The sequence below is a fragment of the Prionailurus bengalensis genome, chromosome A1 (genome assembly GCF_016509475.1).
Source record: "Prionailurus bengalensis isolate Pbe53 chromosome A1, Fcat_Pben_1.1_paternal_pri, whole genome shotgun sequence".
NCBI classification, from domain to species: Eukaryota; Metazoa; Chordata; class Mammalia; order Carnivora; family Felidae; genus Prionailurus; species Prionailurus bengalensis.
Window position 1 is genome coordinate 1202415 of NC_057343.1, and position 144179 is coordinate 1346593.

The 144179-nt window shown below is 43.1% G+C and overlaps 2 protein-coding genes, 2 long non-coding RNA genes and 1 other non-coding gene across 7 annotated transcripts; 2 read left to right on the forward strand and 3 right to left on the reverse strand.

Annotated features, from left to right (window-relative positions):
• Positions 1–20814: 20814 nt before the first annotated feature.
• GJB2 (gap junction protein beta 2) lies at positions 20815–26575 on the reverse strand. Its single transcript, XM_043574682.1, has 2 exons — positions 26517–26575; positions 20815–22899 (listed from the first exon to the last, which is right to left on the reverse strand). Exon 2 carries the CDS (start codon positions 22878–22880, stop codon positions 22200–22202), a length of 681 nt encoding a protein of 226 aa, XP_043430617.1. The 5' UTR covers positions 22881–22899; positions 26517–26575; the 3' UTR covers positions 20815–22199.
• Positions 26576–54644: 28069 nt separating this feature from the next.
• GJB6 (gap junction protein beta 6) lies at positions 54645–64644 on the reverse strand. Of its 2 annotated transcripts, XM_043574708.1 has the most exons (4): positions 64550–64644; positions 61730–61897; positions 59793–59959; positions 54645–56173 (listed from the first exon to the last, which is right to left on the reverse strand). In XM_043574708.1, the coding sequence occupies exon 4, from the start codon at positions 56156–56158 to the stop codon at positions 55373–55375; it is 786 nt and encodes a 261-aa protein (XP_043430643.1). In that variant the 5' UTR covers positions 56159–56173; positions 59793–59959; positions 61730–61897; positions 64550–64644; the 3' UTR covers positions 54645–55372. The 2 variants fall into 2 exon arrangements, with proteins under 2 accessions (XP_043430643.1, XP_043430633.1); XM_043574698.1 differs by lacking the exon at positions 59793–59959.
• On the forward strand, positions 56180–58778 carry LOC122480393. Of its 2 annotated transcripts, XR_006296568.1 has the most exons (3): positions 56180–56906; positions 57502–57570; positions 58171–58778. It is a non-coding gene; the product is annotated as an uncharacterized LOC122480393 (long non-coding RNA). The 2 variants fall into 2 exon arrangements; XR_006296569.1 differs by having other exon boundaries at positions 56180–57570.
• Positions 64645–106270: 41626 nt separating the features above from the next.
• On the reverse strand, positions 106271–108259 carry LOC122496156. Its single transcript, XR_006300727.1, has 2 exons — positions 108022–108259; positions 106271–107649 (listed from the first exon to the last, which is right to left on the reverse strand). It is a non-coding gene; the product is annotated as an uncharacterized LOC122496156 (long non-coding RNA).
• A 22864-nt stretch (positions 108260–131123) lies between these two features.
• LOC122496261 lies at positions 131124–131230 on the forward strand. Its single transcript, XR_006300745.1, has one exon. It is a non-coding gene; the product is annotated as a U6 spliceosomal RNA (small nuclear RNA).
• The last annotated feature ends 12949 nt before the right edge of the window (positions 131231–144179 follow it).

Genomic DNA, 144179 nt, shown 5'->3' on the forward strand with positions numbered 1-144179 from the left:
GTTTTGGACACAATCCAATCAAAGGGTTGTTTAAACGGGACACCACCCATTTAAAAGCTGGCTGACCCATGTAAAGGGATGGGACAGGGACTGAAAACCACACATGACGAATGGTTGAAGGCACTAGGGATATTTTGCAAAGAGAAAGGACTCAGAGGAGACTGAGTCCATTTGGTGAGTACTTACTATGTGCCAGTCACTGGGCTAAGAGATTTACATATATTCGCTCATTTATTTAAAAAAAAAATTTTTTTTTCAACGTTTATTTATTTTTGGGACAGAGAGAGACAGAGCATGAACGGGGGAGGGGCAGAGAGAGAGGGAGACACAGAATCGGAAACAGGCTCCAGGCTCTGAGCCATCAGCCCAGAGCCCGACGCGGGGCTCGAACTCACGGGCCGCGAGATCGTGACCTGGCTGAAGTCGGACGCTTAACCGACTGCGCCACCCAGGCGCCCCTATATTCGCTCATTTAATCCTCACCGAATGTCCACTGATGGATGAATGGATAAACAAAGTGTGGCACGCCCACGTGCACAAACCCACACACCACCCCACCCCCTCCAGGAATATTATTCAGCCATATAAAAAAAAGAATTATCTTGCCATTTATGACCATATGGATGGACCTTGAAGGCATTGTGCTAAGTGAAATAAATCAGACAGGAAAAGATAAATACTATATGATCTCATTTAAATGTGGAATCTAAAAAAAAAAAAAATAAGAAAGGAAAGAAAATGAAACACGAAACACATGTAAAACAACCCCTTACCACAGCTCAATATAAAGAGCGGATTGGTGGTTGCCTCAGGTGGACACTAGAGGGTGAGCAAAATGAGTGAAGGGGGTCAAAAGATACAAATTTCTTGTTATAAAATGAATGAATCATGGGATGCGATGTACAGCATGGTGACTACAGTTCATAATAATAATATATTGCATATTTGAGAGTAGCTAAGAGAGTGGATCTTGGGAAGTGATCACAAGAAAAATAATTTGGTAACCATGGATAATGATGGATGTTAACTGGATTTATTGTGGTGATCATTTTGCAATACATACAAGTATTGAATCATTACATTGTATACCTAACACATTAATATGATGTTATGTCAATTATACCTCAATAAAAAAAATCCTCACAGGAACCCCCGGAGGGTCATAGGGTCCCCAGTTTTCCAATGAAGAAACGGAGGCTCAGAAAGACTAATTAATTTGCCAAGGTCACAGAGCTAGTAAGTGGCAAAGCAAAGATAGTAATGTGAGTCTGCTGGTTCTTAAGTCCTTGCTTTTAACCAGTTGTGTGTATATACATATATATATGGCAGAAGATTTAGGCACGTTTTGTGTGTCCTCCAAAGGGGCAATTATGACCCAGGACAAGGTACTGGAGAATGGCTTTTCCTTCAATCCAGTATATATGCCCTATTGGAGTCGTCAGGAGGTAGCTGGCTTCAGGAAGTGATGGCTCCTGCCTTTGGAGGGGGTAGAGACCGCGGGAGTGTTTGAGGAGCGGGGGATGCCTCTGAAAGTGTGCTCAGGGGCTGCATCTGTGCAGGGCTGGTGGAAGATGGCCTTCTGGAAGGAAGGGATGAGTTCAGATCTAATGAAGGCAATATTAGCGTGTGTCAAAGCATTAAGTGAAACCCGCTTACTGACCCAGTTGATTTTGGAAACTTTTCAAAAGAACATCTGAGCCACCTTGTGCAACCTGCAGGACGAGGAGAAGGGGTGTGTTTTCGAGTCACCCCACGGGAGGCCCGAGGTTCTCTGAGACTTGCCTCTGCCCAGTGGGCATGGAGCAAGACTGAGGCGGAGGAGGGGTGAGTGTGCCCTGAACTTCCGGGTCCATCTCCTCAAAATAACCTGTGCTCTTAGAGGAAGGACAGACAGCGCAATAGCGCCAGAAACTTCTGGAACTCGAGTTTGGAGGCGCTGCTCCTCGTGGCGTTGCCTGAACAGGTCTTGCTCACTGATTGCCTCTCCGATACCTCGTCTACTCTTTTGCTTCTTGGCACCTACTGGCACATTTTCTTCTCCCTTGCTCTTCTGGAATCCTCTCATTTTAATTTTTCTTTTCCCTAACGTGTAATTTCTTCTTTTCGTCACCTAGTTCCTCATCACTGATTGTTCTTCTCTGCCTCCCCCGCCATGAGTCTTCCTCCCCTGTCCCTTGCCGGCTGTGTCGGGAGCGAATAAAGGTGGTGCGGACAAGCCTCTCCACCGAATTCCTGCCGACAGATTCCCTGCCATCAGTAGCAATTACCACACAAGTATATTTTTATTTTTCAGAATGACTAAGAGAATGTCTGAGTTCAAATCACCGGTCTGCCCCTCATTAGCTCTCTAGCATGGGGCAAGCTTCATGGGCCCACATTGGTGCAACTTGGAGATTATCCACATAGGACTGTTTTGAAGATGATTCAAGGTGACCCACGGTGTGAAAGAGTTGAATACAGTGCCTGGTACATAGTTGCTGCTCAAAAAAAAAAAAAAATGGCACTCATTATTATTACTTTGAAAATTTTGTAGCAATCTGTCATTGCTACAAAATGACATAAACCTGTCATTATTTGCTAATAAATTGCTAATGACATAAATCTGTCATTATTTATGTTGTAATTTACAAAAGTATTAGTCTTCAGGAGATTAGGAAAAAAAGTAATCTTTTACTACGGATGGTTTCAGAAGCACTCGTCTAGATGTCATTATTTCCTCTTTGCGAAAGCTGCTGACTCTGAATAGGGGTGTTTATCTAATTAGTGAATTCTTCAAACGTTGAAAGAATCAGCTGCGAAACATAGCCTCATATTTCCCTTTGGGCAAAGAATAAACAGGTAAGAATGAAAAAGCCTTGCTTCTATTAAGGGAATCCATATCTTCCCCTTTCTTCCTTGTGCCCCCATGTAAGGCCCCTTTTGTTCATTCGCAGGGTGGTTGTTGAAGAATTTGTCTGTACTCATCTGGCCCAAACTCCGCCTCTGTGTATTCACACTCGATGAACCCAGACCAGGATTCGGTGACCCCTCAGAAGAAGACAAACTTGATTTCCTCCTTCTTCAAGGTTCAGTGTATTTGCTACATAGGGACAATGTATTTATAAATAGTTTGCAGCTCCCAAGAGCGTAGAAGTGTGTGTCATTTTCTCAACAGATAATAGCATCAACCCTCTTGAGAAAAAAGAATGACATCACTTTTAAATGATTCCTATGTAACGTCCCCAAGGAAGAGTGTGTTGCAAAATGAAAGGCTATGCGTGTATAGAAATTTCCGAAACAGCGTTCTGTTTACAAAGGTCGAGTCAGGTGTTTGTCAAGGGGAAAAAAAAAAGCATAAGCCACTGGCTTCTCCTGACAGGACTTTCCTGCTTTTTCTTCTAAAAGAATGAGGTATGGTTAATCCTTTTATTTCTATCCGAGAGCACGGAGCAGTCAGGCGCTAGGTGCGATCTAGCTTGAATATTCATTCAGCAAGGGTCCAAGAGCCGGTAGTGCTGTTCTAGGTGTTGTGACCCTTTCAACATGTATTGACCAGCTTCCTCAAAGAACTTACAGTTCATCAATTCATCAAAAAGGTGGGTCAGAGACTGAGTGAGGGAGGCCTGGGGGTGCCGTGGTGAGCTGGGTTGGCCACTGCTTTCTTGGAACTTCCACAGTCTGATGAGACAATCGCCAAGCAGGTAAATCACACAAGCAGACACATCCTGTGTTTCATCAAATCGAAAGTACCATTGATTGCAAGATATACCATTACTTATGTTTCACCAAAATAAAAGCTGTGATTTTGATGGTAAGATGTCATCAGTTGTGACACACGAAGCTCTATTTCAGAGATGTTGAAATGTTTGTCTGAGGATCTGCATGTATGAGAATTAACTTAGAAATTAATTAATTGTTAATTATGGTGAGTGCTTCAAAGGGGGAAAAACATATGGTGTTACAAGAAAGAGTCACGGGAAGGCCTACTTTAGATTGGGTGATGTTTGAGTTGAGTATTAAGGGATAAGGGATCGTGAGAAAAGTCAGATGCTTCTTGAATGAGTGATATAGGAAATGAGTGAAGTAGGAGCTTGGAGGAGGGAGAAATCAGTTTGGGTAGGAAGAGTCAGGTAGGAATTGAGCTGGAATCTGAATGATTTGAATGATAGGTGGAAAGGAAGGCCAAGACAAGGGACACAAAAGAAGCAAACGCAAAGAGCAAAATCTATTAATTAAAAATAATCCATCCTAAAATCCATTTGGAATCTCAAGGAACTCCAAAAAAAAAAAAAAAAAAAACCCACCCAAAACCAAAAACCAAAACCAAACAAAACCCCAAAAACCAAAAAACGAAATGAATTTGAAAGGGAAGGACAAAGTTGGAGGACTCACACTTCCTGATTTCAACACTTACTGGAAAGCTACAGTAATCAAAACAATGTGGTATTGGCATAAAGACAGATATATAGACCAAAGCAATAGAATAGACAGCCTAGAAATAAATCCTTGTAAATATGGTCACATTGTTTTTGATAAGAGTGTCAGGAAAATTCAATAAGGAAAGGACAGTTTCTTTTTCTTTCTCTTTTCCTTTCTCTTTCTCTCTTTTTCTTTCTTTCTTTCTTTCTTTCTTTCTTTCTTTCTTTCTTTCTTTCTTTTCTTTCTTTCTTTCTTCTTTCCTTCTTTCTTTCTTTTGTTTTTTGAGAGAGAGAGAGAGAAAGCACATGCATGAACCAGGGAAGGGCAGAGTGAGAGGGAGAGAATCTTAACCAGGCTCCACACTCAGCATGGGGGTGAGGGGGCCGATATGAGGCTCAATCTCACAACCTTTGTATCATGACCTGAGCAGAAGTCTAGAGTTGGACGCTCAACCAACTGAGACACCCAGGCGCCCTGAGGAAAAGAGAGTTTCTTTAACAAATGGTGCCTGGACATGAAAAGATGCTCAACGTCGCTCCTCATCAGGGAAATACAAATCAAAACCACACTGAAATATCACCTCACACCAGTCAGAGTGGCTAAAATGAACAAATAAGGAGACTATAGATGCTGGAAAGGATGTGGAGGATCAGGAACCCTCTTGCACTATTGGTGGGAACGCAAACTGGTGCAGCCACTCTGGAAAACTGTGGAGGTTCCTCAAAAAGTTAAAAATACATCTCCCCTATGACCCAGCAATAGCACTGCTAGGAATTTACCCAAGGGATACAGGAGTGCTGATGCATAGGGGCACTTGTACCCCAATATTTATAGCAGCACTTTCAACAACAGCTAAATTATGGAAAGAGCCTAAATGTCCATCAACTGACGAATGGATAAAGAAATTGTGGTTTATATACACAATGGAATACTACTTGGCAATGAGAAGGAATGAAATCTGGCCTTTTGTAGCAACGTGGATGGAACTGGAGAGTATTATGCTAAGTGAAATAAGTCATACAGAGAAAGACAGATGCCATATGTTTTCACTCTTACGTGGATCCTGAGAAACTTAACAGAAGACCATGGGGGAGGGGAAGGGGGAAAAAGTTAGAGAGGGAGGGAGGCAAACCATAAGAGACTCTTAAAAACTGAGAACAAACTGAGGGTTGATGGTGGGGGGATGGGAGGCCAGGGAGGGTGGGTGATGGGTATTGAGGAGGGCACCTGTTGGGATGAGCACTGGGTGTTGTATGGAAACCAATGTGACAATAAATTTCATATTTTAAAAAAGAAACAAATGGTGCCTGGAAAACGGGATATCCACATGAAAAGAATGAAGTTATACCCTTACCTAACACCATACACAAAAATTAACTGAAAATGCATTAAAGATATAACACAAACGCTGTTACTTTTAAAAGAAAACACAGGGCTAAAACTTTGTGATGTTGGATCTGGTGATGATATCTTGGCTATGACACCAAAGGCACAGGAAACACAAGAAAAAAAAAATAGACAAATTGAAGTTCATGAAAATTAAAAACTTTTGTGCATCAAAGAACATGATCAACAGAGTTAAAAGGCAACCCGCAGAATGGGAGAAAAGATCTGCAACTCATGTATCTGATAAGGGATTAATATCTCGAATATATAGAGAACTCTTAAAACTCAACAACAACAGGGGCGCCTGGGTGGCGCAGTCGGTTAAGCGTCCGACTTCAGCCAGGTCACGATCTCGCGGTCCGTGAGTTCGAGCCCCGCGTCGGGCTCTGGGCGGATGGCTCAGAGCCTGGAGCCTGTTTCCGATTCTGTGTCTCCCTCTCTCTCTGCCCCTCCCCCGTTCATGCTCTGTCTCTCTCTGTCCCAAAAATAAATAAACATTGAAAAAAAAATAAAAAAAAAAAAAACTCAACAACAACAAAAACAAACCAATTCAAAGCACCTGAACAGAAGACATGCAAATGGCCAATAAGCACATGAAGAGATGTTCAGCATCGCCTATCATGAGGAGAATTCAAAAGCAAAAATGAGATACCACCTTGCACCCGCCAGGAGGGCTACTAACAACAGCAACAACAGCAAGATTACAAGTGTTGAGAAGCACGTGGAGCAACCGGAACCCCTGCGCATTCCTGGCGGGAATGTAAAAGGGTGCAGCCGCTGTGGAAAACGGATGGCACTTCTTCAAAAAATTAAAAATACCGTTAACATCTGATCCAGCAATTCCATTTCTGGCTACATATCCAGAAGAATTGAAAGCAGGGCCTCAAAGAGACATTTGTACCTCCATGTTTATAACAGCATTAGTCACAATAGCTGAAACACGGAAGCAACCCAGGTGTCCACTGACAGATGAATGGTTAACCCAAATGTGTTACATACCTACAATGAATTATGATTCAGCCTTAAAAAGGAAGTCAGTTTTGCAATATGCTACAACATGGCTGAACTTTGAGGGTATTATGCTAAAGGAAATAAACAACCACAAAAAGACAAATGCTACACGATCCCACCTATATGAGGTACCTAGAATAATAAAGTCGTAGAGAGAAAGTAGACTAGTGGTTGCTGGGGGCTGGGAGGAGCAAAACGGAGAGCTGTTTAATGGGAACAGAGTTTCAGTTTTATAAGATCAAAAGAGCTCTGGAGTTGAATGGTGGTGACGGCTTCACAGCAGCGTGAATGTGCTCAATGTCACTGAACGGTACACTTAAAAATTATAAATTTCGTGTTATGTGTATTTTACCACAATTGGTAAAAAAGATAATGGGGCATGTCTGCAGGTCCAGGAAGAGATCATCTGGGTTGGTGTGAAGGACTTCACTAAGGAAGTAATAAAAGATGAGTTTGAAGGCACAGACCGGCACCAGATGCCAAAGGCCCTTGGATGACAAACGAGTGAGGCAGGAATTTATCTCTCAGGCAACAGGAAATCCGGAAATCCTGGGAGGATTCTCTCACACTCCCCACCCATGCACATGGGCCCCCAAGTGAAGAGATAGGATTCATTCATCTTCCCAGAAAGAGTGCGGACCGAGAGACTGATCATTCGTTAAGTGAGGCAGGCTCGGAGATCTGCTGGGAATGAGTAGGACCGGGTCTATTCAAAATCAGGTCACACAGAGACCAGGAGTCCCAGATTGGTCTGTGGGTGACAAGAGCAGTTGTGCAATTTTCCCTGGCTGCAGCAGGTGCAGAGAGAATGAATGGTGAATCACTTCATCCCGGGGGATCACCATGCTAGGTGTGTCCAAAGGTCAGTGAGTTGAAGGATTGAGGTCTTAGCCATGGGGCCTGGGGGGCGAGGTGTGAAGCTAGGAAGGGTGGTAGGCGGGGAGGACTGGAGGCTCTGAGGACCTTGGGTAGAAGACCTAAGTGAATGGTAACTGTGGAAGCTGAGTGTACCAACTCATGGACTTGCTTGGGTATTTGCCATGTGACCAGGTTGAGCATGGAGTAATGCTATTGGGAGAAGCCGAAAAGGTATGGATTAGGCTTTTCCATTCCCAAAGGATACACTGTGTAAGTTATAACAAGGGAAGAGAACAGGTTGGAGTGTTCTTTAGACTAATGCTTTACCTCGTATGCTGAGAAGGGTTCCAGACCTCACAGTTGGAATATCTTGGTCAGTGGGTGAAGGATGCCCACCTCTCCAAACTCCAAAGAGATAGGGCGTGGGAACTGAATATCAATACTGTCGGTGATGGGCTGGAGAAGGGGGTCACACCACCGACTGGACGGTGTCTCATGCACCTGGCCTCCTGACTGGGTTGAGGAGGAGGCTATGAGGGCCCTACAGTCCACTCAGCCCTTTGACATTGTTGACGGTTGGAGGGTGAAACCTCGCCACCAGAGAGGTGAGAAACCAGGAGGGTCATCTCATTCCCTCTCCCCAACCCCTGACAACTACCATTACATTTTCTGTCTCTGTGAATTCTCTATTCTAGGTGCCTCATGTGAATGTTTCTTTATGATTTCTGAGTTATAAAATGAAGAGTTCACTTAAAAGCTCTCTGCTTCTTTTTGTATCTTAGAAATATCAGCTTTTCGGGGCGCCTGGGTGGCTTGGTCGGTTAAGCGTCCGACTTCGGCTCAGGTCATGATCTCACGGTCCGTGAGTTCGAGCCCTGCGTTGGGCTGTGTGCTGACGGCTCAGAGCCTGGAGCCTGTTTCAGATTCTGTGTCTCCCTCTTTCTCTGACCCTCCCCCGTTCATGCTCTGTCTCTCTCTGTCTCCAAAATAAATAAACGTTAAAAAAAAGTTAAAAAAAAAAGAAATATCAGCTTTTCTCTCAATGACTAACCTATTTTTTACTTTGAGGGTTGAAACAGAGAAGTGTGTTTCTTTGTATCTCTTTGGCTAAGAATTCCCCCCAAACACAGCAAGTTCTGGGCAGAGAGGAACCTCTCAGAGGTATCGAAGGAAGTTCCGTATCATGTGACTATGATCCAAAAGAGTGGATGGAGATCATTAGAGTAGACATCTACTCTGTGTGATATCCGGGCGTTGGCACATCATCTATTATAGCAGAATCTCCTAATATGGTGGTAGGGATCTGATGGACAAGAAGACTCGGAATGTTCCAGAAATGATGGAATTGAAGGTGGGTAAATAAAGGCAATGGGGGAAATCGAGAGGGTCTTTCAGTGGCCATAAGGGGCATCGGAAGAGGATGGCTGTGACTTTGCTAGAGAGTGCTGACCCTGATTCTGGGTAAAGGTGTAGGAAGTGAGTGAGTCTCTGAGGGAAGCCCTGTGGTTGGCATTTACTGAGCACACAGTTCTTCCTCACTCAGCATCCTTTGAGGCTTTGTTCCGAGGATGCCACTGCCAAGCATCCCCAGGCATGCCAGGCAGAGAGAACCACTCCTTCCTTTGTTCTGTGGATATACATTCAACAGATATTTGGCACAGAATGGAAGAGGGTGGTTTCTGTGCTATCATGGAAGTTCACTTAATCCTAGGTCTACGTTAGGGTTTGGTGAGAGGAATCCCCTGAGCGCCCCTCCCGAGTTCAGAGCCAGGTGAGAAATAAAACACAGGACAGGCAGGTAGAAATCAAAATGTCAGCTCTATAAAGGCAGGACAAGAGAGCTTTTGATACTTCTTTCTTCTTTCCAAAATAGATAGAATTATGGGGCACCTGGGTGGCTCAGTCGGTTAAGCGGCCGACTTCAGCTCAGGTCACGATCTCGCGGTCCGTGAGTTCGAGCCCCACGTCGGGCTCTGGGCTGATGGCTCAGAGCCTGGAGCCTGCTTCCGATTCTGTGTCTCCCTCTCTCTCTGCCCCTACCCCGTTCATGCTCTGTCTCTCTCTCTCCCAAAAATAAATAAAAAACGTTAAAAAAAATTTAAAAAAAATTAAAAAAACAAAACAAAACAAAACAAAAAAACACAAAATAGATAGAATTAGCTACCTGCTCATTGACTGTTGGACTCTTCTGCAGGGGCACAGCCCGTCGGGTCAGCTGACCCCACAGCACAGAGGGGGCCGGAACGCACCCCTCGGCCTGCAGACAGACCAAAGTGGAATGGCCACAGGGCATCGGGCTTCACTGGGCCCATTCCATCTTCCTGACTGCCCCATGAGGTAAGTCTCTCCTCTCATGGAGACGCATGGATGAGACAGGAGAGGAGAGAGAGATAGGGACAGAACACCTTGAGATGCTGTTCCATCAGGAGCACCCCCATGGAGAGTGCTGGGATGGAGTGCCATTTGGAGCACGTCTCACACTGCGTGATAGCTGTCCTTCTGCCTTGGCTTTTCTTTCGGTGAAAGCTTTGCCAGCAGTACAGGTTGCCTTATTCACCTTTGCGCTTGGGCATTTAAGGGGAGAATCAACACATGTCAGCACTTCGTGGGTGTTGTTTGAGTAAGTGGAACGGGAAGGAGACAGGAACACCTCCTTCCAGAATCCAGGGGAACTCCTGGATGTCATGTTCTCCAATTGCTCGGGTGTGGGCTGGAGTGCCCTCAGGCCAAAGCAGTAGCACGGTTGACATGATTTTTCTGACCTCCCAGAGGATTCCTCCTGGCCTCCTTGTTGGGTTGGTTGCTGACCAAGTTCTATGTGGCCTGCACCCTGGTTGTCTGGCTCACGCGTGTAGGCTCAGTGCCTAGTAGCTGGCCTACCTCCGCACGCACTGCTGGGTCATCCGGACAGGGCATAGGCCTCGCGGACCCAGGCATCAGCACTGCAGCTTCCCCAGTCCCTTCTACGCCTAGTTAAAGGCCCCAACCTATTATTAGACCTTCCTCGCTGAGCGCTTTTCTGCCCCTTCATTGGTTGTTGAAGAAGAAGCCTCACACCCTTTTTGGAAACTCATCCTAACCCAGTCTTGCCTGTGATTAGGACTGACTCAGAAGTAAAAATGCTTGCTGAATCACCACCACTTCCTAGAACACCCTAGCATTTTCATTAATTAAGGCCTCCCTGCCACATGTTGAATCACTCCAGCCTGGGATCTGAAATTAGGGTGCGCCCCAGGTGCAAGGGGCTCTTTAATGAGCACAACTCCGTCTGTGCTTTCCTGGGACTCCGGAGCACAGGGCTCTTCCTGCCCTTCTCCTTCGGTGGCTGCGTCCTCCAGACAGGAGGACGTGCGAGCATATGGTACATGACCAGTGTCCTTCTATTTGCCTTGGCATAGACATTTCAGATTTCAAACTCACATACTCTTGGCGTTGTAATGGTGGTTTTTATTTTTTGTCTTTTTGTGTTTTGAAAGTACTTTCCTCTCAAACAAGCTTTAGTTAAAGCCGCTGGTTCTACTCCATTTTGAAACCAGGCAATGTCCTTACGTTGAGTGTCAGTTGCTGAAATACTAGGAAAGCTTCACGTAATTTACCAGGTACATAAAAGTTTTCTTGGGCGTATACTCGAAGTGACTTATACGTGTGAAGGCCACAAAAGACTAAGGGCTTTCCGATCCTGATGGGGCCCCTTGCGGGCTGTCTTACTTTGGGAGCGTAGTTTGCTCATCTGTAATGAGGGGCCGCTGCTGTGGTAATAGCAGCACAGAGGTGAAATTCAAGCGAAAAGAACAACTGTATCTGTGGAGGCCTACTCTGCGTCGGCTACCCGGCCAAGTGCTTTTCACATTGATATTTTATTTTAATTAATGATTTTATTTATTTATTTATTTTTCACGTTGATATTTTATTTTTATTTATTTATTTATTTATTTTTCACGTTGATATTTAAAAAATGAGTCTGAATGCTTAAAAAGTCAATGCAAGTGTTGGTTATTATAAATTGTGTAACCACGGGAGAAGTCTGCTTATCTCTCTGAACTTAATTTCTTCATCTGTGAACCCAGTATAATGCCACCAAACTCAAAGGGTGTGTCAGGCTCACATGGAATTATCCAAGTAAAGGTGTTGGGTGAAACTTATAAAGCAGCTTACAAGTGTTAGATGTTATTATTGGTGTTGATGATAAACCTTTAAATACCTGCTCACAAATGAGTTCGACAGTCTTCTTCAAGGGATATATCTCTCCAATCTGGGTGGCGGTGGGGTCAATGACAGTGTGGCAGAGTATCTATGTGTCCTTCTATCCAACCCAGCCTGTAGCTACACCCTCTGATTAGTCCACACTGGCAATTTTCGAAGGGACTCAGAGCTCAGACCGGCACTGCTGGTGGGCCCCTGGGGCTGCCATCGCCAAGTCTGGAGGCAGAGCTCTCACGCTCTGAAAATTGGCATGAGCGTTTTTCACGGTGTTTGTGTTTTGTTTTTAGAACCGCGCATGCTTTGAGATCTTTTATCTTAAGACTCCTGATGGCTGTGAAAGAAATGCAAGTAGCCATTCTTGTGCTATTCGCTCTACAGTGAGTAGTTTGTACCATGTGAAGTCAGCTCAAGAAATTTTAGGTTCCCGCCTGGAGGGTACCAGGGTCCCTGCTCACTTTCTTATTTCTAATTTCTACTGCTCGGGCTTGAAAGGTAGTCCTGTTTGGGTCTTCTTCTCTGTCTCACCAAATTAATCTGTTGGCAAGTTCTGATGATTAGTAGTACATTTTTTCATACATATTTCTGCCTCTCTTTCACTAAATGAATTTGGCCCCATGCCACTGCATCTGATCATACCAGTAGTTTCCAGAGAGCGTCCCCCTCTCCCTTCGACCTTTTTTCTACAACCATCCCGGAGTCAGAGTTATCTTTCTGGAGCCCTGCTTGGACTGCGTGCCTCTCCAGCCCTGCAACATTCAGTGGCTACCTGTTGCCTGCAAGACAAACTCCATCCTCTTTGCCTTTCTGCTTACCAGCCCTGGCCCCCTCCCTGCACTCTTCCAGCAGCCTCTAATACATACCCAGGCTTCTTCCTTTTCCTTTGCTCATGTCATTCCTCTACGTGAAATGTCCCCCTCCCATTTCCGTCTCACCCCCCCCCCCCACAGGGAGTTGTGAGCAATCTCTGCTTCCTTTGCTCTCATCTTCCTCCGCAAGGTCTTAGAGACCAGGACTGAGCTTCACAGGTCTTTAAGCCTCCTGCAGAGCTTTGTTGGGACGGAGCTGATGAATCTAGAATTATTTGGTGCTCTTTCAGCTAGTTCATCCTTGGGGTCAGCTGGGTCTTCTCATGAACCTTCTGGGCTTTCTGTACCATTCTCTGCACAAGCATAAGTAACTCATAGAATCAAAAGTGCTGGACAGTTGCCGGTTCTCGTCTGTTTTCCTTCTTTTTGGGGCAGGATCACATCTTAACTCTGTTCTGACTTCGTTAAGTTACCCCTTGTTAAATGGAGCACACTGTGCCAGAATGTGAGCTGCAGTTTGACCACAGACCACAAGAAAAATTGAGATAGAGAAGCTTATTATCCACAGGTCGCGAGGCATGTGCACAGCATGCCTCGAGGGGCTACACAGGGAAGTCAAGTCAGGGTACAGGCAGAGAGAGAGGCAGGACCTGAGGCACCTGTCTTTATTAGGGCCCATGGATGGAGTTCTTTGGGTCTCTTGGGCTAAGGCTGGACTGGTCAATTCAAACCCCAAAAAGCTGAGTTTTGGTAAGCTCCATGGGGGTCTTATGTCTGGGGCCCATAAGGGGAAGGCCCTGGGAGGTAGGGTGACTGTTTATCGCAAAGCCAGGAAAGTCATGGCCGGGCTGCTGTTTAGGGCACGCATGCACTTGCACGAGGGGCTAGGGTCAGTTTAAAGCCCCCACGGGCCAAGCAAAATAGTTGCCGAGGCAGCAGTACCCTGAGTAGCTTAGCTAAACCCTTGAGGATCTCCCAGGCCAATAAACAAAATGATTTCCCCATTCATTACTAAGCAGAAGGAGCCCAGAAGAAATCGTTTAAAAAAAAAAAAAAAGACTACAACAACAGGTGTTAATTCCCTGTTTCTCATAAACATGTTAACTTTGCTACTTCCTAGAACATTGGAGCACCTTTTTGGAAACTCAAAGGTAGTAAAAGACTCCTAAGAATGAAAATCCTATGAAAAAAATTCTGTTTATGATTTTAAATTTCTTGTACCATTTATACAGCTGGAAGTTTGCTGGCTGTTGGGAGAAAATTCTTCCAAGCCCCCATATGCTTCTGGATATAGAGGGTATGGTTATTATTAAAACTTTTGCCTCTGTTTGGGACATAAATGAAAAGTAGTCCAGATTACTAGAATGAATTCTAATTGATACCAGCTTTGGGAGAATTAACAACAACAGAGGAACGTAGAGACGTGAGCCTTTAAGAGCTGGCCATGGGAGGTTCCCTTTGCCCCTACCATTTTGATCACTATTCCTGGCAATTATTTTTGTTTTGTTTTGTTTTGTTTTGTTTTGTTTTGTTTTGTTTTGTTTTTAGTGGGGGAAGGACAGAGGGGGAGAGACAGAATCTTAAGCAGACTCCACGCCCGGCATGGTGACTGATGTGGGGCTCAGTCTGACGACCGTAAGATCATGACCTGAGCTGAAATCAAGAGTCAACTGACTGAGCCACCCAGCCACCCCTCCTGACAATAATTTTTATTTCTAATATTCTACCTGGTATGGGCTACAGAGAGAACTCTAAATATTTCTGAGACTCGGAAAGGTCACTGCTAGCATGCCACTTGAACAGGAGGCAGAGTCACTTTCTGGTACTTATTCCCTAAATGACTTGATCTGACTTGAACATGATTGTTTTTCTTAGGGCAGGGAAAGACTCAGCTGTGTGTTCAGACTTGTCTTATTAGTTTAATGTTTATGGTTAATATACGTGGGCTTAGGAATTTATTTTGGTGCATTATAGCACTAATAAAGTAGAATAGAGACATTAATAGTGTTTGATGTGTTTCAGAGTTCAAAATACTTCTAAACATACTGTGATCACAATTAGTGTCTTTCAGTGGGGAACATCCATTGTCTCTTGTGTTGAGAAAAGAGATGTCTCTTTTCTCACTTTAAAAAGTTATGGTAAAATACACAGAACATAAAATTTACCATAGTAACCATTTTTAAATGCACATTTTTAAGCACATTCACATTATCTTGCAACCAACACCACCATCCATCTCCAGAACTTTTCTTAATCCCCAGCTGAAACTGTTAAACAATTACCCCCCCATCCCCCCATCCCTGGCCCCTGGAAACCATCATCCTACTGTCTGTCTCTCTGGATTTGACTGCTCTAGGTGCATCCACGAAAGTGGAATCGTACAGTATTTGCCTTTTTGTGGCTTATTTCACTTAGTGTTCTCAAGTTTCATTCGTGTTGTAGCATGTGTGCGAATTTCCTTCTTTTTTAGGTAAAGTAATATTTCATTGTGTGGATGTACCACATTCTGTTTATTCATCCATCGGTTAATGGATACTTGGGTTGCTCCTGCCTTTTGGCTACTGTGAATAACGCTGTTATGGGCATGGGTGTTCAAATAGCTATTCAAATTGAAATCTTTCTTTAGGAAAAGGCAGGGCAAATGGGAAAAGGTCATGCTTTCTTGAGCTATTGTGACTCAAAATTGCCCTAAACCCATTTTTCAGGTTTTAAAAAGTAGATATCGCAATTAATAAGGAACTGGAAAAATTAAAGTGGACTATATTAGGTGATTCCCACCCCCCCCAACATAAGGAAATAAAATCAAATAACACTGAATCTTTAAAGATTTTCTGTGTTAATGTTAGATGATGAATTGAAAAAATTTTTCAAATAACACATTCACCTACCCATACAGATGAGTGTTGAGTAAGAAATAATCTCACCATGGCATTTATGGTCCTAGATAGTAAGATTTCAAAATTCAAGTGACAGAATACTTAAATCTAAGGGAAAACCTAAATGGGAAATTTGTGGAAAGCCACCGACTATGAGCCATGAGATTACAGAAGTTTGCTAATATTGCTTATTATACTCTTTTGCAGAGGAAATATTATATGTTTATGTGTGAATTTTTGGTTTTCATTTTTTATGGTTACCCTGACAAAACAACAATGGCTAGGTATCTACAAATTGGAAATACAAACCCAGAGCAATGGAAGCAATAGGGTTTTTAGGAAGGGGTAAGCGTGGCTGTTCGGGTGTAGAGGTTTTGTAAGAAACGCCCCACAGGCCCAGAAGGAAGCCACGGGGATGGGAAGGATGCCGCGCCCTGTAGTTACCCTTGTTGGCAGCAGATGGCAGCAGAGAGAGGCTCTGCACACCTCTGGGGGTTCTGGTCTGGACCGAGGGCTTCTGAGAAAAGGTTCAGTTATCACATCAAATAGTAGAAAAGGTCTTTGATAAGTTATTCAGCTTCTCCAAGAAATGGAAAAAGCCAAAGTAACCACGTCGCAGGTCTTTTCCTGGCCAAAGACAGCCATCTTTCATGATTTAGCTTTTTGTTTCTGGAGGCCCCCAAAACAAACCATTTCACACTCTGTGCTTTCGGTGGTGCTTTGGTGCTCCTGCTTCACCCAGCTGGTTCCATACTGTACTTTTTTTGTGTGTTTTTTTAAGTTTTTTTTCTTTAATGTTTATTTATTTTTGGTGGGGGAGGGGCAGAGAGTGAGGGAGACAGAGGATCCGAATCGACCTCTGCACTAATAGCAGAAAGCCCCATATGGGGCTTGAACTCACGAGCTGTAAGATCATGACCTGAGCGGAAGTGGGTGCTTAACTGACTGAGCCGCCCACGTGCTCCCATACTGTATTGTTTTGTATGGTAACCGCCTCATGCGCCTCTGTCCTCCACATTGCGACCCTTTTTTTTTTAATTTTTTTTTTCAACGTTTATTTATTTTTGGGACAGAGAGAGACAGAGCATGAACGGGGGAGGGTCAGAGAGAGAGGGAGACACAGAATCGGAAACAGGCTCCAGGCTCTGGGCCATCAGCCCAGAGCCCGACGCGGGGCTTGAACTCACAGACTACATTGCGACCCTTTAAAATCATCTTTGCATTTGCCAGAGGCTTAGACAATGCTCTGCACATAGAAGGAGCTCAATAGATGTGTTTTTTTTAAAATGGATAATGAAATGGTAAATATTATTAAATATTTTTGTAAGATACTTCACAAAGTTGGTCATAATATCCATGCTATTAAGATGAAAACTTGTGAATTAGATGCAGCTAATTCACTCCAAACTCAAGTTATGCTGGTAGATGGACTGACATGAGTTGGAAGGAAATCTTGGGTGGTGTTCCATATACAACATTTTTGTTGGCTTAAGTAACTACAGAGAAAGCAGGCTAATTAAACTGACACATGACATAAAGTTGGAAAGAATTGCCAATAAACTGAATACAGGGCTCAGAAAGATCTGGATGGACTAGAGGGATGAGCCAAAATCAGCAAGATGAAATTTGACAGGGAAAACGTTAGAGGCTTGTATTTAGGTTGGAAAAATCCATGTGACATGTAGTATAAATTTTGATAGGAGGTGGGAGGCAGTGGGAAGAGAAGGGGCGGGGGAGTACTCTGTGAAAACTTGGAAACAGAGCGACTGTTCATGGACAAGGTGGCGGTTCAACAGTTTGTGGCTCCGTCATTTATGGAATATTGTACATCTGTTAAAAAAAAAACAGAACAAGTTAGATCTATACATACCCACCTGGAAAGATTTCCAAGACGTATTACTAGATGAGAAGCTACCACGGAAAAAAGTGTGTAAGAAATGCAAAGCAAAGTAGTTATGTATGTATATCTCTATATCTACATATACATCTGCCATTGCATAGAAAAAAGATTGGAAGGATGTACATTGAGATCTTAATACTGATACTTCTGAGTAGGACTATGAAATGAGACTTTCACTTGACTTTATATACTTCTGCGTTTCATTTTAAATGCAAATGTATTTGTATATTAATTCTGTGATTACATAAATCATCTTGTAACTGAAAGTGAGGAAAGGTGACGAGGCCGTTAAAAATCTCCCTCAAAATTAACGTGTGATACTGCGTCTAGAATAGTCACCCCAATGCTGGGCCACGCTGGAGTGCTGCACCTAGTGCTGGGCACCGTCCGCCTTCTGGAAGACACTGAGGGGGAGCCTAGCGACCCCTGGCACACTTATCCCTGCTTGACTGCCAGAGGTTAGAAAATGTGTTTTGTTCTCTCTTATTTGCTTGTACCTCGTAGGTTGGTACACAGTAGTTGCTTCATATTGGATGAACCAATGAATGACTGAGAAATGTGGGGCTATATAGCTGGAAAATAAAGTTGAGGTTGAACTTGGATCTGTTCTCAGCTCTTTAAGGTTCTTAAGTGGAAAATAGACTTCCTCTGGGTCCACCAGAGGGCAGAACAGATGCTGGAAAGCTGGTGTTATAAACAGGCAGATTTCTGCACAATAGGGAATTCTTCTGATGGCCTCCAGCCCCCTCCTTCTTTGGCCTCATCTCCTCCCAGTCTCTCCCTGACTCTGGTGTCCCGGCCTCTCTCTTCCTGGATGACTCTTCCCTGAGATATCCGTTTGGCTTGCTTCTCCTATGCCTCTTAGCAGAGAGGCCTTCCCTGACCACCCTGCATCGAACAGCGATTCTCATCGTCCCTGGCCCTTCCTAGTTTCCGTATGCACGGAAAGTTCCGTTGCACTTATCTGCAGCATATATAATCGACAGGGATTTGTTTGTAGCCTGCCTCCTTCAACATGAAGGCAGAGATTTTGTTTTGTTCGCAGTCCCGGTGCCCAGTAGCTCCTGGCACTCCGCTGGCCCTTGGTAAATATTGGCTGAGTAAATGAATAATTCGAGATGCGCAGGAATGGAATGGAGTGTCTCTAGAAGTCAGGACTTCTTCTTAACCCTATCAGCACTGGGGAAGGTGGGGCGTCCCTATGGTGTTGGCTACTAGCTTCAGGAATTAAATGCACTGGGAGAATTCTGGAAGTCCAACCCACACCCTTTGTGTGATAGGACTGTCTGCTCGTGGCCTTTGAGTATGCTATGTTACCTCCCCGAAAGGCACCTTCCTGGTCCATTCAATAGGAATAATAGTATCCGAAGGCCTAAGACTGCCAGAGAATCTGTGAGGATTAAATGAGATCATATGCGTAAAACACGTGGCAACAGAGACTAACTAGATGAATGGATGCTTTATGACCCTGTTGACTTTTCTTTAATCATAGACTAACATAACTGTCGGAACCCTACCTTTTTATGCCATGACTTTTGCACCTAGCCTCTCCTCTCTCTCTATTGTGCTTACATCAGATTTAGTACAAATGTGCCATTTTTTTTCCAGCTTCCCGTTTGTCAAGCTCTGCTTGAGTCATTTCTATCTAAAATACCACCCATCATCTTTCCACCTTGGGATCTATCTCATGGAACACAGATGGCAATATTTTACTTAGCACTTCACTACGTAGAAAGCTTTCACATAAATTGTCTTACTTAGCTTTCCATTAACCTTGGAAAAGTACCAGTAAGCCCATTGTAAGATGAGAGAACTGAGGTCCGGAGAATTAAGTGAGCTCTTGCAACACCCACCAGACGCCCCTCTTGGCACGTTGCCTGCTGCTGTCTAGTTGACTGCTGAGGTCGGTGACAGCAGTGATGGTCAGCTCGGGCCAGGCCACCCTGGAGAATACTCCTGCGTCCTCCTGAGTCGGCCCTCATTCACTCACTGCCAGTTGCCACCCGCCTTTTGACAGTTGTGCATCTACGGAAGAGTTGAGACCACGAGTGCCAGCTTACTAGCAAACCTTGTGCCAGATAAATTGGCAGCTGGGCCGCACCCACCGTTTCACAAGCTTTCAAGGTCAAATACGTGGATGCCCAGCCAGTGAGGAGGCCTTCCTGGAGGCTGGCCAATGGCCTTGATGCAATCAGGCCGGCCCAGGGTCTTTTGGTGGTCCCTTTTGAAAAACAAAAACAAAAGCCCCAAACAGAGGTTTTTCTTACCTAGCACAAATGATAAATTCGAGATATGTACTGAGGATTAAATTCATGTTCAAAGTTCAAGCTCTAATTTTCAGGTGTGTGGCCAGACCGCTCTATAAGCTCTTCAAAGTGGTCAGTAGTGATCTGGAATTATTTTGGTCTAGTCTTTTAAAACCTTGAGAGTAACAACCTTCACAGCTTATAAGAATGAACACATCTATCTTAAAAATAATGTGCCATTTTAACAGCCTGTGTGCAGAGTACTTTGGAAGATGACCAGGGACTATTTTTCTCTTTTCTATTACCTGGATGAAAGTTGGCTATTTTTTTGTCCTCTTAAATCCATTTAGAAAGCGAGCGCATGGCATACGGTTCTCCATAAAAAACATTCCTAAGTATTTATGTGTAAAATGCTGAGGTCCTTGGGCTCAAGGTTCCTCCTACTGAAAAGCCAGAGCCGCTGTTGGCCGGCTGGTGGAGAGCCCCTGGAGGCAGGCAGGCCCGCAGACAGCAAGCACTCCCACACACAGGACAGGCTGGCCTGCCTACGGGCTTATTTCCCATAGAAATGGGCGATAAGGAATGCGGAGCAGCTTCATCAGACCAGATTCGATTACCTACAAACATACAGAAAGTACATCTCCCAGAAAAGACCCCTTATAGAATTTTTCTCATGCCTCAGCCGAACTTCACCATGAATGACGTTTTCAGCTCCCGTGATTCTTCTAGGAGCCAAACCGGTCACGTGAACCCAACTTGGCATCCTGCAGGTTACAAATCCGGTCCACACGTCGTGCTGCACGTGTGTTTGTCAAAAACCTGTTGGAGGTGAGCATGCGGCTGGACAAAAATACTCTTTCCCCCTCTCCTGTCAATCTTTCTGGTGACAGAGGCTTTCCTGTACCCGGGCAGAAGAATCCCAGAATGGTGGATAGACACCCTGGTAATTTACCGAGTTGGTGTTATAAAATATAAAATATTAACATAGAACACTGGCTATGGGTTAAAATAAAATCTGCTCTTCTATTAAAAACTGTAAGAGATTTTAAATAGTTATTTTACGAATTAATTATATTTAATATTTTAAATGACATTTGAGACATTACAAAATTATTTAGTTACAAGCATGTAATCAAAGCTATGATTTATTATTACAAAATGTTTTTACAGTGCTATTCTTGGCGACAGAAAAGTGTTTACCCTCATGAAAGTATGTCGAGTACCATTTTTTGGAGACCATGTCAAGCACAGTGATAATATTAGGGTCCAGTTTGTCCCATAGAACACCTAAATATTTACCTAAACTCTAATTTCTATTTAAAAACAAATGCCTACCAATTCTATTTTCACTTAAGAAAACCGGATGCTAAAGAGGGAAGCAAACTTTTGAAGTAGACGAAACTCATTTTTAATCATTAGAATTTTGAGTCCATCTAAATTCTTTAAAATTTTGTTTCCATCTATTCTTTAAAAACAGTAACTACCACTCCCCCCATTTTGTTCTGCACCATTAAATTGTACCGTGGCAATGAAGCATTCCCAAGCAACCTCTTTAAATCAGTGCTCCCACTGTTGACCACAGTAATGGAAAGGGCAAACACTGTAGAGAGGGTGGCTTGCCCCAGCCTGTAGTCAGTAGTAGCTGGTGGTCCATCCAGCGTGTACTTCTCATGCAAAATTACACCTAAGTTTTTGAAATAAGGCTCTTTGCTAATACAAGCCACCCCTAAGAACTTCTAGTTCGTTTCACGTGTGAGAGGCTGAAATGCTTTTATGGGCTACGTACCACAATGAATACAGCCACCAGCCTCGCAGGGGCGCTGCAAATTACTCATAACCGAAAGGCTCTATTTTAAACTCAATGACAGTATCTAATTGCACACCGTTTGCATATCAGAATCTGAGCCTTTGAAATAGGGTGAACATATCATGGTTTTCAGAACATCTTACGGATCAAAAGAACATCTATCCCATTTTAAAGTTTTCACTTAAAAAAGCACAACAGAGTTTGAAGCGTTAGATAACCCTGTCCACTGTTACAGACTAAAACTCCCCAAGTGAATAAAAGAACCAAGAATCTCTACGTTCACCTTTAATTCAGGGAAAACGGCAAAGAGACCCTTAAGGAGATCAAGCAAACCTTCTCAGCATCCTCTTTAGAACCTGGCGTTTCTCTCCTTTCCTCCAAGAAAGAGAAAGAAATGCTGATGTCCTTTGTTTAAAATAGGAGACAGCCTACACCCACAAGCCCTAGCGGCCCGGGGCCTCACTGGAACTAATTTTAGTGAAAATCAGTATAGGCACAGAATCATGCCTTTGTTTTCAAGCTTTAGGAGAGGAGAGCTCTGTTGGAGGCATCTGGAGTTTCACTGACATCCAGAGCAGTTTCAAATGGTTGCGTTTAAGATAGGAATCTGTATCTCGGGAAATGCTGGTGACTGTGCCTTGACAGCAAAGCACCTGTCTGTGCCTCCTCCTTTTCACCCTCTCTTTTATCCACTGGCTGGGTAATGCGTTAAACTGGTTTTTTGGACTTTCCAGAACAATATCTAATTAGCAAATAACACAATTCGGTGACATTTAGCAGGATGCAAATTCCAGACACCGCGATCATGAAAACCGTAAAGACGGTCTTCTCCGTGGGCCTGGAAACAAAGCAGTCCACTGTATTGGGACAAGGCCACGCGTTGCACTTCACCAAGCGCTGCATGGAGAACCCGTCGTACATGATGTAGAAGACGTACATGAAGACTGCTTCAAAGATGACGCGGAAGAAGATGCTGCTGGTGTAGGTCCACCACAGTGACCCTTCGATACGGACCTTCTGGCTTTTGATCTCTTCAATGTCCTTAAATTCGTTCTTTATCTCCCCCTTAATGAACTTCCTTTTCTTCTCGTGTCTCCGGTATGCAACATGCATGGCCACCAGGAGAGCCGGCGTGGACACGAAGATCAGCTGGAGAGCCCAGAGTCGGATGTGAGAGATCGGGAAATAGTGATCGTAGCACACATTTTTGCACCCAGGCTGTAGAGTGTTGCAGACGAAATCGGCTTGCTCATCTCCCCACACTTCCTTCGCGGCTACGACAAGGATCATGATGCGGAAAATGAAGAGGACGGTGAGCCAGATTTTCCCAATACTGGTGGAGTGTTTGTTGACGCCCCCCAGAATGGTCTGCAGCGTGCTCCAATCCATCTCCTCCGGGCCGTGTGTGCTGGAAAAGGCAAAGCGAACCAACACAGGCGTGACTCGTCAGGACGGAACTGGGGAGACTTCTCCGGGTCCCCGGTAAGTGAGCACTCTTAAACCGCCTCGCGAGCAAATACCAACTCTTAGCAACCTCACCCAAAACGATGAAAACAAAACCAGCCCAGCTCGCTGTAGGATTAGACGCATAGTTCCCAAACCACCTGGAACGTGTTCGTATGCGTTGTCTAATAAAGACTAGCGTGTTCCCGGGAAGAATTCGCCCCGTGCTTGGCACGTAACAGAGATGCGGGGGGTGGGGGAGGAGCGCCACAGCAAAAGTACTTGCTAACTTAAAGGCACTGATTAGTGCTGACCGAACTCTGCACTCTGCGGACTGCGCGGGTCACTCAGCACCTGAACGGGACCCGCCTGTTACTTCTGCCCGCTAGCCTCAGGTTTTGGACGGTACCACCGGGACCGAGGCTGGCTGAGGCCGGCCTTGCCTTAAAGGCCAACAGACCAACTCCCTGCAGAGCTACCTTTCTTGAAAACATTTCGGTTCACTTTCATGGATTTGGGATGTAACAGTGAAATGACTGTTACCGGTGGTAAAGTTTACATTTGAGGCACTCCCAGGTTAAAATTTCACAGAAGCCTTCACTTCCTTTTTCTATATGAAAAGGAACAGGTGAAAATTAGTCTCCCCATGGAGGAAAGCCACGATGCATGGATTTTTGCACATACTTTCTGTGTCTGGATGGGTGGTCCTCACTGCCACGGTGGGGTGGGACTGATTTGCTCGGTTAGTCCTGAGGGATACAGCTGTTTGGTGACGGCTGTAATTGTGCGTTTTTTATTGTGGGTCATGGTTTTAATTTAGAGGCGTTTCTAAAGGTGCACATTAAGAAAAAGGACAGCAAATTTAACTCCGTGATTCCCCGGTCACCGGCCCTACAAGATGAGTCACTGTATTGAAGTTCAGAACCAAAGCCTGCTACTCATGGAAAAGGGATTTGGAGAAGCCTGTGATCAATCTGCCATGAGACAGCGGCCTTCTCTTCATCCCAGGATATGAACTGCCTTCATTTATTCGTAGTTACAGCCCAACTGTCTCAATCAACCCCTCTTGTAAACAAGATCCCACCTCTCCACAACTCTGGTGAGTGATCGGTTTTCCACCCCTTCTAAGCTGGTAGTGAATCCTCCTTCTTCCCTTATTTAAAAGCATCATGCTCTCCCCACTTGGAACAAGTTGGGTCCCGTTTCCTGATGGACTCCCTAAGCAAGCTGGGAACGAATGCCTTTCGTCACTGCGCCCCATCTTGGGCACTGCTGTGGGGCACTAAGATCCGGCCGGAGCCATCCGACGCCATCCTGGTCAGATGAGGCAGGAGAGACACGGAGAAGAGTCACAGACACAAAAATGACAGAAGATTGAAATATGCTTGAGACACATTTAGACCTACTCAGCTTGACAAAGAGACACATCGACTGGAAGCAACTGTGGTTTAGTCTGGGTTCAGCCCCGACCCTTTAGATACAGACTGTCTGGGAGGTCCTCAGGTGAAGCAAAATTCATCTTTGAACCAAACAGTATCATGAAATTAGACAGTCCGGTTCTTCATCAGCACCGAGTGGAGAGCAGAACACTCACCGAAATAAACTGTCCCTGGTTTAAGTCAATACGTCCGACTAAAAATCTAGGGTGGTCCTTACGCCTTGGCCTCTTCTGTGCTACCAAGGATCACATGCTCTTTTGTAAACCAGTCCAGTCACCATCAGCTGAGAAAGATACTGTCGTTTTGTAAAGCTCTTGATCCTTTAAAGGATCTGCTTTAAAGATCCTCTTAGGAAAAGGAGCAAATTACAATGCGCTCCGCAGGAGAGACAGGGGTGATAGGTCAAGATGGACTAGCCAAGCAGGATGGAATTGTCCTCGGCATTCAGATCACCCAGGGAGCTGCCCTCCTGCCTTCCCTGACCTGGCAGATGGGTCATGGGCAGGCTCCTACCCGGCCCACACCACCCTGTCATTGTCTGGAGTTGGGCCAGAAGTGGGTTGAGAAGCTGCTTCAGGTCTTCGGGGAAGGCACCGGGTGAATCACCAGGTCCCAGAAAAGGCAAGAGGAGCTCTTGACCCCTTTACCTTCTTCTCAGTCCTCACTTTCGGATGGTTGACCTCTCCACAGAGCGCCCCCACCCCCTCACAGGTGTCTGTAACTGTGACTGACTAAGCACACTACATTTGAAAGAGACCCAAAGGACTAATGGGGACATGGCCGTCGCCACCCATCGCAAGACAGAGCCCCAAGTAAGTGGTCGTGGTCCTACGTGTCCGCCTGTCGGAAAGCTTGGAGGACACACGCCTTTTGGGTTTATTTCCTCCTGCCAGTGAGGGGGCACCGAAGGGCTAACGCGGCCTGTCCTACAGAACACGCTTCTCAGCTGCAGGCTACCTCGTCTGTAAAAAGTGTCCTGAGAGCGTTCTTTCCAGCTGGGAAACGCCACCTGGGGACAAACGCTCTTGACTGTTGAGGAAAAAGGCAAGCAACCCAACTAACCTCAGGTTCAGGCTGCGTCTATGTCTCCGGGCTCGCGGGGGCAGGGAGTGCTAGTTAATCCGGCCGGACCTCGACCCGAGTGACTTCCCTCCCCAGGGCAGCGCGAGCAGGTGAAGGTCAGTTTCCTGCTGCGAAGGCTTCCTGCTTTGCCCACGACTTTCTGCAACTTTCTGAACTAATCCTTCGGCCAACGGAACAGGTCAGGTGGCCGCAGTTACGGCGACCGGGCAGCAGAGCGAGAATCTCCCCCAGGAGTGTCTCGACACTCGTCACGCTGAGCCGGAACGGTCCCCTCCCCCGCCCCGCGCGCCCGGCCCGGTCACGGCCCCGGCTTCGGTTACCACGTCCCCTTCTCCGGCGCTGCTGCAAATCCGGCCCGAGCAGCCCGATTCGAATTTCAGAGCTCGGCCTGAGCCGCTGCCTTTCCAGACGTCCGCGCTCGCCCCTCGCCTCCCCGCCCCAGGTCCGCTGCCGCGACCGCCCGGGACAGGGACGGCGCAGGGGCCTCAGCGCGCGTGTCCAGCTCGCGGGATCCGGGTTGCCCGGACGCGGCCGGGTCCCCCAGTCCCGGCCGTCCTTCTTGGCGCGGGGTCCCCGGCCCTAGGCCGTCCCGGGGTCCCACCTGGCGCCGGGTGCCCCAGCCCTAGGCCGTCCTTCCTGGCGCGGGGTCCCCTGGCCCTAGGCCGTCCCGGGGTCCCTCCCGGCGCCGGGTCCCCCAGTCCCGGCCGTCCCTCCTGGCGCGGGGTCCCCGGCCCTAGGCCGTCCCGGGGTCCCACCTGGCGCCGGGTGCCCCAGCCCTAGGCCGTCCTTCCTGGCGCGGGGTCCCCTGGCCCTAGGCCGTCCCGGGGTCCCTCCCGGCGCCGGGTCCCCCAGTCCCGGCCGTCCCTCCTGGCGCGGGGTCCCCGGCCCTAGGCCGTCCCGGGGTCCCACCTGGCGCCGGGTGCTCCAGCCCTAGGCCGTCCTTCCTGGCGCGGGGTCCCCTGGCCCTAGGCCGTCCCGGGGTCCCTCCCGGCGCCGGGTCCCCCAGCCCTAGCTGTCCCCGGGGCGCCGAGAGTCGGGCGCACTTGCGGCGCGGCCTCACCTGTGCGGGAGGGAGCGCTCGGCGGGGCCGGGGGCGGGCGGCGAGGGGGTCCCGGGTGGCGGCGGGGCGCTCTGGCGGGGTCTGGGCCGGTCCTGGCCGGGGCCGCCTCCGCGCTCGCTGCGGGCTGGGGCGCCGCCGACTGGCTGGGAGTCCCGGAGTGCGGAGCGCGCCGGGCGCTACGGGTCCTCGACACCTGCCTGCTCCAGCGACGCCTTTTAACCGCACCCGACACTCCGCCTCTTCCCCCAAAGCCGTTTAGAAAGTTACGGAGGGGGCGGCACCTCGCTGCCCGGCCTCCCTCCCCTGCTGCGGGCGGGGCGCGCGGGGCCTCCCCGGTAGCCGGGGCTTTCCGGGACCCCGACGCCCCCCATCGCCCCTCGAGGTCCCGGGGAGCCCGGGCCGCACAGTGCCCCAAGCACCCCTGAGCGCCTGGACTTCCCCGAGTCCCCGTGCGCGCCACTCCCCTCCCCCCAGCCCCTCCGCCCAGGGTCCGAGCGGCGGGGGGCTGGACCTGGCGACCAGAGGAGGACGCAAAGCCCCAAGCCTCGGCTCCCTGCATTTTGGGGATGGGTGGGGTTAAAGGACAGTCGTTGTTGCTGTTATTGTTATTCTGCTTTAGTCCAAAGAGTACTATTGTATTTAAAGCTCTGCTTTACTTGTTTTTTAATTATTGGGAAAACAGGAGTTCCCGACGATTTGAAGATTGAAGCTCAGGCTGTGGAGGTTCCAGTTCCGCTGCGGGGCGGCGACACAGGGTCTGTTCCCGCCTTGGATTTTGGGTTCGGAGTGGCAGGCGGGTGGGCCACCAGGGCTGGCCAAGTCCCTGCTTCTTTCTCCCCCCAGAATCTCACGGGCAAACTCAGCCAGCGCCTGCCTGGATTCCCTTTTGATTCGACCACGCTCAACAATATGCTAAGGGCTAGGGTCGGAGGCGGCTGGGGGAGACAAGTCTTGCTCTTGCCGAGGCTGGCACGGGCGTCTCCGTGGGCCCTGGACGTGCCGCCATGCGCGCCCCGGCAGACGGTGCCCCCTGGGCCCTGCCGCTTCCTCCTCCTCCCGCAGCGGAGAAATCGCAAGGCAGTTAGTTGCTCGCTTTGGGGCGGGGGCGACCCAGACGATTCAGAAAATAGAGGCTATGAATGACATCTACCCACCCCTCCTTTCCCTGCACGCGCACACCATGAAAGGGGGGCGGCTCCTGGGCCCGCTCAGTTCTCCCGGAAGCTTCATCCCGCATTAGGAAGTCTCATGGTTCCCATTTGGTCGGGTATTTCGCCGTCTCGAGATGCAGGTTGACAGAAGGGGGATGTGCACAAATCAAGTGGATGGAGAACCAAAACTGCCAGAGCAGGACGCGTTGGGGAAACAGCGCCAAGCTATTGTGGGGGGCTGTCACTGCTCAGGTACCTTGAGTTCTGCAAAGAGCGGCCAGTGTGGAAGGGTGGGCAAGCCGTTCTCAGGCTCAGTGTCATGTTAAGCAAAGATGATGATTCATCCTGACAGCGCAGATCCAGCCTCGAAAACGGATTTCCCATGATTATCACCATTGGCGTGAAAGCCTTAACTTTTCCTTGTAAGACTGGTGCCCCGTCGCCATGGGCCAACTCAGGCCATTCTTGTATGGGCGAATGTGAGCTTTTCCCCGTGGTTGCGACCCCACCTTCCAGCTCTGAGTCTTAGTCTAGGAGGGAGTGTCTGTTCATGAAGAGACAGAGGCCCAAGAGTTGCCGAAAGCCCTTGCATGGCCCATCTGAGAGATGTGATGAACCGGCTCTTTAGAAATTACAAGGCAAAGCCGGGTGGAGTGGAGGAATGAACCTGCTGGGTCTGAGCGCACGTCACAGTTGAGGTAGGAGGCGTTTCAGGGTGGAAGGTGGGGGGCACGGGGGCCGGGGTGGAGGGGGTGGACGTTGTGGAACCGGCCGCTGGCTCCTCCCTTCAGTTACTTTCTGGAACAGCACTGTTTAGGAACCGGTTAGAGCCCTGCTTGGGTCAGAATGAAGGAAGGGTCTAGAACCATCGTAGGAAGCTTGCTGGTAAAGGTGGTTTGGAGACTGCAAGTTGAGTCACTTTCCCCCATTGAAAAATTTCACCTTAGGTGTTAGTGTGTGTCTCCTGATTATAGGTTGCTGTTCAACTTCCTTTTCCTTGTTTTCCCGGACTTACTCTCCTGATTTGCATAATTAGTGTGCGTTGTGGGCTAATTGTATATCACAGCTGCTCCTATTTGGGGCTATGTAGCTAGGCTTCCTGCAGCTCTTAAGTCTCGACCTGATTTTATTCTGTTTTGTGTGATTTGTATTGTTTTCTGTATTGGTGTTTTCTTCCTTACCAGACTTGAATTTCTTCAAGACAGAACATCTTAAATATATATTTTTGTGTCTTCCAGAGTAGAGGAGGAAGAAAAGAAGAGGTACGATGGAAAAAAAGTTGGGATATTTAAAGTTATGTCCACATGAGCTTAGACTTACAATTAGGAGGTCACACCACAAATTAATAGTTTTGTAAATCCTGTAATCATTTTGTGAATAGCATAATCCTATTGCTGTCTTTTTTTCCTTCGGGCTAAAAGCATTACTTTGTTAAATGGAAACACTGAAAATAAGCCTTAATTTTGTCCCCTGTTTTCAGACGTCTTCATCTTTAAACCGACCAGCCCCTGGAGAAAGCTCTGCCCTCCACTCCAGGCTTCCCGGGGCCCGGAGCATAGCAGATGCCCAGCACGTGCCTGCTCCTTGATTGGTATACCTCTGTCGTCTTAACCTGCAGGCACTGAACAATATAGAGAATGTTTTTTGACTCGGCTTTATGGAAAAAACTCTGGTGTCTCCTGAAGCGGTCTTGAATGAAGCAATTCCCAGGGAAACTCGGGCACGTAGCGAGTAGCTATTGATGCTTAACTGATGAGATCTGTTACAGCCACACGTTGTCACTTTGGAGTGTCAGAGACACATATGATGAATATTTTTACGTACATGCTTAGTAGCAAGCAGGCAAACCCCAGGTGTTTACAATTGAGTTGAACTTGTATGCAGGCATTTAAAGTGATGCAGTTGTCAGGTTGCAAGGTGAAATGTGAATATTTGAAGCTATTCAGGGTTTTAATTTGACAGCTGTTTTATAAATGGACCAGAAGGAAAGAAGTTGTTCTTGTGTAAGAAATCAGTGTGAGAAAAATGATATTTCTTCACATATTTTAATGGATGATTGCTTGCCAGCTGCCTAATGGGGCAGCCCCTTGGATGCCCTCTGGGAAGGATGATCTGAATGCATATAAAAAATGTCTCAGTGAAATTTCTGACACACAAATCATATGTAGGAGATAGCAGAAAATATTTCAAGACAAGAAGAGACTTGTGAGAGAATGGAGTCCCTGTCCGAAACCTTGGCAGTTTTAGGGCAAGTTAGAATCATTGAATGTCTCTTAGCTATCAGTTATTAGAGTCGTTAGCTACTGGTCTAGACCCACTCTCTTGACTTGGCTATTGAAATATTATTCATCATATTAATAATTGGCAAAAATTCCAGAAAGTTGAGCCTCCTTCAAAATAGCAGTCGGAAACTGAAGATATAATGAACCCTTGGCATATCTGGGTAATTAATAATTACTTACATATGATAATATGATTTAAAAGCAGGAGTGATCTTTAAAAGTAAGCCTTTAAAATTTTTGTGAATAATTATTACAGGAGAATACCATTTCCCTATGATTTCCCTCTGCATCATTGACCCACACCCTTATTTATGTATCCTGAAAATTGTTAATGTCAAATCACTTAGGGAAAAAAAAAAAAATCAGTTGTTACATTCAAAGAGTTAAGAAAAAAGATCTCAGACTTCAATAATTTATTCTTTTCTTCACTTTCAAATTAAAGTCATCTCATAAAAATGCCAGCTTTTGAGTGTGACTAAAACTGTTGTTAAGTTTTTCCATTTTCCTCATTCTATTCTTATATTCACACATAAAATATTTGGGGGAGATTCATGGTGCTGTATGTGTCTCAGTGGCAAGGCAGTAGTAAAATAAGTTGATTTCTTTTGTTTTACTGGAGGAGTGTATGCTCTTACTTGCAAATACATCAGTTAGCTCTTTTATGATTATTTAAGCAGATGATGGAGAAATTACAAAGATACTTCCAAATGTATTTGTATCAGAGCACATGTTTGTCAGAAACGAATCCAGAGCTATCAATCCACAGGCAAACTGGTAGATAAAATTTATTTCTAGTGAATATAAAAATTAAATTCTGTAAGCTGTGATGACTTATCAAAATGGAAGTTCTGCACCATTCACAAAGGAACAAAAGAGATTTCTACATTTTAGTTTGTGTTACAAATCATCTTAAAGAGCTTTTGGAATAAGTTAGGGCACAGTAAACACTCATGAGTTGCTTAGTAAAAAAATCACAGACAGAGGTTTGACAAGGGACTACAGAGAGATTCCCTGGTTATTGTATTTGATAGACTACAGCAGATTTCTATGAAATGCTAGTGTAGAATGTCCTGAATTTAAATTTGTCACTCTCTGGAAATCCCTGATTACACAGACAGTTTTGCTACTGAGGTTCCAATCAGATGGATGTTCTCTGACTTAGAAAGCCCCTCTTCTGGAATTGGATGTGAAGTCTTTGGTCTGACAATTCAGAACTGGGTTTGTGTGTTAGCTATTAGTCTAAACTTCTTAAACTATTTTGGAGTCATTTCTGTGTTGGGGGAGTCATTTCTGTTCTGTGTTCTACGCACATGTTGGTGTGTAGAGCTCTGTGATACAATCTCATCCTTAAAAAAATATCTTTGTGCCAGGGGGAAAAAAAAAGGGGGGGGCACTTGCAATACCCAGAGGGTACAGTAGATGGCGCTGGGAAGACTTGCCAGGAAGTTTTTGTAAAATGCACGTACTTGGAAGATAGTGGGAGATAAAAGGATAATCTTTTCTTCTAGTCCAGTGTTGCTTGTCCTGAGAAATAAATTTCTTTCCTCCCCATGCCCCCACCAAATTAAATGAAATAGGACAGAATAGAAAATATCAGAATGAATTGCTCTTAGGGTTTAAGCAACATTCTATGAAACGTTTCATGAAATATTTCCTGTGTTTTCATACTCACATCCACACGTATGCACTGGACCCGATGTAAAGTGTACTTCTTGCTGTAGATCCCTGTCACAAAAAGCCGGAAAGTCACTGTGCCATTCCGTTTCCAGAGAAACAGACATATCACTGTGGCCTAGGTGAAGAGTGTACCGAGGGAGTGATATCTGGGCCCTCCGAGCAGCCTCCCAGCTCTGCTGTGTTGTATTTGAGCTCCCAGACTCAAGGTCCCAGAAACCCCAAGCTGATGAGAGTTACTGGTGGTCGAATCGCTCAAGAACTTTAGTTCCGGCTGGTAAATGACCTCCTTCCATTAGATCTGCTTCCCTGTTGCCTCTTTCCGATCTGAGTATGCGGTGTGAATGCCCCTCTCCCATCTGAGTATGTTGGGTTCGTGGGACGGGTGAGAAGCAAGAGCAACATTTGGTTAGGTCTTTCGCTAACTTGATAGGATTGTCAAAAACAGATGCATGTAATGCTGTAATGTCTAGTCCGCTCAAAAGTCATGGATCAGCCTTTTTAACAGATTATGTGTTTAAAGAACCAGATGGAGACTTTTATGGTCAAAAGTATGGATTGAATTATGGTGCTCTGGGTAAGAGGAGTCAATAAGCATAACGTCTTTTATGCTTTCTTTTTTGCCTTTGAAATAAACCAGTGATAGTGAGGAATTAAGAGTACAGGGCTCTTCTCTTAGTACTATGGGGGCCTCGTTCACAGTGTGTACCGTCAACAAAGATGGTAGTGGTCAGTCTGGAGGGTCTTGGTATCATCTCAAGCACCATGTGATGGGAAACACTCATTTTTTTTTTCTTACAGGCTATATGACATTACATACTAGGTTAGTAGATGGATAGGCCTTGGAAAGATACAGTCCCTGCTTGTAATTTACAAAAGGAAAAAATAGACCACTGCAAACGTAACATATTTGAATAACTAATTCGAGTGTGTAACATAAATGAAGGCATCTCTGGGATAATCCAATGCAAAGGTCATTGTGTTAATCATTTATCTAGAACTTGATATCATGAAGTGAGCCAAATGTTTTATGTTTATTTTATTGCATAACTCTGAGGAAAGTATTTTTAATGTCATTCTACAGATGTGAAAACTGATCTGTGATGTTCGTATGTGATATGAATCTATATGAGTCTATATATAGATGATTTTTCTTCCTTCTCTTATACGAAAGGTAGAGCATTGTACACCCTATTGTACACTTTGCTTTTCTCACTTAATATATCATGGAAATCTTTTTCTGCAAATAAATAAAGAGCTTCCTCATCTTTCACATAGCTTCATAGTATTCCTTATATGATTATATAAAAATTTAATTAAAAGCCATGTAATTTTCCATGATTCCATGTTTCTGATCTTTTGCTATTACAAACAGTATTATGGCTCTGCTTCAAATTAGAGTATAGAATGAAAAATACCATTATTCCTATGGTAACAACAAAAAACCCTGCTAAAATGAAAGTCTATTGGCAATTGTCAAAGAAAAGTGGGCAGATTAAACTTAGTGGAACTGACTTATAGGAAGTGATGGTGAGCGGAGAGCCACAACTGCTTTCATATCTGGAGAATAGCTCCTGATTTGTGGGAAGGTGGAGAAGCAGGCCTCCTGTAGATGAAGAGATTTTATAGAGTTGAGGAAAACATCAGTCAAGACACTAATAACAATATAGGTTGCCAGACAGATTGGAATTTAGAAGTGCTTCAAATGCAAAAATAAATAGCTTGGCTTAATAATCAACCTCCCTCCCTCCTGGCCCCCTCCCCCTGCACAGTGTTACTGCAAAAGTGTCAGTGTAGGCAAGTCTAGACAACCAAGAATTACACAGTTTCACACTATTTGAATTTTGGAGTGGTGCTACAGTTGGAGTCAAAGTGAGCCCACACTATATGATGTCTGTGTCAAACAATGACAAGATAGAAGAGACTAGCCACTCCACAGTGGATGTGTAGGAAACTGAGGTTGGGCTGAATGGCAAATGTCCTTTTTCCATCAGATATTAGAGGTACACTCAATTCAAAAAAATTTAAAAAATATTTTTTTAAATGTTTATTTATTTTTGAGACAGAGTGAGAGACAGAGTATGAGTGGGGGAGGGGACAGAGAGAGAGGGAGACACAGAATCCTTAGCAGGCTCCAAGCTCTGAGCTGTCAGCAGAGGGGCTTGAACTCACGAGTCATGAGATCATGACCTGAGCCAAAGTTGGATGCTCAACTGACTGAGCCACCCAGGCACCCCTCTATTTTTGAGAGAGAGACAGAGACAGAGACAGAGCACAAGTGGGGGAGACACAGAATCTGAAGACACAGAGAGAGGGACATAGAATCTGAAGCAGATTCCAGGCTCTGAGTTGTCAGTATAGAGCCAGATGCGGGGCTCAAACTCATGAGCTAGGAGATCATGACCTGAGCCGAAATCGGACGCCCAACCGACTGAGTTACCCAGGAGCCCCCAGAGGTACACCCAATTTAATTAACACTACAGCTCAGCCCCAGATCAATTTGACTCTTGATAAATCTGCATGATCAAATCTTCATTCTAGCCACCTATCAGAAAAAAAAAGACTTGCACTCACTGGAAAAACAAAACCAAAACACCCCCAGGAAATCCTTTTGTATGCAAAATCAGCACTGAGTAAAAAATTACAAGCCATATGAAGAAACAGGAAAATGAGACCCATAATCAGGAGGAAAAAAACAGTCAATAGAAGCAGACTCACAAATAGGTTGAACGGTAAAAGGATTGGAAAAATATATACAAGGAATATACAAACCCAAATCACAGAGAAGCTCAAGTCACTATACCATTCAGTATATACCTCAAAACAAGGAGATTACCAGAAGTAAAGAGACAAATTAAAAAGACAAATTAAAGAGACAAATGGCAAACGGATCATTTCATCACGAAGACATCAATCCTAAATGTGTATGCACTAAGTAACAGAGCTCTAAAATACATAAGGCAAAATTGAAAGCACCAAAGAGAGAAATGACAAATTTATATTCATAGTTAGAATAACTGAGCAACTGATAGAACATTACACAAAAATCAGCAAGGATATGGAACATCAAAATAATACTATCAACTAACTTGACCTCATTTATCTTTATAGAACACTATGCCCAGCAACTGCATAATATACATTTTTTAGGTGCACATGAAATGTTTGCTGAGAGAAAGCATGTGGAACTATGCAACATGCCTCAATAAATTTCAAAGAATGGAAATCACAGAGTATATTTTCTGACCTTTGCAGAATTAAATTAGTTATCCACCTCCCTACCTATCTACTATCTATCTATATTTGGTATTTTCTATACCAGATATTTAGAGATTAAACAAACATAAATGGGTAAAAGAAAAAATCATAAGAGATCCTTCAAAGAAATAAAATGAATGAAAATGAAAAACTTCAAAATCTGCAGGATGCACCTGAAGCAGTGCTAAGAGATAAATTTTTTACTTTAAGTGTATACATTAGAAAAAGAAGAAAAGCTTAAAATTGATCATCTACATTTCTACCTTAAGAAGCTTGAAAAAAAGAAAAATGAAACAATGTAAGCACAGGAAGAAAATAATAAAGATAAGAAATCAATGAGTTAGAAATCAAATAATGGAGAAAATGCAACAAAGCTAAAGTTTAGTTCTTTGAAAATAGTAATAAAATTGATAAACTCCTTATCTTCATCAGTTTGGGCTGTCATAACAAAACGCCAGAGACTGAGTGGCTTAAAAAACAAATTTTTCCCCTCAATTTTGAAACCATGGAGCCTCAAAGCCCAAGATCAGGGTGTCAGCATGTTTTAGGTTCATAAAAATTACATTAAACATGTTATATGAAGCGGCTGATAGAGGATTTTTCTCATTGACCAATTCCTAAGACTTTTAGTTTTAGAAAATGTGTTGTGTCCTCTTTAATTCTCTTTGTCATTTATTTTTTCTTTGTGAATTACTGGTCCAAAATTTAAATTAAGATGTCGTGGCGGGGTGGGTCATGGCAAAGGAGTACACGGTGCGGGGGGTGGTGGGGGAAGCTTCTTGAAACCTGGATTAGAGTTCAGTACTAATCTCTTCCTCCAGATGTTTTGTGAAACCTTGTAACAAGTAGAGAAATTGTTAGTTTTGAGTTGTATTTCACTTACCATAGAAATAGTAAGAAATAATAATATAGACAAAAGGAAAGAAGAGATAAGGATGTACTTGAGAACCATCTCTTCAGGACTCAGGGAAGGCTTTTTAGATATATGTGTATTTTGATTTTAAAGAGATTTGGAAACTGAGAGAAAAGATTTTCCCAGGTGACTTTGACTTCTGGCAACATACTAGGAAGACCTATGCTACAAGTTTCTTCTTCCCTCTTCAGATATAAGAATTCTCAACAAAATATTATTTAAAAATTGTGACCAATAAGTAAGTGAAAGAAATAAAGACACAGAAGTGCGAGAAATGAAGAGAGCGTTCAAGACCAGCACTGTGAGTAGTAAGTGAACCTATGGTGGCTGATAGGAGGGTGAATCTGAAAGTGGAACTTAGAGCCTCGGGCTGATGTCAACTTTGTCTGGAGGGCATTTATTTTTGCTTCTGGAAAGCAGTTACGGTAGGTGCGGTATCATCAATCCAAAGTCTGAACGGATTCAAACTTGGCTTGGTGAGTGTTGCCTGATTTCAGGCTACTCTGACTCCTAGTAAGCCCTTTGGAGGTCCAGACCGAAAGAGCGGGGGTATTTACAAGGGCCTGTCCTCTGGTGGACCCCCAAGTTCAATTTTTGTTCTCCTAGCCCCATGAGATTGCCAGAAACTCTATTTAGCCTCTTAGCCTCTCAACTTTGTTTTTGTTTGTTTGTTTGTTTGTTTACAAATTGGCAGATGCCTTGTGAATAAGATGGTTCACTTTTCTGGCTGGGATCTTGGCTCTTCAAGTCTTTGCTACTCTGGTAGCTCTCGGAAGTTTTCATACACGTCTGTTCACATTGTTCACCTTCTCTACATGTTCTCAGCAGTAGGGTTTGTCTTGGATAAACTAACCCACCATTACGTGAGCCAGAAATAACCTGCTTGATTATCTGAAACTATACAGTAGATAATGTTGAAAAACTTTCTAAATTTTTTTTATAAATATCATTTGATAAGATTTTAGAAATTTTTATTACTTCAAATGATCTATTATGTAAAACTTATTTGTGATAGTCTTCTAAGTTTTTCCTCATGGATGAGTCCGGATTTTCTTTGAATCATGAGCTTTGATAGAAGTAATTGCTATTTTGAAAAAATACATGTATATTCTGCTTTTAATGATATGCATTTTGAGCATTACTTTTATCCAATGGTTATGCTACCAACAATAAAAAGCCACCGTGGTTATTTGTGTCACGCCATGCAGGTCACGTTCAGCCTTGCTGTTGTGTACCTTTCTCGCACCAGGTCTGTGCACCAGAGTGTAGTGTGTGAGGGCAGAAAATGAGACAGGGCCTTGGAAAATGCCTTCAAGAAGAACTGAGGCGTGGTGTCCACACCCTCTCTGCTTCCCCGTCACTCCCAGCAGTGCGATGGGAGAATGGGTCAGTGACACCCAATTTTGAGTCTTTGCTTTTAACGTTTTTTTTTTTTTTAATTTTAATTTTAAAGAGAGAGAGAGAGAGAGAGAGTGCATGAGGGAGGGGCAGAGAGAGAGGGAGACAGAATCCGAAGCAGGCTCCAGGTTCTGAGCCGTCAGCACAGAGTCTGACGCCGGGCCCGAACTCTTGGACGGTGAGATCATGACCCGAGCTGAAGTTGGAGGCTTAACTGACTGAGCCACCGGGTGCCCCTTAACTCTTTGCTTTTTCCTGTATCCACTACATGGCCTGAAATGAAATGCCTCGGCCCTCTCAGCCTGTTTCCTCTTCTGTAACATGAAAGTTTACATCCCATCGTGTACAATGCCTAGGGCAGTAGACACTCGCGAGATTAGGATCTCCGATTTAAAGAGACTCACTTTGCATTTAGGAGGAAGGAGGAGCTGGACGGAGCAACAACTGGAGCCAGCAACCTACCTACTTCCGTCCTTAGAGGGAAGATGCGTGCCGGGCAACCGCCTTCCTCGAAACGGTGGCTCTCGGCCTCAGACCTGCTTGGTATCTGCGTCCGAGGCTGTCTGCGAGTCCAAGAGGTGCGGCCGCTGTGGCACAGAGCAAACTGGGACACTGGGCTCTCCCCTTGTGATGGGCTTGGCTTCTGACCTTTTGTCTATATCGGAGAAGGCAAGGGAGAACATTTGGAAAGAGAGGAGAAAGAAGATAGCCACAGAGAAACAAAGCAAAGGAGCTGGCAGGAAAAGTGGCGAGGCTCGTGGCACCAAAGGAAGCAGAAAGCCGAGTAGGATGAAGGCAGAAAGTAGACCCTGGAGAGACTCATCAGCGGTCTTGAATGTGGTTTGACTCGCGAGGAGAGTGATGGCGACCGCAGGGGGTTTGAGAGAGCTGCTCAGCGGCCTGGAGAACAGACTGACCACGGGGGATGCCGTCCGTCGAGAGCAGAGGCTCAGGCCGGAGCAGAGCGAGGCCACGGCCGACACGGTGTGACGCAGGGCGACTGCCTGAGCTTCGCCCCCTTCCCCGAGTGGAGCAAGCTGCTGAATGGACACACTCCTGTTTTGCGTCCCCAGGGGCCGAAAGGGGACAACTCGACCTGTGCTGCTTATATAGCAGTTTCTGCCATTCTGGGGCGGAACACAGCCCAACTTTTACAGATGCGTCTCCAGAGTGGAGATAGGTCAGGGAGGTACAGCTATTTTCAAAGCACCTGCTTGAAATGGCACGTGTCTGTGTTTCTGAAGACCAGTGTGAGGACAGCCAAGGAAACGTCAGAATGTCAATCCCCCCACTTCCCCAGGCCGACCACATTAGACTCCGGACAAACATTCTAAATTACTTCAGGCAATTCTCTGGCCCACTGACATTTGAAAATTTGCCTGCTCTATGGGCATCTGGACTGAGGCTGGCTGTATAAAAATCAACTCAGAAATCTGTTAGAAACACAGATTCCTGCGCTGTGTGTCGGGGGACCCATGGCCCGTAGTCTACATTAAGTTGATCCTTATGATTTTATAACTGGGCTTAGCACGATTGTGACAGATGTGGATGTGCTTCAGGGCAAACGTCAGATCCTGACCCTATAAATACTAGTTCCAACTGAGAGGTGCCCATCTTCTGTTTGTGTTAGAACAGTCATGTATGGGGAAGAGGCGCAGTATGATAAAATTTAAAATCCCAAGCATCTTGTAAGTAAATTTGAGATTGTGGCACATTTTCTACCAAGCGCATCTCTTTGGTATTAGCACTGGACCTAAATACTAGTTCCTGATGAGTGTTGGACAGCTGGCTTCTATGAGCAGAATCTAGAAGACCACTCCTAGGTCTCTTTTAGGGCCGAAGTTAAACGTGAAACAATCAATTCTTCTCTCAGCTTATGCCTTCCAGTTTTTGAACATTGAAGATTTAGAAACTGATTACCAGTCAGAAGGGACAGTCTCCGTCTTGTATACGCTGGCTTGTATTAGTATGTTTTGAATAGGAAACTAATCTCTTAGTTTTGCTTAGTAATTGCTTAGAAGCAATTACTTATAGCTGAGTACTAATTATAATCTAAAATGCCACATTAATCCTGAATCCATACATTTAAAAGTTATGTTAGCAAAAAAGTAAAAATAAATCGTCTTAGTGTCTAATAAGTCATGTCCAGAAATAAATTTAGGTTAACAAGTATCTTCACGTTTCTGAGGTTGGCTAATGATGGATGAGATCTGTAGCATTATCTCTAAAAGATTTTTGGCTGCGGTCTCACAATTAATTTCTCACTGTGGTGAGTTTTTCTCACGGCGCTCTGATATCGGAATAATTTCAAGGCGTTCTGTCATTTCACCAAGTTTTTCCCCTCTTAAAATGGCCTGAAAAGGCCTTGGCCAGTGGAACCCTGTTCTTCAATCAGCATTCACCTAAGTACTCCTAGTGGGAGGGAGAAACCATAGCAACGGCAGTTCTGGCGGTTGGGGAAGTTGTTTCGCAGAGCCTCAGAGAGCTACTGTTGGGTCCCCCTCAGGATGGCAAGCTAATGAGCCTTCTTTCCTTCCCAACAGCTATGCCACAAAACTGGGAGAAGAGGCATTAGTATTCAAGACCCCAATTAATTCAATACGTATAGTGGCACTCATTATATGAAGGGACATGTTTTGGGGGTAAAGCGGATTTGTTCTCTTCTGTCCAGGAGCCCCCACCCTAGAGGGGAAGCAAAGAGAACACAGGAGTGCAAACACAAGCAGGGCAACCCTGGGGAGGAGGGTGAGGAGGGAGTGGTTCTGGGGCGAGGCAGGGAGAATCTTGGGAATGAAGACTTTGAATTACTTTAGAAAGGCTGGAGGAAGGGGCAGACAGGGAGGACATTCTAGGCAGGAGAGAGTTGGTGCAGTGCCCAGAGGTGGGGATAAATAAGCAGTCCTCAGGAAGCAGAGTGCGTACATGGGCAGACTGGGGGTGGGGAGCACGGAGACGTCAGTGGGAGAAACCTGGAAGTACTTGCTGATGTCAGAGGATTTGGGATTTTACTTTGTGTTCGGTGGTGACTTTGCCCACTTTTGGATTCAGCCGTCACCGCTCCCTCCCTGGCACTTCAAGGGCTAGCCACACTAAACTGCTACTCTTGCGTATGCCGTGTTGCTTCCTCCATGTCTCGTCAGAAATCTCCATTCCTCCCCTCTCTCCTGCTTAACTTCTAATCATCTTTTGAGACTCACCTTTTTCAGGACACTGCCCAGATAGGTTGGCTGCCTCCTCCCACCCCAACAACTTCCATTGACTCCTGGTTTATCACCATCATATTGTTGCATTTTCACATTATTTTAGAATTTTCTGTTTGTAGCTCTAGCTCCTCCACTAGACTGTAAAGAGGCACAATATCTCAGTCATCATTCTGTCTCCTGACACTCAGTACAGAACCTGACTCCTAGGAGCCTCTTAGTATGAGTTTGCTGAGTGAGTGAGTGTCCGGCCCAGATCCAGGTTTCAGTGGAATGACCCTGGAAACTGGAGGGAATGAGTAACAGATGTGGAAAGGCTAGTTGGAAAGCCACTGGTAAGGTCCCTGAAAGAGGTAATGATGCCAGGGTAGCAGGGAGAGGCACTTGAGATCCAACGTGGAGCTGTAGGAGGTATGATTTGGCCTCTGTTGGCAGAGGGAGGAGTCAGGAGGGAGAACGAGGGGGCTCACATCACGTCTCCCAAGCTGTCCCCAGCCCACGTGTGTGCTTCGTTTGACCTGCAGAATATTAGCTTTAAAAACAGCATTTTTCACAGATCTAGAACAAACAATCCTAAAATTTATATGAAACCACAAAAGACGTCAAATAGTCAAAGCAATCTTGAAAAAGAAAAACAAAAGTGGAGATATCACAATTGCAGATTTCAAGTTATATTACAAAACAGTAGTAATTAAGACAGTATGGTACTGGCATAAAAATAGACACATAGATCAATGGAATAGAATAGAAAACCCAGAAATAAATCCACAATTATATGGTCAATTAATCTTTGACAAAGGAAGAATGAATATACAATGGGAAAAAAACAGTCTTTTCAACAAATGGTGTTGGGAAACCTGGACAGCCACATGCAAAAGAATGAAACTGGACCACTTTCTTTCAACATACACAAAAATAAACTCTAAATGGATTACAGACCTAAATGTGAGACCTGAAACCATACAAATCCTTGAAGTGTGTACACGCAGTAATCTTTCTGACCTTGGCTATAGCAACATTTTTCTGATATGTGTCCTGAGGCAAGGGAAATAAAAACAAAAATAAACTATTGGGACTACATCAAAATAAAAAGTTTCTGCACAGTGAAGGAAACAATTAACAAAAGCCAATCTACTGAATGGTAGAAGATATTTGCAAATGATATATCCAATAAATGATATATCTGATATATATCAAATATGTCCAATAAATCAATACATAAAGAACTGATACCACTCAATATAAAAAAATAATCCAATTAAAAAATGGGCAGAAGACATGAACAGACATTTTTCCAAAGAAGACATACAGATGGCCAACTGACACATGAAAAGATGCTCAACAGCACTCATCATCAGGGAAATACAAATCAAAACTACAATGAGATATCACCTCATTCCTGTCAGAATGGCTAAAATCAACAACAAAAGAAATAACAAGTGTTGGCAAGGATGTGGAAAAAAAGAAACCCTCATGCACTGCTGGTGGGAATGCAAACTAGTGCAGTCACTGTGGGAAACTGTATGGAGGTTCCTCAAAAAATTAAAAATAGAGCTACGTTATGATCCAGGAATCGTACTGGGTATTTACCCCCAAAATACAAAAACACTAATTCAAAGAGATACATGCACCCCTATGTTTATTGAAGTATTGTTTACAATAGCCAAACTATGGAAGCAGCTCAAGTGTCCATTGATAGTTGAACGGATAAAAGTCACACACACACACACACACACACACACACACACACACTGGAATATTAGTCAGCCAAGAAACAGAATAAAATCTTAGCATTTGCAACGACATAAATGGAGCTAGACTGTATAATGCTGAACAAAATAAGTCAGTTAGAGAAAGACAAATACCATATGATTTCACTCATATGTGGAATTCAAGAAACAAAACAAATGAGCAAAGGAAAAAAACAAGAGAAGAGAGGCAAACCAAGAAACAGACTCTTAACTATAGAGAACAAACTGATGGTTACCAGAGGGGAGATGGGTGTGGGATGGGGGAAAGACGTGATGGGGATTAAAGAGTACGCTTATCATGATGAAAAAAATGATTAAAAAAAATAAGAACTGTAAAAAAAAAAAAAAAACCTTTGTTGCCAATATTTTAAAATCAGTAAATGTTTACATAAAAACACCAATTTCTAGTATTGATTGAAAAATCAAGTAACACTGGACCCACAGTATCATAAATCAAGAAGGAGCCAGAGCTGGGAAGCAGCTGCCATCTTTGGAGAGAACCCATTGGCTACTTTACCCATTTGCTGTTGCGGCCTCTGTGAGTGTCAGTCTTGCACTAAGGGGCCAAACCTGGGAGACTGGGGAGAATGTCTTTAATCAGTGTAAAAAACCCAGGTAAGCGGATGTTTTCTTACTTCAGAGGAAAATAATTTGTTCCATTTTTTACATGATAAGTTTGAGGTGTCCACAGTCTTTATTGGACGCCTCTTGGAGATAGCTTGAAATATTAGTCTGAATAAGCCATTTTGAAACCTGTAATAAATTAAAGGAGCTAGGTAATGGCCATCAATGGTTGCTGACATCGCTACTGGGAGACAACGAGACATATGCCTTCTGATGGGAATATATAATACCACCTATAAAACAGTCTTGCAAAAGGAAAAAAAATCTCCTAAGCCTTTAAATCTAACTATCAGTTTATAGAATATACAAAAGATAGAAGAACATATAGAAGAAATACCTCAAATATGCAATCAGCAAAGTCCAGGCTATGAGAAACTCTAGGAAACAAATGATCTAGTTTCTCAGAAACAAAAAGTTACAAGAAAATAAAGAGAGGTGTAGGGGAACCAGTAGATTACAGAGGCTTGAGAGACATATTAACTAATTGCAATATACAGATTTCATTGATTTCTATTTAAACTACTATTTAAAAATAAAGAAATATTTTGCTCCCAGGATGATGGAGTTGATGTACTTTTCCCAATTCTTCTTGCCAAGTACAACTAAAATCCTTGGAAATTATAGAAACACAAACATAAGAAGACCCTGAAAAGTGGAGAGAAGAAGGCAGACCAGGGAGGGACCTTGGGACTCACATTGTGGTGGGTTTGCCTAGGTGTTCTTTTTGCATCACAAATCTCAGACTTGGAGTTGAAGAAGCCAATAGTCCAAAATACCAACGGGTGCAGACAAAATCCCCCAAACCTAAAAATCCAAGATAAACATTCTGTCTCTAGCCAAAGAGCCAGGAAAAGGGAAACGTAGCAAGACAGAAAAGTTTTAGACAATGACTGCTTTACTCCAGCCTAGCATCGGAGAAATAACTTATGCCCTCACGCTGATACCAGTAAAGGCCAAAAAAGGAGTCTAGACTTAGTGAGGCTACAATGAGATGTCCCAACACCCCCTCTGGGTGGTGTCAGAGAAGGCCAAGTAGGGAGCTGGGACTTTCATCCACTGGTTGGTAAAAAGGCCCCCATAGCCTGTGGTTTCAGTGGATGCCATGTGAGGAGCCTGAACTCTACCTCCATCAGGAAGTCATGACGTATCTCCCCCCATCCCCCAGAGTTGGCGTCAAAGGAGGCCTAGTGGAGAGCGAGGGATTTCACCATTGCCCACTAATAACAAGGCCACAACCCACCAAGGTGTCAGTAGAGATCACATTGGGAGATGGAAACCCCATCCCTTCCCAGAAATAAAGAGGGGCCCTTCTTCACCTTGAGTGTCAATGAACGTCAAGTGAAAAACCTGGACTTCTACTTCCGCCTGAGAGTAATGCGACTGTGCCCACCCCTATCCTTCTTCCCCTCTTGTGGTGTCAGAGAAAGCCAGTTAAAATAGATGGTTTAAATGAAATAGATCCAGAGTCTTATAATGTAACACCAAAAGTATCTAAATTTCAATCTAAAATCCCTTATCATACCAGGATCTGAAACTGAATGATAAAATCAATAGATGCAAAAGCCAAGATGACAGAAATGCTAGAATAATCTGATAAAAATTTTAAAGCAGTCATGATGAAACTACTTCAACACGCAATAACAAACATGTTTGAAACAAATGAAAAATAGAAAACCTCAGCAAGAAATAGAAAGTCTCAGCAGAAAAGTAAAATATATAAAGAACGAATTGGAAAAATTTTGGAGCTAAAAAACACATTAACTCAAATAAAAAGCTCAGTGGGTGGGCTCAACAGCAGAGGGATGGAAGAGAGAAAAGAATCAGTGGGCTATAATAACAAAAACCACTTGATCAGAACAAGAAAGAGAATATAGAATGGAAAAAAAGAAGGGACTCTCAGGGACCTGTATTACTATAATAAAAACCCTAATGTTTGTGTCATTGGAGTTCCAGAGGAGAGTAGAATAAGGGCAGGACTAAAAAGAGTGCTCAAAGAAATAATGACTGAAAACTTCCCAAATTTAGCAAGAGGCATAAACCCACAGATTAAAGAAGTTAACCCTAAAGAGGATAAATCCAAATAAATGATGCCAAAATACATGATAAATAAATGTCTGAAGACTCAAGACAAAGAAAAAAAATCTTGAAATCAGCCAGAGAAAAACAATACCTTAATCATAAAGAAAAACAATCCAAATTATAGAGGATTTCTCATCAGAAATCATGGATGCCAGAAGGAAGTGGCACAATATTTTTTAAGTCAACCACAAATTCTAATACCAGCAAAAATATTCTTCATTGAATAAAGAGGAAATCCAGGCATTCACAGATGAAAGAACATTTAGAAAATATTTCACTAACAGACATATCATAAGAGAAGGGCTAAAGGAAGATCTTTATATAGAAAAGAAATAAAGGAAGAAACTTTAGAACATCAGGAAGGAATAAAGAATATAGTAAGCAAAAATGTGAGTAAATACAATAGAATTTCCTTCTCCTCTTGAGTTTTCTAAATGTGACAGTTGAAACATAAATTATAACCCTCTCTAATGTGATTCTAGATGTATGGAGAGGAAATGTTTAAAACAATTATAAAGAAAGGTAAAGAAATGGAATGGGAGGTAAGATTTCTATATTTCACCTAAATTGGTAAAATAATGATGCAGGTAGACTGTAACGTTATGTATATAATGTAATATCTAAAACAACCACTAAAAGAGCTATACCAAGATGCATGCAAAGCTGCTAGATAAATAAAAGGGAGTTATAAGAAGCATTTAAGCAAACCACAGGAAGTCAGGAAAAAGGAAACTGAAATAAAAAAAAATAGATGTAAGAAACAGGAAACAAAAAAAAAAAAACAAAGTGGTGGACTTAAGCTTTACATTATCAATAATTACATTAGATATAAATGGTCTAAATACACCAATTAAAAGACATAATGACAGAATGGATTATAAAACATGACCCAACTAGGTACTGTCTATAAGAAATTCAGTTTAAATATAATGATATAGGTTGAAAGTAAAAAGATGGAAAAAGACATAAGCAAAGAATCAAAGGAAAGCAATAATGGCTGTATTAATATCAGATAAACAAAAGAGTCACCAGACACAGAGAAGGACATCATATAATGATAAAAATGGCAATTGAGTAGGAAGAAATAGCAATCCTAAATGTGTATGCACTAAACACAGAACTGAATAATATATGAAGCTCAAACTGATAGAACTGAAAGGAGAAATGGACACATCTGCAATTAAAATTGGAGACTTCAACACCTCTCTCTCAACAACTGATAGAATAGCTAGACAGAAAATCAGCAAGGATTTAGAAAAACTCAACATCACCATCAACCAATAGGATCTAATTGACATTTCACCTGACAGCAAGAGAATGTTCTTTTCAAGCCAAGATAGACCATATTCTGGTTATTTTTAAATGTATCCAGGATTTGCTTTAATCAGGTAGTAGAAGACATGCAGACTTGGAAATGACTGTTGTGAAGGAAAAAGTGTTAACTCACAGTTCTCTGGAAGCAGGGGGCACAGCATACCATGAAGCACCAGAGTCAGCAGGAGACAGCAAGGGTGTGAAGAAATATGGGCAAAACTCTTCACTGTTGTTTCTGTGGGAAAGGCAAGGCAGGGTAAACAGTCTTAGGATTGGCTGGTTTGAAAAATTTCAGCCTGTTGTCTGGTATCTGGCCCTGGGGTGATTAGGCAGGTGGGTAGTGGCCCAGAATGTGAGAGTCCTTTGAAAGCCTGGTAAAAAATGTGGCTGAGGCTATGAGTTTTGGATTGGTTTGTTTGCATATGAAAGATACACTCATGGGGGAGTTGTTTGCTATCTTTGGGAATTAGCTAGCCATAGGAGGGGCAACTTCCTCAGGGTTAGCAAGACTACAGATGTGAAAAACATTAGAATAAAAAGATATTCTTAGTAAATGAGCCATAAAACAAACCTCAATGCATTTAAAGTAGTTGAAATAATAAAGAGCATGTTCTCTGATCACAGTGGAATCAAAGTAGAATCAATGACAGAAAGATAACAAGAAAATCTCCAAACACTTGGAAACTAAAACACACTTCTAAATAAACCATCATGACTCTATATGGAAAACCCAAAAGATTTCACCAAAAAACTGCTAGAACTGATCTATGAATTCAGCAAAGTTGCAGGATATAAAAATCAATGCACAGAAATCAATTGCATTCCTATACACCAATAATGAAGCAACAGAAAGAGGAATCAAGGAATTGATCCCATTTACAATTGCACAAAAACCCATAAAATACCTAGGAATAAATCTAACCAAAGAGGAAAAATCTATACACTGAAAACTATAGAAAGCTTATGAAAGAAATGGAAGAAGACACAAAAAAATGGAAAAATATTCCATGCTGCTGGATAGGAAGAACAAATATTGTTAAAATGTCAATACTACCCAAAGCAATCTACATATTCAATGCAATCCCTATCAAAGTAACACCAGCATTCTTCACAGAACTAGAACAAACAATCCTAAAATTTGTATTGAACCAGAAAGGACCCTGAATAGCCAAAGAAATCTTGAAAAAGAAAACCAAAGCTGGAGGCATCACAATCCTGGACTTCAAGCTGTATTACAAAGCTGTCATCATTAAGACAGTATGGTACTGGCACAAAAACAGACACTCAGATCAATGGAACAGAATAGAGAACCCAGAAAGGGACCCACAAATGTATGGCCAACTAATCTTTGACAAAACAGGAAAGAAGAGCCAATGGGATAAAGACAGTCTCTTCAGCAAGTGGTGCTGGGAAAACTGGACAGCGACATGCAGAAAAATGAGCCCGGACCACTTTCTTACATCACACACAAAAATAAACTCAAAATGGATGAAAGGTCTAAATGTAAGATAGGAAGCCATCAAAATCCTCGAGGAGAAAGCAGGCAAAAAGGGACCTCATCAAGATAAAAAGCTTCTGCATAGCAAAGGAAACCATCAGCAAAACTAAAAGGCAACCAACAGAATTGGAGAAGATATTTGCAAATGACATATTAGATAAAAGGTTAGTATTCAAAATCTATAAAGAACTTATCAAATGCAACACCCAAAAACCAAATAATCCAGTGAAGAAATGGGCAAAAGACATGAATAGATACTTCTCCAAAGAAGACATCTAGATGGCCAACCGACACATGAAAGAATGTTCAATATCACTCATCATCAGGGAAATACAAATCAAAACCACAATAAGATACCACCTCACACCTGTTAATGGCTGACATTAACAACTCAGGCAACAGCAGATGTTGGCGAGGATGCAGAGAAAGAGGATCTCTTTTGAACTGCTGGTGGGAATGCAAACTGGTGCAGCCACTCTGGAAAACAGAGTGCAATTGTAAATGGGATAGATTCCTTGATTTCTGTTTCTGTTACTTCATTACTGGTCTATAGGATACAACTGATTTCTGTGCATTGATTTTATATCCTGCAACTTTGCTGAATTCATGGATCAGTTCTAGCAGTTTGTTTTCCAGGTTTTGAGGTTTCTCAAAAAATTAAAAATAGAACCACCCTATGACCCAGCAATTGCACTATTACGTATTTATCCAAGAGATACAGGTATGCTGTTTTGAAGGGGCACATGCACCCCAATGTTTATAGCAGCAATATTAACAATAGCTAAAGTATGGAAAGAGCCCAAATGTCCATTGATGGATGAATGGATAAAGATGTGGTGCACACACACACACACACACACACACACACACACACAATATGGAGTCTTATTTGGCAATCAAAAAGAATGAAATCTTGCCATTTGCACTACGTGGATGGAACTAGAGGGTATTATGCTAAGTGATATTAGTCAGAGAAAGACAAATATCATATGACTTCACTCATATGAGGACTTTAAGATACAAAACAGATGAACATAAGGGAAAGGAAATAAAAATAATATAAAAACATGGAGGGGGACAAAACATAAGAGACTCTTAAATATGGAGAACAAACACAGGGTTACTGGAGGGGTTGTGGGGGGGGATGGGCTAAATGAGTAAGGGGCACTAAGGAATCTACTCCTGAAATCATTGTTGCACTATATGCTAACTAACTTGGATGTAAATTAAAAAAATAAATTAAATAAAAATTTAGCGTTAAAATTAAAAAAATAAACCATCACGGGTCAATACATTGTATTGAATGAAAATAAAAATAAAGCCTATCTTAAATTCCACATATGAGTAAAATCATATGGTATTTATCTTTCTCTCACTTATTTCACTTAGCATTATAACCTCTAGATCCATCCATGTGTTTGCAGTGTCAAGACTTCACTATTTTTTATGGTCTAGCAATATTCCATTGTGTGTGTATACACACACACACACACACACACACATTCTATTGTGAGATATATATCACACCTTTATCCATTCATCTATTGATGGACACTTGGGTTGCTTCCACATCTTGGCTATTGTAAATAATCCTAGAGATAGACGTGCATATATCTTTTCCAATTAGTGTTTTCATATTGCTTGGGTAAATCCCCAGAGTGGTATTAGTGGATCATGATTCTATTTTTAATTTTTTTTGAGGAACATCCATACTGTTTCCACAGTGTTTGTACCAGTTTGCAGTATACCTGAAACTATTGTACACTGTATGTTAATTATACTGGAATTAAAAAAAAAAAGAGAGAGAGAGAGAAAAATTGCATCTTCAAAAAAAAAAAAAGAATACTCAAAACTCAATAAAAAGACAATGTCATTAAAAATACATATTGGGGTACCTGGGTGGCTTAGTTGGTTAAGTATCTGATTCTTGATTTTGGCTCAGGTCATGACCTCACAGTTGTGAGACTGAGCCCCATTCTGGGCTCCACACTGAGCATGGAGCCTGCTTGGGATTCTCTCTCTCCTTCTCTCTCTGCCCCTCTCCCACTCAGGTGCACACTCCCTCTCTCTCTTGATTCCTCTCTCAAAAAATTACAACATATCAAATTTGTGGGACACAGTTAAAGGAATTATGATAAGGAATAGTATAGCACTGAATGAAAAGAGAAAGAGACTCAAGTCAATAATCTAAGCTTCCCCATCAGGAATATAGAAAAAAAAAAAGTGCAAAATAAACTCAAAACAAACAGAAAGACAGAACTAATAAAGGTAAGATCAGGAATCAATTAAATTGAGAACAGAAGAAGAAATTAATGAAACAAAGAGCTGGTTCTTTGAAAAGATCAATAAAATTGAGAAAAATTCTAGCAAGACTGACAAAGGGGAAAAGAAGAGAGTGCAATATGGCAAGAAAATGAAATAAAAGACATTTAGAACAGAAAGGAAGAAATAAAACTGTCCCGACTTGCAGATGATATGGTTGTCTATGCAGAAAATCCCAAGGCATCTTCAAAAATCTCCTAGAACTAATAAATGCAAGATCACACAATACAGAAACAGAACAAAATCCCCATACCCAAACCATTTATTTCTTTATACTAGCAATGAACATATGGACTCTGAAGTTAAAATAAAAAAGTATTTATAATAAAAGAAAATGGAATACTTAAAATAAATCTAACAAAACATTTATATGACTTGTGTGCTGACAACTATACACTGCTGATTAAAGAAATAAAAGAAGATATATGTAGAGGAACATACTGTGTGTATGGATAGGAATATTTGAAGATGTCGATTTTCCTCAAACCTATATCCAGATTTAATGCCGTTTCTACCAACCCCCCTCCCCAAGACTTTTTAGACACAGACAAAATGATTCTAAAATGTATATGCGAAGGCTGATGAATTAGAAGAGCTAAGATAATTTGAAAAGGAAGAATAAAGAGAGAGGAATCACTCTAGCAGGTTTCGAGGGTGATTTATACAGTACAATAATCAAGACTATTTGGTACTGGTGGAGGAATAGACATGCAGATCAATGGAACAGAGCAGAGAATCCAGAAATAGCTCCACACAAATATAAACAATTGATTTTTGACAGAAGTGCAAAAACAACTCAGTGGAGGAAAGATAGCATGTTCATCAAAGGGTGCTGGAGCGGGGCACCTGAGTGGCTCAGTCAGTTAAGCAACTTACTTCGGCTCAAGTCATGATCTCATGGTTCGTAAGTTTGAGCTTCGCATTGGGCTCTGTGCTGACAGCTTAGAGCCTGGAGTCTGCTTCAGATTCTGTGTCTCCCTCGCTCTCTGTCCCTCCCCTCCTCATTCTCTGTCTCTCTCTGTCTCTCAGAAATAAATAAATGTTAAAAAAATTTAAATGAAAAAAAAAAGGGTGCTGGAGCCACAGAACATCTGCATGCAAAAAAAGAACCTCAACTTAAATCTCAGACCTTATAAAAAATTCAACACAAAATGGACCACAAACTTGAATGTAAAACCTAAAACTATACAGCTTTTATTAAAAAAAAAAAAAAGAAGAAAGAAAGAAAATCTTTGGGATCTTGAATTAGGCAAAGACTTCTTAGACTTGACACTAAAATCACAATCCATCTAAGAAAAAAAACTCGATAAATTGGACTCCATTAAAATGTAAAACTTTTGGGGTGCCTGGGTGGCTCAGTCAGTTGAGCATCCGACTTCGGCTCAGGTCATGATCTCACGGTTTGTGGGTTCGAGTCCCATGTCAGGCTCTGTGCTGACAGCTCGGAGCCTGGAGCCTGCTTCGGATTCTGTGTCTCCCTCTCTCTCTGCCCCTCCCCCACTCACATTCTGTCTCCGTCTCTCAAAAATAAATAAACATTAAAAAAATAAAAAAAGGGGCGCCTGGGTGGCTCAGTCGGTTGAGTGTCCGACTTTGGTTCAGGTCGTGATCTCGTGCTCTGTGAGTTCAAGCCCCGCATCGGGCTCTGTGCTGACAGCTCAGAGCCTGGAGCCTGCTTTGGATTCTGCGTCTCCCTCTCTCTCTGCCCCTCCCCTGTTCATGCTCTGTCTCTCTCTGTCTCAAAAATAAATAAATGTTAAAAAAAATTAAAAAAAATAAATAAAAATTAAAAAAACAAATAAAATGTAAAACTTTTGGTCTGGAAAAGACCTCGTTAAGAAGATGAAAAGAAAAGCTAAAGTAGGAAAAAATTTGCTAACTACTTTCTGTCCAAGGACTAGTATTTAGACTATGTAAAGAATTATCAAAGTTCAACAGTAGAAAAAAACCCAGTCTAATTAGACAATGAAAAGAATATAAAAATAGCAAATAATCATATGAAAACATGTTTAACTTCATTAGACATTATGGAAATGCAAATTAAGCACATCAATCAGAATGGCTAAAATAAAAAATAGTGACACCACCAAATGTTGGCAAGGGTGAGGAAGAAGCGGATCACCCATACGCTGCTGGTGAGAATGTAAAATGGTGCAGCTTCTCCGGAAAACAGTTTGGCAGTTTCTTAAAAAATGAAATGTACAACCACCGTATGCCAAGCAATTGAACTTCTGAATGTTTATCATGAGAAATGAAAATGTGTTCACTGAAAAACCCGTTCGTATTTTTCACATAGGCCACAGACTAGAAACAGCCCAGATGTCCTTTGATGAGTGAATGGTTAAACTCTGCACATTCATACCATGGAACATTACTTAGCACCAAAAAGGATTAGACTGTTAGTGCACACCATGACCTGGATGAATCTTCAGAGAAGTATGCCGGGGGAACGAAAATCCAATCTCCCAAGGTTGCACAGTGTATCATTTCTTTTATAATAATGTTCTTGAGGTGACAAAACTATAGAAATGACGAGCAGATCAGTGGTTTCCAGGAATCAAAAAGGGATGTGATGAGTGGAGATGGGATGGGAGAGAATTGGGCGTAGTTATAAAAGGGCCACATGGGAGATCTTTGTGGTGATGGCAACGTTCTACGTCTTGACTGGATCAATGGCAATACGGTGACTGAGATCTTGTACTATAGTTTCACAGGATATTGCCGTCGAGAGAAAGTTCAAGGGGCACATGGGCCTCTGTATTACTTCTTACACCTACATGTGATTCTACAATTATCTTAAAATAATGAGAAAAAAAAGAGGAACATTTACAGGACAGTTGGGGAATTATGAACCACGACTGGATTTTGTAACGTGATGGTGGCATTGTGTTTTAGTTTTAAGAGATTAGTCTACTCTTACAAGACTCGTACTGAAATATCTACCAACAAAACGATGTGTCTGGGACTTGCTTCAGAGGAATCCAGAGTGAGGGACAAGCAGGTGAGAGTCTCCTGGGAAAGCGAAAAAGCACGACCAGATCATCGGCTGGAGCTGGGTGACAGGTGCAGGGGGTTTCTCCGCATCATACGTTATACGCAGTCACCCAGCACGGAGCTGTGGTTGCCGGCACAACATGGTCGTGAAGCCACTGCCTTCGGAGAGAGTCGGGCCTGGTTTGAACCTTGGCTCTGCTACATATGAGGCAAGTCTGGGGCAAGTTATTTAACCTGTCTGTAAAGTGTGACAGTATCTCAGGGTAATCGTGCAGACGGGAGATTGCCAAAGAGGAGCACAGGGAGAGAAAAGGAAAGGTCCTCTCTCCCGGGGTGGGAGAGGGAGAGGAGCCAGTGCAGGAGACCGAGGAGCCATTCGAGGTGGGGACCCAAGGTTAGGCCGGGCAGGGTCTTGGAACCCAAAAACAAAAAAGGTCCCGGAAAGAGCTTTACGAAGATGAAAACCGGTGAGGAGCCACCAGCTTCGGTGTTCAGCGAGTCACTGGCGCTGACAGAGGCTTGGGTTCAGCGGCCAGGTGGGCCCAGATGAAGGTGCTGAGAAGGGAGCGGGGTCAGAGGGCGTGGCCACTACTCCTGGCCTTGATGGGATGGCGTGGGGGGACGGCTCCAGAGGCAAGGAGTGTTGGGGGGGCTAAAGAGCAGAAACCGACCGGAGAAGAGAAAGAGATGGGAAGTAAGAAAGGAGGGGCTGACCAGGGGTCCGGCCGGGCGAGGCACCAGGAGTTCCAAGATCCTGGCAGGAAGGAGGTTCCTCTCCGATGCAGACTGGGGTTGTTAGTTACCCGGGTGGTTTTGTCTACCCCTGGCATTTCCCCCTCGCCCTTCATCTGGTACTCATTTGAACAGCTATTTGCAAAGGAAGACTATTACGGGGCGTCGGGAGTAATGCGTGCTCCCCGGGTTTTTTAATTTGACGGTAGAGTCGTAGTTTTGTTTTGCAAGGTAGTCCTGGTCTTTATAGATTCATACCGAGATAGTTGTGGATGAAATGGTACGTGTGGGGTTTGCTCTGGACTCCGAAGAAAATGAGAATATTCCGTTTTTCTGGAGGGAGGTCTTAGAGCCGCGGCGCCGCGGCGAGCCCTTGTGCACGCTTCTTGCCCGCCAGGTTTCCTCGCGCGGAACGAGCCGTGCTGCTCCCGGCCCTTCCCACGGAGGCCGCACGTGCGTGTATGCGTTTCCGCGCTCGAGTGGCCGGACCGTGACCGGCGGACTCGCCAGCACCCACGCTACCGGCATCCGCGTCCGGTCTGGGGATCCCTGACGAGAAAGGCGTCGTGGCCCGCGGGCGCTTATCTCCGTGCGTCACACGCACGAGGGCGCCGGGGACGAGCGAGTCCTCTGAGGCGAGCCTCGTCTCACAGCCGCTGCCCGCGTCCTCAACCTCGGCTCTGCCCGGGCTGCGCCGACCCGGGGGGGGGGGGGGGGGGGGGGGGGCGGGGGGGGCGTTTCGCGCGTCCTGACGCGGCCGGATCCTCTCCCGGGCCGCCGAGGCCAGGTGGGCCGCAGAGGCCGCGAGACTCCGCCTCCACCTCTCGGGCGCCCCCACGCGCGCAACCGGGCCGACGCGGCAAAGCCACCCAACCGACGCGTCCTCGCGCGAGCTGGCTGCGCGGACGCGGGACGAACAGAAACCCGTCACGCGAGCGAAGGGTAAGCCACGGGCTGATCTTTATTGAGGCGAGCGCTCTGCTTTCGGCCGTTCGCCACGGCCGCACATCGGCCGGGTTCCAGAAGCGCCCCGCTTCCCCGTACGGCTCTGTCTACATTCGGAAAGCGACAAAAACGTGTTGTGCGATGACCGATGTCCACCTTAAGAGTATCACGACAGCTCGTAAATTTGTCAGCAGACCACACAACACGCTACTTACAACAAGGCAGACTCTCCACAAGTTCGGAATTTAGACACGTGTGGCACCACCGTCCTAACGCTGGCATCGTTTGTTTTTCCAGGTAAGAGAGACCAGTCATTATAAAAATACTTTATATGAATTCAAAGTCAGAACTAAAACCTCCAATCCTATAAAAATACCTTTTACTAATCAAAGTATCAATTTCTAGATAAATGTTCTTTACCAACAACAGTTACACAATTTTCGGGAAACACCTACTAAGACAGTCCATTTAGCGTGTTAAGGTTACTTCAAGGCACAGTGGCAATCGTGTCGTAGTTTTCAGAGACGGGCCACATACTCGACTACGTTGCGTATTACTGCACCAATTATTCTAGAAAAAGTTAACGCAAGTGTCTACGGATTATGAAAGCCATTTATAAAGACAAAGTCTTCAGTCTATAGAGGGGATTTTTAGGTGGGCATTGCCTTCAGGAGAAGACACCACTTTTGTTATGAGTCGGCTACACCGTGCTTCGAAATGTTTAGCTTGGAAAGCCTGTGATCGCATTCTGACCACTATCTGAAATCAGCTCGTTCATTTCGTTTTGCTTACTCTCTTTTAGGGCATGATTGGGGTGATTTCTCTGTGTCTGTGCCCTTTTTGATCTCCTAAAACACACTTTCAGGAGCAGGTAACACAGCTCGGCCACGTTAAGCAGCATGCAAATCACAGATGCGGAAATCATAAAAATGGTGAACACGGTTTTCTCAGTAGGTCTCGAGATAAAGCAGTCGACAAGGTTGGGGCAAGGGTCAATCCCACATTTCAACACCCAGGGCAGGTGGTACCCGTTGTAAAGGAAGTAAAAGACGTACATAAAGGATGCTTCGAAGATGATGCGGAAGAAGATGCTGCCGGTGTACGTCCACCACAGGGACCCCTCTATCCGGACCTTCTGCTTTTTAATGTCTTCGAGGTCTTTGAATTCATTTCGCTTGTCTCCTCGCCTGAATTTGCGGGCGGCCTCGTGCCTGTAGTAGGCCACGTGCATCGCTACCAGCAGGGCCGGGGTGGACACGAAGATGAGCTGCAGGGCCCACAGCCGGATGTGGGACACAGGGAAAAAGTGGTCATAGCACACATTTTTGCACCCTGGCTGCAGCGTGTTGCAGACAAAATCTTCCTGCTCGTCACCCCACACCTCTTGAGCGGCGACCACGAGGATCATGACGCGAAAAATGAAGATGACGGTGATCCACACCTTCCCGATGCTGGTGGAGTGTTTGTTTACACCCCCGATGAACGTGTGCAGGGTACCCCAGTCCATTGTGTTGGCTTATTCCTAAACAGAAAACATTAGCAAAGGTTAACTAACGGAAAGCTCCTTCGAGTTTTATGAAATAGTACGGTTATATTACAGACGGAAGCAAATTTCCCTAAGAGGATGCTGTGATATTTTATAACTTCAACCCCCTAAGTTAGTAGGTTTTCTGATAAGGAATGCCCGCTCGAAAAGCATCCTAACATTTTGAATCAGAAATAACTGTTACGGGTTTCAGATCATCCAGATTCCACTGAATTCTGATTATATATTAGGTTGCTGTTGGACGTTAACCCAGGAACTCAGGTAAACAAATACATTTCCAAGTTTTCTCTTATCCACCATGAGTTTAAGTATTGTATCAGTTTTCGTTTTGCCCAGGGGATCACGGAAGTTCAACAGTGGATCTTACTAAGTGGCTTATTGAAGAGAAAAAAAATTAATCATGGGAATGACCTACAGTGGCGTACCCGGCAGACTCGGAAGGGGGAAGGGCCCCCCAGTACTTGTTGGCTTACTTTATACAATGTATTTATGGCCGTCTCTAGTTTGAATAACATCGTTTGCTGAAATCTTGTGTTCTTAGGGGCCCTGACGTCCCACGCCACTGGAAGGTCCTCTTCCAAGAGTATCATGAGCTTTTACGAAAAGCGCTCACTTGTTTCCATGGTAACCAGGACTGGTGACAGCGCTCCCTCCCCGACAGCTCAAGCCCCAGGAGCCATGGGTGAAGGGAACCGGTGGCTGCTGCCAGGTAGGGCTACCCTCCCTGCTGACTGAGCACTGACTGAGCGTGCTGAGGGAAAACGCCCTTGACCTCCACAGGAACTTCTGCTACAGTTCACACGGATATGCCCTCCGACCCTACATTGCTGCAGAAGACGAGAGAATGAATCAGCGTTTGCCTTAAACGAAACACCACCACTCTGGCAATCTTTTGAAAGTGAAGTCCCTGTTTTCAGAGAAACAGACTCACACAGCTTGTCAAACCTTTTTAGGGGCTGAGGGTGACACCAAAGTCCTTTTGTCATTGGTCTTAGGGAGACCTTCCTGTATCTGACTGCGGGCTGGGGTCAGGCCTCTCCTCAGGCTGACCCCCCCGGCCTCCTGGGCCCCTCCTCTGGCCCACAGCTCTGCCTCCCCTGAGTCATGTGTGCTGCTCTTCGAAGCAGCTAGGTAGCGGGAGGCAGCCTCAGCGTCCCCAGGAGGGCTAGGCACTGACGTGTGCCCCAGAAGCAAGACCCTTCGTTGACACTAATGAAGCCAGCCAGCTCTGTAGTATAAAAGGCAGACCTCCATTTTAGCTGGCTTTCTGGGAGATTTGTCTTTGCCCTTGGTTTGGCTTTTAGACACTACCTTTTTTCCTCAGAAGGACACAAGGCCCAAGGAAATGATGCCACCACACACCTTGCACACGTGTATGTATTCCTCCTGTCTGAACTGGGCAGGGGAAATAGGGGGCACATGCTGTGGAGGCGGAGGGGAGTGGAGGGCAAGCAGGGGCATAGCTAGAAGTTTCTGTACCGTGAGTTTCTCCCCCGCCTTCTCTTGCTGAAGCATACAGAGCCCAATTATAGGAAAACCCCTCCTCGCACCACATCGCCAAAGCCAAGTAAATAACGATCCCCAGGCCTACCATAAGCATTCATTGAGTGTCTATTGTATATAGATGTCAGCCATTTCACCTTTGCATCTCAAGACATAGTCCAGTTCCCAGGGCTGAGTAGGCTCTGAACAGAGATGCAGAGCAGGTGGGGGATGTCGGGGCGTCAGGGCTAGAGGCGCTGGGAAGAGCTTCCAGACAGAGATGCGTTCCTATCCCACGAAGTTTAAGGCGTTAGATCACAACTAGGTAAGCTGGGAGCACAGAGCATCTCAGAGAAAACAATAGGGAGGAGACCATGAGGCGGCCCTTCAGCACCTGCACTTGCACTTGATTGACAAGTCACCGGAAGGCAGGATAATTAAAATGATCACAGAATCTCACAAGATGCTTATTCTTTCCTCGAATAATCCAGAAGAAGGAGTTAAAAACCAGCACTTAACAAGCCAGCACCCTCAGACTACTCAGGACTCCCAGACCCTGCAGGCAGGCGCCAAGGCGAAGGAGGTGGAGCTGGGAATAAGAAAGCTGAAAAATCATTCTGGAGGATTCAGTGCGTATTGGCCCATTCCAACTCCACTGGCCAGAAAGCAGTAAAGAACCTCAAAATGTCTGTAGTTGTTCAAATGACATGGGAGGCTTTTGAAAGTTCTAACACGGAATGCAAGAACATTTGAAGTCTTGAATCCAAACTAGAGCTTCCATTGTGGCCCAGATAGGAAAACTCAAATCGTGGTTTTAACTTAGCCTAGACTTTGAGAAGCATATTCATTTTTCAATGAAAATGAAAAGGGAGGTAGAATTCCATAGCTGAGGACTTGGAAGGCTGAGCTGGGGGGGCAAGGGCTCGAAAGTGTGTCAGACAATTCTGGGGGGGGGGGGGTGGACACTGCCAGCAGCTCTGAGGAGCTCAGATCTTCAACTGACAAGCTGATGGAAGACAACCCCAACCCCCCCACACAATGGAGGGGCCCAGGCTTGTAACAACAGTGTCAAAAAGTTTAATTACTGAATGAGGCAAAATAAATAAATAAATAAATAAATAAATAAATAAATAAATAAATAAAATAAGATAAAATAAAATAAAATAAAATTTAAAAAAACATGAAAAAGAAAGAAAAATATGATAAACTTGGGTCAAAAGAAAAGAAAGGGGTGGGCCCAGTGCTTGGAGCAGATGGTATAATTTGAACTGAACTGAAAGCAGATAAAAGGCAGAAACTCTTATTTTACTCTCCCTTCTTTATCAAAGAGAAATTATTTTAAAAATTATTTCTTTTTTAATGTTTACTTATTTTTGAGAGAGAGAGAAGGGGGGGGGAAGGGCAGAGAAAGAGAGGGAGAGACAGAGTCCGAAGCAGGCTCCGGGCTCCGAGCTATCTGCACACAGCCAGACTCGGGGCTCGAACTCACAAACCATGAGATCATGACCTGAGCTGAAGTTGACCCTTAAGCCACCCAGATGCCCCTAAAAATTATTTCTAACGTAGTACAAGAGAGGTGGGGAGCTAGTGTGTACTTTCTGAGAAAGAGATTTTCAATGTCCCCAGTACATGTATCTTCGATGTTAAAAACTCACCTTGGGTAATACAAACTGTAAAATTAAGTTTTAGTCCCTACTGAAAGTCATTATAATAAATTTTCCTAATTGTTGCTCTTCTATCCTGGAAGCATTTCAGGACAACCTGATGTTTACACATATTTTACAGCAGAATATGTTTACACATATTCTCTGTAGAGACTCGTACAACCTGATGTTTACACATATTTTACAGCAGCTGTTCACCTAGGGGGTCACTCTGGTTTGTTTATGAAATGAAGACGTTCTCTAACCAATGAACATCTCCCATTGCAATTTGGTTTAATTCAGTGCACATTCAACAAGTTTTGATTTATCAAATAAAAGTTCACATTTTCCCAAACCCTCCAAAGTGCAGAGAATTTAAACTCCTCCAAAGGTAAGAAGGCTGTGTTTTCCCTCTGAGTTCTTTATCAACCGCCTTCTTGAACAATGACACGCCTGTGGTCACCTATTACCTGCTCTTCTAGCAAGCAAACCGATCAGGTGTCAAAGGACAACTCAGTCCGAAGGAATCTGGAAAGGCTGAAGTCATTGGAGGGGTCAAGAGGCTTTCCCCACAAGAATATGGTCCCAGCTTTCTAGAAGCAGGACCCTTGACATCTGCACCTTAGGTCTTCTCCTTCTTAAAAAACAAAACAAAACAAAACAAAACAAAACAAAACAACAGAGACAATTATGATAACAGTTTTATTTCTTTTGGCTTTTCTGGGTGCCCAAATTACACATTCTGAAGCTCTATCAAAGTAGCAAAGCTGAACAGAGAATAATCTATTTTACAATACTTTTGACTTCCACTAAAAATCAGCGATTTACCTGTACCTTTAAAGGGAGAAAAAGAGATGCCTAGGGCACTAAGAAAAATGAGTGATTAAACCCAAATACGGGTGTGTCCTGCCTACCGGTCACTCAAGAAGATCAGGCTAATGGCAAACCACCTGATCTGTAGCATCTTCCTGCAGGAGCAACAGAGGCCCTATCACTGATCACAGTAGAAATGGCTCGACAGCAAGCACTGCTTTCCATAGTCTCCGTCCATAGTCTCCATCGCTCCCTTGCCCTAAGTGCGCAGCAGGAAAGCCATTGAGTGAATTGGCCCATGTTTCCTACACTGAGAACTTTCTTTGGTCCAGTCCACATCATTTCCTCAGGGCCTCACCAAGGAAGCCGGGGGCAGGGGTCCGGCATATCACTCTCTGAGTGTTGAGAACCTAAGGACAGCCTGCCTCACAACTATGAGGAGCCAGTCAGGGAAAGGGACCGCCCCAAACTTCCTGACACTTTGCCGCAGCCACTGGTAACGCCTGGCTGCCCCCAGGACACTTTGCCCACTCAAGGAGCCCAGGAGAGGAAGGAGGGACAGAGGGCAGAAGACTCAGCAAGGCTGAAAGGAGGACATTTGGTTCCACTTGCTCCTCCTGACCTGGCCTTTCAGTGGGTTAAAGCCACTTCTGGCTTGGGGCGAAGAGACTGCCCACGGCCCGATCCCCCTCTGTGTCTGCCCTATAAAAATGTAACTCTTGGGGTAGTTTTCCATCAGCACTGTGGTTGCAGATTTGATGGCCGAACACTCTGTGAAAATTACTTTCCAAAACAACCACATCCATTGAAACCCTTTGCAATTGGTGTGGGTAAACAAAATACCTCTTTCCTTTCATGCTTTAGGCAGGCTGCAGCCAACGGGAGGAGACTCTTCAACAAAAAGTAGAATATTAACTCTTTCTTTGCCAACCAGAGAGGTTTATTTCAAACCAGCTTCTCTGGCTCTCTTTTAAGGAAATAATACATATGCCTAGCTCCCGTAGTCTTGTCTCCGTACAAGAATGTGGTTACACCTCAAGTTACAAAGGTAAAACTGTCTGGTTTTCTGGTATATCTAATCGTGGTGAAACATTGCATTCTTGATACGAAAGCTCCAGGCTGGAATACTTTGCTCTAAGAATAGGTAAACAATTGATCTCATTCTGATGATACACACAGTATTCTGAAGTTAGATTGTTCTTCCCTTTTACAATTCAGATAATTTAAGTCTATGGGCATTCTGCTTCAGCAATATGATTTTCTGATTGTTTTAAAACTTAAAAAAATTTCATCCCAAGTAGTTGGCTTAAAAATGCCATCTTAAGTTTCACTGATGACAGAACGAAAACTAAAACTTTACAATTATAGTGTTACCCCTTAGCAGACACCAATGAGATTTCCAAGAGGTGGAAATCATCTTTCTAGAAAGTTCTATTCCCATTTGGATAACCCTTTCAAAGATATTCATTGAATATCTGATAGGCCTGAGAACAGAGCACATCCCTCCCGATTTCCACAGTAGCTTTAGGTAGTTGAAGAGATTTATATTGATGAAAGACAATGTCAGAGCGAAACAAGCACATCTGAGCCTTACTTTCAAGGAGTCACAGGGTATTGTCCTGGAGGAGAATTAGGGCAAGGGTCCCTCTTCAAGGGTTCAGGCTTTCTTCTACACCATCTGATTGCTTAGAAGGCAACGGGGCACAGTAACGACATGAATATAAATCTCTACGCAGTTTCTGGAGGTCAGTGAGGGTGTCACCTGTTGAGGGAAAAATAGTAGATGTGGCCATATTCATTGAACTACTCCCCACGTGTCTATTGCATGACCTTTGTGGGTGTTTTTCTTTATCCCCAGAACTGTTATGAGGGAGTCTAGAGGCCGCCAGTTTCCTGATGCTTCTTACTTTATATACCAATAAAATAAAACTAAAATCTTTAATGTAGATTCTTTCCCCTATCAAAGATCATAATTGTGATCCCCAATCCCAAACCTCGAGCCCATTCCTTAAAAAAGGGGGAAGGGAATTTGAAAAACTGGATATGCTCTTTTCTCCCTCAAATTGGCAGTCTAAAAAAATCTCAAACTCTTTAATCAAGAAGAATCTATATCTGTTGTCTCTCAACAGATATCCAGGTCTTCCTGGGGACAACCTTAGGTTGTCCTTTAAATGTAATGACTTAAAATGTCATCAACTGTCCTTTCAGAGTAACAGGTTGTGTTAAAATGGATTTAGGGTTTATGTACTTCTTCAAAATTAACTCAATAAAAATGAAAGAACTTTTTCTATCCACGTAGTCTAAACAGAAGCATGGACAATTCATAGAATTACACGTATTTCTTAATCCATTTAAGAATTCAGTGAGTTGGGGCTCCTGGGTGGCTCAGTCGGTTAAGTGTCCAACTTCGGCCCAGGTCACGATCTCACCGTTCCCAACTTCAAGTCCTGTGTTGGGCTTTGTGCTGACATCTCAGAGCCTGGAGCTTGCTTTGGATTCTGTGTCTCCCATTCTCTCTGCCCCTCCCCTGCTTGTGCTCTGTCCCTCCCTCTCTCTCTCAAAAATAAATATTTTTTAAAAAAGAAAAGAATTCAAAGAGTTAAATTTTCCATTAAGCAGTCTCTGTTCATTCAAGCAAACCTGTGCCCTTTCCAAAGATTTAAGTCTACCTTGAGTTGAATGCCCATGAAAATAAAAAAGGAAAAGGCACTCTGTGGGCCCATACACTCTCACAGTTCAAGCAAGTTAAACAGCAATCTTAATATATCTTAACGTAGCCATCGGGAGGATTATGTCCTCATAGCCAAGACACGTGCGTTGAAAATTATTTTCCCACCATTTTATTCTGTTTAACATTTTAACTAATGTCTACAGACTACTCATAGTTCCTGGAATATTCAGATTGGATCAAAGATGCACAGTGAGGGTTTGCAAGCAAGAATTTTCTTTTCACCCCATTGAAGTGCTTAGTCAGACCTTCCGCAGGTCTTTTCTTTCTCAAAGCTGTTGTAATTCAGGAAAGTAAGAAAAAGAAAATGCATTCGCTGTTACCTGTACCGGGGTTTGTTTTAAAATAAAAACACCAGTGGAACAGCGGGACTGATCAGCATCTTCCCAGTTTGGGTCTCTGCGGGGCAGGGATGGGGAGCCCTGCACCCCCTCCCCTCCCCCACCCCAGTTACGTCACAGGCTAGGGAGTGTTGATGTTTTCTCTTCGTGACTTCCTTCTCCGGTCCTTGGCAGGATCCAGACATCACCCCCAAAGCCTCAGCCTGGTCCAAGCCGCAGACAAAGCTCTCCACAGGAGCAGTTTGAGCGGCATCTCGCAATTCTAAGGAACTGCATCCGGGCAGGACATTTTCTTCTAGAACACTGGTTAGATTCGACTAGAACTGGAGCAAGAAAATACTTCTGTGGCATAATGTCTACTGAGGGGAAAGAACAATGGTGCACGGCAACGTTCAATCAGGCCCTAAACTGACGGGGAGATTCCAGCTGGGCGACGCCAAGGTGGCTGCTGGGCCAGGTGTCCCTGACTGCATTCGGGCCACACTCACCTCAGGTCAGTCCCGCTCCCCCGTCAAACACAGGATACAGGTGACACCTGGGACTGCTCCTTCACCAGACAGGAAGTCCCTTCTGGTGCCTCCACCTTTCAACTGAGATGTGTCACCAATGACACTTAATTACTGTTGTCCAGTAATTGTCCAGTAATTGCACCCCTGTCATCTGCGTTTCCCAAGTTCTTTGGGCGCGCATCACGCAGCCAAAGGGGTCACTTCTACCTGGGACTTATCCACTAGCCCGGTTGAACCCGCCTTCCTTTGCCCCAAGCAGGGAAGTTCCAAGCAGGGTTCATCGGTGTTCGGTAAAAGCGAAGAAAATCCAAAACGCGGCAAAGCAAGTGGGGGAAAGGGGCCCAGGTCCGCACCTTGGCCGCTTACGCACACGGTATTGGTGTATTTATAAAACCTGTTGTGCAAGTCGAAGGGGGACCATCCAGGGTAAAAGTCAGACCCGTCCATCCTCGTTCCTCCGGGCGCGCGGAGGACGCCAGGCGCTGCGGGGCGGCATCCGGCCGTGGCCCCGGGGGTCGCGGGAGGATGCGGATCCCCGGCCGATAAGGTTGCCCCGGGCAACCCCAACGCGCCGACCCCCACCCCCGCCGCCCCCCGGCGCCGGGAGGGCGACTGTGCCCTGCGGCCACAGGGCCCACCTTGGAGCGGTCGCCAACAAGGGCGACAGAGGCGACGGGCTGCAGACCTCACCCGCGCGGGGCCCTCGGAGGCAACGCCTGCGCGCCAAGGGCCGAGAGGGCGCCCCCCGTCGCCACCCCCCACACCCCGGTCCCCCAGCCCGCAGCCAACACCCAGGGGCCGCCGTGCCTGCGGCCGCGCGCCTGGCACCCGCTCACCTGCTCGGCTGGACGGCGGCCGGGGCGCGGGGGGCGCGGGGGGCGCGGGGGGCGCGGGGGCCTCGGCGCGGGGCGGCGTCCTCCGCGGCAGCCGGGCGGCAGGTCGGGCCGGGGCGCCGCGGCTCCGGAGCCGGTGTCGGAAGCGGCCTCGCGTGCAGGCCCGGCTCCCACCTGCAGCGCCTTTTAACCGCGCCCCACCCCGCCTCTGCCCTGACGCTCCCCCGCCGGCCGCGAGAGGCGAGCGCGCCGAGAGCCGACGCGCGCCCGCCCCGGGGCGCGGGGTGCAAGGCGGGCCCTCCCTCGGGGGCGCGGAGAGCCGGGGTTGGACGCGGGGAGCGGGTGGCGCCTCCCTCGGGGGGCGCCGCGCGCTGGGGGCCCGGCCGGACCTGGGCCTGAAGGGGTGGGGTTCCTGACCACCGGCCCCGCGCCCTAGGGAAAGGGCCTGGGCCAGTGGGTCCGCAGCCCTCGGGGGCTTCCGAAGGAGGTGGACTCGCGGGGATCGGTGTTGGGGACAGGGTTTTGTTTTTGTTTTTGTTTTTGTTTTTGTTTTTGTTTTTTTTTGCCAGGACACATCCTCTTTTTTTCTGGACGCTGCCACCTTCTAAGAGCCTGGCCGTGCGCGCGCCGGAGAGCAGCCTGGAGAACCGTGACTGTTGTTCTTTATTAATTAACGACCGCCTAGGGGAGCTGAAGGGGCTATTTTTACTAGTCCTCTCCGCCCTTTGACACCTCCTCGGGGGGGAAGCCCAGTGGGCCTCCCGGGCTGGCCGGGTCACCACGTCAGGACCTGCTGGTGCCCTCCTTTCACGGACGGGGCTCGGGATGCCCGGGGTAGGCGCAGGCGTTGGTGCAGGGGCCAGTGGGATGCAAATGTTGGAAGCTGTTTGGGGACCCGGCTGCACAGGTGCAAGCCTGTCCTAAGTCGGACAGGAGAGGTGGGACTTGCGTGTTCCACGCGGTTGGTAATTAAACATCCCCACCTAAACCAGACGCAAGTCGCTGGGTCCTATTGTGTCATGCAACACGATGAGTGGTGGTTCTTCTGTCTCTCTAAGGTCCTGAAAAATGAAGCAAGAGGATGAAAATCTACCTCCCTCCCCTGAAATATTTCCAGGAGAACAAGATTCTCAGAAAACTGCCCAGACTCAGATAAGTTAAAAATACTTTGGGGTGGGCCCTCGAATGGCCTTGAAAGTAAGCTTGAAAGGAGGCACACAAAAACCTGTTTTAGGCTTTTTCTTTAGACAGGCTTGCTGTCTTTAATGTATCCTGTGCCTTGAATGTTCCCTCAGCCTTAAAGGTGTGGCTGGTCCTCTCCTGCCCTCTAGTCTCTCCATCATTATCCCCAGACAAATACACCAGCCGGACCCATCTGTTTGCATAGTAACATGACTCAATGATAAAAGCAGACTGTAAACCTCTTTGGGGATCGTAGTCAGTTTAAGCTTTTGTTTTTGCATTCCCAGCACGCTAGGTAAAATACTTTGCACAGGGTAGATGCTGTTCCATGAGTATTTGCATCTTGATTGGCAAAGCCCAAGCAACATGGCAGATAATCCTGGAAATGGCTTTTACTCCTCAGGTATGACTGTCCACCTTCCCCCTCTTTAAAGTTGCTTCCATACAGCACTGTGTTTGAGCACGTAGATTCTAGACCAATGGAAATCATTCCAGGACCTTTCCAGGAAAGAACTTTGGAACTAAAGTAGCCACAAAGAATGTGTTTCATTTGCTCAGGTGCCCAGAAGGGGAACAGTCTCAACACTGTGCAAAAGTACTCTTTTCCTGTATCTATGGGTTTTTACTTTGTCATTTGCCTCTTAATGTTTAATCCCGTCCAATTTTCACTTCTTACCATATGGTCCTGTGGCAGCAGAAATTTAAAATGGACTGTATAAATGTACGGGCTTGTTGAGATGTTCACCTGAAAACTGAAAGTTAAGGATTTTATGCTAATGAGAACCATCTAGAGTGTAGACTGTGTTGGTGACCTGTGTGGCACGCATGGAAAAACCTTCGGGAGCTGATTACAACTCCACTATCCACTTAACAGCATCACGCAATTCTGAAAGCAAGACTTTTGTAGCCCTGGTTGTAACCAGTGACACGATTGATTGATATCTTCCCTCTGTGTCTTAATGATGATTTCCAGAGGCCATAACTTTAATCCGCACAAAATCGGTGAAGTGTGGATCTTCCTTTGCAACACCAGAAGGGTTGAAGGGGTAACGGTGGAATACTCTTTTGAAAATCTATAAATTCTCTGGGTGACCTCTCCTGCCTTTCCATGGAGAGCAAAGGGGACTCCAGCCCCCACTCCCATCAGGGCCACCCCCCATGCCCTGCCCTGTTGGTCAGTGGAGCAGACTCACAGTGTAAGCTCAAAGTACAGCGCAGGGACTCTTCCTCGTAGGTGACATAGTCCCAGATGCCTGGAAGGGAGACGACCGTGTTCTCCCTTTAAAAAACACAAAACAAAACAAAAAACCCCAAAAAACTAACATTTGTCTATTCAGTCCACAAAAAAGCCTATATTGAGCAGGGCTTTATTAGGCTGAGGACATAGAGGAAACAGTTCCCATATCAAGAGTTTTCTAGTTTGATTTTTCAAATCTGTGTGCAAAGGTCATTTGAGATGCTGTTGAAAGGATAATAGGACAGGTTTCTGGGAATCTAATTCCGTGAGTCTTGGGTGAGCCTAGGAACTTGCATTTTTATCAATTATCCTGAGTGTTCCTGGTCTAGGTAGTCTGAGAGTGATACTTGGAAACATGATAGTTATGGATGTTCTTTGCTTTTTGCTTTTTAAAAGGATATCAGTGTTTTTATTTTTTCCTGTGTTCTGTTTATTTTATTTTATTTTTAGCTCTGGTATAGTTAACATACAGTGTTATATTAGTTTCAGGTGTGCAATATAGTGATTCAACAATTCCATACATCAAACCAGGAAAAAGACTCTTAACTGTAGAGAACACACCGATGATTATCAGGAGGGAGGCAGGTGAGAGGACGGGTGAAATAGGTGATGGGATTAGGGGGTGCACTTGTGATTTTGAATTATGGTAAAATACACAGAACATAAACTTTTAACCATTTTATTTTATTTATTTATTTATTTTTAAACGTTTATTTAGTTTTGAAAGAGAGAGAGCCAGAGTGAGTGGGGGAGAGACAGGGAGAGGGGGGCAGACAGAGGATCCAAAACGGGCTCTGTGCTGACAGTGGAGAGCCCTATGTGGGGCTGGAACCCAGGAACCGTGAGATCATGACCTGAGATGAAGCCAGACATTTAACTGGCTGAGCCACCCAGGCGCCCCACTTTTTTTTTTTTTTTTAATTCAAGTGAGTTAACGTACAGTGTAGTCTTGGCTTCGGGAGTAGAACCCAGTGATTCATCTCTTACATACGACACCCAGTGCTCATCCTGAAAACCATCAAAATCCTACAGGAGAAAACAGGCAACAACCTCTTTGACCTAGGCAGCAACTTCAGCAACTTCTTACTTGACACATCTCTGGAGGCAAGGGAAATGAAAGCAAAGATGAACTATTGGGGCCTCATCAAGATAAAAAAGACAAAAACAAAAACTTCTGCACAGTGAAGGAAACAATCAACAAAACTAAAAGGCAACCCATGGAATGGGAGAAGATATTTGACATATCAGATAAAGGGTTAGTATCCAAAATCTGTAAAGAACTTACTGAGCGCTGCACTTTTAACCATTCTAAATTGTACAATGCACAGAGATGTTTAGTCACAATGTTTTTCCACCATCACCACTGTTTAGTTCTATATTGTTTCCCTCACCTAAAAGGAAACATAGTAGCCACTGAACAGTCACTCCCTGATTCCCAACCCCTGACTAACTACTAACCTGCTTTGTTTCTATGGATTTACCTGTTCAGGATATTGCATACAAAAGGGCTCATGCCATATATGGCCTTTTGTGTCTGGCCTCTTTTACTTAGCATGATGGTTTCGAAGTTCATCCGTGTGGTAGCTCGCGTTTGTACCTCATTCCTTTTAATGCACGAATATACCACATTTCACTTTCCAGTTCATCAGTTGACGGGCACTCTGGTTGTTTATACCTTTTGGTTATTGTGAACAATGCTGCTATGAACATCCGTGTGCAAGTTTTTGTGTTAACACTTGTTTGCAATTGTTTTGAGTATAATCCAGAAGAGGAGAGGGGCCGCTGGGTCATGTGGTCGTTCTATGTTTAACTTATTGAGGAACTACCCATCTCCTATCGCAGCTGCCCCGCTTTGCAATCCTACCTCCAGTGTCTGAGGGTTTCGCTTTCCCCACATCCTCATCAACACTTGTTATTTCCTTTGTCTTTTTTTAAGCTACTGCCGTCCTAGTGGGTACTAAGGGATTATCTCGTTGTGGTTTTGCTTTGCATTTCCCTGATGTCTAATGACACTGAGCATCTTTTCATATGCTCGTTGGCCATTCGTATGTCATTGGAGAACTGTCTGTTCGGTTATGGACGTTTTCAGGTGTCCAAGTGATCTACAAACGCTATCTCAACAAACACAGAGTTCCTCCGATGTGCAAAATGTAGGCTCCTGCCCGACTCTGGCAGATCTGTGTTCCCTACAGACTTTGCCGTGATGAGGCAAGGTCTTGTGTCGGAGGATGAAGGGTATGCTGGCGATGGCCGGTGAAATTGGGAAGGGGGCACAGAGCCCGGCTCACCGTGAAGCTGTCATCGAAAAGCGTGGCTGCGTGTCCTTACTCTTTCTGGCTGCCAGCGTTGGAAGTCCTGAGATACTGGTTACTACTCTGGGATTGTCCTCTAGTTCTCCACGGGGCCCTTCGAGTACGTGAACTGAAAGCCCTAGCTGTGGTTTTGGACTTTTTCTTTTTTATAATAAACTTTTCTTGTAAAACAGTTTTAGACTTACAGAAAAATTGCAAAGATAATAGAGTTACCACATACCCTGCATGGAGTTTCTCCTAACAGTAAAGCCTTACATGAGTATGATACATTTGTTACGATTAATGAACCTATGGCAATGTGTTATTACTCACTAAAGCCCATACTTTACTCAGGTTTCCTTAGTTTTTACCCAATGTCCTTCTTCTATTCCAGGATTTGAGTCTAAGATAGCGTGTCACCATTAGGCACCATGTACACGTAGGCTTCTCCCGGCTGGGACAGTTTCTCTGGCTTTCCTTGTTTTTGATGACCTTGATCATTTTGAAGAGTGCTGGCCAGGTATTTAACAGAAGGTCCCTCAGCTGAGGTTTGTCTGATTATTTTCTTTGATTAGATGGGGGTTATGCGTTTTGGGGAGGAAGAGCACAGAAGAGAATTGCCATCTTCATTATGTTGTGTCAAAGGCACATGTTATAATCAACATCCCTTGTCCCTTGGGATGCCAGGGTTATTCATCTGGCCGGGGTGGGGTCTGTCCGGTTTTGCCACCGTAAGATTACATCCTCCCACCCCCGCTTCCATACTGTGCTTCTTGGAAGGAAGTCACTGCAGCTCACAGGTAAGGGGTGGGGGAGTTTCGCTCCACCTCTTTGAGGCTGGAGTAGCCACATAATGATCTGTTATTCTTCTGTGTGGGACATTTGTCCCTTCTCCCGATTTACTCATTTGGCCCGCATTTGTTTATATTGCCACGGACTCATGGATATTTATTTTATACTTTGGATTATAATTCATAAATACTACCTTATTTCTTTTGTTGTTCAAATCAGTTCATCTTTGTCCGTTGGGAGTTCTTTCACTTGGTTCCTCTTTACCTTTCGATACACACCCATCATTGTGGGTTTTTTTAAATGCTTTCTTTCTAGCCCCGCAAGATGCTCGAGGCTCGTATTGTGTGTGCCATGCCCCATCCCTAGGATCAGGCATTTCTCCAGGGAGCCCTGCTTCCGTTCAGTGGAGAGCTCGGTGTCTGTGATCTCGTTTGCCTATTTGTTCCTCTACTTGACTGTGGGCTCCCTGACTTGAGCCCTGTGGGCTTCTTGACTTTGCTCCTCTACTTGACTGTGGGCTCCCTGAGGGAGGGTGTCTGGACTGTGTTGTTCATCAATTTGTGTTCCTGTACAAGCACTAGTGCTGCGCCTGAGGTATTCTTGAGGCTCAGCAAGCTTTTGTTGAATGAATAAGTTCAAGGAGTCTTTGTTGGGTGGATTAATTGAAAATATTAGAAGGGTCTGGTGGGTGAAAATACGAGGAAAGAGTAGTTTGAAGATCTAACCGGTGACGTGTCTGTGTACGTGACAGAGTGGCAGGTCTCCAGGAAGAGTGGGGACATGGTGCTGACCCTCGAAACAGTTATGATCTCACAGGGAGATGCGACACGTGCTGTTAGAGGGAAAGGGGCCTGTCGTTTTGCAGCCAGAAGTTACAGGCGTCTCCAGTGAAGTCAATCTGGAGAGTGCAGCATCCGGCTCTTAGCTCTGCAGAAACAACGTAAAGTCACGGGACTTGGAAGAGAGGAGATCACAGGCCCCAATCCAATGACACTGTTGTCTCATGGAGATGCACCTGGCCTAACGGGCACTTGGTGGGAAGGTGCCCCTGGGAGACCCGTCCACTCCCCCACAATGCCTTATGGTACTCTACAGTTGTGAGCAGAACAGGTGGATGCTTTAAGGTTCTTTCCATCGAGCCGTCCATCAAGTGACCTCAGCCCAGTATCTGGCCTGCCGTCTAGAGACAGGATCATTTCCGAAAAAAACGCTGGATTCTTGGTCTTTGACTCTCGGCTTTTTAAGCTTCCTGCAGAATATAGTTCTTATTTAAACACGTCTGCACTTCTTACGTCATCTCGAAATATACCTAGTGGGGTTACACTTTGCTTCTAATACACATATCCAGCTTCTTTTATCTTCTTTTTCTGTTTGCTTTTCACAAACCTTAGTATTTCCAGGTTTTCGTTAGCAACTTATTAGTGATTTCTTAGATTGGGATATTTCCGTGGCAGGCCAGTACTAATTTGGGGGTGACATTTTCATGACTTTAAGTACACATCCTGGGGTGACTTCTTATAACCCTCTAAGTTCTGGCCAAAGAAGAATATATTAAAACTATGTATAATAATTATCACATATAATATCATGTCCCATGAAATATCATTTCACAACGTTAAGACATACACCGCATACAAAGGCCAAATTCCCTTCTGCGGGGGATCAGCGAGGGGAGAGCTCAGTGAGGGTGCCAAGCTCTGGACAGAGCTTCGTGGCCTGGACAGGGGGCACGGAGCGCCGGGGATGGGCTGCGGGCAGGCATGTGTGTGTGGCAGCTGGATGAATGTGATGTGCTCGTGCGATGGCAGGTGGGGGGCGGGGATTGGCCGGCCCGGCGGCAGCGGACTGCTGGTGTTGGGAATACAGGCACATCGTGGTCAGGTAGGGCCCAAGTGCATGTGGGGGATGCCAGTCAGGAAGAGGAACTAGACTAGCTACGAAATGAGGAAGAAGGAGCAAGATGCCGCTTGACGTGAACCAAACGTGGCGACTTTAATGAAGCGCGCGTCCATTACGAGCCAGTGGGATGTGACTGCCCCACAGCCATGGCAACCTTGGGCACCTTCAGTGGAAGTTTGGTGTCTCAGTGAGCTGGGTGTTTCTTTTCCCTCTTTTCTAAGCTGGTCCCGCCCAGCGGGAGCAGGTATGTTTCTTTCCAGGGGACATTTACAAACTGTAAACAGATGGGCCAGCAGTGGATTTCTATGAGGGGAGGAGTTGGCCCGAGGCCAAATGACCCTCAGCAGGGTGCTGTCTGGATGGGGGACAGACGGAAGGTCTGCTCACTGGAGAAACACTGGTAACACAGTCACCACTGGGGAGGAAATAAACTGAGTCCAGAGGTTCCGTTTTGAGCTTGAATGACCTAGACGATCATATTTCTCTTCCACTGACAAATAGAGATGCTGATAAAGGAAGCCGCCTTGGGAGTGATGGAGTCTGTGAGGCTGACTGTGGGCCGGGACGGTGGGGTTGGGGGGGGGGGTGGTTGGTGAAACGCTATAGGCGACGTGTGGCTGAATGTCAGGAATGAAAGCCTAGGTCTGGGAATTCAGTCTTGTTTCGGACTCCCTGTTTACCCTTCCTTCCTGTCTAGTCAGCCTTTTCCAGATGGGCCTGCACTTTTCCCAACCGTGCTCAAAATCCTATCCATCTTTCATGGGCTTGCTGTTCCGCGGTTGTTCTTTGAATTCTTGTTTCTCCCCATTTACTCCTGGAGAGAGATCATCCCCGTGTGCTCTCCCCGGTCCCTCTGCCCCGCGCTCCTATGCTCCACGTGCAGCCCTCCCTCTGTTACCGCTTTCCGTGCCTTTGCTTTACCTCTCTTGCAATGATTTCCTTGACGGTTAAGACATTTCAGGATGGAACCCGTCCCTTACTTATCTTTGTATCATTGCTTCCCCCCCGGCCCTTAGTACCACCGACCTAATGCGCAGATCATGTCTGCTGCTTCTGTATCATTGATGGAGTAAATCGTTCAAGTTAACGTGGAATTGAGGCAGTATACAGTTGCTGTTTGAAAGAGTCAATTCTACAAGAGAAGGGCTTTGGTGGGAGAGAAGGTGGGGATATAAATGCTGAGCCTGCAGAAAAGAGGAGTGGGAGCCAGTAATAGGAGAGAGAAGAAGGGAATGGAGAGATAGAGGCTAGCCCAGACGAGGGGCAGATAGCTGTGTGGCCGACTAGGTGGGGACAGAGTATCCAGGAGGGTGGTGCACTGATCAGGACTCACCGGGGAAGCAAAACCAATAATATATACATATATATATTATACAGAAATTTATTTTGGGAATTGGCTCACATGATTGTGAGGGCTGGCAAAAGCCCAAATCTTCAGGGCAGGTCAGCAGGCTGGAGCCCCAGGGGAGAGCTGGTGTTGCAGCTTGAGTGTGAAGGCACTCTGAAGGCAGAGTTCTCTCTCCTTTGCCGGGGCGGGGGGTGGGGGGTGGGGGGACCAGTCTTTCTGTGAAGGCCTTCAACTGATGTGTTGAGGCCCACCCACATTATGGAGGGTAATCTGCTCTACTGAAAGTCTATGGTTTAACTGTCAATCACATCTAAAAAACATGTTCACAGGACATTTAGGTTCATGTTTCCCCAACTACATGTTTGCACTGTAGTCTAGCCCAGTTGGTGGATAAAGTGAACGCTCACAGGTGGGTTCGTTTCTTCCTCCCCGCCGATGAATCCTACCAAAGGGAGCAAAGCTTTAGGGCCACCCCAGTAGACAAGGTTACTTCTCCTTCCAGGGGCTCACGGTGGAGCTGAGAGGCCAGTGAGTAGACAAGCAATTGCAAGACAGCAGTGAGGGCTGTGATAAGGGTGGTCAAGGCAACAAGCACCATACACGGGCTGAGAACATGGGAGAAAAGCAGAGGGGACTTGTTAAGACCTTGATTTATTTATTTATTTATTTTTAATTTTTTTTTTCAACGTTTATTTATTTTTTGGGACAGAGAGAGACAGAGCATGAATGGGGGAGGGGCAGAGAGAGAGGGAGACATAGAATCGCAAACAGGCTCCAGGCTCTGAGCCATCAGCCCAGAGCCTGACGCGGGGCTCGAACTCACGGACCGCGAGATTGTGGCCTGGCTGAAGTCGGATGCTTAACCGACTGCGCCACCCAGGCGCCCCGACCTTGATTTAATGCGCGGTATGCACATCGACAGAAGCCGCCACGAAATGTTAACAATTATTGATGCTACCTTGTCTGAGGTGATTTTACAGGTAATCTTAATTTCCCCCCGATGATGAGTACATGATACATTGATTGTTAGAAAAATAAAGACTAAAAAGTAAACTAGAAGAGACTAGGGATATTGGAGGGTGTGCCTTTGTCCCTTCTTTCTGTACAAAGAACGGCGACCGTACTGGAGACGTTTTTCTCTGCGAGTGCCCTTTGGGAAAGAAGAAATCGCCTGCTGATAAGGTGTCGAATTCACTGCGGATGCACCCTTTTGGAACAATGAGCTTCTTATACGGAGTGTTGTTTGTTTACTTCTTCTCCGTGACTCTTCTCCAAAATGTAAGTCTGCTGACGTGACACATGACTGTTGTCACCCAGGTGTGTTATCAGCGAAAGGCTGCTGGGCCAGGCCCCGAGGCGCATGCGGCACCGGCCAGCGTTTCGAACTGCGGGCTTGGAGCTAGTTCAGGAGTTGACCACGGAATAGTAGAAGACAAAACAAGAAAAGCCACATCGACTGTGACCCTGAAATAAAAGCAGACGCTTTAAGTCTACTCCTAACTCTCCCTACTAGTTTCCAGGTGCGCTCTTCCAGCAACCGGCTTTCTAACTTCTCTGGCAGGTGACCAAGGTCAGTGGGCCTTCCCCGAGAAAGGCCCTCTTTGTAGTGGGTTCACTACGGGTTCAGTCGCTCCTAACTCGGCTTGCGGCGAAGGCGAATCGAACACGGTTGCAGCTGAGCTTGGGGGCTGCTTCAGAGAAGAGACTCTGAGTGTTGGGTGGGATTAGAGGAGACCCAAAGGGATGGGCAAGAAGGCCCCACGTAGAGTGAGGGAAGAGCCTCCCGATCCCTCTGCTTTCCTGCCTCCTAAGATCTCCGGCGACAGCGATGCCGTCCCTCTCTCCGCCTCCCAGGCCGATCCAGGCATACTCCAAGGAGGAGATTAGAATAATAATGTTCTTATTACTTATTAATAAATTCCATGGAACAGGCATTATCTCCACCTTCCGGCAGTCCCCCAAAGCAGGTAATACTGTCCCCAGGGAGGCACTGGTGACTTAAGGCTTCCCGGCTAGGTGCAGAGCCAGGATTCAGACCGAGCGTAATTCAATCTCCAGCTTCATAACTGTCCCCGACAGCCTGTCCCCTCAGCCTCCACCCCTCTGCCCTCTCTTGCCTCTAATTGCACTTGGCCCTCGACGCTGCGTTTCACCACTTCTCTGATCTATGGGGATTTTCACTTCCCTTCTGCTCTCCAGTGCACAGCTGTCCGCTGGCCAGTCAGGGCTCTGTGTGTTCTCTGCGCTACCCCGGCTTTAGAAGACCGAACTACAACCGCGGCCCCGGCCTTTCCTGGTTAATGAACTTGCCACCTTAAAAATGAGAAGCTGAAACATGGTAGCAGGTGAAAGTTCCTGACAGGACCTGGCACCTGGGCAGGTGCTCCGTGAAAGCTCATTTCTTTCTTTCCCTCTCCTTCTCCACCTCTCTTTTCTTGTCTTACTCTTTCCTCAGCTTCCTCCCTGTAAACTGGGGATGTTTCAGCATCTCACAGAATTGTTGGGATCTTAAATGAAGCCGTGTATCTGAAAGGCCAAGCACAGTGTCTGAAACGTAATGACGTCTCAATCCTTGCCACCATTTCCATAGGACATTTCTCACTCAACAAAAAATGTCAACAGTGCTTTTGTGTCACATTCTCCGCCCCCCCCACCCTCCTTGCCTGGTCCTCTGTTGTCTCGCCAGCGTGTAATTTGATGGTGTTGTCGCAATGCGAGTTTAGGGAAAGAGGGTCTAATCTCAGCCGGGATGGTGCTTGTTTGAGATTTGGTGGCCTGTTTGCTCCTGGGTTCCCTGTTGTGTCAGCCAGCTCCCGGGCTCCTTGGACCTGCCTTTCTGGAGTGTTCCTGCCTCCTGCTCTCACGTGTGTCCAGGTCATCTGTTTGAGCTTGAAGACATTGCAGGGACTGTTTACAGGGTCCCAGGGATCATTTGAGGAGAAGCTGGCAAAAACCCTTGTGGTTCAAAACTGCCCCGTGGGTTTATTTTGCCCTTGTTTATTGAAACATATTTAAAAAAAAAATTTTTTTTTTCAACGTTTATTTATTTTTGGGACAGAGAGAGACAGAGCATGAACGGGGGAGGGGCAGAGAGAGAGGGAGACACAGAATCGGAAACAGGCTCCAGGCTCTGAGCCATCAGCCCAGAGCCTGACGTGGGGCTCGAACCCACGGACCGCGAGATCGTGACCTGGCCGAAGTCGGACGCTTAACCGACTGCGCCACCCAGGCGCCCCGAAACATATTTTTCAGAATCTCTTTACTCCTCCTGTTTCATTTAGCTTTGGCTGTCTATCTGTCAGTGTAAAGATGTAGGTGGTTTAATATTCCGGAGAACTTCTCCTGTCACAGTGAATCTTGACCAGCTCATCCCACTTTGTTCCTGGTTACTTCTACTACTTAGGATAAAGTAGTTCAATTTGAGAAATGAAATGAGAAAAGAATGCGGCAGGTTTCAGGGAAATTAAAAGAGGGCACCACCTGTGTGGAAGTAAGGTAGAGAGTTGGTTCATCCTTATTGGGTTGGGTCTTTGTTGTGTCACTATTTATCTGGAAGTATTATACACTATTGCAAATGATCCTTATTTCCCAGTGTAAATATATAGAAAAGCCTCATCAATTTAGCCTAATCCTTCCTCCTTCTTCCCTTTCTGGATCGGTCAAAAGTCTCTGAAGTACTTAGAGATACAGCCGTTGACAAACAGGACTAAACAAAAACGTATTGCCTAATAGAAGTTCTTAGGAAATTGATACAAACAGTTCTATTATTATTGTTTTTGTGCACATAGAGGCTCTTAAAAGATTTTAGGTTTGTTCTCTAGTTCAATACTTTTCCAAAAGGAGCTTTGCACTGTTAATTTGTTAGCAAATCTTTATAAGTAGTGAAAAAGTACAATTTCAATCTATTTTGAATCTCTGTGAGTTCAGTTATTTTGAATTAGCGCAAGGTAGAACTGTGAGGCTTCGCCCCGTGGCCTTGTGTTCCATCTCTGTGCTGGATGACCGTGGCTTTGCATTCTTTGCTTCTACTATGTATGTTCTTCCATTCAGGCCAACTGCGGAGAGGAGACAATACTTTCGTGCTTGACATCGGGCAGCATTGAAGTGCCTGTGCTGCCCAGACCGTGGACTTCTGCCTGTTCGTGGATCTGGTCAGTAGCTCATCCCTTTCTCCTCAGGCACAGCTGTCACGAAAGAAAAGCTTCTCGTTGACTCGACACTGGAATATTACAAACAAGTACAGACTCATCTGATGTTGCACCTCTCTCTTTCTCTGTGGGACAGTAGGGAAGAACAAACTTTGGTAAGAATAGAGTAAAAGGAAACTGGAAAAGGTTTATTGTTGGACAGCCAGTTTTCCATAATCCATGATGTGGGTTATAATTTTATGAAAGTTGATGAACTCTAAAAGTAAGGTTGATTCTCTTCCTCACTAAAACCTCTTCCTTCTTCTGTCTTCTCCTTCCCCACCAACCCCATGTACGTAATCTCTGGAAACTGGAGGTCTCACATGGGTAAGTCTCCTTGGGGTTCAGAAGAGTCTGGACATTTGGTTATAGGGTGGAGGCTGGGGACAGCACCGGGCCGATTGGTGCTTCATAAATGTTCACTGAATGTATGAGATATAGAAAAGATTCAATGGCCCACTAAAAGTCCTTTGGAGACTTCTGGTTTCTGGTACAACATGTAGAGATCTTAGAAGTCATCACTCTTGTTCTGACAACAAGGGAAAAGTTAAACAAACTGAAAATCAACAACTCTTCTTAGATTGTTCAGAGAGTTGAGGTCACAGAGAAACCACTGCTCCCAAACTGGAGAGAGAAGCAGATACAGAGCAGAAGTTTGCTGCTAGAGCCAATGCTTTCCCTTTTATCCACTATGTCCTATCTGCTTTTCAACAACAACAACAACAACAACAACAACAGAATTATAAGGTATAGCTAAAAGGCACAAAACGCAGTCTGAGACTCAAAGCAAGTGTCTGAACCAGACTCAGATACGGCAAAGATTTGGAATTACAGACTGAGATTTTAAAATAACTGATTAATATGCTAAGGGCTCTAATGGAAAGTGGACACCATAGCAGAACGGATGGGTGATGTGAGCAGAGAAATGGAAATGCTAAGAAATAAAATAAAATAAAATAAAATAAAATAAAATAAAATAAAATAAAATAAAATAAAATAAAATAAAATAAAACAAAATAAAAAAATAATAAAGATCCAAAGCACTGCAAGACAGAAATGGAGAATGGGTGCATAAGTACACTGGACAGGGGTGAGGAAGGAATCATGAAACTGTGTCAATAGAAACTTCCCAAACCAAAAAAACAAGAAGAAAAAAACAAAACTAAATTAAACTAAAGAAGAGAATATCCAAAACTATGAAACAATTACAAAAATTGTACCATACCTGTAGTGGGAATACTAGAGGGAGAAGAAAGAGAAAGAAGTAGAAGAGGTATTTGAAGCAATAACGACTGAGAATTTCTTAAAAGCAATAATAGAGAGTAAACCACAGATCCAGGAACCTTAGAGAATACAAAGCAGGATAAGTATTTAAAAATCTACATCCGTACAAAAAATATTCAAACTGCAGAAAATCGATGAGAAGAGAAAAATTTTTATTGAAGCCAGAGGATGAATAACCACCTTATTTATAGAGGGACAAGGACAAGAATTACATCAAACATCTTTTGAGAAACTGTGCAGGAAAGAAGAGGGTAGAGTGAATTTAAGTGTTGAAAGAAGAAAACTTACCAACTTGGGATTCTTTATCCTTGAAATTCTTCAAAAGTGAGGAAAAATACAAATACCTTCTGATCTCATTTTATGAGGCACCTAGAGCATTCCAATTAATAGAGAGAGAAAGTGGAAAGGTGGAATGGTGGTTGTCAAGAGCTGGGTGGAGGAGGGGTGGGGAGTTGATTGTTTAATGGGTATGGAGTTTAAGTTTGGGAGTATGAAGAATTTCTGGATATGGAATGGGAGAGAAAGGAATGGTTGAGCTACATTATGAATATACTGAATGCCACTGAAATGTACACTGAAAAATGGTTAAAATTGTAAACTTTGTATCCTGTATATTTTATCACAATGAGAAATGAAAATATTTTAAAGTAGAGGAAAAATAACAAAAACAAAGTAAAAGAAATAAAGATTTCCTCAGACAAAAATTGAGAGAATTTGTCACCAGACCATTTTGGTGACAGACCCAGAACTAGAAGAATAGTCTTCCTTGCAAGAAATATTAAAATAAATTCTTCATAGAGAAGGAAAATGATATAGGTCAGAAACCTGGATCTACATAAAGAATGGAAGAGCATTGCAGAAGGCATAAATAAGAGAAAATATGATCTTTTATTTTTATTATTATTAATTGATCTAACAGAAAATAGTTTGTTCAAAATAATTATTGCAACAATTGTTTAGTTACTATAACTTATGTATAAGTGAAAGGTATGACAACAATCTTATAAGGGACAGAGGGAACAGTGAAGTGGATATTTGATGTGGTTATTTGAAAGTTTATTTATATTAGTTGAAAGTGTATTTGCACACTTAAGAGCAACCTGTAAAAAAAGTAAAAAAAAATTATAAATGATATGCTAAGAGAGGAGAAAAGTGGAATAATGTAAAATGTTCAATTAAAATCAGAGAAGACAGGAAAAGAATGGAAGATCAAAAACAAAAACAAGGGCAATGAATAGAAAATAGTTACAAATATGAGAGATATTAAATCCACTAGACCAATATCAACTTAAATGTGAATGATCTAACTAGATCAGTTAAAAGACAGAGACTATCAGAGTAGATCAAAAAATAAGAAACCAACTTTAAATATAAAGACACAGATACTTTTGATTTTAAAAGTAAAGGGATGGAGAAAGATATGCCATGTTAACATAAATCAAAAGAAAACTGAAATAGCTATATTAATGTCAGACAAATTGCACTTCAGATGAAGGAAAAATAATCAGGGATAAAAAGAGGCATTACATAATGGTAAAAGGGTCAATAATCTAAGAAGATGTAACAATTCTTAACGTATATGCACCTAACAACAGAGCATCATATTATGTGAGGCAAAACCATGAAACTGTAAGAAATAGATGAATCCACTATCATACTTGGCAACATATCAGGAATGGACAGATCCAACAGGCACAAAACTGGTAAGAACACAACTGAATTCAGCAGCAGCATCAATCAACTGGATCTAATTGACATCTATAGAACATTCACAGCAAAATACACATTCTTCTCAAGCTCGCATGGAACATTCACCAAAATAGATCACATTCTAAGCTATAAAATATACCTTAACAAATTTAAAAGGGTAAAAATCATACAAAGTTTGCTTTCACACTACAATGGAGTTGAATAAGGAATCAATAACCAAATAATAGCCAGAAAATACCAAAATATTTGCAGATTAAATAACACATCTAAATAATACATGGGTCAAAAAAATTTCAAGAGAAATTTAAAAATTTTTGAAATAATTGAAAATGAAAACACAAGTTATCAAAATTTGTGGGATGCAGTGAAAGCACTGCTCAGATAGAAATTTATGGCACTGAATGCATACATTAGGAAAGAAGAAAGACCTAAAATCAATATTTTCTAGTTTCTACCTTAGGAAACTAGAAGAAGAGCAACATAAACCTAAATCAAACAGAAGAAAATAAATAAGAAAAAAAGAGAAGACATGAATTGCTGTTTTAGACATAAAAGAGGGGCTATCACTACTGATCCTATGGACGTTAAAAAGATAATGAAATATACTATGGAAAGGTCTATGCCCACAAATTTGATAATTTAGATAAAATGGAATATTTTTTTAAGTCACAATCTGCTAAAATTTACATATGGAAAAATAGTTAATCTGAATAAGCTTATATCTATTAAATAAATTGAAGCAATATTATTAAGAAGCTTCCAAATTAAAAGCACAAGACCTAGATGGTTTCACTGGTGAATTCTACTAAATATTTAAGGAAAAATAATACAAATTCTGTACAATATCTTCCAGAATCTGAGGGAATATGTTCTTATTCTGTGAGATTGGCATTACCCTGATTCCAAATCCTGATAAAGACATTGTAAGAAAGGAAAACCACAGACTAATACCTCTTATGAACATAGATATAAAAATCTTCAACAAATATTAGCAAATCAAATCCAACAAAGTATAAAAAGTATTATATACTACAACAAAATGAGGTTTACCCCAAGTAAGGAGTATTAGTACAACATTCAAAAATCAATTAATGTAACCCATCACATCGACAGGCTAAAGAATAAGAACCATAGGATCATAACAATAGAAGTGGAAAAGCATTTGTCAAAATCAAGGCCCATTCATGATAAAAACTCTCAATAAGTTAAACATAGAAAGGAACCTCTTCAACTTGATAAAGAACATTTACAAAAACCCTACAGGTAACATCATACTGGTGAGAAACTAAATGCTCTCCTAACAGGAACAGGGCAAGGATGTCCCCTCCCATCCCTACTAACAACATTGTATTGAAAGCCTTAGCTAATGTAATAAGACAAGAAAAGGAAATAAAATGGAGCACCTGGGTGGCTCAGTCTGTTGAGCGTCCAACTTTGGCTCAGGTCACGATTTCACTGTTCGTGAGTTCGAGCCCCGCGTCGGGCTCTGTGCTGACAGCTCAGAGCCTGCAGCCTGCTTCGCATTCTGTGTCTCCCTCTCTCTCTGCTCCTCCCCTGCTCGCACTCTGTCTCTCTCTCTCAAAAATAAATAAATGTTAAAAACAAAAGAAAAGGAAATAAAATGCATTTTATTGGGAAGGAAGAAATCTTAGTTTATATATGACACTATTATTTATGTAGAAATTCTGAAGGACACAACAAAAATTCTCCTAGAACGAGTGAGGGATAATAGCAAGGTTGCAGGACACAAGGTAATATGCAGAAGTCAATTGCTTTCCTGTATACCAGCAATGGACACAATTGACAACACTATTTATATTAGCACCAAAAGTTAAATACTTAGGAACAAATCTAACAAAATATATGCAAGATCTATATTGGAAAAACTACAAAACTCTGAAATGAAAGAAATCACAGAAGATCTAAATAAATAGATATTTCTTGTTTGTATTAGTTTTTTTATGGCTGCTGTAACAAATGACCACAAACTGAGTGGGTAAAACAACAGAAAAATTTTCCCCCACAATTCTGAAGGCTAGAAGTTCAAAATTAAGTGTTTGGCAAGGCTGTGCTCCCTCTGAAAGATCTAGGAAAGAATCCTTCCTTGCCTTTTTCTAGCTTCTGGTGTTGCCAGAAATCCTTGATGCCCGTTAGTTTGCAGCCATATCACTCCACTATCTGCCTCTGTCATCACATGGCCTTCTTCCCTGTGTGTCTCTGTCTCCAGTGTGACTACTGTTTCTCTTATCTTTTCTAAAAGGACACCAGTCACACTGGATTTGGAGCCCATCCTAATCCTATATATCCTCATCTTAACTTAGCTAATTTCACCTAGAAAACTCTACTTCCAAATAAGATCCCATTCACAAGTGCTGAGGGTTGGGACCTCAACGCATCCTTTTTGTGGACCTAGTTCAACCCACAACAGTGTTCTTGGATAGGAAGTCTCAACATCGTTAAGATGTCAGTTTTTCCCAACTTGGTCTCGAGATTTAAAGCTACCCCTATCAAAATGTCAGCAACGTGTGGATCTGTCATCAAGCTGATTCCAACGTTTATATCAAGCAGAAGAGCAGAAAGGCAAAAGACCCAGAATAGATAACACAACACGGAAGAGGAACAAAGCTGGAATATTGACACTTTTCAACCCCAAGACTTCCTATAAAACTACAGTCATCAGGACGGTGTGGTATTGACAAAAGAAGAGAAATATAGATCAGTGTAACGGAATAGAGAGCCTAGAAACAGACCCATACAAACATAGTGAGCTGATTTTTGATGAAGGAGCAGAGACAGTTCAATGGAAAAAAAAATATTCTCTTTGATAAATGGTGCTGGAATGACTGGACATCCACATGCATATATATATATATATATATATATATATACACACACACACACACACATATACATAGAGAGAGAGACCTTACACATTTCACAAAATTTAATTCAAAATGGATCATGTAAAATGTGAATGTAAAACCCCAGATTTTAAAATTTTAAGAAGAGAGTGTAGGAGATAATCTAGAGGAAATCTTAGGCTTGATGATGACTTTTTAGATACAGCACTGAAAGCAGAATCCATGAAAGAAAAAATTGGTGAGTTGGGCTTCATTAAAATAAAAAAACTTTTACTCTACAGAAGATGCTTTTAAGGTAATGAAAAGACAAGCCACAAATTTGGAGAAAATATTTGCAAAGCACATATCTGATAAAGGGCTGTACACAAAATATGCAAAGGGCTCTTAAAACTCAACAATTAGAAAACAAAAACTCAGTTTAATAAATGGGCAAAAGATCTAAACAAGGCACCTCACCAGAGAAGATATGCAGATGGCAAATATGGATTTGGAATGATACCCCACATCATCTGTCATCAGGAAATGCAAATTAAAACAACAGTGAGATGCCTCTACACACCTATTAGAATGGCTAGAACCCAAAAGAATGAAAGGACCAAACACTGGCAAGGATGTGGGGCAATAGGAACTCTCACTCATTGCTGGTGGGAATGCAAAATGGTGCAGCCACTTTGGAAGACGGTTTGGCAGATTCTTACAAAACTAAACATTGTCTTACCATACAATGTAGCAATTGCGCTCCTTGGCATTTACCCAGAAGAGCTGAAAACCTACGTTTACACAAAAACCTATGCACAGATGTTTGTAGCATTTTAATTCATAACTGTCAAAACTTGGAAGCAACCAAGATGTCCTTCAGTAGGTGAATGAACAAACAAACATGGTGTATCCAGACAAGGGAATATTATTTAGTGCTAAAAAGAGATGAAAAGTCATGAAAAGAGATGGAGGAAGCTTAAGTGCATATTGCAAAGTGAAAGAAGCCGACCTGAAAAGGCTACATACTGTATGATTCTAAACAATAGGACATTCTAGAAAAGGCAAAACTATGGGGACAGTAGAAAGGTCAGTGGTTGCCAGGGGTTTGGGGAGAGGAAAGGACGAATAGGTAGGTGCAGCACAGGGGAGTTTTAGGGCAGTGAAAGTATTCTATACGATACTATAATGGTGGATACGTGTCATTATACATTTGTCAAAACTCACCCGATGGAACACCAAGAGCGAGCCCTGATGTGAACTGTGGACTTTGGGTGATAATGATGTGTCAGTTGATGTTCCCTGATTTTAACCAACATTCTACACTAAAGCAAGATGTTAATAATAGGGGAAACTGTATATGGGGAACAAAGGGTATTTGGGAACTCTCTTTTCTTTCCACTCAATTTTTCTGTACACCTAAAATTGCCCTAAAAAATAAAGTGTATTAATTAAAAAGGAAAAGAAAGCCCTTTTGTTCTTTAGCTTAAGATCTTACATTAATTAACAAAATCATATCCTGTAGCTAATAGCACTTACTTACAACAAAACATTAAAATATTTAAGCAGTTGATTTTCTTAACAAATGTGTTTTTAATTTGGGGGGGGGGGTTATTTATTTTTTTTGAGAGAGAGAGAGAGGAGAGCACAAGCAGGGGAGGGGCAGAGAAAAGGAGAGACAGAATCCCAAGCAGGCTCCACACCATTTAGCACAGAGCCTGATGTCGGGCTTGAACTCAACGAACCTTGAGATCATGATCTGAGCTGAGATCAAGAGTCAGACGCTTAATGGGGCACCTGGGTGGCTCAGTCGGTTAAGCGGCCGACTTCAGCTCAGGTCATGATCTCGCGGTCCGTGAGTTCGAGCCCCCCGTCGGACTCTGTGCTGACGGCTCAGAGCCTGGAGCCTGTTTCGGATTCTGTGTCTCCCTCTCTCTCTGCCCCTCCCCCGTTCATGCTCTGTCTCTCTCTGTCTCAAAAATAAATAAACGTTAAAAAAAAATTTTTTTTTCAACATTTTTATTGAGAGGGAGACACAGAATCCGAAACAGGCTCCAGGCTCTGAGCCGTCAGCACAGAGTCCGACGGGGGGCTCGAACTCACGGACCGCGAGATCGTGACCTGGCTGAAGTCGGACGCTTAACCGACTGTGCCACCCAGGCGCCCCAAAAATTTTTTTTTAAAAAGAGTCAGATGCTTAACCAACTGAGCCACCCAGGTGCCCCAATAAATGTGTCATTACATTGCTTCCTGTAGTAATTTTCTTTTTCATTCATTCAACAAATAGTTGAACATTCATTCACTATGTTCTAGGCCTAACACAGTAAATTGACCATATTGCATGAATAAGTGAGTGAATGAATGAATGTGAAAACATTAAGCTCTTTGAATTTTAGCTTCCCTCATCTTTCTTTGATTTACCTCTTCTCACCCCTATCTCTATGTCTGGTCTGTTGAGTACACGTTCTGGTACATATAATAACCAGCTGTTCTGGTCTCCACAAACAGGGCTACTCACTTATAATTTCTATTTTGTGGCCAGGCAGAAAGCTCAGGGGTTTCATGTTTTTATGGCAAATCAACAAAGAATTGGGAGGGAAGCAAGCGGACCCTGAGCTCATCCATTTTAGAACTTCTCTCAGCTCTCATTCTCCACATCCGCGGATCCAGGTTTCTCAAGCATTATTTTTATGGGGACCAAAGAGGACCCGGACACAGTTGTCAATCTACTAAACAGTTACACTCTTATTCAAGAAAATTTCTGAGAGCCAAGCCATGTTATTTGCAGAATCTGACCTACCTTCAGCCTTTGGTTCTTAGGGCCTTTGGCCCTATCTGGGCCCAGTGGTAAGACTTTGACCCAAAGTCTAAGCTATTTTATCTTCCAAGGCACCCGTGTCAAAGCTCCATAGCTGAAATGATCCAGGCAGATGGAATCCTCTATCTTAACTGATGAAACAAGTTAGTGTCCCACTGTTTCTCTTTTTAATGTTTAACAAGAAACTTTGCACAGTTACCAGAATCAACCGTGTAATCTTAAGCAACTGGAAGGATCAACATCCGTCTTAGTCTTAAGGGAGATGACGTGGGTTCTATCTTTGACCTGTTTCTGTCCCAGCTGGTGTCAGAAAAGCAGCTTAGCATCAATCACCCATAACTAACACCCTTGTATTTGGCCAGCACCAAACCGTAATATCCTTTCTAGCGTGTCATTACAAACTTGGAAGCCATCATTTGCCTCCTTGAACAGGGGAAATAGTATCCTGTGACAAATGGAGAGCAAAAGAGTTTGATTCAGTCTGTACCTAGTGTGTCAGTTTTCTAGTTGAGCTAGGGAAAAAGGAAGCATTGTTTATAATGCTAAATTTCATTACATTGCAAGGGAAGGGGGAAGGGAGAAAAGTAAAAGCATGGTGATAAATAAATACTGTAAGAAAAGTTGTTTGAGAACTTCCCCCCTTCCACCTTTCCTTTTGAGTTCTCTGTCTCGGGTAACGGCCCAGACAATCTTCCAGTCTCTGACGTGAAACCTCCTTATCCTTAGGCACCCCGTAGCCCCCATAAGCCACTATCTCAATTCTCTCTTCTGAGTTCTCTTGTATCTCTGTTCTCTGTCTTTTCAACGACTTTATTTAGGCCCTTGTCACCTTTTCATTGGATGACTCACCCATTGCATTCACTCAATGAACGTTTACTGAGTCTCCGTAGGTGTGCGTGGCTCTGGACGTGCCTGCCGTGGGACCTGCATGGGACCCTGGCGGAGAAGAGACATTGACATGGGTGTGGCAACGCCGTAAAATTTTTTTGGGTGTGATTAAGAAACCGTATCCTGCAGTAGGTTAACACCTAAGTCCGTGTAATTTAGTGTGGTGTAAGGAGTGACTTGTGCTGAGTGAACAGTCTAAGCCTTGAGAGATCTAGCAGGCATACCTTGGAAGATGGAGTCGAAATGTAAACCTCCTGGAGCTTCACGTACTCTACAGGCAACAGTGACACTACAGTAAAGAATCCGTTTCTACTAAGCCCACATGTCCACCGTGCTTGACATCGACACTAGCGCTAAGCTCTTTCCCACCGGAGAACTATGTGGGCCATAAATGTCGAGATCTGTCTCAAGATGCACCTTTCTCATAGAACTCAGGGGGCGCCTGGGTGGCTCAGTCGGTTGAGCGTCCGACTTCGGCTCAGGTCATGATCTCACGGTCCGTGAGTTCGAGCCCCGTGTCGGGCTCTGTGCTGACAGCTCAGAGCCTGGAGCCTGTTTCAGATGCTGTGTCTCCCTCTCTCTCTGTCCCTCCCCTGTTCATGCTCTGTCTCTCTCTGTCTCAAAAACAAATAAAACATTAAAAAAAAAAATTTTTAAAAAAAAGAACTCAGTAATGAAAGGAGCCTGTTAATAATGTCTTTATACTATTAATTGTTCAGTGCTATGCGGTTTTTGAAGAGCTCTCGCGTGCATTACCTCACTTGAAAACAATTCTCCAAGATAGGTGAGGTAGATATTTTCGCTCTACAGAGGAAGAAGCTGAGGGTTCAGAAAGGTTCGTTCATTTCTTCATTCAACAAATATTTATTGGATGTGACTGTGCCACACATGTAACATAAGGTGCTGCCCGGGCAGGTCTTTTCACTTCTTGCTCAGGCTCTTTCTATCACCTCGTGAGACTGAAATGAAACATCAGAAGAAACGAAATGCAGGCAGTTGGGCCAGAGTAACTCAACTCTGCAATTTTTGGGTGCTGCAGATGACGCACCTGGGGTACGTCTCACGCCTGGCTTCTCCACTTGGATTGAGCATTAAGCTTCAAATGACGAGGCTGACTCTTCTCCCTGCAGTGTCCTTTGAATCTCCCGGGATACAGTAAATCTTCAGCATGGTCCCACAGGATATTTCTGAGCTGAATATATATATATATATATTTTGTATATGCACACCCAGCTATTTGAGAGCTTAGTGGCTTAGACGTTTTTGATCTGTGTTTGCTGCAAAGTTGCTTTGATTGATTGATTGATTGACTAAGTGGGGGGAAGGGGCAGAAAGAGAGAGAGAGAGAGAGAGAGAGAGAGAGAGAGAGAGAGAGAGAAAGAGAGAGAGAGAATCTTAAGCAGGCTTCATGCCCAGTGTGGAGCCCGACGTGGAGCTCGATCCTACGACCATGAGATCATGACCTGAGCTAAATTAAGAGTCAGAAGCTCAACTCACTGAGCCACCCAGGCGCCCCTGGACAGTTGCTTTTAAAATGGGTATGGGGCACCTGGGTGACTCAGTTGGTGAAGCATCCGACTTCAGCTCAGGTCTTGATCTCGCGGTTTGTGAGTTCAAGTGCTGTGTTGGGCTCTGTGCTGACAGCTCGGAGCCTGGAGCCTGTTTCAGATCCTGTGTCTCCCTCTCTCTCTGCCCCTCCCCCCCGCTCATGCTTTGTCTCTCTCTCTCTCAAAAATAAACATTTAAAAAATTAATAAAATAGGTAGACATCTTGGAAACCACCACTGGCGTGAATGTGAATTCCTGCTTGGTATGAACCAGATAGTTGAATGCCTTGATACAACAGCACCAGGGTGTCTTTATGGAGCTGAATCAACTGTCAAACTCTCAAGGCATGAGTCTGCTCAGACGTGTGTAGTGCAGGGGACAGAAAGTGCTGGCTGGGCACTCTGAGGTCTTCCTACCTTCCTCTTGGTGGGCACTCCGAGGTCTGCCCACCAGTCATAAGGAGCTAGTCTTTCTGCCCCAGGTGATGGCTCAGGTGCAAAGGGTTGAGTTTCATGGGCAGGTGTGGTGGGGGGGCGGCTGACTTTGGAGCATCATTCCTCACAGGAGCCATTCCTGTAGTTTCCAGGGTCCCCACAAATGCATGCACCAGCAAGATCATTGCACCGAGGGAAGCCCAAGCATGTGGCTTCCTGTCAGGTGTTCACATGTTTCCAGTCGTGGTGCAGTTATCAATCAGGCTGTTTCTATCATCAGTGACAGTTACATAGTCCAGGGCCCAGAAGTTAACCACAGGTCAAATTCTTTTACAGAAGAGAAAGATTTTTTTTTTTTATTAAAAAATTTTTTAGGGGCGCCTGGCTGGCGCAGTCGGTTAAGCGTCCGACTTCAGCCAGGTCACGATCTCACGGTCCGTGAGTTCGAGCCCCGCGTCAGGCTCTGGGCTGATGGCTCGGAGCCTGGAGCCTGTTTCCGATTCTGTGTCTCCCTCTCTCTCTGCCCCTCCCCCGTTCATGCTCTGTCTCTCTCTGTCCCAAAAATAAATAAAAACGTTGAAAAAAAATTAAAAAAAAAAATTTTTTTTTTAAATATTTGTTGATTTTTGAGAGAGAGACAGCACAAGCAGGGGAGGGGCAGAGAGAGAGGGAGACACGGAATCCGAAGCAGGCTCCAGGCTCTGAGCTCTCAGCACAGAGCCTGATGTGGGGCCCCAACCCACGAACAGTGAGATCATGACCTGAGCCGAATCTGGACACTCAACTGACTGAGCCACCCAGGTGCCCCCAGGGGGAAAGATTTTGCTAATCCTTTGCCCACATCCCCATCCAGACCTGGATATTAGCATTTACCTTTTCTTCATATGTCAGCAATATCACAAAGACATGTAAAGGCACTTGAGATATTTCAAAGGAAAATTCAGGACAATGCTATGATTTGTACCGTCCAATTACTGTGTAAGTTAAAGTTAGGGTGTATTGCTCATATCCCCCGGGCTAATGCTGTTTTCTCCAGATTGATGTGAACAGCAGTGCTGACGACACAGAGGTGTCCTGTCATGACAGGACTGACTGCCGTGTTTTATGGACAGAGCTCTCCATCCTTCCTGAACTACGCCTGCTGCTGTTGGCCTGCCCACAAGGGGTTCTGCAGGGTCAACAGAGAGTTGATCTGCTGGTCAGTTTGATGGTGGGCTGCCTAGGCCAGTGGGCACACCCAGGAACACGGCCCCTGGCCCTGAGCCATCCTCTCGAAGATGCTGCCTGCCTGCTCTCAAGTTTAGTATTCAGATACAAATCGCAAACTCTGGTTGGGTTGACCCTGGCCAGGTATATCTCTTCAGCGATGCCTGACGATAACTTGAGGCGAGTGAGCTGTGTGGTTACCAGGCAGCATAAACAAACATTGTAAATTATAAGCACTGTACGGACCAGGTATGATTCTGGCATTGCCCCTTCTTCTCAGTAGGATGGTGGTGGGGTCCTTCATCAGAACTGGCTGGGAGAGTGGGTCGGTGCCTTTGGCCACGATCCATTTCACCTAATGTCCTGTTTGGGACTCCCGACCTCCCTTATCCACTTCTACATCTCTTCTTGACTGTGCTCACCTATTTGCTTCTGAGTAGAATGAGTTGCTCATCTCCCTGACTGTGGCTCCTTGCGTCCACGACCAACCAGTGAACTTCGTTTCAATAAGTAAGAGAAATGGCGCCATTGGAGGCCTCGACCGTAGTCCGGGGGACTGCGCGGGCAGGTGTCAGCAGGGCCTGAGTTCTGTGCACCAGGCCTTTGAGGAGACCTCCAGGAGTTGCCTGATGGGTGCAAACGCTCGGTTCCCGTTCCCCACATCCCTCTAAAGCAGCAGCTGTCGCACCATCTCCTAGGAGGTGTCTCAGCAGAGGATAACGGAAGAGGGGACAATGACCCCATAGCTTTATACACAAACTGGTTTACAAAGGATCCCCACATTCGATGACCTGCCATTGTTCTGCCCTGTTACCCGATTTACCCATCACAGCGCTGTGTAGTCTTTGGTGGCAGTCTGAGGTCCTTTCTTGGTTTATATTTGGTTTATCTTGGCTATATTTTATCTTGGTTATATTTTAGTCCCAAGATCTTTCCAGCTTACACATACAAACACTTTATCAGGTGTATCATTTAGGATTAGGTGGTAGTATTGGAATCAAGTTGTAGATTATCTTCGTGTTTATTAGCGTTGTAGGATTTACTATCAATTTGCCTTCTACGTGGACATCCTGTTTGAGTTTTGAGCTTATCATCCCTGTTTGGAATGTGACTATTTGTACACTTCCATGTAGGCAAAATCATGAAGCATGTGACGTTTATCATTTGTGTTCCCCATTCTTCCACTGTCTCCATCTTTAATATTTATTTCTCCGGCCTTGCTTCTTTGCTCTTTCTAGGGACATATTGTACTAAATCTTGTCCTTGTGATACATTTCTTTTAAGAACTGAGGACATAAAAGCTTAAGATGTTGTTTTTTTCTAATTAAAGATGTTGTATTTTCTAATTAAATCTGGTAGCATTTCCAGGTATTCTGAAAGATGTTGAGGGAACTATTTTGAAGCAGAGAACTCTACTGGTTATTTCCAACTCCAAAGGCTGGTCCACGTGGCGGTAGAGGGTGCTATGGTGCACGTGCGGGATTTGTACGTAATCTTCCTTTCTTGTCTACCTATTTAAAACCGTAAGTTCATTTCTAAGCACTGTTGTAATTTCATTCCACAAATTTTGAGCTGACATTAAAAATGTGTTTGCTAATTCATCTGGTAATGTCTTCTTTGATCCATGAGCTAATTAGTTGTGTTTATTGCTTAATTTATACATACATGGAGTTTTCTACCTATCTTATTGTTAATTGATTTTTAATTGAATTTGGTTTTGGTAAAAAAAAACTCTAAGATTTTGAAAAAGACTCCTTTTTAGGTCAATTTTATGTTGACAATAAAATTGAAAGAGAGGTACAGAGATTTCCCATATGCCCTCTGTCCTCACACATGCAGAGTCTCCCCATTATCAACATCACTCACCAGAATGCTACATTTTTTTTTTTTTATCAAGGATGAATCTACATTGGCACATGGTAATAACCCCAAATCCATAGTTCACTTTAGGCTTTACACCTTAGGTGTTGTACATTCTATGGGTTTTGACAAATGTATAATGACATATTATACCACTATAGTATCTTACAGAGTATTTTCACTGCCGTAAAAATCCTCTACACTCTGCCTATTTGTCTTTTCCCCCACATCCAAACTCAACCCTGGGAAACTCCTGATCTTTTTATCATGTCCATTGTTTTTGCCTTTTCTAGAATGTCATATGGTTGGATTCATACATTATATAGCCTTTTCAGATGGCTTCTTTACTTAGTGATATGCATTTAAAGTTTTTGTATGTCTCTTCATGATCTTATATTTCATTTCTTTTATCGCTGAATAATATTTAATTGTTTGAATGCATCACAGTTTATCCATTCACCGACTGAGGAGATTTTGATTGCTTCCAGGTTTTGGCAATTATGAAAACAAGTGCTACAATCCTTCATGTGCATGGATGTTTTTCACTCATTTTTGTGTGGACATAAGTTTTAAACATCAAGGACACAATTTCTGGGTCTTATGGTATCACATATTTAGTTTTGCAAAAAATCACCAAATGTCTTCCAAAGTGGCTGTACCATTTTGCATTTCCACTGGCAATACATGAGACTTCCTGTTCATCCTACATCCTTGTCAGCATATGGTGTGGTCAGTGTTCCAGATTTTGACTGTTCTAATAGATATGTAGTGGTATCTCATTTTTGTTTTAGTTTGCATCTCCCTGATGACATACGATGTGGAGCATCTTTTCAGATGCTTATTTGCCTCTATATATCTTCTTTGGTGAGGGGTCAAGATCTTTTGCTCATTTTTTAGTTGGGTTGTATGTTTTCTTATTGTTGAATTTTAAGAGTTCTTTGTATATTTTGGATAGCAGTCCTTTGTCATATGTGTCTTTTGCAAATGTTTTCTCTGAGGCTTGGCTTGTGTTCTAATCTCTTCATACTGAGTTTTGCACAACAGATGTTTTTAATTTTAATGAAGTCCAGCTTATCAATTTTTTTGTGGATCATATCTTTGGTATTGTATCTAAAAAGGCAGCGCTACGTTCAAGGTCCTCTAAATTTTCTCTTATGTTATCTTCTAGGAGTTTTGTATTTTACATTTAAGTCCATGATCCATTTGGAGTTGATTTTTGTGAAGGGTACAGGTCTGTGTCCAGAAGTTTTTGTTCTGTTTTCCTTTTTGCATGTGGAGACCATTTGTTAAAGAAAGTCTGTAAGATTTTCGTATTTTGAAATTTATGGAGACTTGTTTGAGGCTCAGCATATGGTCTGCCCTGATGTCACTTGCGCTGTTGAAAAAAATGTGTATTCTACAGTCGCTGGGTACAGTGTCTATGACTGTCAACTAGGGCAAGGGGGTTGGTGGTGTCGCTCATATCTTTTGTCTCCTTACTCATTTTTTTTTTGTCTTGTTGTTCTGCCAATTAACAAGAGAGACATGTTATTATCTAACCGTTTTCATAAATTTGTCTTTTTTTCTCTTCAGTTCTAACAGCTTTTGTTCATGCATTTTCAAACTATTGGTAGGCACATGAACGTATAATTGTTAAGTATGTGTGATGTTTGACCTTCCATCATTATAACATACCTACCATTTTATTTACAGAGGGCTCTTTACCTTGAAGTCTGCTTTGTTACATATCAACATAGCTGCTCCAGTTTTAATACATGTAGTGTTTGCATGGTGTATCTTTTTCTGTCCTTTTACTTTCAACCTATTACTGCCTTATTTTTAATGTTTGTTTATTTTTGAAAGAGAGAGCATGAGCAGGGTGGGACAGAGAGGGAAGGGGACAGAGCATCCTAAGTGGGCTGCTGTGTGCTGACAGCAGTGAGCCCGACGTAGGGCTTGACTCATGGATCACGAGATCATGACCTGAGGTGAAGTCAGACACCCAACTGACTGAGCCACCGAGGCACCCCGTGTGCCTCTGTATTTAAGATGAGTTTTTTGCATACAGAATATAGTTGAATCTTGCTTTTCTTCCCCCAGCCTACTAATCTTTGCCTTTAACAGAAGATTCTAGTCCACTTACACTTAATGAAATTGTTGGTTTTGTTGGATTAATCCTGCCATTTTGCTATTTGTCTCCCATTTTTCTTTTTTGCTTTCTGTGTTCCCTTCTAGTCCTCCTTTTTTGCCTTCTTTAAATTATTTTGTCGTATTCCATCTTAACTGTTCTGTTTACTCTATTCCATTCTATTAATTATTCTTTTTCACTATGTCTTTTTGCATTATTGTTTAACAGGCAGCTCTACAAAAGCAATTCTGAAACTTCATGTGCACCTGAATCACCTGGAGGGCTTGTTACAACACAGATCACCGGGCACCACCGCACAGTTCCTTGTTCAGTGGGTGGGGTGGTGTCCTGGGAGGTGCATTTTTAACAAGTTCCCAGGCGATGCCAATGCTGCTGGTCAGGGGACCACCCTTTGAGAATATTGTTCCGGGAATTAAAATCTGCACCTTTAACATTTCACATTATACTGAAAGTTAACACTGTACTCCCTCATGTGAAATATAAAACAGAAAATTTGCAACAGTACAGTTTCAATTACCCATCACCCTAACCATTGTATTGTCGTCGTCATATTTACTCTACCTATGTATTTTAGAAACCCACAGTGCATTCCTTTTCCTTTTGCACTAAATAATCATATGCTTTCTAATGAAGCTAAGAGAAGAAGATCAAACACGGAGTCTCTTATAGTTACCACATATTTACCATTTTTAGTGATATTTATCCTTCTTGGAACCCTATTTATTATCTGGTGTGATTGCCTTTCAGCCTGAAGAACTTGCCTTAGCATTTCCTGAAGAGCATGTTTGTTTATAATGAATTCTGTCGGTTTTTGTTTACCTGAGAATGGTTTTACTCGGCATTCATCTTTAGAAGATATTTAAAAGGTATTTTTCCTGGGTCGGTTAGCTTTTCTTCTGGGTCTGAGACTCAGAAATCTTAACTTTCACAACATCCCAGGTCATTGTTATGCGGAGTGTTGTAGGCCCTATTTTAACGAAACCTGTAGTAAGCACTTCACTAATGTTATCTGTATAATGAGGAAATCACTTGTGGCCTTGGTGGTGGGAGTTTTGGTGGAGTGGGGGGCTGAAGTGGTTGAAAAGCAAACGTGGAGGTGTAAACGAGGAGTACAGACAATGTTACTCAATTGACCTTCTTTCCTCTTAGAGCAAATTCAGTTAAATTTGGGTTGTAGTCTGTGGCTCCACATTTTGGGTACCTTGATGGAACCTTGAATTTCTTCTGTCTGAAATTGTTAACAATCTCCATTTATTCTGCTCTCCAAAAGCTGGCTTGAAAAGGGTCACATGCTTTTTATGTTATGATTATTATGGTATATGGTATATAGTATATTATGATTATTATGTTTATTGTTATGACTGTTATGGGTCTGAAGGTCCAGGCATTGTGGCCTCATTGCTCGTGCCAGTGACATTCAGGATGAGTCAGCGCTGGGCCTGGTATACCCATAGTTGCTGCTTGAGCAGAGAGGCAGTACGTTTCCGGACACATCCTTTTAAGCAGATGAGGGGCCATCTTGCCCCGTTTCCTCACACCTCTGGGGAAGCATCGTGCTGTGAATTGATGTTTTTGGGGGAAGAATCATGTCGGGGAGAAAAGAGTGGGATAGAAGAGAAGGCCCGTGATCAGAATATGATGCACACAAGGAAGAATGCCAGGAAGGACATAGAAACAGAACACTGCAGGGTTTGGGGGGCAGCCTATAACAAGGGCACTTTATTTTCAAGCAGGCCTAGTGGCAAAGAAAAATAGGAGGAAGCAAGAAGTAAGGACTGTTCTGGGTCTATCAACCCACAGGTGGTTTTGTGGACATAGAAAGTAGTCTGCATGGGCCCCCAAGGGCAAGTGGCTGGCCAGGCGCCTTCCTCATGCATGTCACATTAGTCTTACCAGTTTAGTTTCTTCTTTAGCTTTTAGTGATCAGTTGGAACATGTAAGTGATCATATTGTGGCTCTGACCTCTCTCTGGCCAATTTAGCTTGTTTATTCTGGTGCTGATACCTTACGACCTAAGTGTGATTCAGGTCTTTAAGCTTTTTAAGGTGGGAACAGCCTGTCGTACTGGAGTAGCTTCTTACATAAGTATACATTATAACATTTGGAGATAAAGATCCCAGCTATGTATGGAGACAGTCTGCCACCACCCTTGGACACAATGCTCAGGGGTACGTATTAAAGATTAGACACGGTATCCACCCTCAAGAGCATTACATTTTTTTTTTTTAATTTTTTTTTTCAACCTTTATTTATTTTTGGGACAGAGAGAGACAGAGCATGAACGGGGGAGGGGCAGAGAGAGAGGGAGACATAGAATCGGAAACAGGCTCCAGGCTCTGAGCCATCAACCCAGAGCTTGACGCGGGGCTCGAACTCACGGACCGCGAGATCGTGACCTGGCTGAAGTCGGGCGCTTAACCGACTGCGCCACCCAGGTGCCCCAAGAGCATTACATTTTAATTCAGGAATCCAGGGATATCAAAACAATCCACATATGTGTCAGCAAAAGTCATTAGATGGAATATAAGCGCGCTATGCCGTGGGAGGATACGGGGTAGACGGTAAGTTATGGTTTCCTGGAGCAGATGAAATGCAAAATAAAGCAAAAGTGTGATGCAGTGAGTTGGAAGTGAGAGAAGGTGTCTGTAGAGGATGGAGGAAAGAACACAGGGATATCAAGTATACGTCTAATTGCCATTGTGCAAAGGCCCCGATGAAATACTCCAGTTCTCTGGGCTTAGCCCTTTTTTTTTTTTTTTTTGCAGTTTTGTTGTTATGTTGTTGTTGTTGTTTTGCAAAATCAGGTTTTCTTTGCATCTTTCTTGTGGGCACAGCTTACGAATGGCATTGCTTCATTTCACCCTTGAGACCAAGAGTCACCTAAAGGACAGCAATGCCACCTACTTACCTTTCGTTTCTGTCCTTCACAGCCATCCCAGCAGAAGTGGGGGGAGCTGCTGAGGTGGTCCCTGGAGGCTGATTCTCCCAGGTGTTATCATCTCTGTTTGATTTACCTATAGATGTGATGGCCTGTGATTAAAATGACTGTTAAAAATATTGCCCATACTCCTTTAGCTGCAGTTAAGGCTTTCTTAACCATCATTCTTGCACTTTTTGTGGAAAAATAATGTGCTATCACGTGTATCTTCTCAATTTGACTTTAAACTTCACAACAACCCTTGAAATAGAAGAGTTGCGACCCCCATGCCACAGTTGAGGGTGACTGAAGCACACGGGTTAAGTAGTGTGCCCACAATGCATGGCTAGTAAATGGCAGGTGGCAGGATTTGAATTCCCATAGCCTGGCCTCAGGGCCAGACCTCAGTCATCATGGAACCCATCATGGAATTTATAGTCTACCAGCAAGGATGGGGTTTAGGTTCATGAGCTGCATGAAACTGTACGCAGAAGTGTGTATGCACATGCCCATGGACATTTTTCTGGGGAAAGGGTTTATAGCATTGATTAGATTGTCTAAGAGATGCGTCATCTTTGGAGAGAGGCAACAGCATATAATGATGCCCACCACTATAGTTCACTTCTATGTGTTCTCCGGGTGTTTATTGTACTCCTAGAGGAGACCAACCCTTTCCAACTTAAACCTCTAGCCTTTTCAATGTCTTTGAAACGTTGCATCAGGTTCCATTTATTATGTGACTAATTCTGCCCAGACAATTGACTCCTATGACACTAATTACAAAATATTTCTACTTCTGACCCTTTTGTTTCTCTATCATCTGTGATACAGTGTGGACCCAGACACAGATGAAGGGAGCATAAAATTTGAGAATAAGGATTGTAATCGTAAAAGGTGCTGGTGCGCCTGGGAGGCTCGGTCAGCTTAAGGGTCCAACTCTTGATTTCAGCGAAGATCATGATCTCACACTCGTGAGTTTGAGCCCCTTGTAGGGCTCTGCACTGAGAGTGTGGAGCCTGCTTGGGATTCTCTGTCTCCCCCTCTCTCTCTGCCTCTCTTCTGCTCGCACTCTCTCTCTCAAAAATAGATAAAATAAACATTTAAAAACTGTGCCATTTGGAATATTTTTATGCTTGGAAATAGTAGTTCCTCTCCTGGGAAGGCTGACACTTCATTTTACTTCCTGAAATGCACTGTGTGCAACAAGCACACGCGGTCTCTGTGGCGTGCCTCGTCCACGGCTGCCCTTCCTGTGCTGTTCATAGGGACCCAGCTCTGTCTTGCCCTTGTCTGGGCAACGAGAGCTTGAAAGCCATCCCGACATTCCATGGCGCAGGTGTCATCGCTCTAGAGTCTCAGCAGCGGACGACGTCCAGGAGCAGATTGCCTGAGACGGGTGGGAAGCACGAGGTAGGTGGCCAGCCGTGGAAAAGTGACAGTTTCATAGAGAGTCTGAAGATGGTTTAGGGCAGAGGAGTGACAGAAGCAAGGCGCTTCCCCTTCCCAAGCGAGGGTGTAATCCAGGCAGGGTGTGTGGCAGCCCTGGAGAGGACAAAGGGCTTCTGGGCACAAGAGGTCACCAGCTGTTTTGGGGTTGACACAGGCTAGTTCAAATCTCCAGGGCTTTTCTCTCTCCTTTTCTGTAGTATGTTGGGTGACTGTGTCAATGGATAACATAAACAAGCAGAGGGCGAAGAAGAAAAGGGCAAAAATCTGAGTTTGCATTTATAAGAAGTCAAGTGTGTATGGGAGAGCTCGAGAAAAGAGAGTTCAGCTAGTAGGTCTAACTAATCCCTGGTGCCTCGTCATCTGCTGTTACTTTTCTTCCCTTCCCTCTTTCCACCTCTAAGGAAAAACTGATATGTTAGTTAGCGAAAACCCAAAGGAGTCCTTAGACACTTGATGGTGACTGTCCTGTGCAGAGCCACCCGTGTAGAAGGTACAGGCTTCTGACAACAATGGATCCCAAGGTGCAGGCCCGGACTGTCACTGTCAGTTCCACTGCCTCTAATGATCCGAGCAAGTCTCGAGGACGGCCTGCATTCAAGAGGGCACACGGCCTCATCTCTGGTTCACCCCTGTTGCCTATTTCCAGAGCACATGCTAATGCTTGCTTACAGTTTACAATGCACGTTGGGGCACCTGGGTGGCTCAGTCGGTTGGACGTCCAACATTGGCTCAGGTCACAATCTCACGGTTCGTGGGTTCGAGCCCCGCGTCGGGCTCTGTGCTGACAACTCAGAGCCTGGAGCTGGCTTCCGATTCTGTGCCTCCCTCTCTCTCTCTCTCTGCCCCTCCCCACTCATGCTCTGTCTCTCTGTCTTAAAAATAAATCAAAACATTAAAAGAAATGTATAATGCACGTTTACACCATTATCTGACACGATCTGCAGGCACTTATAATCTTCACACAAGAAACCCACATCTCCAAGTGGGAAAGAGACTTGCCCCCTGTCCTCTCAGTAGTGACAGTAGGGCCAGAACGTGTCTCCTGACCTCTGGGCTCCATGTGCTATGGATGCAGCCCTTCAACAAGCCTTCATCCAGCTGGAGTCAATTTGATTTTTGGAAACGTCTGAAAGCTGTTCTTCGTCAGGGTTGGCTAAAAAATAAGTGGTTAGGTTACCGTTTTGGTCAGCATGAGAGGAGACCATGTTACTTATTCTCTTGCATAACTCATAAGCGGCTCCTGGGTATCTACCTGGGGTACGAGGGGGGTCCCCACGGGGGGTGTTCAAAGGGGGTGCAGGTTCCTCTGTCTGTGCTGTCTGTCACCCCTCATGAGTATTCTGCCTGGAGGTTTGCACTGGGGCTTTCTGGGGTTGCCGAGGCCTGCCAATGAACGGGGCTGGTCGGTCTCTGAAAGTCATTTCCAGATCCGCACTGGTAGACCCTGTCGCTACTGTATTGATTTGCTTTCTTCTCAAACTCCACTTCAGAGGAATGCTGGGAAGGAGGGAAGCTTTGAGACGAAAGCCTTTTATCTCTCAAATTTTTCTCTGTAAACGAGTCTCACCAGTTTTCTTTCACCCCTTGGTGCCCGGCTCTCCTAAATTACCCTCTGTCATCTCCACAATAGAAGCAAAGCAGTTCCTTATATGCGACCCATTTATTAATAATTTCCATTTCCACGGCTCTCACAGTCTGCAGCACGGCTTCCGCCCCCGGGGCCGTGCTCATTTTCTTCCTTACTATTTCACGCACAGAGTTGTACGGTCATTCCCGTGATAGCAGTTTTTCACGTGGCCGACTTCAGCTGCTCACTTTTACAGGATCAGTTATTTTCAAATACTTCCTTGGAGCCTCAAGATGATTCAGGCGTTTTTCGCAGCACAGCAGTTATTACGTGATTAAACAATGTGTCATTTGTTACTGCCCATGGAGAATGTTTTATAATTAAGGTAAGACTGATGCACGACTAGTTGCAGGAGTTGACATTTGGATATGCTGGCAAATGATCACCAGTGTGCCAACCAGTTATTCATTTACTCAGCGACGATTTCTTAAGTTTCTCCTTTGTCCTAAGCATGAGGGTTATAGTGTTGACAAGAGAGATGAGTCCCACGGAACTCAGTGGTCTGTATTCTGAAATGGTGAGTGGCCACTGCCTGAGATCTTGTGGTTTCTCGGAGTTTTCTGACAACAGTGAATACATGTCAGAAGTTGCTTGGTCAAGTGATGAAACCAAGACAATTTAGTGACAAGTTTGATGTTCTTTGTTCAAAAGAAAACAGCCCGTGGACGGGAGGAGCACGGTGCCTCACAAGCAGCTGCGGAGGACTCTGCAATCTTCCTGTGAGGTTTCGAGCAAGAGTGAGTGCAGAGGAGGCAATGTGGAGATGGGACAGTTGGCTAGGAGGTTGGGGATGTCCTTAGAAGGCCAGCAGGTCCTATTTTCTGGTGGAAGGTAGCGAGCTCAAGCTGAGCTGGAGGATTGTGATTGGTGTGATTGGTGACCGGTGTTTCCCAAGTGCAAGCCGCCTTAGGTTTAGATTTGTGACTTCGCCGGGGCAGCCTCCATTTTGTGGGTTCGGATCCGCAAATCAGTGCTACCCACCTTAAGGTGGTGTTAGGAGTCACAACCAGGAATGACACAATTTTAGACAGTCGAACGCAACAAATTGTTGGGAATGCCAGGAGTAGGGGAGTAAGAAAGGACCAGTGGGCTTAGGATTCAGCGGCTTAGTTAAATAATGGTATTTTAAGTGGTCATGCAATGAACACTTTATCAAGACCGCCATTTCAGCCTAGACATTCTCTCTTCTGATCGTACAACAGATTAATGACATGGTGGCAGGAGGTGATTGGACATCGAGGGGACAATCAGCACCAACAGAGTGGTGAAGTCTTTACTCCGTATTGGGATGAGCCACCCACGGGGGCTCGCATTACTCATAGGCATTTATCTCAAACTGCCCATTCTCTGGTAGCTTTGTGCTTTCACACATCCTTAGTTTGACTGTAAGTTCCTTATGGACAAGAATCCTTTCTTCTGTATATCTCTCCACTCAATGCCTGTAACCATGCCCAACTGCCACATGGGTTCCACTTGACTGAGGATTTCATCGGTCCTTGGGAAACGTATCATGGAATTGTCTTACACAACCAAAATCACCCATAAAGAAAGTCCTTTTGAGATCTTTCTAATAACCATATGCTCTTGGGCAGGTTTCAAAGGTGTAAATCTTGTACAATTCTACATGCGTACAGATCAGGATTCTAAGATGTTAATAAGGATATACTGTAATCCTGGAGAAGCTGATTATCCCAAATTTATAAACAAAGAGAACAAATCTTCCTGACTTTCCCAAAGCCACATGTTTTATAAGTGTATGTAAAAGGGAAAAGCCAGCAAACGGCTTGGCTCGCTTTAGACAGGTCACTTACGTATTTCAGGTCATTAACCTTTCCTTCCCCTTACATTTTCTTAAATTATTCTCTATCATGAAAACAGCTAAGTCTTTAAGTCTTCAGAGGCATTGCATTTGAAATACATTATTAAGTCTCCAGAGTCAACAGGCGCCATCAGATGCTATCAGCAGTAATAATACTCTTCTAGGACCATCATAGGTGACACCCATGGGTCTTTTCAGCTTGAAGCTTCTATTTACCAGTTCTGTCCCACTGAAGAGCAAAATGCCTGCTGATCATACTGGTAAAATGACCTTCTGCTATTTAAATTTATAAGATACAGGTTTTAATTGTATTCTACACTATTTAACTAAATAGTAGCGAAAACATCAACCATTTAAAAATTTTTATCAAAACAATAAATGTTTGTAACTTTAAGTTTTAGTTTATAACTTTAGTTTATAACTTTAAGTAGAACTGAAAGACTTTCAGTGCAATATTTCAGTCCACTGCCCAGCCCCCTTACTTATCCCAGTACTTTGCCCCAGAGGCAACCAGCACCTTCATTTCTGGCCACTCTTCTGAGATTTACCACTATATTTCTAAGCAGTGTGCTTAATATGCTATATACTGATTTATGGATATTAGACCTGTTGACTTTTTATTCCGCCATTTGAGGGCTTAGTTCTTATGTAATCCCCACCATTCCTACCAAAACCTACAACCTTATAACGGAGTCATAGCTCCTATTTTGGTGAAATCAATATTGCTTCATTACATGATTTTAAACTACGTACGTAATCCCTTCTGGACCAAGGTGTGTTCTATGTTTATAGTTTCTTTCTCTTACAATTTCTTCCCCCCACCCCCAGTTCCCCCGCCGGGGCCGTGGAGTAAATAATGATTGTGTTTCCCTCTGCTTAGCTTTCTATGTGTTTATTGTTCCATTTTTCCCCTGCTCTACCAACCAATCTGTCACATGGCCAGAACTAATTTTTTCCAACTCCCAGGCACAGCTCTGAACACTCGACCTGTTCCATTTGTTTCTTGGCATCTTCACCCTTGCCCTGCTCCCATCTGGACTGGGTCCGGCCGGCTGCTGCCCAGCGGCCAGCCGGGGCCCTCTGCCTTTCCCCCAGGTCCGAGCTTCTGCTCTCTGGGTTCCATGTCTTCTTTCCTGCTGTATGTCCCCATTTGGCTGAAGTGCATCTTCTAGTAGCTTCCTGAGAAAGAGAACAGGGGGAATACACTTTTGTGTCTTTCTGTATAAAAAAAGCTTTATACTCGTCTCGTATGATGTCTTCATACACTCGATGTGCCATCCTTTGGCCCTCCTCCTTCCCTTCCCATTTCTTTGTTCTTAGGAGTTTACGCCTTTTTTCCCCCCTGTCATTTAATTGGCATGTAACACGGGGGCAGAGATGAATGCACATGTTTAGGCTTGTGTTAAGCAGAAGTCTCATAGTGTGTGTGTATTTAATGGACTCCTTATTTCAATGCCGGTTCTCATTGAGTATTTGTGCAGGGTACTGCATTTTGCAGAGTGAGCCCACCTCTGTGCCAGGCCGGCCCTGTTCGGTTGGCGCTGTGGTGCACCCCTGAGAGCCGATGAAATGGAGAGTCATAGAAGTGAAGTAACTTTCCCCAGACCACACAGTTTAAAGGCCAGAGCTGAGGTTCGAAGGCAAATCTGAATCAAAGACTGCTCCCTTTCTGCCCACCTGCACCGATAGCCAAAGCCCCAGAGACAAGGCCCAGCATGGCCCTATATGGATTAGCCCTGGGAGGCGCCGTGGCAGCGGGGGTGACTGAGATGGGCACTGCGGAAGAGGGGACGAATGAGGATGGCAAAGATAAATGGGCAGTGTAACTCCAGGCAGAGTGAGTCGCCGGGGCAGGTGGCTGGTGCCCCCTGGGGAACAGCAGGTAGCAACCTGGGGCGAGATCCAACCGCAGGAAGAAGGGGTTAGAGTCCGAGGCTCCACCCCCGTGACCCTAAGTGACCTTAGGCAACTTACTTCTCTAAGAATCTGCCTCGCTGCGAAGTGGGGGCCATAACAGTTTCTTCAAAGCGCTATTTGAAGGGTTAAATAATGTTATATGTGAATGTTCATTGTGTTAACTTTAGAGCACTTAATAAATATAAAATATTCCTCTGATCAGCCTAGAAGGATCACTTATGATTATGAAAGGCCTTAAATTCCAACCTGATGAATCTTCTCATTTTTATAGGCAAAGGAGAAACGGAAAATACGTCTGATGGGGGAGTGGCAGTGTGGCGGATAAAGCGAACCTCTGCTAGGTAAGGTCTGGGCTTCCGAGGTGGGGTGCGGCGGCCCCTGGTTCTGCAAAGGGCGCCGCAGGGAGGCTGGACGTGCGCAGGCGCAGGCGGCGCACACTCTCCGCTGAGCGGTGTTTGTTCTCAGGAGGGAGCCCAGTGGAAAATTTTGAGCTGCGGTCAGAAACCATGTGTACGGTCTTGGAAACTGAAGATGTTCCTTTAAAAGAAAAATCACAGTGCTTTTTAAACTCAAATGACAGCATTGACCATTATCTGCTTTTCTCTCTTGCCAGCTCTAGAGTTTTCTTGGGATGTTATCAGGGCAAGTATCAGAACAATGCCCACTTCTGTTTTGTTTTTAACCTGAATTACAAATTACCAATCGGCAGATGTAGGCCAAGCAAGGAGGCTTCTTCTGCATTCTGGACTTTTCCAAAAATGTAGAGGCTCGGGGGTTGTTGTTGTTCTTTCTGCCCCCCCACCCCCCTTTTCCCCAGTGGAGGTACTTTTTGTGTTCTGTTTTTGAGGGCTCCTGAAGATTGTTTGAGAACTTGACTGCTGGGGCAGACCAGCACTGATGTTTTTTATTGCCAACTGTTATTCATTCTGCTGAGATTTCTAAAAGAATCAGACGAGCAAAAAAGCTAACCCCTCCAAAACAAACTCCAAAACCAAAACAAAATACACAGACAAACTCACAACTTTCTTACAGTTGCTTCTGAGAGGCAAGATTCTTCTGGTCACCATTATATTCCATGTAAAGCTTCAAGTTTTGATAGTGTAGTAAATATAGCCTGTATCTATTTTCGCTGTTGATGTGTTTTTCCTCTTGAGAGAGGGAATCGAGTGAAAATGAACATGGTTGGGGTCCCCTTATCTAGTGTACTTCTCAGGAGTCTGATGGGCTATGCATCTACTCTTTCCCCACGCTCCCTGAATGTGGTTCAGCCACTGCCCTTCTCTTTGCTTTCAGAATATCTTGCCCCTGACATATCATTGTGCTTATTGGTGATTTACGATCGACTGCTTTCCACTAACCGGTGGGCTTCTTGCAGGCAGCATCATGTGCTCCACAGCTTTCTAGCCAAATGCCGAGCAAGGATTGGTGCCCTGCGGGAGGCTGGAATCTATTTAAAATGAGGCCAGCATCAGCGGTACAAAGGCCACCCTCTGGCAGCCCAGGAAGAATGTGCTGTAATCAACATTCTGGGAAGACGAGACAAGAATGGAGAAGTCACCCACACCGGGAGCCCCAGGGAGCTTCGGGTCCGACTCCAGCACCAGGAGCTCATCTATTACACAGCACGGCAATCATAAACCGATTTTTATTCTGGGTGGGCGTGTGCGAGTTATACTTATCTCTTTCCCTCATCAGATTGTGATTTCCTGAAGGGCAGGGGCTACTCCTATTCAACTTTTTATCCCTACATCTAGCACCTAGTACTGTGTGATCACTCAGTGGTGACTGAGGTGAAGAGGGGAGGGAAGGAAAAAAGCGAGGACAGGAGAAAGGTCTGGGTGCTTGAGAAAGCCTCTCCTTTGCTTCAGAAGCTTGTTCTGGGGGCTTCTGGATTTTCGGTCCTTGGGGGCAGGCTGCGAGCTCTCACTGGCCCTTGGCGGTTCTTTCCAGGCTCCCCGTCAGCCTCACAGGGTTGTTGTAAACTGCTCTCGGAAAGGAGTCACAGGAAGCCCGTGCTAGGGTCACCCGTGCACTGAACACCCAGCTCATCCCAGTGGCTAGTTCAGAGTGGAAGATGGCAAAACGTTTTGATTTCACTTTGTTTAAAAGCAAGTTGTTCCTTTTCCTGACTTTTATATCCCAAGGCTAAGAAACAGTATAAAACAACTTTTAAAAATGTATTTCAATGTTATCCATTGTTCACTAAAAGAGGGTCATAAAGGGCACAAGATGAGAGGAGACGCCAGGGCTCATGTGAGTCGCTTGCGGAATGCATTGGGAGAGCCCTTTCAAAAGATTTGATTTAAGAAGCAGGAAATGATTAAAACCGGATGGCTCTGATGAAAATTAGATTTAAAATTTTCATTAAATTTGCATAGTTGGATGTAATTTTACTTACGATCTCCCTTATATTCCCTGCATACAACATTCAAAACAGGTAAGGCCAGGTGAACACCTGTGCGCGTACGTATGGGTGTAGGTACGCACACGTATTTTTAAATTATTGAGTCCGGATGAGAGTTTTTCTTACGACATACAGATGTACAACAGTGTATCCCCAGATATGTTTAATTCACTTTCATTACCAGCCCATCTCTTCGCCACATAATCGTCACACAGTGGTTCCAACAGGACACCTGAGCGTGGAACGCCGACCCAGCCTTTAAAACACAAGTTTCGGATTTGGTATTTTAGCAGGTAAAAGTTCAGTTTTTGGCTTTATCCTTAGAAGAGAGTACGTACATAGCATTTACTCCATTTTTGTAAGGTAAAGACCGATAAATCCCCAAAGGCCTTGGCATTTAGGACAAGGTTAATGCTTTATCCATAAATTTACTCCTTAAACTCTGTGATTCCTTGTATCCAAGTGAGACACCCTGTTGGCTGGACAATGGCCTATATCTTAAATATGCAGAGACCCTCCAGAACACACGGAGTGTGAAGGAACCATCGCGAATGGACAATTAGAAGTCCTAGCGAGTTTAGCCATCTCTGGGTGTCTAAATTAAGAATGCCAGGGTATGACTGACACCCGGGAGAGCCTCTGGACTTCTCTACGTGATGATTAGCCTTCACTTTATGGAGGCGTGACAACAACAACATAATAGCCACCGTTTATTTATCTACTCCTGAATGCTTACCATGTGAGGGCGAAAGCCTCGTTAATTCTTATCTTATTCAGTCCTCACAACAGTCCCATGAAGTAGGTACTATCATCATTCCATTGTGTAACAAACAAACTGAGGGTTAGAGACGTTAATTAACTTGTCCCAGGTCGGACGACTAAAAACGTTTGGGAGCCATTTTTTTGAATAAAATTCTAACAAAGTCTACGTTTTAAACCGTTGTAAAGTCTTCCTGGTAAGACACACGTCTGTGGGATCCCGTGATTTGTAGTTATTCATTTTGTGTATAGCTTGACGGAGAAAGTATCATTCTCGTTGCCTACACACAAAAGCTTCAAACTGATCCTTTGGGAGGTTGTGTGATTCCATTTAGTTGTTGATAAATGGAGTCCTGCGTTAGCAGGTAACATGGATCTTTTTCCTCGTTTACCTTCTGCTGAACTTTCTGGGAGACCGTCTCACTCAGAAGAGCTTTCAATCAGTCCCGTTTGTAATGAAATGCGAAAACAAAGCTTTGTTTTGGCGGGAACCAGGAAGTCGCGGGCTTCTGCGCTCCCGGTCCGCATCCGTATCGACGAGGAAACCGAGTTTCACGAGCTGCTGTGGGAGACGGTAAGATTTCCTAACTGAACAAAAAATTCTTTTGACTTTATGGACTCGCTCTAACTTGGCGCACGTGTGGCTACTTCAGTTTAAAGTGGAATTCATTGAAATTAAATAAAAATAAAAATCCAGCCCCTCAGGCACCCTAGCCACATTGCGAGTGCCCAGTACCCTCCAGGGGCTGCCATATTGGAAAGCACGGACACGGAATATTTCCAGCCGCGCAGAGAGCTGGGCTGGACAGAGACGTCTGGATTATTTGGACTCCCGAGCACCAAGTTCCACAGTTAGCAAAGACCACTATTTTTTTCACCATGAAAAAGAGTTTTTTCCCCCACAACTAAACCACGTTGAAGTATAGTTACGCACAGGATGACGTTCGTTTTAGGTGTGCGACACGGCCATCTGACAAGTCTGTGTGTCAGGCCGTGTTCCCCACAAGTGTAGCTGCCATCTGTCGCCACACAACACTACGACGACACCGTCGGCTGTTCCCCCCCCCCGTGTCGCACCTCTGATCCCTCCGGCCTCCTCATTCCGCAAACGGAAGCCTGTGCCTCTACTTCCTTTCACCCGCTTTGCCCATCCCCCCACTCCCTCCCCTCGGGCAACCTTCACTCTGGCCTCCGTACGGATGGATCCGACAGCTACTTCCGGAAGTAAGGGTGCCTTGGGATGCGGAAGCCGAAGCGGAACCGCCCATCCGTGAAGTGAGACTACTTGGGGCTCCGCTGCCTGTGTCTCAGGGCTGCCAGTTGCGTTTCTTTTCATTACTGAGAGGAGAGGACGTTCGGCGTGGTGCCTAGTAAAGCAGCGCAGACAGTAAACAGCAGCTCACAGGCTGCGCCTGCCAGCCTCTCTCGGGTGTTCCGCCTGGGGGGGGATTACACCACCTGCCACGGCCTGGGTGGTCCAGTGCAGCGCGTCGCCAGCAACCTGCCCGCACCGCCAGCACCAGGAAAGGCAGGGCATTCCTCTCCCTCTGCCTCTTTGCCTCGTCGACTGTTCACCGAACGCGGGGGACGCTTTCTCTGGATTTATTCACGATCGCGCTCTGATTCGCCGCCTCTCAACCGTTTCCACGCAGGAATACAAAGTAGGAGTCTGTGATTGGGAAGGACGGCACATGGCGTGGGGACACAAGCCCCGCTGAGCCACAGTACCAGCCACACACACACACACACACACACACACACACACACACACACACGCAGCTGCAGCGGCCACGGGGACCAGCGGCATGTGCCGTCCCTGCTGGAAGTGGCCCAGGGAGGCTCGGGCTGTGTTCCTGAAGCTCCAACAACCCCAACTAACACACAGACTTTTCTGTGAGTGTGAGAACTGTGAATTCACTTTGAATCTTTAGAATTAATTTTAGGCGCGCCTGGGTGGCTCAGTGGGTTAAGCCTCCGACTGTAGACTTCAGCTCAGGTCATGATCCCACCCCTGGTGAGTTGAGCCCCTTAGGGAGCCCCACACCGAGCTCTGAGTCTGGCTCTGGGCTGACGCCTCGGAGCCTGGAGCCTGCTTCGGATTCTGTGCCTCCCTCTCTCTCTGCTCCTCCCCTGCTTGTGCTCTGTCCTGCTCTCTCAAAAATAAATAAACATTAAAAAAAAAAAGAAGAAGACATTGAAAAGAGTAAGGGTGGGGGCGCCTGGGTGGCTCAGTTGGTTAAGCCTCTGACTTCAGCTCAAGTCATGATCTCTCGGTTGGTGAGTTTAAGCCCCTGGTCAGGCGCTGGGCCGACAGGTCAGGGCCTGGAGCCTGCTTCCGATTCTGTGTCTCCCTCTCTCTCTGCGCCTCCCCTGATTGCACTCTGTCTCTCTCTCTCCAAAATATAGAAATAAACATTAAAAAGTAAACTTAATCGCAAATCTTTCAAGGGTGTGATGCCTTTGAAGCCTTATGGCACTGGGGAATAAACTGCCCTGTGGGACCTTTGTCATTAATTCATTAGAGATGCCAGTGGCACAGCTACAGATTTCTATGATTCCCATTCATATAGATTACTTAATCTATATAACTTCCCATAAACTAATATACATACATCTAAGTGAGATGTGGTCTTTTTTTTCATGGTGGAAACCAAGTAGAAAGGTAAGGTATCCAATAACTGTAGCGCAAAAGTGATTTTTTTTTTAATTTTTTTTTTTCAAAGTTTATTTTATTTTTTGGGACAGAGAGAAACAGAGCATGAATGGGGGAGGGGCAGAGAGAGAGGGAGTCACAGAATCGGAAACAGGCTCCAGGCTCCGAGCCATCAGCCCAGAGCCTGACGCGGGGCTCGAACTCACGGACCGCGAGATCGTGACCTGGCTGAAGTCGGACGCTTAACCGACTGCGCCACCCAGGCGCCCCCGCAAAAGTGATTTTTATTCGTTGCCACAACTGGAGGATGAGAGTCCAGTTTTTAGTTTATCCATTTTCTAAAATTTTACTTAGGAAATTTGTTTTTAAATTGTATGTAACAAATGTTATTAAGTGGTTAAAGAGGATCAGGTGTTATTGCTTCCTTTTGTGACTGGCAGATGACTGCTTTTCTGAATTTAGTGCTTAGGCTAAAGAAAAAAGGGTGCTTCCCGTAGGAAAACAGAAAAATGACCGGTTTGGACACCAAAAAGGATTTAGCTCTTAAACACAAGAGGGGTCTAGAGCCATGAAGTCTACATCTAAGCACCCCGTCTCTTTTGAAGGGCTCAGGGTGGTCACATTGAGAGGGAGGGCTCTGCAAAGACATGTTAGCAGAGAAGGAAGGGATTGATGGCATTTTCTACTCTTTGGATTCTTGGGATCCACTCTTCCGATGCATTCCTCCTCGTTGTTTAGTGATAAATGGAACTTCAGAGGGAGCCGTGTGGGCAGAGGGACAGAGACACGGGAAGAATCCAGCCCATTGTCCAACTGGGTGATATGAATGGTGGGCGGAAGCTGCGGACAGTAGAGCATTCATGAGGAAGGCACTGAGTTCTCATTGTGACCCCTTCACCCTGATGCAGAGTTTTCAAAGACGGTTCATTCAATATTCACGCCAGCCTAAAACCAGACTGAAAAAAATGATGGGATGGTGTCTTTTTTTAGGCAGCTGAAGATGCAGACTATTCTGGATGGCTGCACTGAAAAATCACAGGGAGGGCTTCCTCCCCGACTCACTAGTGAGGACTCTCTGGGCTTGGCAAATTCTCTTTGTACCTGGGGTAGCAGCTTCTACGAGACAGCCAGAGGCAGAGGATTCTATTTTCCTGTAACCCTTGGGAAGTAATGTCCCGCCTTCGTATCAGAATTGTCCTGGGTCTCCGTGCCAGACTGCAGCCTACCTACCTACTATCCAGCATTCCCTTCTTCCTTGGTGGCAGAACTCTGATCTAACCTTGAATCAAAAAATGACTTTTCCCAGCCTTCCTTGATGCTGAGTTTGGTGATAAAATTCTGGCCAAAAAAAGATGAAAGTGAATGAGTTGGGTGGGTTTCTTGGAAGACTCTTTAAAGAGGGCTGACAGGTATACCTTTTCCTTTCCCTTTTTCCTTTGTGCTACTTCTTGGAATGGTTGTGATGGCTGGTGCACAGCAGCCATGTTAGATCACGAGGTAAACTTGAGGGTAGAAGCCATGTCCTAGGATGGCAAGGCAGAAACATAGATGCTCCTGGGCTACTGGCAACTGCAGAGCCACAGCAGAATTGTATATTACCTTCCTCTGGACTTCATTTAAGTGAAAAAAGATAAACTTCTTATTTTGGGGTTTTCTGTTATATGCAACTGAAACAAAGTTTAATTAATTTAGGTTCTAAGACCAATTTACTTTATTGGACTTCTATTAAATTTTAATATTTCATTTTCTGACCGTATCAGTTATTCCTCCTTCCCTCCTGAACTTGGCTGCACTTGTTTTCCCACTCTTCCATTTTCTCTAGTTCAGAGGCCCCACTGCCCCCCCCCCCCACCCCTTTTCTCCCTACATTCTGGGCCGTGTGAGTCTTCATTTTAGCAACTATCTCTGACCAGCACCAGCCACTCTCTCCACCCCACTATTCTACTTGCTGCAGCTCCTGTGCTAAAGTAGCCCAGAGTTAACCAAATCACGTATCTCATCCTACACACAGGCTACTGAGGATTGTAGGAGAAAACCTTCATATAGTCCTGCAGTTTAATACAACCAAATTAATGCTCCCCGCAGCCCTTCCTTGTGCAACTTGTCAGATTCCTCTCCATCCTTCTCCCTAAATCTTCACGACTCTCCCCAGGCCAGTGACCACCTGCTTCCCTCAGCCAGCAGCCACCCTGGCTTCCTACTCCCTCAGCGCTGCCTCTCCAACCTGACCACCAGCCCTGGGGCTGGTGAAAGAGGTGCCCTCTTACCCGCTGGTGGAGAGTGAGCCTCTGCTCTGCAGTTAGCCCTTCCCTCCTCCAACTCTGCTATCTTTTCCTTCCAACTTTTCTCCCCTAATTTGATCCTCCGTTAAGCCCATATCCATCTGTGGGTCACACGGCCTCTTTTCTCCAGTCTTGATCCTCTTGAGAGAGTAATGTGCATTTATTTTGTTCTTGCTCCTAATTTTACTTCTTGACCCATTGCAATCTGACTCCCATAACTCTATGGAAACTGCTCTTGCCAAGGTAGCCCATCTTCCACCCGAATCAGTGGAATTTTTGCTGTCCTTAATTTTTTACCTTCCTCTGGCATTTGACATAGATTGATAATTTGCTTTCCAATGGCATTCCTCTTGTGGTTTGTATGGTAACAATCTCCTGGCACCATTCCTTCTTCATAGAGCGCTGTCTGTCCTTTCCTCCACATGGCTGGCCCCTACCGTGCAAGACCTAGCTGAAGCGTCACTTCCTCTGCCTTGACTGGCTGGCTGAGCTGAGGTCCACCTGCTGGATGTGAGCCTGCCCAGCCCCTAGCACAGTACAGCAATGCTGTCACTTCAGCCTTGCCTTTCTGTTCTTCTGAATCTGTCAGAGTCTTATCTGGCACATAGACAACACGTGAATTTTGAGTGACATTTCAAGTAATAGAGAAGTGCATAAGTAATAAGTGACAGTTCCCTGGTGACACCACCCCCAATCCCACATCCCATGCCTTCTCCCAGCTCTTTCTGTAATCTAACATCCATGTTGTATGTGGATGTATCTAATCTTTTTTTTTTTAACATAGGATCACAACCTGTGTACCATTCTGCCACGCAACATAGTTTTCTTATTAACAGACTGAATTAGGGGCGCTTGGGTGGCTTAGTCAGTTAAGTGTCTGACTCTTGGTTTTGGCTCAGTTCATGACCTCACGGTTCATGAATTTGAGCCTTGCATTAGGCTCTGCCAGCTTGAGATTCTCTCTCTCCCCCTCTCTCTGCCCTTCCCCTGCTCACACATGCTCATGCTCCCTCTGTCTCTCTCTCTTCAAGTAAGTAAATGAACATTAATTTTTTTTTAAAAAAAGACTGAATCAACTGAGCCCTAACGTATGTATTTCTCATCCATCCAAGTAAATGAATTCCCAGATATTTGATGGGTTATTTGTTGTCATTTTCAATAATTACACAAAGAGAATTTTACTGTATTTTCTAGTTAAGGGTCTCTAGGAATACAGTGTTCATAGTTTTACCTTATGCTGCCATTTTACTGAATACATTTATTACTTCTAGAATATTTTGGTCAATGCCCCTGGATTCTCTTTCCATGTAGTCATGTAATGCACAACTAATAAGGAAGCAAACAGGTCTACATATTTTTAAATTATAAAAAAACTCATAGCATTTCTAGAACTCTGAAAAAATAGAAAAAGTAAGAGTATAGATTATATGTGTCATCTTTCTATTTTAAGAGAAATGAGCTACCATTACATCTAATGCACCTTCATTTTAAAATATGCCAATCAAGAATAGATTTTGAAGTAATAATGGTTGATATATTAATGATTTTTCTTTCATTAATAAAATAAGTAGTGTTTTGTGTTCCCAGTGTTATATTAACTTTTCGTTTCTAGAACAAACCAATATTTTAATGTGTCCTTATGTTCCATGTATTGATATTTTATTTTAAGCTTTAAGGAAATTGGTCTGTTTGGAGTACCTAACAAATCTGAAGATCAAATTATATTTGTCTTGTGAAAGAAATTTTACGCTATGCCTTCTTTTTGTACACTTTGAAACAGGTAATATAGCAGAAGAAATTTCTTTTCTTTAAAAAATTTATGAAATCCTTGTGGACTGTTGGTTGGGACTGTAAAATGCTGCAACCACTATGGAGAACAATATGGAGGTTCCTGAAAAAATTAAAAATAGAATGACCATATGATCCAGCAATCCTACTTCTGGGTATATATCCAAAAGAATTGAAGGCAGGATTTCTGAGAGATATTTGCCCACTCATGTTCATAGCAGCATTATTCATGATAGTCAAGGGTAGAGGCAACCCAAATGTCCATTGCTAGGTAAAGAGAAATACACAATGTGGTATGTGCCTATAATGGAATATTATTTGGTCTTAAGAAGGAATGAAATTCTGACACATGCTACAACATGGGTGCACCAGGAAGACACTCTGCTAAATGAAATAACTAGTCACAAAAGAGACAAATATTGCCTTTTTAAAGACCACTGAAGTGCTGGGATAGGGTAAGCAAGGCCACAAAGCTTTCCTAACCATTCTGAAATTGCCTCTTCAATTGATTCAGCATTTGCCTGGTTGCCGTAAGCCTCCAACTCTTTTCTAGAGTTCTGACAAAGTTGATTTTTAACAATTTCTGCTTTTTTTTTTTTTTGATTTCTATATAAGGACAAGAACTTAGAACTACCTATCCACCATTTTGCTATCATTCCGACATCTTCTGTCTTGATGATCTGTTCTTGGGTGATCTATGCTTTTATCTTTGTCTTGCACACCCTTTCCCTCTCTACTTGGAAAATTACATTCATCCTCTAAGATCTTGACTGAATATCGCCTTCTGTGTGAAACCTCTCAATGATCCATTTTGTTTGTGGGTGCTCGCTAATGGTTTCATGCACACATGCTATTACATCAAGTATAACTGTTTATTTAACATATGTGTTTTCCACTGGATGGTGAACCCCTTGAAACTCGTGGTGGTATTTTGCTTACATTCCCACCCATAACCCTTAAGCTCAGAGCCTGGCACAGAGTGGGCATCCAAAAGTGGCACATAGAACAGTTCATATTAAGGGGACACTCAAGAACAGGTGAACAGGAGTTTTCCCTGACATCATGAGAAGACTGATCTTGCAAGAGTATGGAAGTGGGTACACGTGGAGAACAAGAAAAAGGAGGGATAGTAGAAGACAAGGGGTAGTTTGAGTATCTTCAAATTCTATAGGTCATGTACAGCACCTGTCATTTTCTCAGAAAATTATCCATTAGTTAAGCTCTCAATGGGACCCTCAAGGGTAATGGAAAGGAGTGGAAATAAGCAGCAAATAAAATGTTAACGTTTATTTTATTTATTATTTTGAGTGAGCGTATGCACGAGCTGGGGAGGGGCAGAGGGAGACAGAGAGAGAGAGAATCCCAAGCAGGCTCCACACCCTGCCTGAGCCTGAGGGGGCTCGATCTCACAATCATGAGATCATGACCTGAGCTGAAATCAAGAGTCAAATGCTTGGGGCGCCTGGGTGGCGCAGTTGGTTGAGCGTCTGACTTCAGCCAGGTCACGATCTCGCGGTCCGTGAGTTCGAGCCCCGCGTCAGGCTCTGAGCTGATGGCTCGGAGCCTGGAGCCAGCTCCCGATTCTGTGTCTCCCTCTCTCTCTGCCCCTCCCCCGTTCATGCTCTGTCTCTCTCTGTCCCAAAAATAAATTTAAAAAAACGTTAAAAAAATTAAAAAAAAAGAGTCAAATGCTTAACTGACTGAGCCACTCAGGTGCCCCTTTAATTTTTTTTTTTAATGTAAGGTGCATTACATTAAAAAAAGTTTGTCAAGAATTGTTGATTGGCAGGACATTTCATTCACCCAATTCTGTTTTTTTTTTTTAAGTTTAAACAAAAATGCTTTTTGTTTATTTTTGAGAGACAGAGACAGAGCACGAACAAGGGAGAAGCAGAGAGAGAGGGAGACATAGAGTCCCAAGCTCTGAGCTCTCAACACAGAGTCTGACGCTGGGCTCGAAACCATGAACTGTTAGATCATGACCTGAACTGAAGGCGAATGTTTAACTGACTGAGCCACCCAGGCGCCCCCACCTAATTAATTCTTATTCAACATTTTTTTTTTTCCTCAAATAGGTAAATGGAAGTCATAGGCTTTTCTTTTTTTAATGAATAGTTTACTGCTTCTCCCAGTTGAAAGCTGGGCTAATCCACTTTGGTGTTGGAGAACTCGTCCATCTTTTTGGCAGCCAACAAGTAGCCTCTAACGCTTGAGAGGGGGGAACGGCTAGCAAAGATGGTCTTTGTACTAACAGAGAGTAGAGTGGTGGCGACGAGGGTTTGGGGAGGAGTGCGTGCAGTGAGCTGTCCTTTAATGGACATACAATTTCAGTTGTGGGGCGCCTGGGTGGCTAAGTCGGTTAGGCGTCCGACTTTGGCTCAGGTCATGATCTCACGGTTGGTGGGTTTGAGCCCCGCGTCAGGCTCTGTGCTGACAGCTCGGAGCCTGGAGCCTGCTTCCAATTCTTTGTCTCCCCTTCTCTCTGCACCTCCCCTGCTCATGCTCTGTCTCTCAATAATAAATAAACGTTAAACAAATTTTTTTAATTGTTAAGATGGTAACTTGTGTGTGTGTGTGTGTGTGTGTGTGTGTGTGTGTTTACCACAATTTAAAAAAACAAAAACAAGAAATTCTTCCATGAGGCCACTGGGATTAAGTACCCTTTGGTTTTAACCATTGGTTCTTGGGAATCCAATCTATTACTTTATCTTTCTCGTACACTTTCTTCATCTGTTAGTTAATTTAACCTCAGAGACAAGAATGTCAGGGCTAAATGGGTAACACACACGCAGACACGCACATGTGTGTGCCCCCTAAGAGGAGGAAGGAACCAGCTCGCAGACTTTGGCACCTGAACCCCTTAATTTTAGACAAGAAAGCCAAGTGACGGGCAGAGTTCTGCCACCCTTGTGGCACGAGCTTGTGGCAGATTTGAGACTCCAACCCAGGGGTCTGTCCTTGCTCAGTGGATCCTCAGGAGCTATTGAGATCTGATGATATGATGGTGGAATCCGCAATTAGTCTTAGCTCTACATCATTCTATGTACCTGTAGTTTGTGTTACGTATTTTGTTGTGCTTCATCTAGTTACTTTAACTCACTGCCCTTCAGTTTCTGTAAAGCTGAGATAGCAGTTCCTGACTTCATTGGGTGGTTTTGAAGGTTAAATGAAATAATATTCAAAACACAGTGTTTGAACTTGAATAAGTATTTAATAAATGTCAATTAGTAGTATCATTATTATTATTTAAAAAAAATTTTTTAACATTTGTTTATTTTCAAGAGACAGAGAGAGACAGAGTGTGAGCAGGGGAGGGGCAGAGAGAGAGGGAGACACAGAATCCGAAGCGGGCTCCACGCTCCGAGCTGTCAGCACAGAGCCCGACACGGGGCTCGAACCCACCAACCCTGAGATCATGACCTGAGCCGAAGCTGAATGCTCAACCGACTTAGCCACCCAGGTACCCCTCATAATTATTATTTTAAATGTGTCATTAAGAGGTACTATTGTGTAAGGTATTATAAATTGCTTTACATACATTCTCATTTAATCCTCACCACACGTGGGTTATTCCCTTCTTACAACTGAGGAAACTGAGGCCCAGAGAGGTTAATATCTTACTCTGGGAACACAGCAAGCAAGCCGATGGTGTTCTAGTCCACAATGGTGAGATCTTGTTGAATTTTCTTTCTTTGTTGTGTCCCTTTGGCATCCTCTTTTCCTAGGAAATGTCACTCACGTATAGGCCTGTGCGCTGCCCTTCAGTTGGTCTGTGCTGGCATTTGACGTTTTCCCAGTCTTGTTTCTGGGCACATCAGGACTTACACTGTATTTATAATTCTTTGTTCTTATCTTTTTAATTTAATATGAGCATATTTTTACTTATAGTATGAGCATTTTTTTGTATTGTGAAATATTTTTAAAATCTAATTCTTTTTTTTTTAATTTTTTTTAATTTTTTTTCAACGTTTATTTATTTTTGGGACAGAGAGAGACAGAGCATGAACGGGGGAGGGGCAGAGAGAGAGGGAGACACAGAATCGGGAGCTGGCTTCAGGCTCTGAGCCATCAGCCCAGAGCCCGACGCGGGGCTCAAACTCACGGACCGCGAGATCGTGACCTGGCTGAAGTCGGACGCTTAACCGACTGCGCCACCCAGGCGCCCCTAAAATCCAATTCTTAGTGGCTAAGTGGTGTTTGATTTTATAACTCTGGCAACATTTGTTTCGCCATTCCCCTAACTTTAGGCATACCGAATGTTCTCCATATCTCACTATTATGCATAACTGCAGTGGTTTCCTGGTCCAGACACATCTATGCACATCTCTGATTATTTCTCCAGTGTAGAAATTCAAAAGCAGATTTTCCAGGTCAAAAGAGATGACTATATAAGACTTTTTGTTACATGTTGAGGAATTTTTATTTGATGAAGGCCTCACTAACCCATTTGAGATTTACAGTTTTTAAAAATCTTTGCCAAGCTAAATGCCATGATAACTCATTTTCACTTGCCTTTCTTTTATTGACGTGGGTCACACTATTTTTCTTCCGTATTTTATTGGCCACTTGCTTTGTTCTTTTGCAAATTGCAGTTGATAGCCTTTGCCTGTTTGTAAATCTGGAAATCTGGGTGTGAGATTTTATAAATTAAGAGCATCAACACTTTGTAATATATATATATATATATTATATTCTGGCTGTCATTTTTTGGTAGTTTTTCCACCCATTTTATTTAATATTATAAATATGTCTAACACTCCCAATCGTTTTTTATATTAACCTTTATAATAGCTATTCTTTTCATCTTTTCTTTCAAGTAGTTTCTGGGCTGAACTTGAAGGTTTGCTGTAAGTTCAGAATGAATTGGCCAGGGCGTAGTAGGGTAGGATGTTTTTTTTTTTAGAAGATCGCCAAGTGATTCTAACACACAGCCCAGGCTGAGAATCACGGCTTTCAACCACACTATGGATGATCTTAGCCAACTGACATATTTTTCTGCTTTTAACATCCATATATTTTAACCCAACTATTTTACATCTATGCATGTCTTTAAGTTTAGCTGTTGTATCCCAAATATCAGGACACTTCCCTTTGGCTGTGGTCACTTAAGACATCCAATGTGATTTGTGTTTCCACTATGCCTTTCTGTAACTTTCTAGGTGATTTTACTGTCCTTTCCTTCATAAAACTGTCCTAATTTGCCTCATAAGTGTAGCATCTACTCTTCGATCTTTGTTGCTTTTTGCAGCTGTAGGGTTTTGTGGAGAAATCATATTAGGGTCTCTGCCTTAAAATTGTTCTCTACTGGGGGCACCTGGGTGGCTAAGCCCGTCGAGCAGAGTGGTTGAGACTTCGGCTCAGGTCATGATCTCATGGTTCATGAGTTTGAGCCCTGAGTTGAGCCGTCTTCAGATCCTGTTCCCCTCTGCACCTCCCCCCGCTTGCACGTGCGGGTATATTTAAAAATATATAAATAAATAAAAATTTTCTATTCTGACTTAAAAGAAAAACCCAGCCTGACGATGTTTGCAGGGATGTTTCCCAAAGGCAAGGTCTGACATCACTCCTACTGTGGCATCTCGCTGGCTTGTAAGAGCCTGTCTTTCTCTTTATAGTTAAAAAAGCTGACAGTGAGGTATTTGTAAATTCTCGGGGGATGTTTCTGCGGGAAAATTCTGTCTCTTTAAAAATCTTTGCTGTAAGGCTTTCAGTTGGGGAAAATAGTTTTGAATTATTAACCTAGCTTTCTGATCTTTGGTCTTTTTAAGTTCCTCTTATTTTCCATTATTATGGTCCCTGATTCTGTCTCAGCGGCACTGTTTATCGTATGTTTGAGTGTATCACTGTGATTCAGTTGCCCGAAATCGTGAACTTTCTATATATCTTGTGCCTTCTGCTACAACTTGTTCCTCGCTCATACTTCTTTGGGTGGTTTCAATACCTTTATGAAGTTACTGGTTGGACTTTTTTTTTTCTCATTTCAAGTTTAAAGGACATTTTAAGCACGGGCACTTTGTTTTAAAGTTTTAACTTTGGAAAATATTTCTGTGACAGAAATAATACATGCATATGTGCTAAAAACGAAACAATCCTATACACAAATAAAATGAAATGTAAATGTGTCTTATAATCTCAATCCCCCAAAGACCAAACCATACTTAACTGGTACTCTATAGTCTTCCAAAATTTTATTCTATAGTTATAAAAATCTATTCTTTTATTACTTGTTTTTTTTGTTTGTTTGTTTTTTGTTTGTTTTTAATACTGGAGTCATACCATACATGCTATGCTTAACCATAACTTGCTTGGTCGCACACGAGATTGTTGTCATATTCTCATTCTTTTTATTGCTGGACAATTTGTTGTTCTTTGGATGTGCCATATATTTTTGGAAATAATTCCTTGTTAATAAGCATTTAAGTTGCTTCTGTCTTTTCCCATTATAAATAATGCATTGGTAGCTATCCGGACACACTCATGCAAACATGTATATCCTTCCACAGCTTTGCAAGAGTTTTATATTTTTGAAGGATAAATGCCTAAAAGTAGAAATATTGACGAATATTTTCTGGTTCTTCTAAGTGGAAGTACTCATTTCTATTTCCTCAGGTTCTCCTCTAAACTGATTATTAGCTCTTTTTCTCAGAATTTCCTTTAACCTGGTTATTATTATTAGCTTTTAAATCTAAGCAATATTTTGTTTTAATTTGCATTTTTTGAACTCTAAGAAGATTGACCCTTTTCCAAATGTTTATCTACCATCTGTGCTGTCTATTTGTTTCTTTATTACTTTATGATTTTCATTCTTTTCTTTTTATTTGTGGAATCCCTTTATGTATTAAAAATACTAACTGACATATATGGGATGCACTGTTTCACTTCACCCCAAGTGCATTTTGAGTTAATATAGGTTGGGTTTTTTTTTCCATCTTATGTTTTTAACTTTAATACAGTCAAATTTACTTTACCTTCATGGGATTTTGGCCTAGATCAAAGCTAACAAAGCTATTTAAACCCCAAAGTCACAAAAACATATTCTTGTTTTTTACTAATATAATTTATATATATATAAAAGTTTATAATTTTGTTTTTCACTGTTTGTTTTATGTTTGGAGCATTAATGCATCTATAATTTCTTTTAATAGATGATTTGTGTTGAAAGTCAGGCTTCATTCTTCTTCCAAATGGATAGTCAATCATTCTTTTTTTTTATATATATATATTTATTTACCTATTTTTGAGAGAGAGAGAGCGCGCACAAGTGGGAAAAGGCAGAGAAAGAGAGGCAGACACCAAATCCAAAGCAAGCTCCAGGCTCCGAACTGTTAGCACAGAACCCCAGCAGACTAATTCAGAGAATATTTGTATATTTAGTGTTTGTAGATGACATCCAACAATTTTCCAAAATGGTTGTACCAATTTACTCTTCCAGCAGCCATGTTTGAAAGTTCTTATTGCTTTTCCATCCTGGTAAGTCAGCTGTTTCCCGCTTTAACCTCTCTGTTGGGCATCAAGTAATATCTCACTGGTGTTAATTTACATTTACTGGTTTCCTCGTACCATTGAGTTCTTTCACAAAAGTTTATGGCCACTTGTGTGTATACTTTCTTTTTTTTTTTTTTAATTTTTTTTTCAACGTTTATTTATTTTGGGGACAGAGAGAGACAGAGCATGAACGGGGGAGGGGCAGAGAGAGAGGGAGACACAGAATCGGAAACAGGCTCCAGGCTCTGAGCCATCAGCCCAGAGCCCGACGCGGGGCTCGAACTCCCGGACCGCGAGATCGTGACCTGGCTGAAGTCGGACGCTTAACCGACTGCGCCACCCAGGCACCCCATTTTCTTGACGTACCTCTTCAAGTTTCTTGTCCATTTTTTAATGGGGTTTTGTTATTTTTCTTATTTTATTATAGGAGTTCTGGATAGGAGGTTTTTGTAAGTAATTGGTATGACAGATATCTTCTCCCACTCTGTGGTTGGTTTTTTCACTTTCTTAATGGTGTCTTTTGATGAACCAAAGTTCATCAAAGTTTATTTATTTATTTTGAAGGAGACAGGGAGAGCACACATGTGAGTAGGGAAGGGACAGAGAGAGAGAGAAAGAGAGGGAAAGAGAATCCCAAGCAGGCTCCACACTGTCAGTGCAGAGCCCAATGCAGGGCTTGATCCCACGAACTGGGAGATCATGACCTGAGCTGATATCAAGAGTCTGATGCTTAACTGACTGAGCCACCCAGGCACCCCTGATGAACTAAAGTCTTAATATAAAGCTTAAATTAAGTAAGTTACTTAAATTGGGTAATTTAAGTGTTAATTAAATAGTAAAATGAGTATTAAAATAGTCCAATTTAGGGGCGCCTGGATGGCTCAGTCGGTTAAGCGTCTGACTTTAGCTCAGGTCACGATCTGGCGGTTAGCCTGGAGCCTGCTTCCGATTCTGTGTCTCCCTCTCTCTCTGCCCCTCCCCCGTTCATGCTCTGTCTCTCTCTGTCTCAAAAATAAATAAACGTTTAAAAAAAAATTTAAAAAAAATAGTCCAATTTATCACTTTTTCTTTTGTGGTTAATACTTTTTGTGTACACTTGCCTTTCACATTTAGAACTATGAACATTCCCCACCTTATAACAGTTTGTGATTTTTTGACTTTACGATGGTGCAAAAATGATATGCATTTAGTGAAAACAGTACTTTGAATTGTGATCTTTTCCCAGGCTAGAGATAGGTATGATACTCTCTCATAATGCTGGGCAGTGGCTGAAGCTTCCAGTCAGCTATGTGATCACGAGGGTCAACAACAACTCACACACTTAGAACCATTTTGTACCCATGCGACCATTCTATTTCTTATTATAAAATAGGCTTTGTGATTTTGCCCAACTGCAGGCTACTGTAAGTGTTCTGAGCACATTTAAGGTAGGCTAGGATAAGCTGTGATGTTTGGTAGGTTAGGTGTATTAAATGCATTTTGATTTATAATATTTTCAAATTATGATGGGTTTATTAGGACATAACCTCATTGTAAGTTGAGGAATATCTGTAAAAGTAAACTAGAATGATTTTTGCTTATGGTGCAAAGTAACAGTCAAGGTTCATCATTTTCCATCTGATCCTGGACTTTTGTTCGTTGGGAGATTACCCTTCCTAGTACTCAGTCTATTCAGATTTTCTATTTGGTAGGTTGTATATTTCTAGGAATTTATACATTTCTTCTAGGCTTTCTGGTTAGTTGGCATATAATTGTTTGTAAATGGCCTCTTATGATCCTTTGTATTTCTGTGGTCTCAGTCATAAAGTCTCCTCTTTCATTTCTGATTTTATTTATTCAAGTCCTCTCTCTTCTTTTCTTGGTTAGTCTAGGTAAGGGTTTGTTGATTTTGTTTATCTTTTCAAAGAACAGCTCTTAGTTTCATTGATTTTTTCTATTGTCTTTTAGTCTCTATTTCATTTATTTCTACCTGATCTTTATTATTTCCTTCCTTTTACCAACCTTTGACTTTGTTCTTATTTGTCTAGTTTCTTTATGTATAAAGTGAGATTGTTTACTTGAGATTTTTCTTATTTCATGAGGTAAGCCTGTGTTGCTATGAATGTCCCTCATAGAACAACTTTTGCTGCATCCCATAGATTTTGGCATGTCATATTTCTGTTTTCATTTGTGTCTAGGTAGTTTTTGTTTCATCTTTGATTTCTTCCATGATTTATTGGTTGTTCAGTAGCATGTTGTTTGAGAGGTGTTTATATATATTTTATCATACAGTAAGTTTGATCTCTGGGGGTCTATACAGTTCTTGAATTTTAGTACATGAAAAATATTTGTGTAATCACCACCACAAGCAGAATATAAAGCAGTTCCGGCACCCCAGTAAATTTCCTTGTGTTATATCCCCTTATACTCACCTTTTCCTTAACTCTCAGCAATTATTCATCTGCTCTCCATTACTATAGGTTTTGTCTGTATGTAAATGTCACACAAATGCAAGAGAGAAAAGCTTTTTTCTGAAGTTTTTGCAGGGTCTGGACTTTGCACTTCTCTAACAAATCATCTGATTTTATCTTAATCCTATTTTCCTTTAAAACTCAGGTCAAATGTCATTTCTCTGGAGTGTCCCTTGACCTCTGCTTATTTTCATTAAGTTAATTTATATGCCTTTTCTAGGTTTCCATAACATCTTGTGCATACTTCTAATCCAGAAATTTTAATCTCCTGTCTTAGTCTCTAAACTGCTTAGGGGGGCCAGGTATTATACTTTACTCAAATTTTTTCCCATTTGCCTATCATAATATATACATACCTATACAAATATACATATATAATTAGTGATAAATTATTAAAATTTAACGAGTAAATAAATAATTAAAAGAGATGCTAAAGAGGGTAACATTGAGGCTCCTAACCTTGGGTGTCTCAGTACTGAAATTAAGAAAAAATAAAATCAACAGCATGTGGTAACTTGGAAATACAAGAATTTGAGAATGTTTCCCAGAAAAAAAAAAAATCACAAATAGAAAGTTGTGCTCAGATTTCATTATTTATTAGCTGTTTGAACTCCACACACATATTCAGGTAGTCTAGTACAAATATTCTAATAAATATTCTTGTACTTGATAGCCAGTTATGGCAGTAACCAATGGTGGTTGGGTTAGGGGAGGTTGTATTTCCAAGGCCAGTGGTTTTCAAACTATTCCCCATCTTTATGGTTTTGAAGAGGGACTTTGGAATCACCTCCAAGGTCAGTATCTGGGTAACGGAGCTCCAGACCCCTGACCCCAGTTTTAATCAGAGTTCTGCCGTTGTTTCCATTTCAAGGAAGAGTTCTACGGCTTAAAAAAACAAAACACAAAAAAACTTGGAGCACCGCTGCCACAGATGGAGTGGCAAATGCAGTTCATGTCCATCTGTGATGTGCCAACTTCTTCAAGTTCATTTCCTCTGGGGTATTCTTTAAGTGGATAATTTCTTTCTCATTTGATCCCATTCATAGTTAGAATCCACCCTTGTCCTGCTTTCTTGAGTTTCTGCCATGTTCTGGGAATTGGCAGTAATTTGGATGGTTCTCTGGAGTTTTGTCTTGAGAGAATGGTCTTCAGCCAACCCCTGGAACTCCTTCATTAACCAATAGGCACTTAATCACTTCTTTTCAGAGTCCTTTCCAGTGAAAATCTTTCTCAATGGAAAATTGCGCTAGTAGTCAATGATCCTTTGGCTTATACTGTTCATTTTTACTTATTTATAGTATTCATTGTGTAGCACAAAATTATGAGATTTGTAAATAACAGAAATACTACTTGAATTCCAAAATCAAATTTAACTCATCACTATTATAATTTAAATGCAGTGATGATTAACTCAGTGTCTTTAATCCATAGAGTTTCATTCTGAGTGGGAAGGAAGGCAGATGATCACCTTCAGAGGAGGTCACAGGTGACTGGGAGAATGGGGAGGAGTTAAGGAACAAGAATCCATAATGAGGAAGAAGAGCAGGTTCAATGGGTATAAGTGTGTGGGAGAGGTAGAAGTCAAGAAAGTTCTTGTCAAGAGAAACACCTCCAACAAGAAAATTCTGGAGGTGGAACAAGTCTAAGCAATGACAAGATCCAAGCTGTGACATTGCTGGTGGGTGGCTGATGGAGTGAGGTGAAGGCCAGTGGAGTTGAGAAGGTTAATTTGTGAGGCAGCTAGTTAAATGGATTATCAATATGGCTGTTTTGGCCAATTACCTTTCTAACACTCTAGGTAAATTCTCTAAGTGTCACAGTAGTGGCTTAAAAATGACATTGCTTCTCCTAATAAAAAAGTATTTTATGAATTTTTCAACTACACTAGGTCTCATCTTCTGTTGCTAACCTAGCTCCGGGAGGAGCATAATTGGATAATAGGATCAATGAGGGTCATGGAAGATAAAGCAGATAGGATAGCTGGCTGCCAGAATGTGGAGATGCTGAGGACTTACCTAGGTTGGGATTATTTATATATATTTTAAAATTTTAATCTAAAAATTCAAATTTTGTTTGGTTTTGCTCACTGAAGGCAAGGGTGGACACAAATCAACCTGCATCTTCTCTGGGGTCACTGCCTCCTACTCACAGCCAGGCCAGCAGGTATGGCCTGAGGGGCCCTGCCGTGGTCCTGGATGCCCAAGCAGGTGAAGAAGGGATTCTTGGTTGTTTAAAAAAGAAAAAAAGCATGAATTGAGAAGACCAGGAACCATGGTTATGATTGAGGGCTCTAGGAAAATTCAGAAAACCAGTTTAGAGCAGTGGAAAAGTGTAACTGGGAATTAACCAGAAATGAAGGAAAAATGTATCCTTTACAGCTAGAAGGGTCTAGCTACAATATGATGTACAATGTGTTTGGTCGCCGTGATTTACAATTTCTTGAGAACAGCTTTTCAAATGGGTGTGTGCAGTGACAAAGTCCAAGGTGTGGCTCTCTGATAGGGTGAATGGGGAGGTCAGTTGAATTAAGGAAGCCAGACGGTAACGAGTCATTTTGTCAGATGGATCACCAATAGAGAAGTTTTGACCAGGTAGGAACAAGGGACAATTAGGCAGCAGATAATGAAAGTTATTCAGCGATGCCTTTTCTTGACCAAAGGAATGAATTTATTAACTTCTTATGAGTGCTTTAACAAAGCCCCACAGACTGGGTGGCTGAAAGATGATAAACTTATTCTCTCCTAATTCTGGAGGTTAGAAGTCTGAGATCAAGGTGTTGTTAGGGCCACGATCCCTCCATGATTCTGGATTGAATCCTTCCTTGCCTGTTCCTAGCTTCTGGTGGTGACCATCAACCCGTGTGTTCCTTGACATGCAGCTGCATCATTCCAGTCTCCACCTCTTGTTTAAATGGCATTTATATTTTTTCCTGGGAAAAGAATTGCCCTTTTTTGTTGCTTCCTTGATTGTTTCTCAACGTACTTTTCTCTAATTCAACTTGTCACTCAGACACATTGTAAGACTCCTCCTTGTCGTCAAATACTTTAGATAAGCCATGAATCCCTTAATTTCTTGGCAATATTCTTCCTAAAACTCTCTGCCTCCATGCCCTCCTGTTACTGCTAGGCTTATTGCACAGCCGTCTTCCCCTCACTAGCATCTTGAAGATGACAGATGACCCTTATGGGTCCTATTCTCTAATCATGCCTCTCACCTTTTTTGGACCTCCTGATTCAAGAACCCATGTCTCTCCCTCTCTCTGTTTACTCCCTCATTTTGGTGGAGAGCATACTCCAGGAAGTTTCTGAAGAAAGATACATGAAAGGTAAATTCTTTGAAGTCCTTCATGTATAAAAATGTCTCTAAATTCATTCTTGATTGGTGGTTGAAAGAAGCGACTATCATCTTGCAGATTCTAATATGGCTGTTGACAAGTCTAATGTCATTCTACTTCTCATCAAGTTGGCTGAGTCTTTTCTCACCTTGTGTTCAGTCTGCTGATTCATACATTAAAAAACCTTTGATTTGACATCATGTTTTTAAATTTCTAACTTTTCCATTTGAGTCTTATAGTTTTTATGTTGTAGTATGTGTCAGAACATCATTCCTTTTCATGGGTGAATAATATTCAATATGTATATATGTTATATACATATATATATCACATCACATTTTGTTTACCTATTCATCCATTTTGTGTCCTATTAATCATTAAACCCAAGATTATAAAGATTTTCCTTTGTTTTCTTCTAAGAGTTTTATAATTTTAGTTCTCACATTGGCATCTTTGATCCATTTTATTTAATTTTTTGTATGGTATCAGGTAAGGGTCCAATTTCATTATTTGCACGTGGAAGTGAAATTTTGTCAGCACTTTTTAAGAACCAGCTCTCTTTGAGGCACCTGGGTGGCTCAGTCGGTTGAGTGTCCAACTTCGGCCCAGGTCATGATCTCGTGGTCCGTGAGTTTGAGCCTTGTGTCAGGCTCTGTGCTGACAGCTCAGAGACTGGAGCCTGCTTCAGATTCTGTGTCTCCCTCTCTCTCTGCCCCTTCCCCACTCATGCTCTGTCTCTCCCTCTCTCTGTCAAAAAGAAATAAACATTAAAAAAGTTAAAGAACCAGTTCTCTTTTCATTTCTCTCCCCCCACCCTGTTCTCTCTCTCTCAAAATAAATAAATAAATAAGTAAACATTTAAAGGGGAGTTGTAGGGGAAGGAGAGAGAGAGAGGGAGGGGCAGGGAGAGAGAGAATCCCAAGCAGGCTCCATACTGCCAGAGCAGAGCCCAACGTGGGGCTTGATCCCATGAATGGTGAGATTATGACCTGAGCTGAAATCAGGAGTTAGATGCTTAATGGACTGAGCCAATCAGACACCCCTACTGTTCCCTTTTATATTGTTTTTGATGCAAATCACATCTTTCTATATTGAGTGCCAATTAGCATAAATATGTGTTTTTAAATGAATTTTTCTTTTAAATCATTTAGGAATAAAATTAAATTTACAGACAAAAAATACAGTAACACTGGCTTTTTTATTTGTCTATGTAGTTACCTTTACTGGAATTCTTTATTTATTCACATGAGTATGAGTTACTGGCTAGTAAGCTTTCCTTAAAGCTCAAGGACTCTGTTCAGCATTTCTTATAGGACAGGTTGGCTAGCAAAAGATCCCTCAGTTTTTGTTTTTCTGGAACTGTTTTATTTTGTCTTCATTTTTGAAGAATAGTTTTGTTGGATATAGAACTGTCAGTGTACAGTTTCTTTTTCTCTCAGTATTTAAAATATATCATCCTTCTGGCCTCCAGAGTTTCTGATGAGAAATCAGTTGTTCATCTTATCGAAGACCCCTTGTATATGATGAGTTGTTTCTTTCTCGCTGCTTTAGTTTCTCTCTGTCTTTGTTATTGGACAATTTGATTATGTATCTCAGTGTGGAACTCTGAATTTATCCTCTTTGATGTTCACTGAACTTATTGTATGTGTAAATTCATGTATTTCATCAAATTTAGGAGGCAGTTTTGGCCACTATTTCTTCAAATATTCTTACTGTTCCTTTCTCTCTGTCTCTGTCTCTCTATGTCTCTCTCTCTTCTTTCTGGGACTCTCATAATGCTTATTTTGCTATACTTGCTGTGTTCCACAGTTCTCTTAGACTCTGTTAATTTTTATTCTTTTTTCTTTCTGTTCCTCAGACTGGATAATTTTAATAATCTTATGTTCAGGTTTGTGGATTCTTTTTTCTGCCAGTTCCAATCTGCTGTTGAACTCTTCTAATGAAATTCTATTTTAGTTATTGTACTTACAATTTCTAGAATTTCTACTTGGTTCCTTTTTATAATTTCAATCATTTTATTGATGTTCTCAATTTGTTCATCTATCATTTTCCTTAGTTCTTTGTCCATAGTTTCCTTTAGCTCTTTAAACATATTTAACACCATTGACTTAAAGTCTTTGTCTAGTAAGTCTAATGTCTGTATGTCCTTAGAGGTGGTTTCTGTCGAATTGCTTTTTTGCCATGAATGGGCCATACTTAGATGATTCGCTGTACACCTTGAAATTTTTTGTTGAAAAATGGGCATTTAAAAATTACAATTAATATTTTGATATTTAATAGTATTTCTTGTATAATAAATTAACTTTCCTCAGGGCTTGCTTTTGTTGTTTTTTGATGGCTTAGGGTTTTTAGTGACTTTCCCAAACAATTTTTTGCAAAGTCTGTATTCTTGGTCACGTGTGGTCACTACCATCTCTGTTGTTATTTCAGAGGTTGGCCAATGACCTGAGAGAGTTCCTTAAATGCCCGGAGCCAAAAGGGGAAAAAAAAGCTACTCTCTCAGTTTTTGCATCTTGACTATAAGCTGGGGCATTCCTTCAGTGAGAAACCAGCCTGCAAAAGCAAGCTCCACCAGGAATGTGGGCCACCATTCCCATAGCTGCTGCTATCCCTGCACTGGGGAATGAGATAGTAGGCAAATGGGCAAAAATGCCACAATGCCCTCTTACTGAAATTCAGTTGCCCTTTTCTTCATTTAGGAGTGTTCTGGTTGTCCCAAATTTAAGATTAGATTACAGAGTTCAAAACCAAAGATTGACAGATTGATTCTGTCAATCTTTGCCAATTTCTGCCTGTTTCAGTGGAGGTACCGCTTCTTTAAGTGCCCGTCTCTGCCCTTTTATGTGATGTCACTCTTGTATTTTAAAAATTTGTGTTGTCGGGGTGCCTGGGTGGCTCAGTCGGTTAAGTGTCTGACTTCGGCTCAGGTCATGGTCTCACGGTTCATGAGTTCGAGCCCCGCGTCGGGCTCTGTGCTGACAGTTCAGAGCCTGGAGCCTGCTTTGGATTCTGTGTCTCCTCCTCTCTCTGCCTCTCCCCTGCTCATGCTCTGTCTTTCTCTCTCTCTCAATAATAAATATCTAATCTCTATGAAAATACTAATTATAATGGGAGGTTTGGGGAGATTTGTTTCCATGCTCCATGAACTGTTTCTTTCCTCTGATATACATTTTTCAGTTTGTTTTGTTCTTTATCTTTTAAGTGTTCCTCAAAGATCTCACTGACTATTAATATTTAAGAGTAACATACTAAAAAGCTGATTGTAATCTCTGTGTGCATGAATAGGACTTTGACAGATGGATCACACTGTAAGTGACTGAGTGGAACCCTTGCCATTTCGTTAGAGGACAGGAGCTCTCACTGTTTTGCATGGCGGCATTCACTTGTTTTCAGAGCTGTTATACCCTGTTGGCTGTCATTTATGTCTCCAAGTCCAGAGCCCCTCTTGTTCAACTTCACTGAAAAATCAAGCTATGGTCTTCTTCAGAAGGGGAGGACAGTTTCCTGCCTACATGCCAGGATATTGCTGCTCCTTATATACACTTCCAATCCAATCTTCCTTCCAGCTCCACTCTACGTCTCTGCTTTCAGAGGCTCCTGGCACTTCCATTCCTGATCATTGCCAGGCTGTTGCAGCCTCCATGGGCTAACTTCCCATTGGCTTCCCCACTTGCAAGCAGTGAAGTTATAGCTTTCACCTTGCTGCTAAGACAGCAGCGGCGACTTGTTCACCTGCTTTCCATTACACATTTTGTTGATTGTCTCTCATCTGCTATTGTCTTTTCACCTGTGGTAATTTGTGGTCATTTTAATGAAGCTTGGGGAGGAGAGGAGATCAACTATGCATTTAATCTGCCATATTTCCACGATTTCTTTCATATCATTAGGGTGAAGGAAAGCCAATGACACTGAATGAGTGAGATAAAACAACTATAGACTCAGTAGTTTGGTAATAAAGCATGATCATGGCATTGTGGCAGGCAGTGGTTAGCTCATTCCTTCTTATTATAGGTTATCGACGTTTTGTTTTGAAAATAAAGTATGGTGCTCGCTTCGGCAGCACATATACTAAAATTGGAACGATACAGAGAAGATTAGCATGGCCCCTGTGCAAGGATGACACGCAAATTCGTGAAGCGTTCCATATTTTTAATAAAAGTCACTCCCGCCAAAAAAAAATAAATAAATAAAGTATGAAGAATTGAGACTGACAGAACAAATGTCATACAGGAGCTATCTGAGCCTGGTCAACAAGGACCATCTAGAAGTGAAAAGACTTTGATTATAACTCATTCCTTGTTTCTGATGTAAACTCTACTACTTACAAAAATAAAAAGGAGAGTGACAATAGTCTCCCTCCCTCTTCTTTTTTTAAGTTTATTTATTTTGAGAGAGAGACCATGAATGCACAGCAAGGAAGGGGCAGAAAGAGAGGCAGAAAGAGAATTCCAGGTAGGTTCTGTACTGTCAGCACAGATCCCCAGTGCAGGGCTCGATCAGGGCTCGATCTCATGAATCATGAGATCATGACCTGAGCCGAGGTCAAGAGTCAGTCACTTAACCAACTGAGCCACCCAGGTGTGCTTCTCTTCCTCTATTGTTCTGTAACAGTTCATTTTCCATACTCTTCTTCTGATTAATGTAAAAGGTTTTACTTACTAAACAGTTAAGACACCAGCACTAAAATCCTTTGTAGTTCAGCTCAGTTCAAGCTGAATTTTCACTACTTATAAAAAAAAAAAGACGTTATGTAGGCAGGCTCAAGAGAATTTACTTAGCCTAAGGATTGTACAAATCCTATTATATACCAGATAAATAAAGGACAAAATAAGCCTGCATTGAGTGCTCTAGGAGTGGTGGTGAGATGAACATTATCCTCCACATAAATATCACATTGAAATGGAGTTTTGTTCTGCTCGAGAAATGTTTATTGAGCTATTGCAGGTTCTGTGTTTGCAGTGGTGAAATAAAGATGAATGAGTCAGTCCTTCACGCCCTTGGGACCAAGGGAGGGAGGTGGAGAAGTGACTTCAGCACAGGATGGCGTGTTTCCTGCTAGAAGCACACATGGATTGCCAACAGAGGCCGAGGAGCCACATCCGTGCAGGGCGGGGCGGGGCGGGGCGGGGGGGAGCTCCCTTTGCCTCGTCAGGGCCCCCTGTGCACATCTCTTTAAAACACTGTGATCAATACTGTTGGCAGCTTGAACTCAACTATGTTGGCAATACTTGCACCTCAGAAGTTGGCCAATGCTACAAATCAGAACTTTCCCCCCAAAAAGCCAGTCGTCAAACATTTACCCGAACAATGCTGCCATTTCACTCCACTTGTTTGCACCTTTCTCCACCTAAATAGCCTCTCCAGGACAGACTTGTGTTCACTTAAATTTACCTCTTGGAGTTGCCCCTACTCTCCTTCCTCTTTGTTTCTTGTCACTTAGGACAGAAGTTGGGAGCTTTTCCCAGGTGGTGAGGCAAATCCTCATCTAATCTCTTTTTTTTTTTTTTAATTTTTTTTTTTTTCAACGTTTATTTATTTTTGGGACAGAGAGAGACAGAGCATGAACGGGGGAGGGGCAGAGAGAGAGGGAGACACAGAATCGGAAACAGGCTCCAGGCTCCGAGCCATCAGCCCAGAGCCCGCCGCGGGGCTCGAACTCACGGACCGCGAGATCGTGACCTGGCTGAAGTCGGGCGCTTAACCGACTGCGCCACCCAGGCGCCCCATAATCTCTCTTGAATGAGGTGAGGGTAGGAGGCAGGGGCTGCTTTCCTCAGCTAGTCTTGACTTTTTTCAAGCAACGCAGCACGAAGTCCTTTCAGCCTGCCTTCAGAACACGTCCGGAATCCAGTCCCTGACTGCCGTGTCCACTCTATCAGCTGGTCCGGGCCACCACCGTCTCTGGTCTGCCTAACTGCAGTTGCCTTCCTGCTTCTGCCTTCACAGCTTTTTCTCCACACGTCAGCCAGAGTGACCCTGCTTTGTTTCTGATCATGTCATGTCTCTGCTAGAACGCTTCAAAGGGCCTTCCATCTCACTGGGGGCCAAAACTCACATCCTCAAAAGTGGCCTCCCAGGCTGCTGTGATCTGGCCTCCATTGCACGCTCTGTACAGCCTCCCTGGCCACTTCTCTCATGAGGCATCAGCCATACTAGCCTCATTGCTCTTCCTCAATTATGCCAAATATGCTCCTGCCTCGGGGCCTGCCTGTGTGCTGAAATGGTTCCCCGATACTCCTCACTCAGTGATATTCCTCACTCCCTGATATTCTTTACCTCCAGCAGATCTCTACTCAAATACCACTTTGTCAGGGAGCCTTCCCTGACCACTCTGTTTAACATGGCCATCGTCCCCATTCAGCCTCCAACACACGCATCTCACTCGGGCCCCCCAGCAAGTCTATTCCATTTCCCTCCTTTGCGTTTGTGCACAGTGCTTAGCATTGTGTGATCTATTATGGACTTTACTTATTTTCTTTTTTTCTGATTTCCTCCACTAGAATAAAAACTCCATAAGGGCAGAGATGTTTTTGTTTGCTGCAACATCCTTAGCACCTAGAACAGTGAGTGGCACGTTGTAGAAGAGAGGGGAAGTGTGGTGACAGCTTAGAGGTCACCTTAATCTCCCAGGACTCACTGGGGAAACGAACCAATCTCTGTGGCTGAGCTGCAGTCTTCCCGGAGAACATGGCCCAGTTAGAGAAGGGTGGGGCAGAAGGAGGTCTCCCCTGGCATGTGGTTTACACTCACACACCCCTGGGAGGGGTCCTGCTAGACTGACGTCCACTAATACTGTAATGACTGCTTAGTTCTTTGTTAGGGATTTGTGGCAGCAGGCTGAGAGCATGGGCCGCCGGGAGAAAGGGGAGATGGATAGAGACTAATACTTCCTCTCATTTGTAAGCCACCCTGTAGGTGCAGAGCATGTCTACCTGCACTATCTCACTTGTGCCTCATGACAAGGCTGTGACATAGGCAAGAAAGATATTATTGTGCATTTTTTATAGATGAGAGCAATGAGGCTCAAAGAGGCTAAATGACTTGTCCAAAGTCAGATACCCAATAGGAACAAAAAGTCAAACCCCACTGCCCTTTCTAACACCTCATTCAGTTAAAAGGTTTTAAACTAACTCTGGCGTATGCTATTTGAAACTACCTTGAAAATTGCCTTAAAATTTCTTAATTTTTTTTTTTTTTTTGAGAGAGAGAGAGAGAGAGTAGGAGAGAGGGAGACACAGAATCCGAAGCAGGCTCCAGACTGAGCTGTCAGCACAGAGCCCAACGCAGGGCTTGAACTCACAAACTGCAAGATCATGACCTGAGCTGAAGTCAGACACTTAACCGCCTGAGCCATCCAGGCGCTCTGAAAATTGCCTTTCTGGTGTGTGATATGAGTTGCTTACCTCTCACTGGAGAAAAGAGATTGGGATCTAGTCATTTCTCTTTTGATTTATCCCACAGTCTAATCCAATATAGTAATATTAAAATATGCCTAATATTAAAATATGCCATGATCTCAGAATTCAAATGAAGCCACAGAAGAATTTCTTGAGTGCCGAGCTTGTGCCAGAAATCTAGGTTACTTGACGTGTACTTCTTCAAATTCTCAAAATAACCGTGCAGAGTGGGCAGTGGTGTCCCCAGTGTACATTACCTGCCTAGGTCCCAACTGCTAGGTGAGGCGGACCTTTAAGATCTGTCCAGCTCCAAAGCCCATCTTTCTGATGCACCAGGCTGTCCCCTTATAACAACAAAGTGACTTCCAAATTAGGGTGCTCCATCTGTAGGATCCATCACCTCTTGCTATAATGACTGTCAAGAAACACAAAAGAGACAGTTGGTTTCAGTATGATTAGTAAGCAGATTCTCCTCAGGGCCTTGGCCAAGCTATAGTTATTTCAAACACATTCACAAAATGTGAGTCTTTCTTGTTTGTCAGGTTGCTCTTTTGTCTTCTTATCTACATTTTCCTCTTTATACTCTTTTTATCTTTGATCCACCAAATGGAAACGTCCCTTAAAGAAGAATCCTACCATCATCTGGGCAGATTGGATTTTGGTGAGAGGAAAATTGAACGACATGCATTTAAAATTGGTAGTTGTCATTTGCAACTATGTGGATGGAACTGGAGGGTATTATGCTAAGTGAAATTAGTCAGAGAAAGACAAAAATCATATGGCCTCACTCATATGATGACTTTCAGAGAAAAAACAGATAAACATAAGGGAAGGGAAACAAAAATAATATAAAAACAGAGACGGGGACAAAACAGAAGAGACTCGTAAATGTGGAGAACAAACTGAGGGTTACTGGAGGGGGTGTGGGAGGGGAGATGGGCTAAATGGGTAAGGGACATTAAGGAATCTACTCCTGAAATTATTGTTGCACCATATGTTAACTAACTTGGATGTAAACTTAAAAAAATTTAAAAATTTTTAAAATAAAATAAAGTAAAAAAAAAAATAATAAAATGAAATAAAATAAAATAGTTGTAGAAAACTGGTGGTTGCCAGAGGGGAGGTGCATAGGGGGATGGGTAACATAGATGAAGGAGATTAAGAATACACATATCATGAGGAGCACTGAGTAATATGTAGAATTGAATCGTTATGCTATACACCTGAAACTGATATAACATTGTATGTTAATTATACTTGAGAAAAAAAGAAAGGAGATTAAAAAAATTGTTAGCTGTATTGAAGAGTATTGATCCCAACTCCTTGTAGGGTGTCTACTTCATGTTGGTTGGTTGTTTTTGGTACTGGTCTCCGTTTGGGACATCTTGCCAGGGTCCACCCTGTAATGTGACCTCTGACATTAGGTGTTTTTCTAGCCTCATTGGTGGGCTTTAAAAGAGCAGAGAACATCCTTGAGCAAGTTTAAGAATGAGTGGCTGACTATTATTAGGCTTCAAAATATGTTAGCACTCTTGTAATAATTCTCAGGAACAATTTGGTACATAGAGAATGGAATGTACACAAGCGAACTTCCTTTAGGCATGTTACCTGTGCTTTTTAAAAAATTCTTTTTTAGGGGCGCCTGGGTGGCGCAGTCGGTTAAGCGTCCGACTTCAGCCAGGTCACGATCTCGCGGTCCGGGAGTTCGAGCCCCGCGTCAGGCTCTGGGCTGATGGCTCGGAGCCTGGAGCCTGTTTCCGATTCTGTGTCTCCCTCTCTCCCTGCCCCTCCCCCGTTCATGCTCTGTCTCTCTCTGTCCCAAAAATAAATAAATGTTGAAAAAAAAATTTTTTTTAAAAATCTTTTTTAACCGATCTCTTGGTTAATAGCAACTTCATAGACAACTGCTTGTTTTAAATGACACTCATCCAAAGTTTAAGAGCTGGTGTCATTCATTCACTCGTTTAGTAGCTGTTCTTTATTTACGTATGCCAGATACTGCACTAGGCACTAAGTATAAGTGGAGAACATGATAGATGTGTCCCTCACTTCCTGACACAGGTAAGATGGATTTCATGAAAGTAATCATTTAACTACAATTATGAAAGATTGCCTGAAAGAAAGGCACAGGGTACCATGGAGTGTGTGACGGGGAGGGACTTTAGCTAGACCAGGAGATCATCTGTCTACTTTCCTTCCTTTACAGATCAGGAAACTGAGGCATACTACAGTTAAGCAACTTTATATACCAGATAGTTCCATCTTGTCTCAAAATCTTAATTATTAAATGAAGTATCATATTCAACTAAATTTCACAAATTTTTAATGGCCTAGAAGCTAAGGAATTTATTAATTTATTCCATTGGTAAATAATAGTAGAATTTGGAAATAATGCTTAGGAAGTACCCCCAACCAAGATCCAGGTATTTCTGTTACATTCTTTAGAAGAAGAAGAAGGAAAAAGAAAAACAATATATGTATACATATGAATATATTTCATATATATTTACATATTCATATATATTATGTACTTCTATGTCTCTAAGATATATTGTTATGTAAAAAGAGAAAAGTGGAGGGGTGCCTGGGTGGCTCAGTCGGTTAAGTGTCTGTCTTTGGCTCAGGTCATGATCTTGTGGTTCACGAGTTCGAGCCCCGCGTCGGGCTCTGTGCTGACAGCTCGGAGCCTGGAGCCTGCTTCAGATTCTGTGTCTCCCTCCGATTCAGGGTCTCTCTGACCCTCCCCCCATTCATGCTCTGTCTTTCTCTGTCTCAAAAATAAATAAATGTTAAAAAAAAAATTTAAAAAAAAAGAGAAAAGTGGAGGAAAGTACATATGGAATGCTATCATTATCTAAGAAAGGAGGAGCTATGTCATTATATATTATGTATATAACATATATATAATACATATACTTATATTAAAGTATATAAAGTATATTTTATGCAAATTATATATAAAGTATATAGGAAAATATATTATAGAATGTCTATAATACATATTTAGTATATATAAACTATATATATATTTAAAGAAAACAATGAAGGATAAACCATAAAAATTTAAAAATTATTAGCTATGTTGGGATGGAGGGTATAGGCTGGAAAGGACTGGGCTAGAATGTATATTTCTTTGAATATGCCTTCTTTTGTAGATTGGACTACGGAACCTTATAAATATTTTACTTAATTATAGAAAAATTGTAATGTTAAAAAGAAATCTATAAAAATGGAAAATAAAAAGAAACAAATGAACCTAACAGAGTATTCAGTGGTGGGATAACCACACAGAGAAGAATCATTCCAAGCAACATTAAGCCACAGGAATTTGACCGTGGAGTTTACTCCAAGGGTAATAACTTCAAAATCAAACAAAAACAACAAAGAAAACTTACATTGTCAATAATCATATTGTTTAGTTAATGAGGGCATTGTTATTTTGAGACCATTGTATGTGTAATGTGAGATAAAGCAAAAAGTAACCATATTTGACATTGAGAAACAGAATATTTTATGGGAGAGATGTGGATGTAAGATCGATGAGGCTAAGTAAAAACTCCATTGTCCTGATGTGACTTAGAACCTCTAGTATGAATTCATGATGTATTTTTTCTAAAACGAAAACGAAAACTTAGGTCTTTCCATTAATAAGCACTAAAAATGATAATCAATACCATAAAAATAACTCGTTGTAGTGCTTGGATAGTGGCCTGTAAACATCATTTCCAAAGAAAACTAAACAGGACTTCCTTGAGAAATGGGTGAATCGAGGTTTGGGGCAAGATATGTAGAAGAGGGGCCTTCAGTATCTTGCCCTAGAGGAAGCAAAGAAACCATCAAGAACAACTAGGGCTGTGTCAGAAGGATTCTGGAAACAACTTGTGAGACCCTCATTAGTCCATGATGGGACAAAATTAGCATCAATAAGGATACGAATTGTAAATACCGAAATATACCAAACGGGTCTAAATCCATGAATTCATAGTAATACTTAAAAAATTCTTGATTACCTTTAGAGAAGACTAAAGAACCAATTCATTATTATGAAAACTGATGAGTGAAGCGAAAGAGTCAAGCATGTATCCTACCTTTTTTATACGAGGAGAGAAACCAGACATCATGTAGCCAATACCTATGAAATAACCTTGTCAAAAGTTGGAGCCTGAATTTGATTAAGCTTCTAGGTCTACTACTAGCTTGTAGGAAATACAGATAGAGGAACATGCTAAATAAATGACACCACAGGTATACAACTGGGGATGTAATCACCAGAATACAAATTTTGTGAAACTCTGAAAGTTAAAGGAAAGGACCAAGTAAAAATGTTGGAACAAATCTGTAAATTAAAAGAGACTTAAAAGACATATTAGTAAATCACTGTACATGGGCTTTATTTGTTCCTTATTCAAATAAATAAAATGTTGCAATGTCATATTATAATCAGGGAAACATTCACTGGGTATTTCAAAATGTTGAGGAAATATTAAAGTGAGATGATACTGTATTTTTATGTAAAAAGGGGAATCCATGTCTTTAGAAATATGTACAGATAAAAAAACATAATGTTTGGGATCTGCTTCAAAATAATCTAGGGGGAAGTGGTGAAGGTACAGAGCATATGACTGTTCAAAGTTGATAGTTGTTAAAGCAATTGATGAGAACATATTCATTATACTTTCACTCTACTTTTGTATATATGTATTTGAAATTTTCCATAATAAAAAAGTTTGTGCAATTTCAAGAATGTGCTACAAAGGATAATGAAGCAGTATAATTATGCTTGAAGGGCAACCATTGCGATAACTCGATTGATAGAGATGAGAAGCCGGAAAAATTTGAGATTTATATTACAAAACAGCTAATCTCTTCTTATACTACAAAGCTTTGCATTGGTCTCAGAAGGATTTTTTCCCCAATAAAGTATTTTAAAGATGGGGAGTTTTACTTCCATTTCTGGCACGGCAAAGTAACTGGTACAGGACAAGCTATCTTGGACAAAAGCAACTATGAACTGGACAAAGTAAGGGCTCCTGGGTAGACTTCAGCTCAGGCCATGATCTCACAGCTTGTGAGTTCGAGCCCCCCATGTCGGGCTCTGGCTGACAGAGCCTGGAGCCTGCTTCAGATTCTGTGTCTCCTTCTCTCTGCCCCTGCCCCGCTCATATTCTGTCTCAAAAAGAAATAAACATTAAAAAAATGACAAAATAAACTGGACAAAGTATATGAAGTAACAGTCAGCAGTGCATTGCTATGAGCCTTGAGAAAAGAGAAATACAGGAAATGGGCCCCACCAAGGCAATGGTGTAGTCTCACTCAGTTGATCAGTCAGAAACTGGATTTTGGCATGGATAAAGCAACTGGAAGATGTGGGCAGCGTACTGGAGGAGAAGAAGGTACAATGATGGGAATATCCCAGACATCCAGGAGTCTGTGTGGAAATTCACGTTTCTTGGCTGGTCTTGAAGGCTGGTCTTCAACCTTGGTTAGAGTTCTGGCCCACCTGAATGGATTTGGCTCACTGAGGACCTGTGCTTTCAGCTGAGACCCAGAAAGATCATGCCTCAAGAGAGACTACAACCTGGAGTGAAGGAAACACATAAGTTCAAAACGACAATAGAACCACCCTAAGAATAAAGTCTTGACTAGACCAAAAAACCTGCCAGCAATTTAACCTCCTGCCAGAATAATCCTCAACATGCTGTAGTGGAGGATGACTGAATCCATATTCCCTAAACACTATCATCTAAAATGTTGAAATATGATAAAAAATTACTAGACTTGTGGGAAAAGTAGGAAATTGTGACCCATAGTCAAGAAAAATAGCAGTCAATAGAAACAGACCTCAAGATGGTCTAGAGGTTGGAGTAAATAGACAAAAATTTAAAGTATATATAATATGTATATATAATATATATAATATATATACTTTATATAAGTAATATATACTTTATTATGTGTTTATATTATATATTATATATAATTATATATTAAATTTAATATAAATTATGCTTAAAGGGCAACCATTGTGGTAACTCGATTGATAGAGATGAGAAGCCAGAAAAATATGAGATTTATATTACAAAACAGCTAATCTCTTATATATATAATATATTATATATAAATATATTACATATATTTAATATATTAAATGTTAAATTTAATATAAAGTATATATTTATATATATTAAATATAAATATATTTATTCATATATTATATAAAAATAAATCTATATATATATTTTTTTTAATTTTTTTTTCTATGTTCATTTATTTTTGGGACAGAGAGAGACAGAGCATGAATGGGGGAGGGGCAGAGAGAGAGGGAGACACAGAATCTGAAACAGGCTCCAGGCTCTGAGCCATCAGCCAGAGCCTGACGCGGGGCTCGAACTCACGGACCGCGAGATCGTGACCTGGCTGAAGTCGGATGCTTAACCGACTGCGCCACCCAGGCGCCCCTTTTTTTTTTTTTTTTTTAATTTATAAATCTATATTTTTATGCTTACATAAGTATATATATACTTTATATATATATATGTGTGTATATATATATATATATATATAAATGGTACAAATGAGCTAATAGATATGCAACCTTGTCAGACAACTGGGAACTACAAGTGCACACATGTACACAGAAAAATATAGAGCTGAGAAAGGAATAAAAATAAAAATCCACTGAATGGATATGGTGTCCATGCGAAGACATCTTACATGTCTCCTTCTCCAGGTGGTATAACTGACTGTTGGCCTCAGCTGCTGCGCTTTGTAATCTATACCTGTATTTGCACAGATGCCAGGCCTTTCCTGGCATGCTTCCCGTAAACAAAATGGCATTTAAAAAATACTGACGGGGAAAAACTTTTGCCAATCTAGACTTCCAAATTCAAAACTGGTAAAATATAGATTTTTTAAAAGTTGGTAGGATTAATTGCAAGCAGACCTATACTATAAGAAATGCTAAATAAAATTCTTCAGGCTAAAGGGAAATAACACCAGATGGAAATTTGGACTCTCAGAAAGGAATAAAGAATAGTAAAAAGGTTAAATACGTGTACAAAGATAAGAGAATATCTGTTTTTTTTCTTCTCCTGATTTATTTGAAAAACAACTGTTTATGGCTAAATAACCTCACATTTTAGAGTTTTTACCTTGTGTAAATGTAAAATATGGGATAAGATTAGCACAAGAATGGGGTGATTTCAATTGTACTGTTGTAAGACTTTTGTTTAATGTGAAATGATACAATATTAACTCTAAATAGATGCATAATCTCTATAATAACCACTGAACAAATACAATCAAGGAATTAAAGTAAAATATTAAAAAGTATATTATTAGCCCAAAAGAAAGCAAGAAAGGAAGAACTGAGGAACAAAATCAGATGATAACTAGAAAACACATAACAAAATGGTAGACTTACACTCAACCATGTAAAAAATTACATTAATGTTGATGGGTTAACCATTCTAATTATAAGGCAGAGATTGTCAAGCTGTTAAAAGGAATATCTGAGTATATGCTGTCTAGAAAATATGCACTTTAAGTACAAAGACTGTGCCAGGTTGACAGTAAAGGAAGAAAGACATATCATAAAAAGAGGAAGCACAGAGTACTTGTGGCTATTTTAATATAAGACAAAGTAGACTTCAAGAAATTGAATGTTAGAGATAAAGAGTGGCATTTCATTGGGAAGATATAACAATCCTAATTATATACATGCCTCAAAACAGAGCTTCAAAAAAACATGAAACAAAGCCTGACAGAGTTAAAGGGGAACATAGATAAATCCATAATCATGGTTGGAGATTTTAAATGTCTCTCAGTAAAAATAATAGAGCAGCTAGGCAAAAAAAATCTTTAAGGATGTGGAGGATATCAAGCACATGCCTTAAACCTCTTGAACTAACTGAAATTTATAAGGAACACTACTACCAAAGGAAGAATACATTCACTGCCTTTTCAAGTGTGCATGAAACATTCATCAGGATACACTACATGTTTTGCAGTAAAGTAAGTCTGTATACATTTCAGAATATTGAAATCTTACAGAATATGTTTTCTGACCATAATGGAATTAAATTAGAAATCAATAACAATAAGATATCTAGAAAAATTCCCAAATATTTGGAAATTAATATAACATGAAAATGTATAAGATACAGCTAAAGCGATGCTTATAAAGGAATTATTTAAATAATCTAAGTTTCAATGCTAAGAAGTTAGAAAAAGAGCAGCAAATTAAATCCAAAGTATGTAAAAGGGAGTAAGTGGTAGAGATAGGAGAATAAACTATAAAACAACAAACTATATACAATTTATAAACTATAGGCAAGACTGATCAAACTAAAAAGAGAGAAAACACAAGCTACCAATAACAGGAGTGAAAGATATCATTACAGATCCCACAGACATCTAAATAATAAGGCAATATTACAAACACCTTTATGCCAATATAATTAGCAATTTACATAAAATACATAAAGAACTTTAAAAACAACTTTCAAAAACTGTAACAAAAAGAAATAGAATATCTGAATGACTGTACCTATCAAAGAAATTGAATTTGCAGAGATGAATCGTATCATACATTTAAGGAAGAAATATTACCAATCTTACCCACTTGAAGAAAATAAAAGGTGAGGAAATATTAATTGTTTACAAGGTCAGCATTATCCTCATACCCAAAACAGCTAAAAAATTACAAGGAAAGAAAATTGTAGACTTACATTCCTCATGAACATGGTTGCAAAATCCTTAACTAATATTGACTAATTGAACTCATCAAGATATAAAATTCAATCTTGACCAAAGAACTTGACCGAAGCATGGAGGCTGGTTATGAGCACATGTCTGCAAAGGGCAGAGAATAGACAAATTGAAGGGTCCGAGAATACCTGTTGGGGAACTCTGGGAAATAAGAATGTGAGCCAGACTGAGAAGACAAGATTGGACTTGTAGCAAGTGGTATGAAACCACTGGGGGTTCTTGGACAAGGAAAAAGTTCTAGAAAAGTAGTACTCCAGGAAGGATGGCTGTAAAGTAAGATATAGGATGGAATAAAGCAGAGAGAGATGGGAATCGGGGAAGTTAGCTAAAAGGCTGAGGGATGTGGGTCTTAGGGAATAGAAGATGTTTAGTTAAGTTTGATGGAATGAAGGGGGGGGGGGGGTTAGAGGAAGAAACGAGAGGATTTAGCGCCTGGGTGGGATGAAGGAAACAGGATTCTAGATACAGGATGAAGATGAGACATGAGTTTCAACTGTTTCCAAGGGTTCTGCCCTGAAAGAAGGGAGGAGTCACAGTTCTGTTGGCTGAGAATAGGAAAGTGGAATGTAAGAAGGAACTATCTTTGTGGGGAAAAAGAATGAGGAGTTCTGTTACGTATATTTACTACTTGATATAACAGCAATATGTATAAGCAGAAATGTCTCGTAGACATTAGGAAATCCAGGATGAGAGCTAGGCTGGAAATATCAGTAGAATTAAGATGAAACTATAAGGATAGAGCATAAATGGAAAAGAGTAGCAATTCAAGGGACCAAATAAAAAGAGTTGGGGAAAAAATGTGAAACTTCCTGCTTCTTGGTAATAGGCACCTTGAAGCCTTGCCTCTCCTGTCTCCCCACACTTGTCTGCTTTTAATGCAGCTGAATCCAGAAGACCTGAGTAGAGAGGATGATGTCCCCCTCCTTGAGTCAGT

Coding starts and splice junctions, on each gene's coding strand:
- GJB2 (XM_043574682.1), bottom strand. CDS start 22,880: ATGGATTGGAGCACGCTGCAGACCATTCTGGGGGGCGTCAACAAACAC.
- GJB6 (XM_043574698.1), bottom strand. CDS start 56,158: ATGGACTGGGGTACCCTGCACACGTTCATCGGGGGTGTAAACAAACAC.